General features: G+C 55.4%; 6 protein-coding genes and 2 long non-coding RNA genes across 20 annotated transcripts; 5 read left to right on the forward strand and 3 right to left on the reverse strand.

Moving 5' to 3' along the window:
• The first annotated feature begins 429 nt into the window (after positions 1 to 429).
• Positions 430 to 13989, forward strand: CAPN11 (calpain 11). The gene is made up of 22 exons (XM_066315990.1): positions 430 to 541; positions 3497 to 3779; positions 4359 to 4428; positions 6269 to 6387; positions 6529 to 6662; positions 6802 to 6970; positions 7539 to 7622; positions 7707 to 7792; positions 7991 to 8065; positions 8478 to 8638; positions 8718 to 8887; positions 9079 to 9090; positions 9359 to 9570; positions 9688 to 9727; positions 9987 to 10052; positions 10404 to 10461; positions 10560 to 10624; positions 11473 to 11541; positions 11672 to 11750; positions 12213 to 12329; positions 12403 to 12461; positions 12697 to 13989. The coding sequence occupies exons 2-22, from the start codon at positions 3534 to 3536 to the stop codon at positions 12721 to 12723; spliced, it is 2118 nt and encodes a 705-aa protein (XP_066172087.1). The 5' UTR covers positions 430 to 541; positions 3497 to 3533; the 3' UTR covers positions 12724 to 13989.
• Positions 13990 to 20338: 6349 nt separating this feature from the next.
• LOC136359390 (spectrin beta chain, non-erythrocytic 2-like) lies at positions 20339 to 39915 on the forward strand. Of its 4 annotated transcripts, none has more exons than XM_066315991.1 (33): positions 20339 to 21026; positions 24109 to 24216; positions 25600 to 25755; positions 26436 to 26567; positions 26657 to 26848; positions 26930 to 27013; positions 27120 to 27238; positions 27388 to 27502; positions 27767 to 27853; positions 28143 to 28258; positions 28435 to 28579; positions 28794 to 28900; positions 29022 to 29100; positions 29265 to 29390; positions 29466 to 29597; positions 29857 to 30113; positions 30231 to 30354; positions 30518 to 30712; positions 31017 to 31172; positions 31637 to 31857; positions 32171 to 32348; positions 32665 to 32811; positions 33038 to 33436; positions 33761 to 33880; positions 35013 to 36512; positions 36924 to 37004; positions 37236 to 37322; positions 37445 to 37536; positions 37738 to 37823; positions 38392 to 38458; positions 38582 to 38742; positions 39017 to 39151; positions 39363 to 39915. In XM_066315991.1, the coding sequence occupies exons 1-33, from the start codon at positions 20598 to 20600 to the stop codon at positions 39596 to 39598; spliced, it is 6369 nt and encodes a 2122-aa protein (XP_066172088.1). In that variant the 5' UTR covers positions 20339 to 20597; the 3' UTR covers positions 39599 to 39915. The 4 variants fall into 4 exon arrangements, with proteins under 4 accessions (XP_066172088.1, XP_066172090.1, XP_066172089.1 ...); XM_066315993.1 differs by having other exon boundaries at positions 29025 to 29100; XM_066315992.1 differs by having other exon boundaries at positions 27770 to 27853.
• Positions 39916 to 41510: 1595 nt separating this feature from the next.
• On the forward strand, positions 41511 to 74794 carry SLC29A1 (solute carrier family 29 member 1 (Augustine blood group)). Of its 7 annotated transcripts, XM_066316001.1 has the most exons (15): positions 63663 to 63860; positions 63950 to 64212; positions 64988 to 65555; positions 67228 to 67310; positions 67764 to 67845; positions 68082 to 68245; positions 68473 to 68612; positions 68821 to 68955; positions 69105 to 69202; positions 69551 to 69641; positions 69764 to 69852; positions 69994 to 70102; positions 71374 to 71459; positions 73103 to 73302; positions 73784 to 74794. In XM_066316001.1, the coding sequence occupies exons 4-15, from the start codon at positions 67282 to 67284 to the stop codon at positions 73893 to 73895; spliced, it is 1335 nt and encodes a 444-aa protein (XP_066172098.1). In that variant the 5' UTR covers positions 63663 to 63860; positions 63950 to 64212; positions 64988 to 65555; positions 67228 to 67281; the 3' UTR covers positions 73896 to 74794. The 7 variants fall into 7 exon arrangements, with proteins under 7 accessions (XP_066172101.1, XP_066172103.1, XP_066172099.1 ...); XM_066316004.1 differs by lacking the exons at positions 63663 to 63860; positions 63950 to 64212; positions 64988 to 65555 and adding exons at positions 41511 to 41647; positions 47423 to 47587; XM_066316006.1 differs by lacking the exons at positions 63663 to 63860; positions 63950 to 64212; positions 64988 to 65555 and adding an exon at positions 52091 to 52112.
• Positions 49229 to 62315, reverse strand: LOC136359397 (uncharacterized). The gene is made up of 4 exons (XR_010743268.1): positions 62178 to 62315; positions 61932 to 62022; positions 51422 to 51541; positions 49229 to 49677 (listed from the first exon to the last, which is right to left on the reverse strand). It is a non-coding gene; the product is annotated as an uncharacterized lncRNA (long non-coding RNA).
• A 1887-nt stretch (positions 74795 to 76681) lies between the features above and the next one.
• Positions 76682 to 83856, forward strand: HSP90AB1 (heat shock protein 90 alpha family class B member 1). Of its 2 annotated transcripts, none has more exons than XM_066315998.1 (12): positions 76682 to 77162; positions 77270 to 77416; positions 77583 to 77789; positions 78081 to 78240; positions 78423 to 78556; positions 79023 to 79334; positions 79714 to 79879; positions 80072 to 80262; positions 80543 to 80690; positions 80934 to 81202; positions 81632 to 81965; positions 83290 to 83856. In XM_066315998.1, the coding sequence occupies exons 2-12, from the start codon at positions 77270 to 77272 to the stop codon at positions 83397 to 83399; spliced, it is 2178 nt and encodes a 725-aa protein (XP_066172095.1). In that variant the 5' UTR covers positions 76682 to 77162; the 3' UTR covers positions 83400 to 83856. The 2 variants fall into 2 exon arrangements, 1 of the variants encoding a protein (XP_066172095.1); XR_010743267.1 differs by lacking the exon at positions 83290 to 83856 and adding an exon at positions 81308 to 81414 and having other exon boundaries at positions 76683 to 77162; positions 81632 to 81769.
• A 1905-nt stretch (positions 83857 to 85761) lies between these two features.
• Positions 85762 to 94506, reverse strand: SLC35B2 (solute carrier family 35 member B2). 3 transcript variants are annotated; one of them, XM_066316011.1, is made up of 4 exons: positions 94404 to 94506; positions 89587 to 89780; positions 89134 to 89294; positions 85762 to 87884 (listed from the first exon to the last, which is right to left on the reverse strand). In XM_066316011.1, exons 2-4 carry the CDS (start codon positions 89741 to 89743, stop codon positions 86946 to 86948), a joined length of 1257 nt encoding a protein of 418 aa, XP_066172108.1. In that variant the 5' UTR covers positions 89744 to 89780; positions 94404 to 94506; the 3' UTR covers positions 85762 to 86945. The 3 variants fall into 3 exon arrangements, with proteins under 3 accessions (XP_066172108.1, XP_066172105.1, XP_066172107.1); XM_066316008.1 differs by lacking the exon at positions 94404 to 94506 and adding an exon at positions 92491 to 92591; XM_066316010.1 differs by lacking the exon at positions 94404 to 94506 and adding an exon at positions 89857 to 89956.
• Positions 89176 to 90863, forward strand: LOC136359400 (uncharacterized). Its single transcript, XR_010743269.1, has 2 exons — positions 89176 to 89303; positions 90591 to 90863. It is a non-coding gene; the product is annotated as an uncharacterized lncRNA (long non-coding RNA).
• Positions 94507 to 94539: 33 nt separating the features above from the next.
• NFKBIE (NFKB inhibitor epsilon) lies at positions 94540 to 107762 on the reverse strand. Its single transcript, XM_066316012.1, has 6 exons — positions 107273 to 107762; positions 96890 to 96992; positions 96128 to 96359; positions 95867 to 95955; positions 95339 to 95587; positions 94540 to 95031 (listed from the first exon to the last, which is right to left on the reverse strand). The coding sequence occupies exons 1-6, from the start codon at positions 107623 to 107625 to the stop codon at positions 94966 to 94968; spliced, it is 1092 nt and encodes a 363-aa protein (XP_066172109.1). The 5' UTR covers positions 107626 to 107762; the 3' UTR covers positions 94540 to 94965.
• Between the last annotated feature and the right edge of the window lie 7378 nt (positions 107763 to 115140).

Below are 115140 nucleotides of genomic sequence, written 5' to 3' on the forward strand. Positions count from 1 at the left end.
GTGCAGGCACAGTCCCCCCAGGCATGAGGGAAGGAAGAAAGGACACAACAGTCTGGGATATCCGCTGGGACCACCGTACCCAGCCGTGGCACTAGAAAGTTAATAAGCGCGAGGGACTAGGTGCAGTGTGTCTGCACAGAGATTCACCCAGCTACGCTGGGCTGCCGGCGGTGTGCAGCAGTCACCCGCAAATCCTTTCCTAGGGGAAAGCTGCTCCCTCTTTTCCTTCCAGCCCCGGTTTCCGTGTGCACCCAGCCCTTTCCTCAGAACAATGGTGGAAGGAGTACGCCCATCCCAGGGAGCTGGGAGAGGGTGACAGCAGACAAAACCTCACCACCAGCCTCGACCAACAATCCCCTCCCAACGTCTCTAAGCTGTCACTGCTCCTTTAATTCCTCCTCCCACTGCCCTCCCGGCTTTGCTCGTACATCCTGCCCGCCGAAACTCCACCTTCCGCGGGGCTGTACTGAGCCGGGCTGGGCTGGGCTGGGCCGGGCCGGGCTGAGCCGAAGCGGGCAGGGCGGTGGCGGCAGCAGCTTCCGTAAGTCCATCCCCCCCACCCTCACCCTTATCCGACCCCCAGCGTGGGGTTAAGCCCCGGGGGGGAGTCAGCCGCCGAGCGGGCAGGGCTGCGGGTCCCTCCGTCTCCCCCTCCCCGGCTGCTTCCTCTGTTTTCTAAGCTTATCTAGGCATGCCTCCCCTCCCATCCCCATTCTGTCTGCGGGGATTTTTGCATTAGATTACGCATCTGCAGAGACACAGCGGCTTCCCCATCGGGGCGGCGAGTAAACTGAATACCGCAGCCTCCCGGGATGCGCTGCTGATCCCAAAGCCAAGCCTGCATCCCGTCAAAGGGATGAGGTGACATAAAGGGGAGCCTGTGGGAAACGAGGGTCTTTGTCATCCGGAGGGCTGGAAAGGGCCTGAGAGCTGCTTGAGCACTGTGGGATGCCATGGGCGGCTGTGATGCCTTGCCCCGAGCTGAGTATGCGGCAGGATACCGTGTGTCAGAGCTGGTTTTGAGGAAGGGAGCTCCCCACTTCCGTTGATTTGCAAGAGCAGCTGGCAAACCAGAGGTCCGCAAAGATTTTTGGCTAGACTTCAACAGTGATGCTGCCCAAGAGTTTCGCAGTATGCGCTAAAGTGCATAAGGTGTCAGGGACCCTGCAGGAGCCAGTGTGTCTTTTTGCTCCTACCTGGGGAGGATCAGAGGTGCCTCGAGTACTGGAAAGCATCATATTGTAGTTGGATGTCACCTGTGGTGGAAAACTGCCCTGGGGGCTGGGCTTGGCTTGTCTCCTCACACCCCTTCCTCCTCTGTGGAGGACCTGCGGTGTCCATCAGCATAAGCCTGGGGAGGTGTCAGCGGCTGACCTCGTTGCTTTAAAGACCCATGTGGCTCCTCTCCCATTCTGGGGTCTGAAATGCTTCTCTTTGCTCTGCTCTGCGCTTGCGTGACCTCCGTCTGCCACTGAGCACAGCCTTCCTGAGTATTTTGAGCCACAGAGCTAAGAATAACTCGTACGGTGCCCGTGTCTGCACAGAGCTCCCCATGTCCGCAGCCATGGCCCGTGCTGGTAGGTAGGGTGGGAAAGGGTGCAGGGAAACTGTCAGGGGCTATGGAGGTTGGGGAAGTTCCCTGGCCACCGGCAGGTTGTGGTATGAGTGCCGGGGAGGGGTTGAGGTGGGATCTGAAGGTAGTTTGGGTAGCTGTACTTGGGATCCCTCCTCCCCCCTGTGTTCTCAGCAGTGTCTGGGACTGGAGAAGCCATCCTGCCAGCTCTGCAGGCACCGAGTGCCTTGCCACTGGGAGAGACTGCCAGGATGCTGTCTGCAGGGCAGGAGTTGTAGGAGGAGCTCTGTAGGTTTGGGACCATCATAGAGGAAAGAAGGGCTGGCACTGCCCTGGAGAAGGGTAGCGGATTTAGAGCATCCCAGACCAGGCGGCGTGATGGGGAAGAATAGAATTTTTTCTTCTGAAAAGCTTCTGGCTAGGACAGCCACATGGGTTAGCAGCCAAGTTTATGCCCTATGTATGTGCCAGGAGCTTGCACCCTATTCACTGTTGCCTGCCTTCCCTTTAGCTATCACAGCACTTTGTGACAAGGAAAGCCGCCTCTTTGGAGCCAGCTGTACCCTGCTCCCCTGGGATAGGGTACTGGGGAAAGAGTGGGCCAGCACTGGCATTCCAGTTTGCTGCTGAGTGGGTTGCTGGCTCCCGGCTTATTTACCCAAGGACTACACCACTTTCTCACATAGAGAAACCTCTGAAGTATTCGGCACCAGCCCAGCCAAGCAGGAGCTGAGATGGCTGCGGAGTGGGGCAGGATGAGCCGCAGGTGCCAGTGGGCTGGTGGTGTAGGCACCTACCCTATGGCCCTGCTGCAGGTGACACTGCTTGCATGGAGGCTTGGAGCAGGCAGCCCCAGAGGCCCCATTCCGGCCTGGGCGGTGCGGTGGCTCTGAGCGCTGGCTGCTGCCATGGTGCCTGGACAGGGCTGAGGGCAGCTGGACGCCGGGAGCGGAGCTGGGACTTGCCCACGGCAGCGGGCGCGGTGGGGCAGGGCTGCAGGGCCAGACATGCCTGGCAGCTGTGTCAAGCTGCTTCGAAGCTCCTGGCCGTGAGCTGCTGGTCAAAGCCCCGGGAGGTTGGCCAGGGCAGGGAGAGGTGCGGCGTGGGGGCTCTGCGGTGTCTGTCCTGCCCCGCTCTCCCTGGTACCGGGGTGCCCCGCTGGACTCCGTAATCCCTTCCCGGTGTCCCCCAGCAGGCTGCTCCACTGGCGGTCGACAAGCCTTGAGTCATCCTCCCTGTGTGTGGGTGCCGTCCCGCCCCTTCCTTCCCTGTCCTTCTCTGGCCCCATAGCTAGAGGTATCTGCGCCCCGCTGGGCTCCTCCCTACCCGACCCTATTGACTCAGTGCTCAGGCAGCCGCGCCGGCTCTCGGAGAAAAGGAGAGGGAGAGGCCCCTGGGGGTGGGAGAAGCTGCGGGCGGCCGCTGACGCCTTCCCGGCCGAGGCGGAGCAGGGACGAGGGAAGAAGCCGGAAAGCTGCGCCGGGAGAGGCTGACGAAGTTGGAATGCGTCTCAAATTCCTCCGGGCACTGCCTTTTGGCGTAGCGGGGACAGGACAGGACCCGTGAGCTAGGTGCTAGGGGACTGCCTCCTCCCAGCCAGCCCTCAGCAGTGCTTTGCCCCCTTGGTGTTCCCTAAAGACAGCAGGGCTGCAGCAGCCAGGCTGGAGGGCAGGGCTCAGAACGGGGCTGCTGCTGGAGATGAGGTCTGGGAGGTTCTCCTGGTGTGTGTTCTCCCTTGGGTGCTCTGTGTGTCACTGGGCTCACTGTGCCAGGCCAGTGCTGCTGGAGAAGGTCCCTGCTGTGGGAGTGGTGGGGAACTGAGGATTCAGCCTCCAAGCCTGGCTCTGTGTGATGGCTGATATCCCCAGGGGAGACCAAGGTCGTGGGCCCTGCCTGAGCATGGCCATGCCTGTTCTGTTGCAGGGAGTGGAGCAGAGGGTAGCAGTGCTGGTGCCCAGCTATGATGCCCTTTGGCGGGATGGCTGCTCGACTGCAGAGAGACCGCCTGAGAGCCGAGGGGCTCGGCCAGCACAACAATGCCATCAAGTACCTCAACCAGGATTATGAGGCCCTCAAGCAGCAGTGCATTGAGAGTGGCACCCTCTTCAGGGATCCCCAATTCCCAGCTGGCCCAACTGCCCTTGGATTCAAGGAGCTGGGCCCACACTCCAGCAAGACGCGGGGAGTGGAGTGGAAGCGTCCGTCGGTAAGTGCTGGGGTTGCTTCTTCTCAGGCTGGGCTGGCATCCTTACCCTGCACATCTGCACTGATGTGGTGTGCTGAGCTGCAGGCTGGCCCTTGCCGCCATCCCTCAGTGCTCAAAGTCCCTGGAGTGCTGCAGAGCCACTTTCCCAAGGGCCCAGGGCTGTTCCCCAGGAGCGTACACTCTGAAAAGCATTGTGTCTAGTAGGCACTGCTTCATCTGGGCAGCAGACTGTGAGCTTCAGAACAGGTGGGTTGTATTGTTGCTTCTAGGTGTCATGGCACGGATGTGTCACCCTCAGTAGCTGGGGCTTTTGAGAGTGCATGTCCCCTGGCTCCATAAGGGCAAGGGGAATGTCATCCAGCCATGTCCTCCCATGGATACAGCAGATCTTGCCTTGCCTTACCATGATGGCCTTGGGGTTGCAGTCAAGCAGCCTTCCCTAGCAGAGGGCAGGGGGGGTGCATCTCACAGGGACCGTGCACCATTTCTCTCAAGTCAGAGCTGCAGTGGGTGCCAGCCCTGCTAAAGCCCAGGCCCTGCCAAGATCCAGCAGCAGCATCTGATTCTGTCCTTCTGCAGGAATTAGTGGATGACCCTCAATTCATCGTTGGCGGTGCCACTCGGACGGACATCTGCCAGGGGGCTCTGGGTGAGTGTTGAAGCTTTGTGCCTGAACCTTGGTCCAGACAGTTGTAACCAAGGAGAGTTGATTGGCCCTTTCCACTCAGTGAGTGGAAACTGCAAGTCAGGGGGCATCCTGTGCCTCCTGGTAGCTCCAGGTTAAAGCTCCACAAAAATGAGTTGATGCATGGACAGCTTGACCATGCTGAGATCAATGGAGATTCTGGGTGCATCCATGCCTGACACATGCTGAAAACAATGCTGGGAGCTGTTCCAAAGAGCTCCCTGCTTTGGTAAATGGTGAGGGATGGCTGCATGACAGTAGCAAACTGAGATGGTGGTGGTGGTGACAAACTGCTTACGAAGCAATGTGGTGTGGCAGAAGGAAATCGAGAGATGTACAAGTGATGATTTGTCTTTTCTCCAGGAGTGTCTCCCAAGGCAAAGGCACTGAGGCAAGGAGAGAAGTATTAATGGGCTGGGCAGGCCAGCAGAGTTAAACCAAAACTGGGATTTTGTGACCATCAGAAACAGATCTTGGTTCCACAGCCAATGTTGTCCTGATTGGGAGCAAGTAGGACACTTGATTGGGAGTACTGTATACTTTAGCACATTAAGCATGCTGTTTTCAGGGCTGAGTACATTTAATATATCCAGTAGTTAGGACAAACTTGAGGAGGCAACTGGAGTGCATAACAGCCCAAAGCACTGTGGTAGTGTTCACTTGGTCATTAAAAACTCGGAAATGGCGTTTTGTCAAACCACAACCCAGTTACAGGTTACCCAGGCTCAAGGCTAAGGTGTGAAAGGCTTCAAAGGAAAAAGAGAATCAAGGCAAATAATTTAAAGCACAGTTCTGGCCTGGAGCAGCACTTGTGGTTAAGATCACTCGGAAGGAAAAGTGCGGTGGCATTGCTTGTAATTTGAAAAGCTGGGGCAGCAGCATGAAACCACTTGCTTGCTAAAATGGCTTTTTACATGCCAAGTGTAATTCTGCTGAAAAACTTGCTGTTCGAGATATGGAGGGCAGTCATATTAACGAGTTCCAGGAATGATACAGGTTAACACGTGGCCAGAGTGTAATAAGCCAGGTGCTAATGTATCAGTCTCTGAGGGTCCAGCCTTAGCATAGAAGTGGCCACTCAATTAGCAGGAGGGCTCTTCAGAGGTGTTTTGTAAATCAAAAGGTTTAATAAATAAAAATAACAAAATAACAAACATTACAGAAAACAAATGATAAGCGGAGTACAGGTATCAGAGAAAACCTCAGACACCCTGCTACAAACACTCCAAAAAGCCCTTTTACTTCCTTAGTGCTCTTTCTTAAATACTGAATGTTCTAGGAGGGACAATTTGGCTTGCAGCCAATAAGATCACCAAGAGGCTTTGACTTACACTCTCAGAGCTCAATCCATGTCCTTGTGCTGGCACTCAGCCAATTACAATGAGAAAAATACAGGACTTTTTAGCTGAACTTTTTTAAATGTCTAAAGGTAAACTGAAACTCTTTCCCTTTTTGGAAGCACTTGCTGGGTGTGGGAAATGCATTCCTACACAGGAGGGTCCAGATGGCTGCAGGAGGGGGCTGTTGGTACTTACTGTGTGTGGTGCTCTGGACACAGGCTCCTGCTGAGGGAGGAACGTTCCCTGTAGCCTTGAGCTAATACTTTTCTCTGTGGGCAGGCTGAGCAAGCCTGCATCCCTGAGTTCTGCTTGCTGGACCTTCTCTGTTTTTTCCATGGACTTTTTGAACTGGGTTGCCCAAAATACTTGCAAGAGAGCACACCATGGGCTCCTAAACATCCATCACCTATCCTCCCAGCTAGAGAGGTGATGGGTACTCCTAGCAGCTTCTTCTCCTTCTCCAGGTGACTGCTGGCTGCTGGCTGCCATTGGCTCCCTCACGCTCAACGAGGAGCTCCTGCACCGTGTGGTGCCCCATGGACAGAGCTTCCAGGAGGACTATGCTGGAATCTTTCACTTCCAGGTGGGCTGGGAGCTTTTGGTCCTCCACAGCTGGTGGGCTGTGGTGGAAGCAAGGTTGGTTGGTTGAGGCCATCCCTCTGGGGTAGGGATGAGCAAGCCATGTGATGCTCTGAGCTCACCCCAGTGTCTCCTCACCCCCCAGATCTGGCAGTTCGGTGAGTGGGTGGACGTGGTGGTGGATGACCTGCTGCCCACCAAGGACGGGGAACTGCTGTTTGTCCACTCGGCGGAGTGCACCGAGTTCTGGAGTGCTCTGCTGGAAAAGGCCTATGCCAAGTGGGTATCCCCGTGGTGGGCAGGTGGGCATGTAGAGGGTGTGGAGGGAAGGGAGTCTCCTCTGTCCCTGGCCCTGCCTGTGCTGGGTGGCAGGGCAGCTGCCATGTGCTACCTCCTGGTCTCCTCACGCACCCCGCAGGCTGAACGGCTGCTACGAGTCGCTCTCGGGGGGCAGCACCACCGAGGGCTTCGAGGACTTCACAGGCGGCGTGGCAGAGATGTACGACCTGAAGCGGCCGCCGCGCAACATGGCCCACATCATCCGCAAGGCGCTGGAGAGGGGCTCCCTGCTGGGCTGCTCCATCGACGTGAGTGACGTGCCAGGATGAGCCGGGCTCGGCTGTGCCTCTGCCCTGGCCAAAGTGAGGCCTCACAGCCCAAGGCTGTATCAGCAGTCCCGTCGCTGCGACACCGGGTGGGAGGTCACTTCTTTGCCCTCTTACCACAGCACCCTTTCCAGAGCCAGTGTGGCAGCCCTGCGGCGCAACACGTGGCGCTGCAGCCCAGATGCTGTGAATGGGCTTCTTTGGATGGAGTGAGATTGTTCATCTCAAGTGCAGGACAAGTTGAGATTGTTCATCTCAACTGCCTACAACTCTGGCCATGTTTTGCATCAGCAAATTATCTGAAGCAGGGTTTTTAAATTCTGAAATTTGGGTGGTTCCTTGATGGATCTTCAGTGTCCTCTGCTAAGGAAACTGTCTTCAAATTGTCCACAACCAGCAACCTTTGAGCACAGGGAGCTGCTACCTTCTACTTCTCTTGGCTTGGAGCAGTGCAAAGCAAAGAGAATTCTACACACAGTGGAGGAATGGGGTAGGAATAAGACTACATTAATTCAGTCCTATTGACTTAAGCATTACACATTCTCCTCAGATCACAAGTGCCTTTGATATGGAAGCAGTGACCTTCAAGAAGCTGGTGAAGGGTCATGCCTATTCTGTCACAGCCTTCAGAGATGTGAGTCACCTAGATTAGAATTTAATAGCAATAGCAACCTGGCCAGTGGCATTGGCTCCACCTCCTGTGTCTGGTGTCTGGCAGGTGAATTACCGGGGTCAGCAGGAGCAACTCATCCGCATCAGGAACCCCTGGGGTCAGGTGGAGTGGACTGGAGCCTGGAGTGATGGGTAAGCAGGACAGAAGGGATGGCAGTCTCACTCTGTCAGGCCAGCAAGCGCTGCACACACAGCAGCCAAGCACGGGGCAATGCTGAGGGGAGGCTCACAGTGTGCAGAGCCCTTTGCATCAGAAAGAGGGGAGTTGAAGCCCAACTCTGAACTGCTCTCAGGAGTCCCTGTCTAATTGTCTGTCTCATGCCATTCCAGTTCCTCTGAGTGGAACAATATTGACCCTGATGAGAGGGAAGAGCTGCAGCTGAAAATGGAGGATGGAGAGTTCTGGTGAGTGCTGGAGCAAAGTGCTGCTCTATTTCAGCAGCTAGTCAAGGGAAGAGCAGAGAAGCTGGGGAGAGATCCTGTCGTCATGCTTCACCTGAAGCGCATGACCTACCTTTATGAGCTGGCTTTCCAGCACTGGAAAGCTTGCCAGCATTTTCTCATCTGATCTAGTTAATAATTTTCCTCCCTTGAAGGAATTTCAGACCAACTAAATCCAAAATAAACATCTAGGAAGAGTAAATATCCCTTCTTACCCAAACCCAGCATGAGGCTTTAAATAAGCTATAACTGTTAAGGGTAAAAGATTTTACTGTCACTTAATTCTCAAAAAATGTTATCTGGGTCCAGAGCTGCTTGTGCTCTCCTCCCTCCCCACAGCAGTGCCCTGGCCTCAGCCCCTACTTGCCTCCCACAGGATGTCTTTCCGGGACTTCATGAGGGAGTTCTCCAGGCTCGAGATCTGCAACCTGACCCCGGATGCCCTCACCAAGGATGAGCTCAGCCGATGGCACACACAGGTGTTCGAGGGCACGTGGCGCCGAGGCAGCACTGCCGGGGGCTGCAGGAATCACCCAGGTACCTCTGACCTCCATGTCTCTGCTCTTGGCAGCCTGATGAAACCAGGGGTCTCATCCACACATCCTCTTCCTCCTAGCCACATTCTGGATCAACCCCCAGTTTAAGATCAAGTTGCTGGAAGAAGATGACGACCCTGGGGACGATGAGGTGGCCTGCAGCTTCCTGGTGGCTCTGATGCAGAAGCACCGGCGGCGGGAGCGGCGGGTGGGAGGTGACATGCACACCATCGGCTTTGCTGTCTATGAGGTAACCCCTGCCTGCCTGTCTTCCTTGGGACAGGCTCAGCACTGCCAGTCCCACCTCAATCCCAGTCCTCAATAAAATCTTTTCCACCAGCTGTGGCCAACTGTGGGCTAATGTCCCTCATCCTGTGCTCCCTGCAGCTGTATGTATGGGAAAAAATTCTGATTTTTTCCCCTTTTCTCTCCTGTCTGCAGGTTCCTGAGGAGGTATGTCCTGAGCTGTCACAGCCTACCCCATCTTGGAGGGAAGCACAAGACTGAGCAAAAATAGGTTGATGTATCCAGTAGCATGGGAGCTCCCACAGCACTTGCCATGACTAGGGTGCTAGTGGGTGCTGGGCACCTCCATGTGGGAGGGAGGGATGGCTCCTACTGGATGGGCGGGGCAGGGCTGTTATACCTGATGCAGCTGCTGCTGGTCCCACTGCTCCCTGTGGTTGCTTCCCATTGTCCACAAGCACATTCCTTCCCCCAGGCCCAGGGCATGCAGAATGTGCACTTGAAGAAAGACTTCTTCCTGCGAAACCAGTCCCGGGCACGGTCTGAGACCTTCATCAACCTGCGGGAGGTGAGCAACCAGATCCGGCTGCCCCCCGGCGAGTACATCGTGGTGCCCTCCACCTTCGAACCACACAAGGAGGCCGACTTCGTCCTGCGGGTCTTCACCGAGAAGCAGTCGGACACAGCGTGAGTCCTGGCCTGGGAGGGACACCCCGTGTCAGTGAGCACTGGGCTGTTCCTCACTGCAGGCAGCCTGCTGGCTGGGGACCTGCACATCACTTAGCTTTCCCCTTTCTGCCCCAGGGAGCTGGATGAGGAGATCTCGGCAGATCTGGCAGATGAGGTAGGAGCCGCCACTTTGGATTCGCTAGTGCTGAAGGCTCCAGCACTTGGGAGAGGGAGCTACAGGCAGGGAGTGGCTGTCTTGAGTCTAGGATGTCACTGTGGCTGGAGAGAGACTAGCAAGGTTGGGATGATGGGGATGTGGGAATTAACAAAGATGAGAAGAACAAAGAGCTTAATTTCCAGTTGGTGTTTACTGAGCCTGTTGTTTAGCCTGGGTCTGACCACTAACCTCTCCTTTCTGCTTTGCATCACCCCAGGAGGAAATAACTGAGGATGACATAGAAGATAGCTTCAAGAACATGTTCCAGCAGCTGGCAGGGGAGGTGGGTATGGCTGCACCAAGCTCTGGGAGGCCCTTTTAGGGAGGGGAGGGGACAGGACCAAACCCCTCACCATGGGAGTTCCAGCCCACCCCACGCTCACTCAGTCCCATCCTGCAGACTAAGTCCATCTTTGCTGTGTCTCAGCCCAGCTGCCCACAGGAATGGTGTAACAGGGGCAAATTCGGGGAAGAGCATCTAGCTGTGACCAAAACTCTTCTGAGTGTACAAGAAATGTAATGGTATCCTCACGTTTTGTGACTAAGGCAGAGATGTTTAGACAGGATGGGGATAATGGCCACAAGTGGGGTGGAGAGCAGGCAAAGGGTGATGCTAACTCTGCTTCTGCTCCAGGACATGGAAATCAGCGTCTTTGAGCTTCGGACTATTCTGAACAGAGTCATCTCTAGACGTAAGCACTACTCTTTCTACCCCTTGCTCCCTGCAGCCCAGGCTCACTCAGCAGGTTGGGTTTTGATGCATGTGCTCAGCTTCCTCCTTTCTCCTCAGACAAAGATCTGAAAACAGATGGGTTCAGCCTGGACTCCTGCCGCAACATGGTCAACCTGATGGATGTATCCTTTTGGTGCTGTGGGCCAGGGCTAGTTTTCATGGTGCTCAGCCTGCAAGAAACAAGACTTGTCTCTTGGGGCTGGGGCTTGGCTCTCCAGCAGTGCCACAGCTATTTAACTGGGGGAGGAAAGGAAGGGGTCCTTATGGCTCCAGGGCCACCTGCCCTGCACTCTTCGACTTTAGCAGCAGGTTTTTTGGCAAGGGCCATCACTTCCGCTGCTTCCTTGGGCCCTGGCTCTGCCACCAAAAGCCCAAGTATGATCCTGCACCATGCCTTCTACTTTCACCTCCAGGAGGAAGTTCCTGGGTTTCACTTCCCATGGGCTCACTAGTCTGATGTGCTGTTGTGCCACACCCAGCCTTTGAGGCACTCCTCAAAGAGAACAAGGACGATTTGGCTTCTTTCCTCCAAACTGTCCTGTCCAGCTGTTGCGGATGAGTCAAGTGACAGGAACCATGGCCAGTGTTCTGCTTGTACAAGGATATGAAGCTGGGGGAGGCCAGGAGCACCTCTGAGCCCCTCTACAGCCTGGCCCTATAATATTCCTTTTTGCTGCAAGCCAGCCCAGCTTTGGTCCAAGGATAGCACAGCAATGTGCTTCCTACAGCAGCAGCACAGCTTCTCCCAGGAAGTGGCATGGCTGCTAGTTCAAGTGTTCCCCTTTCCTTGCTGGGTTGCAGACTCTTATTTTGCTGATGCTGCAGGATAGAGGGGAAGGTTGGGGGAAAAAATTAGGCAGGCCAAGTGTGCCCAGGCTTTTCTTGCCTCCTGTGGCTGGGATCTGGTAGCTTTGCCTTTGTACTCCCTCTTTCTTTGCTGCTTTGACCTCCTTGACCCTCTGCTCCCCAGAAAGACGGTAGTGCCCGCCTCGGGCTGGTGGAATTCCAGATCCTGTGGAACAAGATCCGGAGCTGGCTGGTGAGGAGGAAAGAGGGCATGGTGCACTGCACAGGGGGAGCACCCCTCCTGGGGCAGCGAGGAGTGGGGACGGCCAGCCTGGAGGCCACAGGAGGGCCTCCCCTTCATGTTCTCTGTGATGTTTTTGCAGACAATCTTTCGTCAGTATGACCTGGATAAGTCAGGCACCATGAGCTCCTATGAGATGCGCATGGCTCTAGAGTCAGCCGGTAGGTCTGGAGAAGGATGGGACTGGGCTGGAGGCTGGGGAGGAGGCTCCTACTGTCAGAGTCATGTCCCAAATAGCAGGAGGCGAGTGTAACCAGCCTATATTGCATGCTTGAAGCCAACCCATTGTAGTGAGATGTGGCCCGGGTATGCACCAGGCTTTCTGCATCACAGCTGTGCCAAGTGTTGGAGCCTCAGAGTTAGAGACGCATGCAAGATGGTCCCAGCCTCTGTCCCCTCTGACCTGCAGAATCCCATCCTGGCAAAGCAGAGGCCTGGGGGTGGTTCACTGAGCTAACTAGTCATATATGGCTGCAGGGAGACCATCCTGTCTTCCTGTTGAAGCTGGACACGGTGTCCTTCCTTAGGTGCATTGGTGGACCTTTTGTGTGGGTGCACGGACTTTCACAACTGCACCCTGCTCTCCTGCCTCCCTAGAGGGCTGACTGCTCTCTGCCTTGCAGGTTTCAAGCTGAACAACAAGCTGCATCAGGTGGTGGTGGCCCGCTATGCAGACAATGACATGGGCGTGGACTTTGACAACTTTGTCTGCTGCCTCCTGAAGCTGGAGACTATGTTCAGTGAGTGATGGCCCTGGGGAAGGGGAGGTAGGAACAGAGAGATGCATTGCTCACTTTGCTTGTGTCTCTGCAGGGTTCTTCCGTAGCATGGACCCTGAAGGCACTGGCACTGCTGTCATGAACCTTTCTGAGGTGAGAGTTCAGCCCAGTGAAAGTTGGGGTGGGAAACAAGGGGACACAGCATTAGGGGCACCTGGAGTGGGTGGTAGAAAGCCCAGCCACCTGGGTAGGGAAAGAATCCATAAAATATCAAGACAAATAAACAGGACTGCTGCAGGCTCTGTGTTTCTTGGAGGGCTGTTAAAGTTGACTCATGAGGACATGCCAAAAATGCACCCTGCTCATCCCTTCTCCCTCTCCTTCCCAGTGGCTGCTGCTGACGATGTGTGGCTAGGAGTTACAACAGATCCGCTGCAGCTGGGACACCCAATGGGCCAGGCCCACTCCAAGTGCCTCCCCTTGGATCCATGGATACAGGATACTCTTCCTCCCTTGCTCCATCCCACGCAGAGCCACCAGCCCTGCCTCCCAGCAAGCCTCACACCATCTTCTCCAGTGGACCAGGGGTCAAGGCAGGCAGAGGATTCCCTTCTCCTCTTCTGGGCTGGGCTTCTTTCCACTCCCCCTTCCTCGCTTTCACCCCAGAACAGGAGGAGGGCGAGCAGCATGGGGTACCTGTGAATCCCTGCACGGTGGCAGGCTGGGGGCCAGCTGCAGAGCAGGGAGAGGCAGCTGCTGGGGCATGAGGGGGAGGACACTCGTATTGCTTGCTCTAGTGCTGACCCATCCCCTCCAGCACACATTGCCTGTCTCTGCACCCACACCTGGGAGCATCAGCACATATTGCCTTGCTCTGGCAGCAGGTTCCTGAGGGAGTCAGAGTGGCCTTCTGGGAGGAGGAATGACCATACTCAATATCACGAAGCCCTTGCAGCATACTTACCACCACTAAGCACGACCAAAGCATGGAGCCTGCTGGCTCTTTTCTGCGTGGCCTTCAACACATCCCTTCCATCCCATGCCTATGCCCACCACTGGTGCAAGCCCTACAACTCAAGCACTGACTGTTTTGGGGCTCCTCTGTCATGTGAACACATGTGACCCTGTAGTGCAGCAGCTGAAGCTCCTCTTGTCCACGTAGGCACAGCTATGCCATCACTGTCACAGCAGCCTGGCCTCCCCTCCCATCCCTGGGAGCTCCTGGGACATCTGCTGCCCTTGGTCATGACCCACAGCAGGGCTAGGGGGTACAGCACCCAAGAGGCAATGCCTTCCTCCAGAGAGCAGGAGGTGGTGTTTTAGGGGGGGTCTTCAGCACGGAGTTGGGTTTTTTCTCCCAATCCCTCATCCTCCCACACTGTAACACTCCTCTTATCTTGGGCTCCTTTGCCCAGTGCGGATGAACTCCAGTGCCAACATATTTGCACTTCTCTGTGCTACTCCATTCCTCTCACCTTCTTCTGGGGTAATGGGGTGGCTCCAGCCTGGCAGTGGGTGAGGGCCCGTCCCCTGCCCTGTGGAGGCAGGCAGGCAATTTGCTTCCCCCAGACCCCTGTTGTCACTGGAGGATGCACCTGCAGCAATAACCACTGTTGCCTGCTCGGCAGCTCTGCTTCCTCACCCAGCTCACTGTGCTCTCCAGGAATAAACAGATCTGTTAAGATATGTGGTCTGGGAGGTGTTTTGGGGTCTACATCCTCCCTCTGCTCACCATGGTCTCATGCAGAGCCAAGCCCAGGTCACGCTGCTTGCCCAGCCTGTGGCACAGATGGAGCAGCACCATCAGGGCACGTCTTGTGGTGGGGCTGGAGATGTCCACATTCCCTAGGACTTTAAAAATCTTTCTTTACATGGGTGTCTTAACATGGGTGTCTTAACGCTGCCTTAACACATGGGGAAGCACTAAGTAAGAGAGGAAAGGGAGCACTGCTCTTAAAGAAAGGTGTCTTGTAGAGGCTGTGAAGGGGAAAGAGGATCCGCTTGGATAGGATGGAGTTAGCTATAGAGCTAGTGGAAATGAAGAACAGCCTGGAACTCTGGGCCCTGGAAGGGGACCAAAAGAGGTATATTTCTTCCCTGGGTAGAGCCTGTGGGAAGTGAATGTTCTCCTCTGCTTCCTTTGAGGTCATGCGAAGTATAGCTAGAAGCAGAAGAGTTCCACAAAAATGACAGTGGAGTGCTGGATGATGGGGCTTTTCATAGCATGGCTCAGAGCAAGGATGCTGTCAGTCCTTACTCACACTCCAAAAGGACATTGCAGCCTGGATGGCCCAGGGGTACTCAGCATTTGTAAGAGGAGTGACCTTGGATACCTTATCCATTCCAGCATCTCAATATCCCTTATACGGGTGCCCTTTGGACCAGCCCAGCTCTCTGGGACCACAAACCTCTGGGACACCTCTCTGTGTCCCCACAGTGGGGCAGTACCCAGTTTTGGGGCAAGCCAGCCTGGCTCAGCGCATGGACAGGAGCTGAGGTGTGCCAGCAGGAGGAAACAGCCCTCCAGCTGCCTCACAAGGCCGCCCTCTCCTACAGAGGCTTCCCAGGGCTGGATAGAGTTGGGCTACTTGTGCTTGTTTCTTGACAACCTGTGAGATGAGCTGCCTCCCTTTGGGGTGGGAGTACCTTAGGGCTTGCCAGCCCAGGCTTCCTGCTACTCCATGCAATCCCAAATCCCCTGCCAAACAAGGCTCAGGTGGGACAGAACAGCGGACAGGCAGGGGTGCAGGCAGGCAGAGCTGTCCCAGCTGCAGGGCCTCATCATGCACACACAGGCCCAATTATAGGGCATGGTGACACGCTGGCTTTGAGATGACAGGTGCCCCTGGCATAGCCTTACCAGAAGCCCCCTCCCTCCCTCCCTCCCTCTAGGTGCCAGCTGGTAGATCCCTTCCCTCGCCGGCCCTGGCAGCTGGCAGAGGGTCAGCAGGTGGAGACTTCCCCAGCTGCCAGCTAATGCCGCTAAAAGCAGCCTGGCTCATCCTCCTCATTGCAAGGGGGACAAGGAAGATGCCCATGAGATGCCTTAAATGCTGAGGTGAGGCGAGGTGAGTAGAAAGGGGGCAAGATGTGACCAAACCTGCTCTTAGCTTTGGGTTTATCTTAGGACAGGCACTAGTCAGCAAAAGCCTTTCCCACACCTATGCCAGAGGTCCCTGTTGGGTGGGCCAGCAGCACCCATGGATGTACAGCACCGCTGCTCCTGCTCCCCAACATCCCGGAATTTCCTGCACCTCATATGGCCCTGCCTCCAGCAGGCCAGAGCTGCCTGCCCTTCCTGGGGGTTCTCCCTCTCCCACCAGCTGCTCATGTCCATCCCTCAGGCACAGGAGGGGGGCCAGGGCCACAGTTCATCCCCACCTGGCCCCACCAGCTGCCCCAGCAGCTGGGCTCTGGCATCTCCCCCTTGGCTGCGCTTCACTCTGCCCCGGGCCCACGACTGCAGGAATGTCATTCCCGTGGGCACAAGGGGCCTTTGTGTGAGCAGAGCCGGGGGGTGGGGGCCCAGCCCAGCATCTCAAGCTGGGGCTGGGGAGAGCCACAGCTGAGGGCTCGTGGGTGGGCAGCAGCTGACTGGTGAGCATGGCCCCACAGCTCCCAGCCAGGCACAGCAGTCTCCCCACTACTGCAAGGGGCATCAGGGAGGAAAGCCCTCTCCTCATCCTCCTTGTCCCTCCGGCACCAGCAGCATCCTGCAGTCACTGCTGGCTCAGGAAGCAGCACCAACACCAGTACAGAGCTGGCATCACACTGGTAAGCCTCTGCACCTGTGCCAAAGGATGCTAAGGTCTCAGCCACCCTACAAGGGGAGCAGGAGAGCTGGGGCTTGGGGCAGGGGCCAGGAGCACCAGCCAGCAGCTGCTGGATTCAGCCTTTTTCAACAGCTGCCGTCTCAGTGCCAGCAGCAGGGAATGTGCATGGCCTGGGGCTTTCCAAGGCCTGGCCACAGTGCATTAAACAACCTATTTATAGCACTTGCGTCCCTCCTCAGTAGGAATGGCCTGTGCTCCTCCTGCATGGGACTGGGTGCTTGGGTGCCACCACTGTCCCCACCACCAGCACCCTCTGAGATCCCTGCCAAAAGGGTAAGGTTTCCTAAAACAAATACTCTTAGCCTTCCTGACTCTCACCTTCCTCCCCTGCCATTTCTGAGAGCTCCCAGTGCTGCCCAGAGCAAATTTGCAGCAAATCTCATACATCTTGTGAAGATGCCCTTCTCTCCAGAATCCCTGCAGAATATTATGGAGGTTTTATCATACAACAGCCTATTTAGGCATCGGCAGGTGCCGATGGCAGCTCTGTCCCCTGTGCCTGCCTCTGAGATGGCATGAGGCTCTCGGCCTCCTGCGGAGCAGAGGTGCTGTTCTGGGAGCAGCTGAGTGCTGGCAGGTCACTCATGGGGTGGCCTGTGCCATATCTGCCAGTTGTGTTGATGGGGCACGGGACTGCTTGGAAGACATTCTCTCCACAGAAGGGCAGCAGCAACCAGAGGAGCTGTACCAGGAGGTAGCACAGCCATCTCCTGCCCAGATGCTGGCATGACACACACCCATGGCCCTCCAGCTGTACCTCCTCTGAGGCAGCCTCCCGGCGGGTTCATCCTCTCCCAGAGGAGATGGAAGTGCCAGCTGGCTCCAGCCCCAGGATCTGCCCAGAGGATGTGTGGGTTGTGAGCTCACCCGTGCTCAGCAGCAAGAAGGAAGGGGCTGGGCTTTGGACAAGCTGAACTCTCAGGGCTTTGGGATGGCAGGGAGAAGAAGAGGAGGAGGAGAGGACAGCTCTGAACAGTCCTGCCACCACCCTGAGGATAGATCCCTGTGTGGGCTGCTTCCAGCCCTGCTATCTCACCAGCACTGCTCCACCCACAGGCTTACCAGAAGCCCACATCAATCCTCGTGCTGCCCAGGGGCATCTCCTGCTCCTTGTTTGCTGTTGTACAGCTGCTAACTGATCATCTGAGAGAAATAAGTACTATGAAGGGGTATACAGTCCCTGTTTATGCTCAGGAAGTGGATCTCAGCCCTTCCCATCAATTAATAGGTGATACGTGGTTATGAAATTGATACAATAAAGAAAACAGATGCCTGAAAGGAAGCGGTCTTGACACGTACCCAGCAAAACATAAGCCAACCATCTGGTGAGGAGTTTTGAGTCCCTTGGTGGAGAAGGATGAAACATAGACAAGTAAAAAGTGTTGAGAGACAGAGCAGTGATTGCAGGACCAGAAAGTCCTCCATGGATCAGAGAAGTTGCAGCAAGGCTCTGCTTGCCTTGGCCTAGGAAACACACAGGCAGGAGGACTCTGCTGCCCTAAATCTTGCGTTTCGAAGTAGATACTGGTGCAATTTTGTTTTCTTTCAAGGTTGCATTCTCTTCCCAGCTCTGGGCATTACTTGACAGAGGAGCAAGTTAACTAGGCTACACTATTGGCCAGTTGGAGGCTAAAGACCCTGACCTTCCAGATGGGGAAAGTGACTCTGGCAAGGTCTCTGAATTTTTGGCAAGAGACAAAAATCTGCCTTTTTTTGAGTCCCAAGAGCTTGGCAATTAAGCCCTGCCCCTCCTTCTTCCCAGTGTTCGGATGTTGCAAGCATCTGGCTCTCGAAGCAGGGTGAGAGCCTCCTGTGCTCCCTCCCCAGGAAGGAACAGGTTTCTGCAGAGGCCACACACTACAGCCCCTTTGTTCCCAAAGAATTTTCCATCCACTCCCTTGTGTATCTCGGCAACATAACACTCAGATACAATGCAACACCCAGAGGCAATGCTCCTAGGAATGTGCTGCAGCATCTCTGCACCTGGTCAGTACCTCCCTTTCCCCATGGGACTGGAGGACAGGATCCCCAGCAGGGACAGCAGGATGATCAGTTCCCCCAGCTCAGGTAGGGCTTTTCCTAGGAAAAGGCTGCCTAGGGAATAAGATATCCACTCTCCTCCATTACTGTCATTGCTAACGCTGACCTGGGATGCTGTGTTTTCATCCCAGTGGTCCCCAGCCTGCTCAGAGGATGCTGCAAGTGCCCTCTGTACAAGGAGAGGAGTGGAGCTGTACTGGACAAATCAAGGCACCAAGCAAGGCTTATCTGGGATTGGCTGCAGCACAGTGAACCCGAGAGTCTCAAGGGCAGGCCAAGCACTGCACCCACTGCCAGTGATGGAAGGGGAGATGCTCCTTCCTGGGGAAACATAAACCCTGACACAGCTGCAGCAAAGCTTTGGCCCTGCTTCCTTCATCTGGGCTCTTCCCGCTCCCCGCAGGGCGGCCAGCAGGGAGCTGGGGGCAGTGCACAGCAGAGCCCTGAGCCTGCACTGCGGCCTCTGACCACAGCACACCCGGAGCCCCGGAGCCTCCGGGGAGCCAGGCCCAAGGGGCTGACGTCAACCCCGGTCCTTGAAGCTCTTGGGGCCATCGAGGAGCTGTTTCTGCTTTCAGCACGTGGTGTCCCTGTGCTGAGGCATGGCCAGCCTGCTTTCCTCATCCATGGCTGGCTCCCTGAGAAGAATCCATGGGGCTGGAAAGGGTCACCCTGGCTGAACTAACCAGCCTTGGATTGGACTTACTGGGCAAGGGACAGCTTACAGCAGGCAGGCAGGGAAATGGAGCAGTAGCTTTTGGTCCCTCGTGTCTCTTCATTCTCCTAAATTCTTCCTGAGCAAGAACCAAAAGCAGGGCCTTGGCAGGGTTTTGGAAGTGAACACGGGGAAGGAAATGAAGACAAATATCCACCAGGAGCAAAACAAAAGTTGGGCACAGAAGGGAAGTGGAAGGACACAGACATGACCATGGACCTTCCTGCCTGCAACCTCACTCTGGCTAGCTTGTGCTCCCCTGGCTGCTTGCCCCAAGCTATCTCAGCTTGGGAACACTGGAAGACAGCTGGAAAGTGCAAGACACTCTTACCATCCTGCTCTTGAGCCACTCATGGAGCCAAATCAAAGCTCTTTCTCAGGGAAATACCCAATTGCTCCTCAGTGGGCTACACCTTGGGCCATCCCTTGCCCACTCTCCTCGTTGGCTCACTTGGTCTGCATTCCTGGCCCTTATGTGGCAGGGTGACAATTGCTGGCACTGGCAGGGAATGAGAGGCAAGCATATTTTGGACTCAGCTGCCTGCTCAAGGGCTATGGCAAAACCTTGTACTGAAACAGAACCCCACCCTGCCAGCCCACATTTCTGTGGTGGGCAGATGTTGATCCTTCCTTGCCCCCCTTCTCTCCCCTACACTGCCACCCCGACAAATGGGGCCTCGGCTGGGAAGCAGTATCACTTTCAGGGAGTGTGTGTCGGGCTGGGAGGAGGGGGCATTTAAATGAACAGCTGGGGGGGTTTTGTTGTCCCTTGCTCTGGAGCAGTTCCTGCCACTTGGGCTGGTGGCAGGCTCACGCTGGGGAAGCTGAACAATCCAGGCTGCTCCGGGAGAACGAGCTGAGTGGTGTCCCGGAGCAGGAAGGATCCCAAAGAGGGTAAGAGGGACCGGGGGAAGAGGCGGGAAGGAGCCCCCTCCAGTGCTTCTCTCTCGAGCCTGCCCCAAGCAGCCCCCCGCTCTCAGGGGGGTCCGGACCCCCCAACATCCCGCTCAGCTCAGACGTTCCAAAACGTGAGGAGCTGCCGAGCACCGCCGCTACTCAGCCGGGGTCAGCCGGGGTGTGACACTGTGCCCGCAGGCTCGGGGGCAGCATGCCCGCCCCGCCGCTGGCCGCCCCGCTGCTGCGCGCCCTGCTCGCCCGCCTGCTGCCGCTGGCCCGCCGGCGCCTGCTGCCGCCGCTCCGCCGCCTGGGGCGCCGGCTGCGCTCCCAGGAGAGCCGCCAGGCCCTGCTCACCTGCCTGCTCTGCCTCCTCAACCTGCGCAAGAAGGCGGACGACTGATCCCGGCCGGCCACGGGCAGGGACAGCGACGGGACGAGAGCGACCCTGCAGGGCGCGGCGGCTCCTCCCGCCTGCCCGGCCCGCCGCGGGAGGAGGGACCGGGCAGGGGAGGGGACGCGCCCCGGCGGGGGCGGAGGGCCCGCCCAGGCAGCCGAGGCCGGACGGCCGCCCGAGTCTCGCCGCTCCGGCCATGGTTGCTGGGCCGCCCCCCGGGCCGCTGCCCCCCGCCGCGGGGCCGCCCCGCCGCTGAGCGCCCCCGCCCGCCCCGGGGAAGGAGCCGGCGCTGCCCGGGCGATCTCCATCACCCGCTCTCCCGGGCGGCGAGGGCTCCGCACGGCCGCTTCTCCCCGCGGTGCCCGGGCCGGGGCCCCCGCTGCCCGCGACGGGCAGCGGGGAGGGCGAGGATGTCGGGCAGCACGGCGAGGAAGGTGCAGCCCTTCACCATCAGCACCAGGCTCTCGCTGCCCAAGTGTGCCGCGGACTTCCCCGGAGACGCCTGTCCCGGCATCGCCCTCGCGTCCGCGCTGGACAGCCACCGCGGCCTCCGTCGCAGCATCAACGAGCGCATCTCCCTCTACCTGGCCCACGCCCGGGCCGGCCCCGCCGCCCCCGCGGGGCAGCCCCGCAGCCCCAGCCCCGGTGAGGACGGGGGCACCGACGAGGACCGCCTGAACCGCAGCTCCCTAGCCCGCTCCATTAAGAAGATCACGCTGTCCAACTGGTACGGGGACGCTGGCTCGGGAGAGGCGGGGGGACCCGGGGACCCTGCCCGCGCCGGCGGCGAGAGGAACCACAACAACAACAACAGCAGGACAGGGAAAGCTCAGTTCAAGGTAAGCGATCCCGGAACCCTGCGCCCTGCTCTCGCCCCGTCTTCCCTGCAGTTCCCCATTCCTCGCTGCCGAGGGGTGCATAGGTCCCGGGGAGGCTGCGCCCATCCCTGTTGCCTTGTCCCCATGCCGTCCAGGTAGCAGTCGTTGCAGGGCTCCCGGGGTAGTTGTTCTTCCTCCCGTGTGCCCCCCCATGCACTTCTCTGTCCCATCAGGCTGGAGGGCGGGAAGTCTTCGCGGGTGAGCGGAGATGAGCTTTCCCTGCGGCTGAGATGAGCCAGAAAAGCCCTTCCCCGGAGCCTGGCTATGGGGGGCTCAGCGTTAGAGGTGCCTGTGGTGATGCAGTTGAGTGCGGGGAGCTGGGAACTCACTCTCTCATTTACCAGAGGGGAAACGGAGGCTGGGAGAAGGGAAGTGACTCATGAAGGGCCACACAGCCAGACAAAGCTGGGACAAGGCTAGGATCGGGACCCAGGGTTCTCGGCACCCCGCCCTCCAAGTCTGAGCGCTAGCAGGCGCAGAGGTACGAATTCAACAGTGCCGGAGCCCGGGAGACCCCCTCTCCGGGTGGGATGGGGCAGAAGGCATCTCAGAGAAGTCGCGGTTTCTGGCAAGAACAGGCAGGAACTCCTTGGGATTTAACCCTGACCTGCAACAGCTGGTTTCCCGGCAGGACAGTGCTAGGGAGAGCCGCGCAGCCCACTGCCAAAACCCTCATCTTCATTGCCAATAAAGGCCAGGCACAGCCTCGTAAGAGGTGCCGCTTCCTCCGGCACGCAAGCAGCTCCTCGCTGGGCGGCCGGAGTCTGCGCAGCCCAAAGGGCATCGGCATGAGGGCTCCCCTCTTTCATATAAGGTAGGGACACAGGCTGGGCACCGTGGTGTGGGACTCTCGGGAGGCTGCCAGGATCGGCCCCTCCTCCCTGTCCAGCATGAGCGTGTGGAGCTGAAAGAGGTGGGCAGGCTGCAAGATGGAGCTTTGGGAGGGAAAGAAGGAACTGGGGGCAGGGGAAGACATGTGGCAGCTGTAGGAGAGGAGAGACATTATCTCTCACACAGAGCACCGTAATGCTTTCCCAAGAGTGTCCCGTAGCCCTTGGATTTGTCCTCCACTCTTGCACCGTAGGAATGAGGGGCTCCTCCGGGATGAGCACAGCGCTGCCTAGGAGGGTCTGGCTCCGTTCCTCTTGGTCGTGGGAAGTCACTGGCGCCTGTTCTCTGGGAATGCGGCAAGCATACGTGCCGTGTTAATTCTGCTCTTCGGGGGAAAGAAGTGTTTGCAGAGGCGGCAGCTGAGGCTGCTGCACTCATTTCACGTGTGGCTTCGCTCATGTCATGAAGCCTGGGGTCCTGCTAGCACAGCACAGCACCTCATGCATGCTGAGGCAGGCACAGCCCCTTCTCCCAGACTTCGGCTGCTGAGAAAGTTTGTTGTTTTGCCGGATCGAGGACCCAGCTCGAGCCAGAGGGACTGAGGAGGGGGGGGTAGTCCCGGTGGAGCAGCTCTGCGGGAAAGATGAAGTCATCGCTGTGCTGGCAGCCCTGTTTTCCTGCGGCTGACGGATCGTGAGACAGGGACTTTAAATAAAGCTCCCGTGTCACCTGCAGGCTTGTCTCCCACAGCTGAGCCCTGGGAGCCAGCATGAGATGTTACTGCATAGCACCTTCTAGGGTCTTATGCCTCACAGGCACTTCACATTTAGCTCCCTATCATTCCCTAAATATGGATCCAGGCCTCTCAGCCCCGTGGTCAGGCAAGGAGGTGCCTTCCCCTTCTGATACCGTCCTGCTGAGTTTTCACTGTGCCTGCTGGGCTGTGATTCAGCCTTGTACCCTGACTGTTCTTCCTGCTTGGGATGGGATGCTGTGGCATGTGGCAGTGGTCTGTCCTCTGGAGCCATGGGCCAAGCTTTGCAGGCCCTTGGAAAGGTCCTTTCCTTGGAAAGGTGCTGTTCTCCTAGGGGTTTTACAGCTGTTGGGCTGTCTGTAGGGCTCTGAGCCTTTTCAGTGGCAGCAGCTCTATGCTGGGGGCTGCCATTCGTATCAGGACTCTTCTGCAGTCCTGGAAAGATGGTGGGAAGCCATGTTCTGTGCAGGGAGGGAGTTCTGATTTGCCTAGGTTCGTTTCCCTTGGACAGTGTCCTCAGTTTGGAGGGGCTGAGCAACAGTGTTGGCTCTGGCTGATCCGGCACCTCGTTTGCAGCGGTCGCAGAGGAGGGGTTGTCAGGGCACCACACGTTGTCCACCACCCTGTCTCTGTTGCCCTGTGCCTGCTTGGATGGCTCTTACAGAGAGAGCAAGGTGGCCCCAGAAAGGGAGTGGAAGGAGGTCCGTAAATTACCCTGTTATATCCAGCAGCCCAAGAAAAGATCCATCTGTAGAGGATGAGGCTTAATGCCCTTGGGCATGATCCAAACAATCCCACGCACCTCTCCTCCTGGGGCTGTGCTGCATCAAGGATAAGGTAATGTGGAGTTCATCCTGGACATCCTCTCTGTGCCTGGCTGCAGTTCCTGAACTTCCTTCCTCCTGCCTCTCCTGCTTCCACCCTCACCCCTGTCCTTTGGAAGCCCTTCCCTGCAAGCCAGCTTCCTCCTTAACTCATCTCCCAGCTAGGCTAAGATCAGGGGTTGGCAGCTGAGAGGATTCAAGTTCATGATGTTGGAGTTAACATCATCCTGTGCCCTCATGCCTCTGCCCTACTGTCCTGGAAGAGGGCAGAGGAGTCTCACCCTGAACATCCTTAGATGACCAGGAACCAGTGGCGATCACTAAGTGGGTCTCTGCTGGTTTTAGAGTTGATTGAAGGAGAGAAAAGGGTGTTTGGGTTACTGAGAGCTAAAATGGAGAAGGCACTGAGCAAAGCAGGCTTAGGAGCTCTTGCCACTTGCTGAACACGAGGTGGGAGCTGTGGATGCTGTTTGGAAGAGCCTGGCCTAGATGCTTAAGAAGGGATGGGCCGGAGCACAGCCAAGCAGCACCTCTGGCCCAGGGCAGGGGGAGGTGGGTGAATGCTCCTCTGTCCCCTTGGCTGCTGGGACAGTTAAGCCCTACCACGCTCAGAGCTGTGCCTTCCTGCCTCTAGGTCTTCCTCAGGAAGGATGTGGATGCGGAGGACAAGCAGCAGGAGCCTGGGAGTGTTCAGGCCAGTGTTTTCTTCTCTTCAGTGGACAGACGTTCTCCCTTCTATGCGGTATGTCTCCCTGCCCTCAACATTGGAGGGGCATGACATGCAGCTTGGAGCTGAGCAATGAGGCTGGTTGCTGGTAGTGTGCCCAGGTGTGGATGGAGCCTTGCCTCTTTCAGTGAGTGCAGAAACAAGCTAGGCATGATGGGGCAAGGAATCAGCCCCCCCCGGGCAGCACACAGAGGTTTTACTGCTTCTAAGAGAGCCAGATTATGGGCTCCTCCAGCCCTGGCTGAGACAAGCGACTAAAGGTCACAGAGTCACAGGAGGGCCTGAGAATCTGTGTTGCTATTAAAAAAAATTACAGAGGATTTCTGTAGTTCTTGTGGTTAAGTAGAACAGGATTGGAAAGTGAGTCCCATGCTGTCAGCAGAGCAGATGCCAGAGTGCTTAGAGAGCCTGAAACAGTTGCCCGAACTCCACTGCTCCACAGGCTCCTGGGAAATTGCTCCCTGGTGGGCTCAGAGGCAGCTAAGACCCAGGGGGGCAGCTCACACCCAGCCCTCTCAAGGAGAAAGGACTGTCCCAGGCTGGCCTCAGGAGCAATTTCTGCCTGCTGAATTGAGGCAGCAAGCCCTGCACCTTTGGGCTCCTCCTGAAAGTGCTTGGTTTCCTGTTTGCCACCAGTTAGTGTGCAGTCAGATCCCCATCTCTGGGCAGAAGGGTGGGAAGTAAGTGCCCGGGTGATGGTGCTGTCCCCTGGGCTGTGTGCAGCTGGTCCCAGGGCTGAGTTTGGAGAAGGGCCAGCACTTTCATTGGCTGACCTTTGCTTTCACCCCTGGCAGAGCTGGAACCCTGACAGAGGGTTTCGTCAGCGTCGACTGCCCACAAGGCCAAATCCTGAGGGAGATGCTGCGCGCTCTGCCCCCTCCAACCACTCACCAGGGATGGGGGTTTTGGGTGCCACCAAAGGAGTGGTGGGGCTTACCAGGAACCTGCCCCATGGCCCCTCAATCTCATCTTCTGGCAGCATCCTCCTGCGAGACACCAAACAGAATCTATAGGCATGAATGCTCCTCACAGAGATGCACTGCCTCAGGCTGGAGGGGCAGCAAGCACTGCATCCATCTCCAGTGTGGGTGCCAGGACCAGTCCAGGTGCTGGGTGCCATCCCAACAGCCTAGAATGACCGAGGGAGTGACCCACTTGAGGGACAGCCCAACAACCTCCTGCTGGAGTTGCAAAAGCCACCCGTGTGGCCTTTGTAGAGGGAAGTGGTACCTCAGTGCCCTGAAGGAGAACCCTAAATATGTCAGTGAAGGAGTGGAATCAAGAATAAGGCATGCTGACTTACTTCATCTGGGTTTCTGAAATGCTCCTGGGAGGTGATGGGGAGGGCTCCCTGGGGCAGCACACTGACACCCCCCACCCCTCCTCTGCTCCCCGCAGCTGGCAGGATCCCCAGTGTCATCACCCCAAAAAGAGAGCCCTAAGGGCAAGGAGTCTGCTGCAGCACCAAGATGCAGTGGGCGAAGCGAAGTGGGCACAGCCCCCCAGCTTGACCTGAGTCCTCTGAGAGCCCAGTTCAACCGGGAGATGCTGCAGGTAAGGCCAGCTGGGCCCTCGCCCAGGGGGCTGCACAGGAAGTGGGATGGAGGGCCACCGGCAGCCTTTCATGTGAGCTGTGGGGTGGGGTGCTCAGCAGGGAGGGCTGAACTCCCAGCCCGAGCGAAGCCATGGTTGTGGCATGAGATCATGTTTGGCTGCCTCTCCCTGGCTGTGAGCCCCAGGGAGAGGGGGTCAGCCCACACCAGGGCCCTGCTTCCTCTCCGTGTGCGCATGCTCCTCCCGTCCCCGTTCTCCTCCGCCCGGACCCTGTTCCTCCCCAGCAGCATGGGAACCGAGATGGTGGGAGGGCTGCTTCCATGCCATGGTGGGAAGAATGCATGGGTGTTTGCACTGGGGAGCAGGGTGCAGCAAGGAGAGATGCTTTGTGCAGGGATGTTCTGTGCAGACTGGCCTGCTTGGGCAAGCCCAGCTTCTCCGGCTGGGCTGAGGCAGAGGTTGGAAAGAAGTGAAGTGCTGCACACCTTCACACGCCATTGCCACAGATGCTGTCCTGAGTGCCTGTGCTGGCCTGTGGATTCCCAGAGCAAATGGGATGTCAGCTGAAAGGGTGCACTCCAGTCCCTGTCACAGTTTTGGGAAGGTTTGGGCTTGGGTGCCCAAAGCCATGTTCTTGAGGCTCTGGTGTGGGCTGCCACGTGGCTCTTGGTGTGCTGCAGGCAGAGAGCTGGGTGCGAGGCAAGCTGCGGGACCTGAAGGACGGCTGTGACCTCCAGGACTGGGAGGAAGTGGCTCAGACCTTGCAGCGGGACATGAAGGATTTTGAGAACACACTGATAAAGCTCAATCAGGTGAGGCCAGGCAGGGCATGGCGTGGCATTGCTCCCATTACCCGCAGGGTCCCTGGGAAACCCTGATGCTGAGTCCCTTGGCCCCACAGATGGGCGAGCAGCTGATGTGGAGGGCCAGCCCCAGTGCTGAGGCCGTGCGGAGGCAGCTGCTGGCCCTGCAGGACCAGTGGCAGCTCCTGAAGCAGACGGCTGCCAGCCAGAGCAAAGCCCTGGGCGGGCTGCGGAGTCTGCAGGACTTTAACAGGAAAGCTGAGCGGCTGGAGGCGTGGATCAAGCACAAGGTTTGGGGGATGGGAAACACAGTCTGGGGAAGGGAACAGCTTGGCTGTCCCCCCACCTTCTCACACCCTTGCCTGGCCCAGGAGGAGAAGCCCTCTCTGGCAGCCCTCCTGCAGGAAAGCCCAGACAAGATCCAGCTCACCCGCCGCATCCTTGACTTGAAGCAGGTGAGAGGCTTCCAGCCTGTCAGGGACCCCAAATTCCTTGAGACTAAGGGTATGGCACAGGTCCCTGAGGAGGGATGCTGATGTCTTTCCTCTCTGCTTGGGCCAGGAGGAGCAGCAGTTCCAGAGTCTGCACAAGGAGCTGAACAGCCTGGCCCAGAAGCTGGAGAAACAAAGCAAAAGTGAGGGCAGAAACATCTCAGCCCGGCGCAAGCACCTCAATAAAACGTGAGTGAAGGACACGTGGGCTGAGCAGGGCTGAGCGACGCACCAGGAGCTGACCGACTGGGAAGCAGGACCTCTCAGACTTCCTAGATCTGCACAGCTCCCCAGACAGGCACAGACTGCCATTCACCTTTCCCCTTCCACCTACTCAGGTGGCTGCGGCTGCAGGGGACCCTGAAGGAGCACCACGAGGCTCTGCAGCTGGCCCTGGAGGTGGCCTCTTTCCTCCAGCAAGCAGATCTCCTGCTCGGGGCCATCCACGCAAAGGTATCTGCACTGGGGCCAGGTTCACCCTGGTATGTGGGGCTGCTGCATGGCCTGAATGAAACTTGGTGGGCATCACCTTGCTCTTGTTCCCTGTGTGGAGGCTCCTGTGGTTCCAGCACTCTCAGCCTGGGGTCTGGGGAGAGAACCAGGGGATGGAGAAAGGGAGCCAGGTTGGCAAGTGCAGCTTTGCACTGTTTCTTTCTGCTGGAGCTGGGAGCAGGGCCCTGTCCTCCTCCCATTGCTGACCGTGGCCTCTTCTTACAGCAGAGCAGCATCTGCAATACAGGGAAGCCAGGGGAGGGCGAGCCATGCCAGGATCGGGATGTCCGGGACATAGCCAGCCAGGTGATGGTGAGTGCAAGACTCTGCCTTGTCCTCTGAGCCCTGGGGAGCAACCTGACAGAGGGGGAATGTGAGCCTTACCAGGTCACCTCTGCCACCACCAGTGCTGTGTGGGTGGCTGAGGCTGTGTGATGGATGGGGGAGTCTCCCCAAGGGCAGCCAAGGACTTGGGATAGGCACTCACTGCCTCTTCTGCCCCCAGAAGATGTGTTGTCATCACCCACCCTCCCCATGGCCATGGTGTTCATCCCTCATGAACCCTGTCTCCATCACTTCCCAGCTGCTCTCTTTTCTCCAGATGCTGGATGTGACAGTGTCCCAGCTCCTAAACTTGCAGCCCAGCCTGGCAGCCCGAGTCACCTCAAAGCACCGAGATGTGAAGGAGAGCTGGGCACAGCTCCAGCAGGCACTGAGGTAGAGCATAGCTGGGCAGGAGCACCAGGGCCCCAACCCTGACTCCCAGCACTGGAGCCAGAGGCTTGGGAAAGACCTGGGTTAGCCTCTAGCAGACTGTCTCTGGGGCACCAGCTCCACTCAAGGTCTCTCTTCACCCTCTGCTTCCCTGGGCTTCTCTTGCCTTCCTTTCCCAGAGCAGGGAAGGCTCCTGGGAAGGCAAGCAGTTCCCCAGGGGGCAAAGCTGCAGCTCCAAATGTTGAGCCTCGAGGAGAAGATGGCAGTCATGGGGCTGTGGGTAAGGAAGCAGCGGCCAAATGGACAAGAGGACTCGGCAGCATGGTAAGCACTGTCTTCCTCCAGGCATCTTCAGCTCCTCTGCTTTGAGAAGACAAGGGAGCCTATGGGAAAGGGGTTCAGGTGTCGGGCAGAATCCAAGCTGAACCCTCCTGGATCTGGTCCCACCAGTTATGGGAGGTGATAAGTGTCAGGCCCTGGGCGAAGCAGGTGAATGCTTTGTGCTGGCCAAGGAGGAATGGGAACCTTTGTGCCACAGGTACCAAAAGATGTGCTGGAGAAGATGGCAGAGCACAAGAAAGGAGAGGAGAGCAGCCCTGGCTCCCCAGCAGTGGGACAGCCCCCTCATGGAGGGGACAACAAAAGGTACCAGCTTTGTGGAGGTGGCTGTGGGAGCGGGACAGAGTCAGAGGGGACAGGGATGGGGCTCTCCTGTGCAAGGGGGAACCTTGCAGTCCTGACTATCCCTCTCCTCTCTCTGCTGGAGGAGGAGAGAGGCAGAGGCTGAGTGGGGGATGCAGCAGCTGGAGACCCAAGTGCAGGACGTCTGCCAGGTGGTGAATGCGGTAATGTCTCCCCAAGAGTCCCATTTGCTCCCTGCCCGTCCAAGAGGAGACAGTGTTGGGGAAGGACTCACTTCCCTGACCCCCTCCTGCTGCTTGTGGGCATGCATGCTTGTGCACACACACCTGGTCTGGGCTAACCCAGCATGTCTCCTGCTCCTCGGCAGACTCTATCGCCGTACAAGGAGACTGTGGGTGTGGGAGTCCCCCCATGTCCAGCGGTGAGCCTGGAGGCAGCACGGATGCAGCAAGAGCCCCTGGCCCCCAGCTCCAGTGCCAGGGCTGTGCTCCTGGTGAGCCTGCTTGGATGTGGGGTGGGGGGAAGACACCACGTGGGGACCATCGTAACTCTTCTCCCTGCCTCCCAGGAGGGACCAGCACGAGGGAGGCCTCCCGGGAGCCCTCAGGTGGAGGCCATGCTGCGGGAACTGGGGGAGTTGTGGGAGGACCTGCAGAGGAAGCACCAGGAGAATGGCGTAGTGCTGCAAGAAATCGATAAGGTATGTGGAGTCAGGGCTAGGGTGGGCACAGGGCACGCTCCAGTTGTAGCAGCTGGCTGGGGATCACCAAGTGAGGCTGGCACCTGTGGGGCCTGGAGCTGCAACACCAGCATCGACGTGTCTGGCTGGCCTTGCAGATGGCACACTTCTCCCACTGTGCTGCCTGTGCCCCAGGTACCCCCAGTGGGATGCCAGCATAGCTCCTGCCTCCTCTGGGTGGCTCAGAGGCAGGCTGATGGGCTCCCTCCTCTCCCTGAAGGCACTGAGGCTGGTGGGGGAGCTGGACCAGGCTGAGCAGTGGCTGCAAGCCGTGGCTGGGTCACTTTTGGAACCAGCTGCCATGAGAAGCCCAGCGGAGCTGCGCCAGGACCTGGAAGAATTGAGCCAGCTGGAGAAGCAGCTCCTGCTGTGTGGCCTCAAGCTGCAGGCACTGCGGGAAGAAGCAGCAGGCGAGTCGCCCACTGAGCACGAGGGGGCAAGGAAGATGCAGAGGAAAGTGGAGATGGTGGAGGAGAAGTGAGTCCTGGAGGAGGGTGCCTCTTCTCTAGTCCCCAGGTTGGGTGGGGAGGAGGATGCTGTCCCCGAGGAGGAGCAGAAGCTGCCGGCACCTCTGATGAGCACCTCTCCCCACAGGTTGGCACATGTGCAGGCAGCCCTGCGGCACCGGGCAGCAGATCTGCGGGACTCCCTGGTGCTGTCTGAGTTCCTGCAGGACCTGCAAGAGGAGGAGGCACGGAGCCAGCAGGGATCTGCAGTGGTGAGCAGCATGGCCAGGCATCCCTTGGGATCACACAGCACCTGGGACTGGATCAAGGGTTGATCTGTGGTTGGCAAGGGGCCCTATTGGGTGCTCTCCTCCAGCTCAGCTGCCTGGGGTGTCACGCCCCGTCTCTTACATCTGGTGTTTCTGCTGCCTTCAGCCAGGGAGCGGGCATTGCGGCTCGCAGGGGTGTTTTCCCCTGCTCTCAGCCCAGGCTGAGACATCTCCAAGCAGTGAGGACATGAGCCGCCCCTTGGGAGAGCTGCAGGAGGCCGTGGAGATGCTGAATGATGCGGCGAAGGAGCGGGAGCGGGTCATGGAGGTGGCAGCGGAGACGGAGAGCCTGGAGCGCCTGGTAGGGAATGGAGGCAGGGGGCCTGGGCATGGTGGTTCATCTGCAGCTGGACATGCAGCTAATTTGGACAGGGCATGGGCTTCAACTGTCCTCAGTGGAACACAAGGGCACTGGGATTCATGGGGACCACTCTGTGCGAGGCTGGTATTATCCTTGTCTCTTCCATGGCTGGCACCTGCCCTTTTGCAGCTGCATGGCAGGGTGTCCCCGGGCTGGGGTGGGCTGGGGCTGTGTGGCAGATGGTAGCACAGGGGCTTCCACCCCGGGGCTAATCTCCCTCTGTGTCCCCCTCCTGCCCATCCAGGTGGCAAAGATATCCCCACAGCTGGAAGCCCTTCAGCGCAGAGCCAAGGTGCTGTCTCAAGACATTGCCCTAGCAGAGAACAGCTTCACCACAGTGAAGAGTGAGAAGGACCTGCAAGGGCTGCAGGACTTGCTACGCTGCCAGCAGGAGATGGAGGTGAGTCAGGGCAGCACTGCCAGGGAGGTGTCCCGGCTGGCTGGGACTTTCCTAGTGAGGCACTGGCCCCACTCCGGGGGCCCAGGTGTTGTAAGCCTTGGCACACTGTGGCAGATGGGCTGGAATTTTCCAGTGGAGCTGGGATCTGCCTGCTGTGCTCTCCTCTGATAGCATGGGCCAGGCAAGGGGACAGAGCTTGCATCAGATCCCGTGTGCCAACACCCAGCTGCCAGCACCTCCCTCGTCTTCCCACTGGTGGGGAAGCGACTCATGCACACAGGGCAGGGAAGCCAGGCAGCTCTGTGCTCCTCCTGTGCTCCCCACAGAGGCTAGCTCTGCCCACTCTCTGCTGCCATGTACCAGCATCCTCCCCTCTGTCCCTGCATCCCGGAATGCAGGGTAGTCCAGCCTGGGTTCAGAGGGGTTGGATGCATCTCAAACCTTTCCTGCCTTGTGATCTTTAGCATGCAGTGTCACAGACCCTGCAAGGGCAGCTGGAGGAGCTGGAGAGGGCAGCTGCCCGCTTGCAAGAGCTGTGCCCCTCTCGGCAGTGCCCCGTCAGCCGGGAGCTGCAGGAGACTCTGTGGGCCTGGGCAGGGCTGCGAGAGCTGCTGCGGGAGACCCGGCTCCGCGTGCAGCAGGCCAGCCGGCTCTGGCACTTCTTCAAGGATTATTTAGCCATGATGTAAGTGGCACTGAGCTACTGTTGGTGTTCTGTGGTGGGTGAGGGGGAGCTGGTGAGAGCATGGCATTGGCAAGTATGTGGGCAGTGCTGAAGCTGCAGCCAGACGTGACCATGGGGAGCCTGGAATGCAGGGTTACACCACAGCTGTGTGTTGTGAGGCAGCCCTGCAGCATCTTGTCCTGTCCCAACAGCCTTGCCACAACCCCACTGAGCTGCTTCCAGCTAGCCCTGAGCATGGGAATGGCTTCCCTGGGGCCTGCAGGTCTGAAGAAGGGTTGGTTCAATCCTCAGCCTGTCTTTCATGTGCTCACAGCTCCTGGACAGAGGACACACGGGCTCAGATCTTCTCTGAAAGCCCAAGCAGCTCCAGTCTCCCGGAGACTCCATGTGAGGAACTGGAGAGGAGAATCGAAGAGAAACTCAAGGAGTTTGAGGCACTAGCAGCAGCAGGGCAGCAGCTGGTGTCTGAGGAGCACTACCTGAGTGCAACAGTAAGGACAGGGGAAGTAGGGTTGGGGGAAAATTCCCAGCACTTCCTGAAGTCTTCTAGGGACAGACCGTGAAAAAAAGAGCAAGGTGTGGGTGCGGAGCCCCAGTAAGTGGGATGGGGACAGCTATGCATCCCTGGAGCTGCTCAGGGCAGGAAGGAGTTTCATCCAGTGGATCCGGAGATCTGAGCTGATGTGACTGTGACTATATCTCACTCCCAAAAACCTCCTAACTGCTCTGTTGTGAGATACCCTGGTAGGGTCAGTGTTCCTGAGCCAGGAGTCCTTGCAGGCTGCCCAGCATCTCTCCTCCCCTCAGATAAAGGAGCGCTTGGAAGAGCTGCAGAGCATGCTGGGCTGGGTGCTGGTGCGCTGGCGAGCACAGAGGCATCAGCAGGAACTGGGGAGCAGACAGGAGGTCAGGAGGGACCCAGAGAGCCTCTCAAGCACATCCCCCACTGGTCAAGTGAGTACCTAGCCATGCTGAGACTGTCAGGGAGAAGGACCAGCCTTAAGGCTGAGGGTAGCAGAAGCATTGGATGGAGTGGGTGGTAGAGAAGTAGGGGAGGGATGTGTGCCAATACCTCTGGGAGTCTCTGGCGTTCAGGCAGGGCAAAGGGAAGGCTGTACTGAGAAAATGCCTAGCTCCAGCAGCCCTTGCTTCATGTTCTGTCTCTTGCCTTGCTCCCCAGAAGCAGCATGCCTCTCGTGATCCACCCCAGCTGGAAAGTATTCACAGCCCAGTGAAGTTCATGCCCTGCTCCCTCCTCGAGCCTGTGCAAAGATTAGAGCCAAAACTTCCAGAGAAAACAGCCATCTCCCCACCCGCATCACCGCTCTCAGATGCCCCATCAGGAGGGGAGCAGAGCTGGGGGGAGCAGAGCAGCAAAACACCCCATGATTCAGACCCCCTCAAGGAGGCTGCCACCTGGGATGCTGCTGAGACCTCCACACTGCTGCTGCCACCGCGGGGCCCCTGTGGTCTCGGGGGGACGGTCAACCTCATCCTCAGCATTGGCAAGAAGGGCGAGAAGAAGAAGGCACAGCAGCAGGCCAGCAGCGAGCGGCCGGGGGAGGAGGCACTGCCAACGGTACGGGGGGATGGTGGGTGGCTTTGGCAGAACCACGGGCAAGTGGCCACCCAGCCAGGGCAGCTCTCTGGAGCTGTGCCCCATGTAGACTGGGAAGCTGCGAGGGCTGTAGGGTAACCCTCAAGCTGAGACCCCTCTAGGCCATTTCTAAGTGAGCTGCTGGGGCTGTGTCAGTCTCAGGAGAGGGGCCTTTGGCTATGCTGATGCTGCGTGATGCCTTAGGGCTGAGGCCGGCTTGCACCGCCCACTTTGCCTGTGCTCTCCTGCTGCAGCTCCTTGCCCACTCTGTCCTCTCTGTGTGTCTCTTTCTCTCCCCTTGCTCAGCTCCCCGCCACTAAACACTCAGGCTGTAAAACCTTTTGGAAGCGTTGCCAGGGGCTTTTAGGAAACACTTGGGGTAGCTTAAAGCGAAAAAGAAAGCCACCTCGCCAGCTGGCAGAAGAGGTAACGTCCTGGGAAAGGCTGCATGCTGGGCAGAGCGACTGCATGGCGTGAACCTGCCTGCCACCAACCCTCCTGGCCATGCCACTGTGCCCTGTTGGCAGTGGTCCACTGGGAGAGGGAAAACCCTTCTGGTGCTGTAGAGTCCAGAGTGTGGGTGCTGGAACGTGTAAAGAGGGGGCTCAGGCAGGGCTTGCTGCAGTTTGGCCCCCCAATTCAAATGCTTTGGGTGGCCATGGGAGGTATGGCTAGCTGGTGGCCAGTGGGATAGGCTCCCCACCCCATTGCTGTGGGACAGCAGCAGTTCCTTCTGTAGCCAGCTGAAGAGGACAAGAGTGGTTGGGGCTGTGTGAGGTGCACGTTTCGCCGAGGTGGGGGTCTCACTCCAGGTTTCTTGGCTTGTAACCCTGGGGCTGGGAGTCTGGGAATTTGTTTGGGCTTGCATCTGTTTGTTGTTCCAGAGCCTGTGCAAAAAGGTTTGTGTGTGAAGAGCCCCAAGGGCAGCCAGGCTCAGTAGCTCGAGGGAGAGGGCAGGCGGACAGAGAGGCTGGAGGGCATTGAGGCAGGGTGAGGGGCTGCTGGGCTGCCAGGAGGGTTTTGGTAATGGGTGTCATCCAGCCTAATGGATACAGGGGAACCCTGTTCCAGCTCCTGCAGGCTCTTGCAGCTGTGGAAGCCCGGGAGAAGGTCTGCCAGGAACAGGAGGGGAAGGGTCTGCACTCAGTCCTTGCCTTTGCATTCCTTGCTTTACTGCCTGGAGCATACAGGGCTGGCAGGCAGCTACAGCAGTGACTGCTGTCTCAATAGCCACCCAAAAGTGATAGCTTGGAGGTTAGCAGTGCCAGGGAACAGCTGTATGGAAGAGTCAGCCCCAGCTGTACCACACCTGGGGGACTCCATCGTGGGCAGGTTCCCTTGTCTGTCTCTACCCTACCAGCGTGTGAGCAGCCCTCAGGGGACTGAGGTGAAGCTCTGTCATTCCCAGCACTGCATGTGCTGCTGGTGAGCATTTTTGTCTGCCTGCCCGTGCAGCTCCCTGATTTCCCAGATGCAGCTTGGAAAGGGGGCAGTTGGCACAGGGGGGCGGAAGCTCCAACGCTGGGTATCACCCCTCTCTCCTTCTCTGTTTCCTCAGGTGCAGGTGGAGGCCAGGAAAACCTGCACGGCAAAGCGGCCACCCGCTGTTGTCCGCCGCCCTCCGGCGTGCAGCGGTGGGATGCCGGCTGTCTCCCACACCCTGCCTAAGGCCGGGGCTGGCTGTCTCTTCAACAGCCTGCAGCGGCGGGAGCAGGCCAGGGCAGAGCAGGCCCGGCTGCTGACCCTCCAAGGCATCATGGGCGACAGCTCCCTGCGGCCCACACCTGAGGAATGCCATGGGCCCAGCAACACATGGCCTCAGAAGTGCGGCTGGAGGAAGGGCGGGGCAGGGGCAGCTACTGCTGGACCTCAGCTGGGAGAGCTGCTCCTCTATGTCAGGAACCCGCTGGTGCAGGACATCGACGCCGAGTGCGGGGCAGCCCCTCAGAGCCCCTGCCTCCCTAAGCCAAAAATCACGTGCCCCCGTGTTTCCTTGGGCTCTGTGCTCAGCCTGGAGCTGCCACGGGACGCGGTGGTCCTGGGGTGCCACCGAGGGGCTGCAGCGCGGCAGCAGGAGGCAGAGGGGCAGGAGCAGAGGCAGGATCGAGGGGTGAGGCCTTGGAAGTCCGCAGGCACACATGGAGTTGGATGGCAGGAAGATGGGCACCGTCCCCAGGAGCCCAGCAAGAGGCTGGGGATGTCCCCCAAGGGTGAGCAAGGAACGTGGTTCGAGGAGGTGAGCTTCAACCCCAGCTACAGCCAGCAAAGGGCACACTGTGCTGGGAAGGAGCACTGGAACCTGCAGCACCCCAGCAGCACCAGTAGAGACCTTCTGGACTTGAGGCCGAGCTGGCAATCCCGTGTCGGTGTTGGGGATGAGCTGACCACCCACTTTGGCCCGGATGACAGCCCCACTGCCAGTGGCAGGGCCAGGCATCACAGGGCTGCTTGGCTAGAGCTTGGATCATCACCTGCCAGCATCCCAGGCATGGCTGGAGCCCTCCCCAGCCCTGCCTGTGCACAGCAGCCAGCCAGCAGCAGCCAGCCCAGAGGGTCTCCAGCTTCCCCTGCCACTCCCACCCAGCTCTCTGTCTTTGAGTGGGCACTGGGGTCTCCACAGCCCCAGAGCCCTGCACTGGGCGCTAGAGAAGTTTGCCACCCTGCCCACAGGCAGTTTGAGGAAGAGGAGGAGGAGCTGCAGGCCATCTGGGATGGGGCACAGGAGCAACAGGCAGAGAGCCCACCAGGAGGCAGCTGTGCCAGCCACCGGACGGGCAGCAGGGTGGGCAGCTTGCCCAGCCCCACTGCCACTGCTGGCGGGCCCCTCATTCTCTCATCAGCCAACAACGTGCTAGTGGCCAAATTCACCCTTCCTACCACTGCCCAGCTGCTCCACAGCCCATCAGGAGAAAAGAGCCCTGGGGTGGTGCACAGTGGCAGCCCCAGTAGGCTCAAGGTTTCTCCCCACGTGGAGGAGCTGGTGTCTGCGGCCCCCCTGGATGCCTCCAGTGCCTGGGATCAGCAGAGGCACAGGCAAGAGGAGAGAGAGAGCAGCAAGGTGAGATCCACAGGCCAAGGACTCTCCCTCAGGGTCGGGGAGGGAGCTGGGAAACACCCAAGGCAGCAGCTGGGTTACCCACTCCAGCAAACACAACCTGTATTTTGGGGGACTTCCTTACTTCAGTGGCTCCTTTTCTTCAGCTGGTGGGGAAGGGCTAGGTGTGGTATTTGGGGTCCCTGCAGCACACTCCACACACCAACCCATAGCCTCAGCAAAGTGGCACTTCACCCCTAAAGCTGACACACAGCCCAGCCCCTGCCTAGGCGAGAAAGTTGTTCCTCATTGTCATCCCACTCCCACTTTTGCATAGCTCACCAGGGGCAGGTCATAGAGACCTCCTGTGCATGGAGGCTGGGGTGGCACCACCAGCCCCAGAGAAGTTTTTGCTCACCCTCCGTGCCCTTGCAGGTCCTTCCCGGTAAAATGGAGTTTCAGATGATGGAGGGGACGCTGGAAAGGAAGCACGTATTGCAGGCAGGAGGGAGAAAGGTATAGACATGGCTGTGGGGCTTCTTTGGGACAGGGGTGCTGGGACATGGCTGGGGATGGAGGGAATCCAGGGATGTTCCTGGAACCACCAGAGCAGTGCTACTGGCCATTCTGGAAGGGCAGAGAGGCAAGAGCCTCAGAGGGGCTGGGCTGCATTTTGAGTGGCATGAGACCATCTGTCTTCTTCCAAAGCTGTTAGCATCACAGCTGTCCCCTGCTTGTGTCCCACAGGCCAGCTGCCGGGCCTGGGGCCTCTTTCACACTGTGCTGATGAGGCAGACACTGTGCTTCTACCAGGACCGCAGGGACAGCCTCAAGGTGTGCTGGGGGAGATTGGGGAGACACGGGAGGGGGCTGGCAGCAGGGTGGTGGCTCTGGGCCCCATGGCTGGGGAAGGCAGAGCTGTCCAACTTTTGCTCCTGCTTTCCCTTGTGCTGCAGAGCTCCGTGGTGGCCCTTCCCCTGAACCTCTCCGGGGCAGTCTGCACCCCAGATGCCGAGTACACCAAGAAGACCAACTGCTTCAGGCTTCAGTGAGTCCCCAGTCCAAGGCAGTTACTCCCCAGTGTGTGCCCGCTGGGGCAGGCAAATACCAACACCCCCAGGCAGGACCAGCTCAGTGCTTAGATGAAGATTTCCTTCCTCATTTCTCACCTGCTTCTCTTTTCTGGTCGGTGGGGGCTGCCATATCTGCACCTGACATCATTGTTCTTCCCCTCTCCCTCTCCCTGCAGGCTTCAGGATGGCTCTGAATACCTCCTGAGGGCTCCCACCCAGCCGCTTATGAACGAGTGGGTCTCCAAGCTGCAGCAAAACTCAGGTGAGCAGCCCTTGCAGGAAGAGCAGGGGCCCAGCTCTATGTGGTTACCATGTTTGTCCAGCCCCTGCTGAGTCCTTTGATACATGGGGGGTCAGAAGAGAAGCAGCATAACATTTTACTCTGATTTATGCATCCTCCTAGCCTGCCTTGGGAACAGCAGTTCTTTGCCAGGCAGGATTTGGAGGCTTTGTTTTCACACCACATACACAGCTATAAATCAGGAATAGCACAACTGACGTCAGTGGTGCCTCAACAGCAAAAAGCCTGTGTCAGGAAAATTATAATTGTGCCTTGGTCTTCCTCCATATCCTCTGGGCTTGGAAATGCCTTGCTTGCCCTTGAGGCAAGGAGACTGTTAATACCGAAGTCTTCCTGTTGCTGTACCCATACCTGAGGAGTTCAAGCCCTGCTATGAAATCCTAGGCTGGTTGTAAGGCCCAAAAACAGGCACTACAGCAGGAGGTTGGAGGAGCCAGCCATGCAGCCTGGGCACTCGGATCAGGAACTGGATCTAGGCAACAGTCCTGGGCACTGCCAGCATCCAGCAGGATGTTTACTGTGCCCCCAGGTTTCCCCAAAGTGGATTACTTCCAGGCGGCAGCACAGCGTGTCGAGGGCACTGCTGGTACTGGTAGGTGAGTAGCCAGGAGCTGGCCAGCTGGGTCTTGCTATGACTCTCTCCCACATTTGCCAGTGAGTGCTGCTCCAGCAGGCCATTGGTGGGCCAGTGTGGTTTGCTAAATCTCTACTACTTTCAGTTTCAGCAAGGTCTCCAGCCCTGGGACTTCCCACCTCCAGGGACATCATCAGGTCACAACCACCAAGAGCCAGGAGGTTGTGTTACCCTGTGCAAGCACACTACTGCAGCGGCCTCTGGGCAGCCAAGATGGCCCAGTCGATGGGACTGTGGCAGCAGCAGGTGACTTTCCTGTCTGGCTGGGTTGCCACTGTCCCCCCGCTCCTCTGCCCAACTAGAGGTACATGGGAGACAGCTGGAGGAGGCTGAAGGCTGTCAGTCTTGAACTTGATGGTATCTGGGCCAGGAGTCCCAAGGCTTGGGACTTGGGGAAAGGAACATTTACTTCACTTCCTGGAATACTGAGATAGTCATACATTTTCCTCTTCTCTTTGGGGCTGACAGAGGGGTGTCCTGTGATGGCCTTGCCTTGTAACATGTCTCCATTCTGCTTCAGAGAATGCTCAGGGGACTGGGCACAAGGGGCAGCAGTGGTCACCCAGGGCGTCCCCCGGACTGTGGGACAACATCTGCCCAGAAGACGACTATGGGCTGGTGGCCAACAAGAGGAGGTCCTACTCCTTCACCTCAGGTACAGTCCTGATTTCGCTGTCACCGCCAGGAGGTGGCACCACTGCCTCTGTCCCCACAGACAGCCGAGGACAGATGCGATGCTGCTCCAGCACGCACCTGGTTCTACATACCTGTGCCCTTGGCCGCACCCCCCATTTGGGAAGGGCTCTAGAGGGCTTGCCAGGGCCTGCTGGCACCCTGCCCCTTCCACTGAGTGCTCCTTCTTGCAGCCACCTACCAGAAGATCACCCCACTGGCCGTGCCCCAGGAGCCGGCGGAGGCCGGGAGCAGTTACTCCGTCACACTGTACATAGGGGAGCAGGTGTCGGCCACACCCCGGGCACGCTGTCACTCCTTTGTGGCCCGAACAGGGAGCCCCCGGGACACACGAGGGGAGAAGACCACCAGCCCCCCTCGCAGCAAGAACAAATCTGTCTTCAAGAAGTTCTTTGGGAAGAAAGAGTGAGCCCCAGACAAAGGGAGAAAATGCCCTAACCTGCCTCTTGTCCTACTCTTGGGCTATTCTGGCATGGTCTCTGCTCCCAGCACCAGTTCATGGCTCGCTGCGTCCCCAGGGACAGGAGGCTGTGCCAAGTGCCTCTGCTCCAGCCAGCCCTGGGGCGGCCCTGTGCCCCAGCCACTGCAGCCCCCAGCCTCAGCCTGGTGCTGAGCACCTCTCCTGCCCAGTGCTCTCCCTGGGTGCTGCTGGCTCCCCAGGCATCCTAGTGACACAGCACAAGCAGAGGGGGGTGGATGATGGTTTTTATTAAAAGATAAATAGACGCTCAGTGTGGGAGCTTTTTTGTCCAGCAGCACCTGTCGGCAGAGGAGGAAAGGAGCTCTCTGCAATGTGGTCCTTGCTAAGGAGTCAGAGGAATGTCACATGAGGAGGGCCCTGCAGTGAGGTTCAGTCCTGCCTGTGGGGAAGCCTGAGCCGTTTGATGCCTCTCACATGGATGCTTTGTCTCGTGCTTCCTCTCTGCCTGCGCTCAGCCCAGCTAATCCCACAAGCTATCTGGGCCCCTTTTCCCTGCCCTGGGAGCTTAGCAGGGAAGTCACTACCTACGGAGTAAATACTCCTGCCTGCACAGCCCTGCCAAGCCTGCCCAGCCTTGCTCTCTCAGAGGATAGCTGCCAGCCTAGGTCACAGCAGGTGAATGCTGCATGACACAGACCAGGGGCGGTGAGGGGGTGGCTAGACCCCCTTTCCTGCAGCCCAGATATTTTTGCAGTAACTTCACCAGACCATGCCAGTTTCAACTACCCCAATTGGCGCCTGTACTGGGAGGGGGGAAAAGCAGCTGATCCAACCTGCCCTGAACCTGTACCAGCCCTAGAGGGAGAGGGGGAAGTTTCCAGGGACGTGGGTAGCAGGGCCTCTCCCCATCGGGCTGTGAGGCTCAGCTGTGCACACCACTCGCCTCCTCAAACACATTGTGGGGCTTAAAATAGCAGTGCTGGCTGTAGCCCAGCTCTGCAGTAAGGGCTGGGAGAGCAGAAATGCTCCTGCCACCCCATCTCCCTCCTTCAGTCTTCCTGGGGCTGTGAGACAGGCAGTGAAGTGGAGGTGGGCACAGCAGGTTCGCCAGCAGAGGGACTTTCTCCATGTTCCCAGCAAGGGGTGCAGGAAATGCCGGTGTGAGGTGCTGCTTTGTGGGCGCGGGTGTGCTTTCTGAGCTTCCCCTGTGTCTTACCACCCTCCACTTGGCTCTGACACCTGTTTTCCTCCAGCACCAAAGCTCAGCTGCCTGCACTTCCTTAATGGGAAATGACGGGCAGGATGGTAAGGCTGGGAGGAGAGATGCCCTGGGCAGGGGCCAGGCCAGTGAAGAGGCCAAGGCACAGCATTCCGGCTCTGGCTGCACATATCAGGAGAGCAGCTGGTGGGCTGGGGCCAGTTCATTCCTGAGCAGCTGCGGGGCCCAGCAGAGGGGCAGTGGGTGCAGGGTGTTTTACTAAGCCCCCCCCCCCCCGCTGGCCCCATGGGTCGATGCTGACCCATAGTGGGGTGGGAGCTCAACAAGGGTCCCACCATGGCCCCAGGCCAGCACAGGAGCGTGGGATGACATGTGCCACTAGAGAGCTAACACCATCCCAGGGACGATGCTGGCACCTGCAGCACCGCTTTCGGTACCCCCCCTTGTACAAGCTTCACTCTCCCCTCGAGGTGGCTGCCCCCCCACAGCCTCCCCTCTCTCCTCCCCTGTGCTGGCACTTGGCCCCGCTGACGAATCTTGCCTGTAGTTCCTATGGCAGAAGCCAATTCCTCCCCTCCCCACCACCACTAATCTGCCCGTGCATGCAGCCTCCACCTGCTGAGCCAGCGGAAGCCGTGCTCAGCCAGCCCCAGCCAGTGCCAGGGCTCTGAAACCCACTCCGGCTGCAGAGCCTGTAGGGTGGCGAAGCCTTTGCTCCCTGGTCCTGCTGCTGTGGGAAATCCCAACCCTGCTTGGCACCAGGCAGTGACGAGTCTGCAGGCAGCATCATCTGGCACCAGGAGAGCTGAGCTATCAAGGTAAGGGCAGGGTGCAGGCAGGGAGGTGACCCGAGCAAGCACTGTCCTGCTGTGCCTTGTTCTGCCGGGCACCAAGGGGGTCTGGTTCCAGCCTCTTCCACTCAGCCAATGTCTTGTCCCCCACTTCGGCGGCTCGGCGGTCCTGCTGCAAGGTCACCCTGCAGCCGGGAGCCTGTGCTGAGCTCCGGGACCATCACACACGGAGGGACCCCAAACAGGGTGCGGAGCTTTCTAGTCCCAGAGCTGCAAGGAGAGTTGGGAGCCTGACCCCGGCGCAGGAGGAAGTGAAAGTGGGGAGCACAGCAGCAGTAGAGGGGCTGGCTGCCGGCACTCTGCCCTCCTTGCCTAGGCAAAAGGACAGCACGGCTATGCCCCGCTCCCAGGGTAGTAGGGCCAGTCATCTGTTCCAGGGAAAAGCCGGAGCTCTGGACATTCCTCTGCCGGAGCTGCGGTAGCGGGCCGCCTCCAGCAGCCTTCCGCTCTCAGGTGCGGCGGATGTAGGTGAAGGAGGGGGCCCGGGTCAGGGCGGGGTGGGGGCACGGGGCTGCAGCCCGGCGGCCGTGGAGCCGAGGCGGTCCCGGCCCGGCCGCGCGGTGCCCTTGGCGCGGCGGGAAGCGCTAGGACCCGGCCTGCCGCGGCCGGCGGTGCTGGCACCGGGCGCGGCGGGACGGGACCGTGCCCTGCAGGCGGCGGCGCCGCGGGAAGGAGCCGGCAGCTCCCGGGAAAACGTGTAAGCGACGCGGCGGTGCCCCGGCTGCCTCGGGGGCGGGTGGGTGCTGGGGCGGAGCGGGGCAGCGCTCGGGGAAGCCCTGGCAGCCGTCCCGGGGCCGTGCCGAGCGGCCGGGGCTGGGAGGGCTGCCGCCTGTCCCACCGGGGCTCCCACCCCGGCACGCTCGGCCCCGTCCCTGCCGGTGCTGCTGCCTTTCCTTCCCCTCCCTCTGCAGGACCACCGCGGGGCAGGCCAGAGAGCCTGTCCCGGGGACACTGTACCACGGGGAAAGCAACGCTTCCCCTTTCGCCATCCCCCGAAACAGCCAGCTGGGGACGGCGTTTGGTTCCCCTGTCCCTGGGGATATCACGCGACCACTGGCATGGCCACCGCTTACTGGCTCCGTCACCTTCCTGTGTGAGTCCCAGCCTTCCCTGAGTGCTGGCTCCCTCCCTGCCCCGCCAGTCACATGTTCCTGTAGGGCGCCGGGGGTGCCTGCTCCACAGGGGACACCTCCAGGGAGCCCTCGGCGTTCTTGGGGTTCCCGGGGCCGTGCCACCGCTCACCTCCCTGCCAGAACTTTTTCTACAACCCCATTCGCCTCTTGCAGGCCCTTTGTCCTGTAGCTGGGCACTCTCCCATGACCCTTTCTATTTGTAGGCTGACCGCTGGGAGCTTGCCCTCCCCCCTTGCACCATTCCCCACTCAGGTCCTTTCTCCCCAGGCACCATTCCCTGGCTGCCCTCGGTGTGATTTGGCCCAGCACACAAGTCCTGGCTGCATTCTGAGTCCAGGGCATGGCCCAAGCCCTGTTTGCAGCAGCCTGACCTCTCGTGCAGGCAGAAGAGAGGTGAAGGTACAGGCAGAGCGGGGTTCGTAGCATGGCCCTTGACCCAAATCAGTCCAAATCATTGGTGTCTCTCAAGGTCAGGGCACTGCTCTGCTGCCCCAGTAAAGGTCTCAGTGCAAGAGGTGAGAAAACAGGGTCCCTACTGCTGCTTTTTGTCTTTATCCCTCCAGTACCCTGCTGCTGTCCTGGGAAGGGAGCAGGTGCTGTAGGGGCTGAAATGGATCAGAAAACTTAGGGAGTGAGGGAAGATGGCACAGCTAGATGGTAGGAGATAGTGAAATTTGTCTGTCATGGTCCTCAGGCTTGTGCAGGGAAGGTGATGGAGGATGTGGTGGAGGAGCACCAGCTGTGCTGCCCTGTTTTCTGCACACACATATAAGAAATCCTGCCAGTAATGCCCAGAGCATCCCTGAAGGCAAGCTGGATGTCACTGGGACCAGCAGGATGGGAGACAGCGGGCAGCAGTGGCAGAGAAGCCTGTCCTCCATCAGAGCAGGCAGCCCTGCCCTGAGCTGCTGCCAGCAACAAGACCTTCCAGGGCTCTCCAGAAAGCTAGGTTTTTTTGCGGAGCTTTTCCTTCTTGAGAAGCCTGCTTTTTTGCAGGGAACCCAGCACCCCCATGACTGCAGATGCATAGCAGGGCCAGCACCAGCACTGCTGGACACTTCATACAGCTCAGCTCTGCTGTGAAGCTTCCCAACTCTACCATTCCAGGACACAGCACTAGCAAAAGTCAGGTGAGACTTTCCCATCTGCTTGCATCCTCTGGAGATGGCAGGTCCTGTGTGGAGAGTGGAGAAAACAGGGGATTGGAGATGTCTGCAGCTCCTCCCCAGAAGAGGGATCTTTGTGGGAAGCCAGCCACCACTGTTGTCCAGGCTGACTTTTGTCATCTGACTTGCCAGAAAAGAGATTTTGTTGGGTCTGGGCAGCAGTGTTAAAGAGCGGGCTGTTTCCCTGGAGACTGAGTCCCTAGCAGCTGAGTATGGATGTACAGAATAAGCCTGAGGCCCTGGGAGGGTAGTGCCAGGAGCCCCTCTTTTCCCTGAGGCACTGGGTCTGTGGCACAAGGATGCTTCTGGATGCCTCAGCCCAAGAACAAGGAGAGAAGCAGGCAAGTTGCCTTTTGAGAAGTAACCTATGCTGAGGAGGTGCACTTCAAGCCTTTTCCCATCCCATCCCTGTGGAACTTGGGGTTCTCAGGGGACCAGCCAGGACTCCTTCCTGTGTGGCCTGCAGCTGAGCAGCAAGCACAGCCCTGCAGGACAGTTTCCATGTTCAGGGTGACTGTCACAGTCTTATGTTCCCATGTGATCCATCCTGACCCTGAAATCTGTGTCCTAACACTATCCTTGCCCTTCTGCACAGTGTGTTATCTATAGGCAAACTCAGTTTCTTTAAACCACCTTCGAACAAAAAGCTCCTGCTTCTGCCCTCAGACTTCCCTGCTTACTCCCAGATTTCCTGGCTCCCACTCATCCCCAGTCCCCCATGGGTTAGCACAGCACACACAAGCCCACACTTCGGGGTGCCCTGTCCCACTTTGTGCACTTGCCTCTCAGTGCCGTTTATTCCCCCATTTCCCTGCTGCCGCTCATTGCCGCCTCATCCTCCTGGTGACCCCAGCGCTCGGGGCCGTGCCCACCCTTTCCTACACCCCATGGCCGAGGGCTGGTTTGGGATGCCTCCCCATCCTGCAATGCCAGACCCTCTCCCACCAGCTCGCCACTGCTGCGCTCCCTGCACGCCGCTTCCCCGCGCCGGCTCCCGCATTCGGCGGAGCCTCTTAAGCCCGCTCCCGGCTAATTCCTTCCCCGTGCGCTCCCCGTGCTCCCTCCCGGTGAGGCCGGCCCCGCGCCCGCCGCCAGGGGGCAGCGCCGGCCCGCGCCCCGCCATGAGTTTGCGGGGACTCAGCGCCCGGCCGGGGCGGGCCCCGCAGCCCCCGGGGCCCGGCTGCTCCGCAGAGCGGCTGGGAAGGGGCCAGCGCCTCCCACCCGGGAACAGGCAACCTCTGCCGCGCTCTCCCGGCAGCATAGCGCTGTAGGCTCGTACTGCAGCCCCTCCTGTGAGGGGTGCAGGGCCCCACGAGGGTTCCCTCCTCCCTGGTGTTAGAGCATCCTCTGCCCGCAGGTGGACACTCAGCTTTGCAGAGTGAGGAAGAGGGGGAGGGCAGTCCCAGTGGTGCCCCGGCAGCTGGGCTGCTGGGTCATGGGTTTGGCCTGCCCTTCTTTTGAAGTCCCATGGTTGTGCTCCACTGGGTGGCCTGGGGGCCTCGTTTCTGCTCGGGAGCCTGCGGAAGCATGACTGGCAAGGAGAAGAAATTATGAACGGCTGGTACTGTTGGAAACTGTGGGAAAGGGCCCTCCTGGAGACCTCCCTGGGGGGTGTTTAGGAGCATTCAGCCACAGCTCTGCTGCTGATTTTCCCAAAAGGGAAAGCATGACTGGATGGACTTAGTCTCCAGACAGGATTTAGTCAGCCTTGTCAGACATTTGCGCAGAGCAGAATCCTCCACACCAGCCAGCAAATGTTGGGCCAGGCACAGACCACGGCTGGCACGGTTGTGAGAGCTCCTGGACCTGTGTTTGGAGCCCTTGTCTCTGCAGGTGGCCATGTACCAGGGTCCCCGTGGTGCCAGTGACCACAGAGACTTCCCAGGGAGCAGGCTGGCTGGGAGAACAGGTAGGCACCTTGGCCCTGCCCTGCCATGCAGGATGGGCAGACTCTGGCTGCAGCAGCACTCCTGGAGAGCTGGAGCATGGCTCTGTCTGCTGCCACCAAGGTGCCTCAGGAAGGCTGATGGGGACCTCCATTGCTTCAGGCTCTCCTCCAGAGCTGGCATTCACCCATCCCACAGAAAGCCACCTTCTGCCTTTTAGATGGTTCTCAGAGACCCTGGGAGTCGCTGGGCACCTTGCTGCACCGGGGTGTGGATGGACTTTGTCAAGGGGGGAATGGACCGCACAGCAGCTGCCACCCCTCTTCCTCTTGCCAGGTTCCCAGCAGCCCACAGCTCCCCTGCAGTGTTTTACGAGTGTGGCTGAGTGCCAGCCAGCTTCCTCCTTAATGGCTGTGCTCCATCGTGGGAGACCGGTGCTGCCAGCTAAGGAGGAGGATGTGCCCCCGGCACTGCTTCAATGGGCCAAATGACCTTGGCTATAGCGTGGCTCCTTTTGCCAGCACCAGCTCCATCCTCCGCCAAGGAGACCTGGGGTGACACCATGACAGGGTGCTTGGAGGGGTCTGTGTCCCAGGGCTACCTTTTCTGAATGCCCCAGGGTGTTCCTGCCTGCCGCTGAGCCAGGGGTTAACCCTGTCTCCTCTGGTACAAGTGAAAGCCCGGACTGTATGTTTTGAGTTTATCCAAGCCTCAGCTTGGGCCCTGGCAGGTGGAGACTGCCTGCAGTGAGGCAGCATTTCACCCTTGGCCAGTGGGGCACAGCTGTCACTCAGTAACTAACACCCAGCAGCTCAGCTGCTAATTGGTGCCATTAGTCAGTATTTACTCCCTTAGCGCTTGTAGGAGAAAGCAAATGGGCGGCTGGAGCTTAGGAGAGGGCAACAGCAGTGCAGGGAGGGAGGCAGAGGGACAGGGATAGAGGAGGGAGGGATTGCTCCTGGAATGATTGTGCCCAGGATGTGGTGAGGATGGGAGACCCTTAGCAGTGGCTTGGGCAGAGGGGCTTTTGTCCCCCATCTGACAGCAGGGAGATGCCCTGTGTCCCAAAGATGCTGCTGTTCCACTGGGGCTGCCCCCACCTCCAGCAGCCTGAGAGGGGGCTGGAGCTTGACTGGACCCCACGGTCCATGCCAGGTCCCAGGAGCCCTGTGGGCACCGCGGGCCCCTTGCTGAGCTGTGACCAAATCAGTGGACAATGGGATTTGTTTCTGCTTGCCCAGCTGGAAAACACCCATGGCCCTGCTGCTGCCACTGGGCTGGTGGCGTGTGGAGGCCCTCCCCTGTCATGCCTCCAGACCGTTTGCTCACCAGGGCTTTGGGGGTAGTGGTATCACCACATTGCATCTCTGTGCTACCAGCAAAGGGGGATACTTAGCATGCGGAGGTGGTGGGGCTGATAGGGCAAGGGCTTCCCTCTGCCCTGCCTTTCCTTGCAGGGTTTCACCCGGGGCTGCTCTGCTGCTGGCAGCGAGCTCCTGCTGCCCTCATCCCACTAGCCAAAAGGTCACGGGCTGCTGCCTGACTTTATCCCTGCAGGTCAAGTCGTGCAAGAAAGCAGAGGGACGACAGGATGCTGGAGGTCTGCATGGCTCCCTGCAAGCGGTGATGTGCCAGCTGGATCTCTGTGCCACAGGCAGAGCTCAGGGGGGTATCGCAGCCCTCTCCTTCCTCACCTCATCCCAGCAAGGCTCAGGCCATCAGGTGAGCATGACCTCTGCCCTAACACCTCATCCCAAAATACAAGGCAGGGCACCAAGAGCCCAGGAGTCCTGCAAGTCATGACTGGAGATCTCCCACCCCAAAAAGAGTCTGCCAGCAGCTCTTCAGCCAGGACCCTGCTCCAGGGTCAGCCAGGATCAGCAAGGGAATAGCCAAACTAAAATGATCAGTCCCCAAGCCATTTGCTGACCTCAGCAACAGGCTGAGATGCTTTGTTGACTATCAAAGCGTCCATGATCACTGTAGTCTTGTAATAACTGGATTCCCAGGAGCCTGTAGTACATTTTTTTTCCCCATTGGCTAATAGATTAATAACCTGCTGGCACTTGAAAGAGGTTCAGCATCTTCTGTTTCCCTCCATGTGATGGATTAAAATGCCCTCTTCCCCCTTTCCCCATACAGCTGCCTTGTCACACATGCAGGCAATTGGGTACAGCTGCTGATCTGCTTGCCATTCCACTCCTGTCTGCCTGCTCTTCCTTTCAGACATACTGGCTCTCTGTTTCTCTGCTCCATGGCACTGAGGGCCAGCGCAGAGGCTCTATGAGCTGACCTGCCCATGCCTTCCTCTGGAATGGGGCAAGCAGCATCCATTGCAGTGAAATGCAGTCAGTGCGGGTCATGCTTCAAAGGGAAGGGTGGTTTTGCAATGGAAAGGAGAGCTGGATGGCATGCAGCCCCCTGGCCTCAGCTCTGCTGCAGGCTGATGGCCTTGCCATGCCTCAGTTTACCCTGTCCCTAGCACAGGCACATTATGAGGAAAGGAAAATCTCATTGCAGAGGAGGGCTGGTGGGTTAATTAATGTATGGTTGCAAAGTGCTTGCAAATCTCCAAGGAAAACGGTCAACGTGGGTGCCAAGTGTAAAGGATTCTGGAAACATTAAGTGCCTGCAAATGCTGCCTAGCTCCTCAGGCCCTAAAATTCATATTGCCCAAGAGGCACCAAAAATACTCCTTTAGCTCTTATGATGCATTTTCCACTGCCTGGAATAAATCTTCCTTTTTGCTCTTGCTTTCCAAACCAGCTGTTTGTTTGTTTTCCCCTTTTGGATTTCATAGCTTTAGTTAAAGCAGAGAATTGATACAAGGGAGGAGGGAAAAAAACCAGCTTTTGTGAAAGCCTTGGCAGCAAGCATCACTGAAGGGAGAGCACTTTACTTGTTTGTTCTGCCTGTTACAAACTAGCTGTGAGCAGAGTGTACGAATTGGGCTCCAGGTGACGGCATAGCAATGCCTGCAGTGCATGCTCAAGTTTTCAGAAAGAAAACTCAAAGGGGCTGGGTAGCTTCAGCCCCACCAGCACGTTCTGGGAAGCATGTCCATGGGACTCCCAGCCTTATGTAAGGGAGAGGCTTTGCTGGCTGCCTTACTCCCGTGCCTTCTCCCTTTGCTCTGGGGAGCGCAGCAATCTGCCAACAGCAGCAGCGTGTTTTGGCACTGTGCTGTTGCTTTGGGGATGGAGAGGGTGGGAACACAGCAGGCCCCCGGGCCCCACTCAAGGCTGCCTATTCTCCTTGCCCAAATTACACAGGGGAGAAACATCTAGCTCTGTGGGTCATACAGTGGTGGGCCCAGGACCAGTGCTGGGCAAAGCACAGCTGTTTCTAGTTTGGAGCAGAGACTATTTTTGTCGCTGTTTATTTTTCTAGGAGGTTTGTTACTGTACACGCAGAGGTGAAGATGATAACATGAGAGTCACTTGGGAGCAGAGGGTTCTTGAAACACCTTTGCCAAGATGAAGCAAGGCCACTTGGCCCTGCAGCAAGGGTCCATGTTTGTGGGGCAATAAATGAGTTGTTATTGGCTGTGCAATTTGTTACCCTCCCATGCACCGTAGAGGAGGTGTCACCCCTCTGAAACTGCATGCTGCCATTGATGTTACACAACCCAAAGACTTGCATCACTCTTGGGAGCAGCCGTGCTTCCCGAGGGGCTCAAGTGCCTCTACGGAGAAGAGAATTTTGAGCGAAATGTCTCCTGTCCTGCAGCAGCCGGGACTGGATTTTAAAGGACACTCACTCTCTCCCAGACTTAGCCTTCTTCACCCCACGGTGTCTTGCTCACCCCCGGCCTGCACAAGAGAAGACATCATTAGAGCCTGTCCTGCAAGTTGGTGCTGGGTGGGTGCAGAGGTGTGTGCAGGGAAGCAGCCAGCAGCCCGTGCTGTGCTTAGGAGCCTTTCTCCATGCCTCCCCTCGGGTCTATCTGCTGGCCTCCTGTCAGCGGTCACCAGTGGCTGGGATGCTTTTCAGCACTAATGGATTTCAAACCCCCATCTCCAGTGAGAGGCGTCTCCACTGAGATATGCTTGATTCCAGTGATTGCGGGAGTGGCTGTGCAGACAGAGCTGCAAATTAGAGAACATTTAATCCTGTACTTTGGTGATGGTAAGTGCTACGCACCCTGCCGCTGAAAGCCTGGGGTGAGGCAGCGCCTACACCCGCCCTGTCCTGAAGGAGAAACTTCCTGGAATATCCACTCAAAGGTAAATTTTGTGGTGTTTCTCCTCCCGATGGGGTCTGAGGTTATAATGGTTGAGGCTGAGAGCCTTGTCCTGGCTTCTGGAAGGACAAGTGTCAGTTGGGCTGGGCATCACCAGTCTGGACCCTGTGCTCAGGTTCCTGGGGTAATTGGTTCTCACAGCTTTTAGTCTGTGCTAAAGTTGGAGCGTATATAGAAAAATAAAATTGTAGAGATGCTCAAATTTTAGCTCATGCTTCTAAAAAGCAAGTGTGGATATCACAAGGAGAAACATGACACCCAAGCTGCTGTGGCATCCGTGTTCCAGGGACTACCAAGGAGGCTTGTGGGGCTCTGTGGGTGACAAAATGGCACATCTCAAAGCTAGAGAGGAGGTGACATAAGACATCCTAAGCAGGCGACCTTGCTTTTCTCTCTTGTTTGGATTTTGCAAAGAAAAGAGGAGATAGGAGAGAAAAGATAAGGCAAGAGGGGTAGAGGAGAGGTCTTGTCTGTGTCACAGCTTACCCAGAAGACCTTCCAGATCAGAGTGGCTTACAGATAGGGGGCTGAGAAAAGGCAGGCCCAAGGCTTGGACCTGTCATTTCCTGGGAGATGCAGCCTGGGAGCTTTAATTGGAGATGAGAGCTTTTAAATTTAATTTGATCTGATATGAATCTTAAATTTAAGAAAAGAGGCTCCTGTCTTACTATCTGGCAGCATTGTCTGCTGCTCTGCTCATGTTGTTAGTGTACCCTACTATCTGACCCCAGAAGCCCATAATCATGACAAGTATCTATAGCCAGTGCAGAGGGACAGACCCAGCTGCAGAGGCTGCTACTGGGCAGATCAGTGAAGAGGTCTTTTCCTCAGGGTGACACTCCGCAGTGTCATTTTTGCTATCAGCAAGCACCAGTAGCTGTCTCAGCCCTGTTACCACTGCCTTTTTCTTGGGCTTTGAGGACTTTTTGCTCATGTGGCAATGTTTTGTACATCTGTCTTAAAATACAAGCTTGGTTCTTGGATTCTGCAGGAAGATGTGTGTTAGAGATCATCTTGCTGGGAGAGTGTGAGAATGAGAATCTGCCAGAGCTTTTGGGGGTGTTTTAACTTCTGGTTTTAATTTCTAACCTAAACTGATCACCATCTGCAGAAAATTTTCTGAGGCTGTTTATTAATGGAACAAATGTTTTAATGTTCAAAGCTGCTGCAGGGACTTCGTGGTGCCACTGCCTGTTCCTGCACAGCACAGTGTATGGAGGGCCCTGTTTTCCTTTAAACACCCAGCTACATACAAAAATATGTCTGTGACTCTTTAACCGCACGAATATAAGGTTAAATTCAGGTGCACTCACCTTTGCTAAGGGACAAAGTACCTGAGAAATCCTCCACGTTTGCACTTCAGCTGAGCAACAGGCTTTTATCACAGCGGAGCAGATGCCAATTATGGAGAGATAGGAACCTGGAGGCGGCAGCTGGAAAAAAATAATCTTAGAGGTTTTATCTGCCCTTTGGGTATGGACTGCACCCAGTACTTCTATCCTCCAAATATAAGGAGACTGCTAAGGTTCACAGGGCTCTGCACATTGCCTGCCATCCTGGGTAGCGCCACCACGAATACACAGTACAAAAAGCTGTCTTTAATCCTGTCTGTGACTTCTAGAATCGTAAATGATTTGGGTTGAAAGAGACCGTAAGGATCATTAAGGATGACATGGGCAAGGATGACACCCACTAGATCACTAACTCACGAAAGTTATTTTTTTATATAGCTATATAAATATATATTATATATATATATATTTATGTATTATATATTTCTAATATATCTTTTTCTATTATATTTATTATAATGTATATAATACACTACATTATATATGTAATATATATTTATCTATGTGTGTATGTGTTACTTCCCGCGGAGAATTTCCCGCCAGATGCGGAGCGTTGAGATGCGATAGGCGCGGAAATGGGGGGAGCCAGGGGCAGGCAGGCCCGGGAAGGGACACCAGCAGAACACAGGGCGGTGCGGAGAGCGCGGTGCAGGTGAGTTCAGCCCGAAGCGCACACGGGTGCCCGCAGAGAGGGCGCAGCTCCTCTTACCCCTTTTCTCCCGGGGGCGAGGGGGGACGGGGAATGGGCGGGAAGCGGGAATACCCCCCGCCTCTCCCACGCGGGAACCGCGTGGCACTGAAGGCGGCAAGAGGCGGGGTTTCGGAGAGCGGCTCGGAGGCGGCGGGCTCTCATGCGCAGGGGGAGACGAGAAGCCGGAGCCGGCGGGAAGCGCTGGGCGCTCGCGTTCCAGGTACCGCCGAGCTTTAGGCCACCCCTCTTCCCTCCCAGGCTCCGCGCGGCGTTTCAAAGCTGCCGGGTTCGCGGGGAGCGCTCAGAGGGAGCCGGGGGATGCCCCGAGCTCGGGACTGGGCGCCACAGCGCGGGGAGAGGCGGCGGGCGAGCCGCGGCTTGGGGGACGGGGCGGGGGGTGTGTGATGCTTAGATACAGCAGCTCGAGGGAGGGTCTTCCTTGCTACCTTGCACGGCAGCTACAAATCCCCTTTCATAGTTACTGCCGGGGGGAGAGCATGTGGTTTTGGGGATGCGCAGCGGCCAGCACGTGGCTGTGGGGATGCAAAGCGCAGCGGTGCTCCGATAGCTGGGATACAGGACCTCACCGATGGGATGCAGGACTTGTGCCGCGCTCCTCCGGCCGCAGAGGTTCGCATCCCAGCCGAGCAGTGCACGTGTGCGCGGCAGTGTCTGCCGGCATGCCCGAGCCGGCGGCTGTGCTGCGGGCCCGCTGGCAGGTGCGTGGGCACGGTGCCATGTGCTGCTGTGCGAGAAGTGGGGCAGAGCCCCCTTGGCTGGCAGGAAAAACTGCTGGGTCGGGCTTGCTCCAGGTCCTGCCCAAGAAAATGCACCCAGTTGGCTGTGGGATAGCGTGGATGATTTCAAGGAGTGCTTCTTTCCATTCCTGAGTAAATCGTCAGCGTTAATGGAGAGGTTGGTCCGGGTAGAAGTGCCAAGAGCTCCCTGTAGAGCCCTTTTGTGCTGTTGTCCTCACCCCTGTAGTTAAACCTGAGCCTCACACCCCTGCTAGATGCTAATACTGCAAGACCAACACAGTCTCTGTCTACTCACCAACGCTCCCTTCTGCCTCTCGGGAATGGGCTGTGGAATTGCAGACTGTGTGGGAAGGCAACAGCGGCTAAGCCCTTGAGCTGTGGGATCGGAGACAAGTAAAGCCTGTGTCCTTGATCCCAGGGCTAGGGGCTGCAGGGGCAATTTGTGCAGCTGTTGGCCACAGCTGGATGCACTTCCCGACTGCTCTGAAACAGAAAGCAGCCCAATGGCCCCTCAGTTGCCTTTTGTGAGCAGACACAGTTGAGGGACTTCTGTGAGTGCCGACATGGGAAATCCCACTCTCCTTCTGTGCTGCACCCCAGCTTGGTAGCATTGTTTCCACTCACCAGCACCTGCAAGCTGCTGGACAGCCTCAGGCTCCCTTGAGCCGGCCTTCTCTACACAGCTATCTCTGGGTGTGACTGTGCAGGGATGCTTTTCCCTTGGGTTCACTGGTTGTCTTCGTGCAGCTCATGGGCCATTGATAATGTCAGTCCAGTGCTGATACCACACATATGCCCTCCAAAGCACTCCTGCTCCTGCCATTGTTTTTTGCTCCTGGAAAAGAGCTTTTGGCTCACTAAAAAGATTTACATAGAGCAAAGGCACTTCCTTTCTGGCAATAAAGGCTATAACATCAGCCCCGGAAGATGCTTTGCAGGATGACTTGTCCCTCCACAGTCAGTGCAGACAAGAGGTGGAGGCTGTACCTGGAGTGAGGAGGCAGAAGGAATTCAGTTCAGCTTAAATCAGCAGATGTGGCACCATCACACAAGACAGAAAGGCACCTCCATCCTGCAGTTGTCCCTCTTCTCCACTCCTCACAAAGCTGCATAATTAACTACTGGCATCAATTCCTCACCATGGCATCCCTGCTCTCATTATCTTGGGCTGGGAGGTGTTAATGAGCCTCTTCCTCTTTAAAGATGAGCCATGGGCTTTGTTCTTGCCCTGGCCTGACCTGTCTTATTCCTTGCTGTGGTATGGGGGTAAGCCAGGGTGCGGAGGACAAGGCACCCGTTCACCCACTCCTGTGCTGCACCTTCCTCACTGCCCAGCTTCATTCCCAGCTCTCCTGCAGAGGCAGGGCTTAGGGACCAGCCCACTGTGATAGAGGGAGCCCAGGACCACCTGTGTGCCCTGTCCAAATGGGAAGGTGGCACCGGCCACTGGCTTTAGGAAGCAAACAAACAACTTGTGGTGGTTTCCATGGGACACGTGTAGATCTTGGTTGTTTTTGTTCAGTGTAATGTCCAGGCCCTTGGCAAGTGTTACGGAAGCTGCACCGCCCGCTCTCATCCACGGAATTCTGTTTGTTTACGGTCCTTGCCAACTCCTTACCCCACGGTGTAAACCTCACCTCCCTGTGCTTTCCTGAACCTTCCCAAGCTTTCCCAACACCAAGCTCTGTCCTGAGACCCCTGCCAGCCCAGCATCGCACTGCTTGGGGCTGCAGGACTGCCAGCCTCATCTGCATGCTAACTCATACTCAGCTGCCAACAAGCTGAGGCCCAAAGCACTAAGCAAAATAAGCTACAGGTATTTGCAGCTGGGCAGGAGTCAGGGGTTACCATCCACACAGCTATTTTGATTTGATTAAGGAGTGCTATAAAGACTAATTGCTTCTTAGGTTAAGAGTGTGCAAGATGAGGGATGGGGAAAGAGGTGTGCAGAGTAGGGACAGAGTCTGGGTAGGTTTGGTTACATCAGGATGTGTGGTCTGGAGGGTCTCAGTGCCCCAGCCGAGGCTGCAGCACAGTGCTGCACCCCATTTCCCACTGCAGATTCCCTGGACCTAGCTGGGGGAGGGGGTTCTGTACATGGGCTCTGGGGTCCCCATGTGGGAGAGGAGTTGTGATATTGCATGAAGAATGCATCTGAGGATTGCTGTTCCCATGAGACAAGGGAAGCTGTTGTGTAGGAATAACGCTAATAAGTCCTTTGTAATTTCATTGCTGATGGCAATAGTGTGAAAAAGTCACTGTTGTGACCTTTGTTTTGGTCCTGCTCTGGCTTGGAGCAGGCTTTTTCCTGGTCTCGCCAGTCCCCAAGAAAGGGGAGGCTCAAAGCTCTCTGTTATGGATTAACTGTGACAAATTGGTGAGCCTGGCATTCTGGGTGCAGTGCTCAAGGCTCTCTTTCAGCCTCTTGGTTAAGCCGTGGGTGAGCACAGTCAGGCTTCATCTCCAAGAGACCGATTTTCCTTGGGGCCAAAAGTGAGTAGAGACCTATTGCCTGCCTGGTGGCTCATGCAGAAGCTGTCAGCAGGAAATCAGGCAAATTTCCACAGAGCCTCCTTGCTTCTTCCCGCCACACAACTGCCAGTGGGACGTGCTTTAGTTCATTTCCTTTAGGACTAGTCTGATAGGAAGGCACCTCACTGTGAAATTTCCAGCTGGAAATTCATGGAGTGACCAGACCAGGAAGCTGCAGAGGGAGGAGGCAGGCAGGGACTGGAGATGAAGAGCAGGGCTGGGAGGGATGTGACTGGGTGGGCAGCAGCAGTGGGACTGGAGGGTTGTGCCATCAACCTCCCCCCTGCTGAGAAGCCTGCTCTGGCCACATACTGAGGCTTAGTCACTGCAGCAAGACTGTGTCATCAGTCTTGCTGGGCCGAGGGCAAGCTATCAACCTGAATGTGTATTTGTGTCCCCAGACTGACACTGAACTGGCTCCAGCCTCCTGCAAAGCTGCTGGGGAGAAGGGTGTCCTGCCTTGGTTGCCCCACTCTGTGTCTCCTCTGCTGCCCAAGGTGTGGCTCCAAATACAGTCCTCATCCCTGCCTGGTTCATTTTTCCCAGCACATCCAACCACAGACACAGTTTACAGCTGCAGCTTGAGGGCCTGTTCACCTGGCTCGAGCCCATGAGGGCTTTGGAATTTTGCCATAGCTTTTGTTCATGGTCATGGTAAACCCTCATGGGAGAAACTCCCATTTTAAGCTTGGGGTAACCCCTAGAGAACAGCCAGGGAAGCAGGAGGGACCAGTGACAGATCTGGCTTCTTGGTCCTGCCCAAGGCTCAGGGTTGAAGGAGATGCCAGCCTCATCTCTCTTGCCTGCTCTGTCCGTGACAGGCATTGTCATTTCCCAGCCTCAGGACCAAGTTGGAGACAATTCCATGTTTTTATCCTCCCTCAGCTCCCTGATGGTATTTGCTCTGGACTGGACTTCAGCCCCCACAGGGAGCCCACTGCTGCAGGGTGCACACAGTGCATGGTGCTTTCATCCCATCAGCGTTTGTGGGCGTTGGGCTGTGGCTGAGGATGGCAGGGTTGGGTGGGTCTTCATGGCATCCTGGCAAAAGCAGGAGTGTTATCCATTAACCACAGGAGGAGAAAGACCAACGGCAACAGAGCCAAGCTATTACGAAGTGATCCACCCTACCCTGCAGCTTCTCCTTCTCGACTTCACACCCATTCCTCGTGGCAAGGCTGGCGTGTGGTGAACCACATCAGGACATTGATCTCCCAGCATGTTCCTGAGTAGGGCTGGAGGCAGCAGCTACGGGGTGCCCATGTGATGTGGGTCAGAATCCATGCCTTGCAGGAGGATGAGAAAGGTGCTGAAGAGCACGGCACTCTCCCTGCCTGGGTTCTGCAGCTGAGCTTGCTCCAATACTGAAGCCTTTGACCAGAAACAAAACCCAGCATCAGTAAATAGCCTGGCATTCGATACTCAACACACAAGTCTGCTGTCCCTACCTTCCTTCTCTGTGAAGAGTATGCAGTGTATCAGAAGGGACTGTTTCAGCAAGGCTCAGGCCCTGGGCTCCCTGTCACCTGGCATCACTGTGGAAGTACATCAGCATCCACCCAGAGAAGCCCTGACAGGACACCTGGCCAGATGGCCAGCTCACCTCAATGGAGCCTGCTTAGGTCTCCCAGCAGAGTGTCTAGAGGTGTCTTCATCTCCTCTGTCCCCACATTAATCTGGGGAGGCTGAGAGGCTGGAGGCTGGCAGCCAATGCCAGTGGCTGCAAAGTGACATTTCCACAAGAGCAGAACACTTGGTGTCTCTCATCCAGAGTTTTCCGTGCTTCCCTGAGACATCCTGAGGATGTTCAGGGTGGCAGCCAGGCTGCGATATGGCTGTGGCACAATGGGCGGTGGCTGTTTGCACGGATGTAGCAGCACAGGCTGGGATTTGGAGGGGATGTGACTTGCTCTTTCCCAACTTGTGGCCGGGCGTGTTATTGCTGGTTGTGTGTGAGACTCTGTTTTGATGGCATTTGGGCAGGCACAGCGGTCCCACCTCCTATTTGGTCTGCCTGCCTGATCCTAGTTGCATAAAGATTTTCCTGTTTGCCGCTGTTTAGCCAAGGCCATTGCCAAGGGTGGGAGGTTTGGGTTCTGACTTATTTGCTCCGAAGGAGGCGTCTGCCTCAAGTCTTGCTTTGGCTCCTCCTCATGTGAGACCTCAGTCCTGCCAGGCTCTTTGGGGAAGCTGAGTTATTCAGGGAGGAGGGTGTTTCTGCCTTGGGTGTTTGCTCCAGCTCCTTGCTTGCCCCACGTCACTTGACAACACTCTACCTCCTTTCCATTCCTCAGTCCACAGATGGTATGCTGCCCACAAAGCTCTTCTGTGTCTGCCACAGAGCAGGGATATGGCAAACATAGGTCTCGGCAAGCAGCATCTACCCTGCTGGGAAATATGCAGGCTCTTCAAGTCCCTTCAACTCCTGGGACTTGTGGGGATGGCTTTATTCCATTCTTTGGAAATGGCTGCAGCTTTGACACAAGCAGACCCAGACAGGGCATCCATCTCTTCTCCTTCCTTTTGTTTCTGGGGATTGTGGGGTGCCCCTTGGCTGGGGCAAAGTGGGTATTTGAGGTGAGGGGGTGATAGACACTCCCTGTCTCTGGAATAGAGCCACTGTGAAATAGCTGCATGTAGCATCTGAAGCCAGTTCAGGATTTGCAAGACGCTGTGGCTGTCCAGGGAGTGAGCAGGATCTTGGCATGACAAGTGGCTGACAAACAGACAGCACAGGACCCTGACAGGTCCCAAAACCTGCTTTTGTGCTCACCATCCCCTTTTTCCCAGGAGGGCTGAGATATTTAATGCCAAGAGCAGCGGTCAGCCAGGGCCCCTATTCTGAGCTGGCCTACAAGTGAAAAGCTCCTTTGGTCTGTGGGGACCCAAAATAGCCCATGTATTTCTGTCCTGGCCATTGGGACATTCACAGGACAGAATAAACCTCGACTCAGCCACAGTGGCGGTTGGCTCCTGCATGTCTGTCCCATCCTCTGCCAAGGGGCCTGCTGGTCAGTGGGGAGGAATTTCCTCTCTGAATTTTGGAAGCTGGGGAGATGGTGACACCAAGGGAAGATTGTGTTGTTCTGGCTCTGGTTTAGTTTCTCTGTCCTCCACTAAATTGGAAACAGCTGTGCAGCCCAGACCAGCCTCCAAAAAACTGCTGAGGGGGGAGCAAAATGATCTCTGCTCCTGGGCCAGTATCCCAAACAGGACTTGCAGCCTTCTGCTGGGCTGTCCAGGCACAATGGCATGGCTCACTTTGTCCAGCCCTGGGGATGCTCCCCCAGCTTCTCAGGGGACAGCAGTTCAGCAGCTCCCACTGGGTTTGAGCAGCTCTTGCCTGCTGAGGATCCTGCTGAAGATCCTGTCAACTCTGCACCTTTCAATCTGGCTCCATAGAGGAAGGAGCCAAAGCTGGAAGGAACAGCCTCTCTCCTGGGAGGTGGAGGTGCTGTGGGGTACAGAAGGTGGCCAGGTGGGAGTGGGTAGGGGGTTGCTGAAGGCAGGTGCTCTCACTGCTGGTTGGCTGCCAGCTTTTCCTGCTCTTCTAGCATTCCTGGTTTTGGGACAAGTGAGTGAGGGCTCAGACTCTCCATGCGGAAGGGAGTTCCTGTAAAGGGCAGTGTGGCGTTTGGGGTGGGAGAGTGGTTAAGCTGAGTCCTCCAAGCCCCTTCTGCCTTGCTCCTCACAGCAGGACAGTTTTGAGGACCTCTCAAATGGAATGTAAACTGTCCCCATCCTTCTCCTCTGGATTCTCACTGCAGGTTTCTCCATGCTCAGCTCCCTTATGTTGTTCCTGGCCTGACTCCTTCCTGGCTCTGCTAGCTCTGAGCTCAGTCCTGGAGCCAGGAACATGAAGCAATGAAGGGGGAATCATCTCCACTCTACATCCCAGCACCCTGGGGGGCCAGTAGGAGGTGGTGCCGTGTGTTGTTGGTAGACATGGCCGTACCAAGCCCAGGAGATGGTAGGCTATGGAAAAATTCATCTTACCCCTCTTCATTCCTCAGCTGTGGGATCCTGTCCCCTGGGTTTCCTCCCACGCATTCAGTGAGTCTTTATCTTTAGACTTGTCTGGCTAAGAGCTGTTTTGGTCTCATCCTGTTTTGCTGTGGATTCCTTTTTCCGTGTCTTACCTTTGCTCCCCTCAGCTGCAGACAGGAGGGGGAAGTGGGTCATGGTCCTGTAGGCTCAGCCCGTCCCTCTGACCTGCTTTAGCTGCTGCCCAAGGTGTGGCCAGCCAAGATACCATGGTGCAGACAGAGACAGGGATTCCTCTTGAGCAAGCATGAATGCAGGGAGGGGGAAAGCTGCTAATGCAAAAGAGATGCATCTGACAGCCATATCCCAAGGGGATTTACCAAAGTGCTGTCCCAGCCCACCAGGGAGCATTCCTCTTTCCACTAGACTGGGTAGAAATAAGGACCTGCCTGTAGGACAGCCAAGCTGTGGACAGGCAAGAGCCATAACTGTGCCTTGTGTTGTGCATAGTTGGGATTGCCTTTGTCCTCTGTGCATGGTTGTCCTGGCATGTGGTGGCCTGTGCCACTACAGCATTAAGACCCAGGCTCTTCCATGCAAGGAGGACCCGCTTCCAGCTTGGGGCTGGCTCTGGTTGCTCCTTGTGCTCCCAGCTGAATTTTACATTAATAATGTCTGGTTGTTCTCCCTAGGTGTCCTGTAAGGTTTTCTCCATTTGGAAGCGGAAATGTGGTTTCCTGCCATTGTGCTTCTTCCTGCTGCAGCCCCCAGATCGATTCCAGGGAAGTACCCCTTCCCGCAGCACTTCCCCTCCCCATGGCCCCTGAGCAGCTCCTCCACTGGCCATCCTGGCACCCCTGGGGCCTTGGAGCAGACCTGCAGACATGGGCTGTGAGGGTCTGCCGGCTGCAGAGGATTGCTGGACAAGCATGAATGTCTGGGGCGAGGCATTCCCAGGCTCTCCCTAAACCCATGGCTGTCACTCAAGAAGCCACAGTCAGGTGTCATGAGCTTGGTGTGAGCTGTGAATGCCCATAGGGTCACCCTCTGCCCCTCCCCACCTCCTTGCAGCTCCTGGATGGGCTGAAAACTGCCTGGGATGCACCATCCAGGTCCTGGAGGTGGTTTCTGCCTGGGCTTGGAGGCTTTTGCAGCTGCGCTGAGTGAAGCCCTAAGCAAATCCCTCCCTCTACCCTTGGGAGAAAGAGTCTTTATTTTTCTAAATTTCCAACAAATGGAGACTGAAGCTAGCCCTAGAAGAACGTGTCTCCTTCCATAGCCTCCCAAGAAGCAAGCTGGGGTTGTGGCTCAGAGGGGACAATCCGTTCCCTGGAGAGACCAGCCTAAGCGGGTGCCATCAGAGAAACCAGCTTCTTGGAAGAATCCTTTCTATGCAAACAGTCTCCTGAGATCAGCTTATCTCTCCTCCTCTGACGCCTGCTCATAAATGACGTTCCCCCTCTGCTCCTGCCCTCCCCCAGGCGTTTGTATCTCCTCCTGCATCCCCAAACTGCCAGCCCTGGAGCAGGCAACAGCTCCAATATTTGTGGGGCTTTTCCTACCTCTCCCAAGGCTGCATTGTCCCTGCATCGTCCTGCGGCCTGAAGTGACAAGGAGCAAGGGGCTGGGACCACCCTGCCCTTCTGGTAAGCTTGTTGCTGTGACATTACAATGTTCCTCTGCAGCGTTTGATGGGATGCTGGGCAGGAGCATCCATCTCTGCTTCTGGGGGGTTTTCTCTGGCCAGGGACCAGATTGCACCTGGCCTTGGGCACTTGCCATGTGCTGAGGAGAGAGGTTTGTGGGTTCATCATGGGGCTGCCATCGATGGTATTTGACCCATAACAGTCAGGGCTGGGAACCCAGTCAGCTGTCCCTGTGGATGTCCAGGGCTGCCTGGGACTCAGTAATGGGTGGGATAGTCCCAGCTGTGCCACCTGGGATAGTTTTAAGGCTGTCACTGTCCTCTGCCTTCTAGCTGGTTGGAAGCCCTTCAGAGACAGTGCTGGAGTCCCTCTAGGCCTTGGGAATTTGCTGAGCAGCCAGATTGCTTTACCTGCCTAGGGAAAGGGCCCCCAGGGAGCCTCTCAGGGCTCCTTGAACTCTGCAGATAAGCTACAGATAAGGGACTTTGCAGCCCTGGTCTACGCAGTTCAAAACACACCAGGACTGAATGCTCCCCCTGCACCACCCGGCAACTGAGATAAGGGCAAGTGCTGGGAGCAGGGTCAGTATCCACAGCTGCTGCTTTGTGAGGAGTTTGTGGTGGCTGTTCATGCAGCAAGCCCAAAGGCAGAGGGGGTTTAGAGGTGCCTCTCCTCCTGTCCATGGAGGAGTGAAGGGAGTGAGGTGAAATGGGTCAGAAACATTGCCCAGGGACCCTCATTCTTTGGGGTGAGGGTGCTGCACAGAGCACCTGGTAGGAGGTTCTTTTCTGCTGGCAAAGCCCTGGCAAAGCAGAGCACTTTGTCTGCAGACAGCAAGTCAAGGGCGAAGGCAGCAATACCTGCTCCCTCCTGCTCCCCTGCTAAGCTCTCTCCTCAGGATGCAGGCATGGAGTAGGGCTGGAAGAGCAGATGGTGTCACAAGGCTGTTTACTGAGAGGCAGAGAGGAGAAGAAGAGGAAGTGCTATCGGCTTGCTGATGGAAACCACTCACAAAGCACTCCAGAACTAGGAAACCTGCTGCAGGATGTTGGAGGGATGAGGATCAGGAAGAGAGCCATAGCAGAAAAGATAGATGAAACTTTTACCTCACTGTTAGCTCTACAAGAGCCTGAGCAGTTTCTTCCACCTTCCTTTGGGGGGCTCCTCAGAGCATCTGCAGAGGAAAGGTTAGAAAGCAAAGGTAAACAGCAACAAGTGTCATGGGCCGGGCAATGTTCCCCAGAAGGAAAGGGAGGGTGAAGCAGCTGCTTGTGAGGTGTGGCCTCTAGTCATTCATTCGCGACTGCTCCAGCCCCCAGGGACTGGGAGGAGGGAAAGATCTGACGTTGTTTTCTAAGAAGGGCTGAAGGAACTTCAGGGAAAAGCCGACTGCTGGGTCTGCTGCACGTCCTGGGTGTCTGTGCAGGGACAGGGCCTGTGGGGAGGTGGGGAGGCTCCTGTGGAGGGACTCCAGGACTGGAGCAGCACTTCCTAGGGAGTCTGGGCTCAGAGTGCCCGCACTGCTTCCCCAAAAAAATTCCAGTCAGCTTTCAGCCCAGTTTTTAAGGAAACTTGCTGGTCAAGAGGGAAAGTCCTTACTTGGCTCCATAATTAGTATGAAAACAGGAAGGAGGGTGTAGGAGTCAGTTTTTGCAGTGGAAAGAGATCTTTGCATTGGTCACATTTTTTTCAAGGTATTCTTGAGTGACCTGGAAAAGAGAATGAGCAATGAGATGACAAGGCTTTGCTGAGGTGATTGGATTACTCAGGTTCATGGGGACAAGTGCCAGCTAGGAGGAGTACTGACAACTATTACAACACCAGGCAACTGAAATTCAGTTGAGATAAATATCAAGTGATAGACAAGGGGGGAAGGGAAGAAGCCCCAGATCCACAAACAAGATTATGTACTGAGCCAGCCATGAGCTGGCCACTCACAGCAAGGCCTGGGGCTATTTCAGATAGTTCAGTGTGCATGAAAACACACACTGAATCATCTTTCCCACTTAACCAAGCAGAAACAAAGCAGGAAAGCCTTGTGCCACTCTTCAAATTGGTGTCTCACCCCTACACAGTGCCTGTGTGCCCCCAGCACCAGCATCTCTGGAAGACTTGAGAGGAGCAAGGGAAGGTTTGGAGAAAAGCAGCAAGGAGGACTGAAGGCATGGAGCCCTGCCTGAATGACTAATTGAGCTATAATTTCTGTTTGGAAAATGTGCTGTTGGGTGGATACAATCCAGGTCTGTAAAGGAACCACTCCAATGTTCATCAACTCTTTTGATGTTTGAAGGCAAGGGAGCCCCTTTGCATGTGGGGAGAGCTGCTGCTCCCTCTTAGGAGCTCCTGAGTTGAAGGAGGAAGCAAGATTTCACAGAAGTGAAACCCACCATGGCTACAAAACACAGGAACATCCTGTCCCTTCCAGCTCGGAGGCTGGGGGAACAGTCGGGCAGTTAGTCCATACCCGTGCCACATTTACTCTTCCTTAGCATCTGCTTTTGCCCTCTGATGGAGACCAGCCTTTGAGCTGGACCAGCCTCTGCTTTGACTCTGACTTTGACAAGGCACCTGTTTACCCTTGTTTTGGGGAGGCTTGTTTTTGTCTCAGCACCACGGCAGTGGTGCACAACTGTGCACACTCATCTGTCTTGTGAAATACAAGCGGGCGTCCTCAAGCTGGTGACTGGAGGAGGTGGAATTCCCTGCACTCGGCTCAAGGCAGAAAGATCCGCAAGCAGCATGGTCAGAGTTCAGGCACGCATATGAAATCTCACGAAACGGGCGGTCTCGTAAGTGTTTCCTATCTTCCAGCTGAGTCATGGCCACCAAGGTTTCATGTGACTTGCATACCTGTGCTGGGCTTGTTCTGTGCCTGCAGGTAAACCTTGAGAGGCTCCTGGGTCAGCCTTCCTGACAGGAGAACTCTGGTGTCTCCCAGTGGGCAAGCAGACATAGGGGATGGGGCGAAAGGCTGGTGAGGCAATTGGTCCTGTCCCATCTTGGCCATGCTTGGAGGAAGTACTGACATTATCTCTGCAAAGTGATCCCGTGACAAGTGGTGTCAGGAGGGCACGAGGTGCTTGCCAGTGAATCTGCTGCCTTGGCTATGGACTCCCAGGACACTTCTACACTTGGTGTGGTGTAAGCAGCTTTTCTTTAAAAAGCCGGTGTTTCTGGGTATAATTCCATGGTGCCATAGCATGCCTACATGGCACCAGGGAATGGCTCGAGTGAGGAACTAAGCATGCACTGTGCTCACCCTTGGCAAAGGCAGCAGGAGCAGAGGAAAAGGCGATGTGTGGAAAGGGAGAGGTAAGGAAGCGTTCAAAGCCAGGTGACAAACGGCTGCCTGCAGGTGTGGCTGTCCTGCAGTGCGGGTTTTTCTGCAGAGGTTAGGCAGTTTTGGTGACAGCTGGCCCTGCCAACAGCTCCCAGGGCTTGGTTGGCCACGGGGCAGCACATGGCCACCGAGGGTGTCACTTAGCAGCTGTCACAGCCTTTGTGTGTCATGAATGAGCAATTAAAATTTTGCCATCTCTTGTTTGTACCTGCTCAAATGTTCTAGCTTATGGTTTGTAAAGCTCACTCTTTGTGATCTTGCTTCTTCTGCTTACACATCACTTCCATGGGGTTAAGACAGACTGCTCTATGCCCAGGAACAAAAGGGATGTCCTTAGGCCAAGGCCCCACATCGCTCCTCCTTTTCTGTGTCCCTCAGGATGTGCAGCCACCAAGCTGGTGGCTGGGCTAAACACCAGCAGACTCCTGTGGGGCGAGGTTGGAGCTGTGCTGTGCCAGCTGGAAAAGCATCATCTGTTCCTATCTGTTCCCATCGGGTAGGGCACCTCCCCAGGTGGGAGCAGGGTGGCCACCTTTTGCTGCTGTTGCTTCTTGTAACCTTTTCTGTTTGTTGTAGGGTTCTTTTTAACAGCCAGCAGCTGGAAGTGTCTCCTGCTCTAATGACTGCTGCCCTTGGCAGGCACTGTCTCTTTGTGGAAGAAATTAGGAGGCATTTAGCGAAGTGAGACACAAAACAAACAGAGCAGGCAGGAGACTGCGGCCGGGCAGTGCCTGCCAAGGAGGCTGGGCTGCTGACACGGATGCGGGGATGCGGGCACTCCACACGGAAGGAGGAGGCGATGGGAAAGCAGCATGGTGGAGCGCCCTGCCCCACCGCCCCCGGAGTCCTACTCCGACCCCCCCTGCCTCCTCCCCAACACCCCTGGCTCCTGCCATCTATTCCTCAGCACTCTTCTGTTCCTCCCTTCTCTGGATGGTTGGGCAGCAGGACCTGGGCTGTGTGCCAGCTGGTACCTGATACCCCTTGTCCTGCGCGGGCGCCGCTAGACCCACAGAGCTCCAGCCCCCGTGACTTGAGCCAGGGCCCGCCACTCACCCCCAAGGGCAGGGGGTGTGGAAGCCGGGGGACACTGCCTTCAAATACTCTGAACACAGGCTCACCCTGGCTCTGTCCTCTCTCCCAGGTATGTCTCTGGCGTCAGTCCCTGTCTCTATTTCTAGGGACAGCAATATGACCTGGTGGGGGCTGGAAGGGGGATCAGTGGCTTGGCTGGCAAGGGGAAGCCTGTTGAGGGCTTGCTGGGGACCCACGGGGGAAGGTGAGGTTCTCTTGCTTATTTTGGGTTGAGATTATTTGCTTGGAGACAAGCAGTCATTCGCCCCGTTGGGGTTTCCTATGTGCCAGGGGATAGCAGTTGTGTTTGCAGATCCCTCTGCTAATCTCGGGTCAGGATATCTCCTCCCCTCAGAGCCACTGGCAGGCTGCCAAGAGGGGATTTTGGGATGTTTTCTCTGGAAGCCCGGATGGCTCACAAGGGAAGGCAGGGGAGCGGTGCTGCAGATGGCTCCGACATCAACAGGGTGGCACCTGCCGGGTTGGCAGAGCCCTCGATTCTTTGCAGGCATACTGTTGTCCTGCTCTGTCTTTCCCAAGCGGTCCAAGGGGCTTCCAAAATCCCTCTCCACATCCTAGTGGCTATGTTTCGGCTCCATTGTAGCTCCGGCTCCCCAGCCTGCAGGATCCTACCGGAGGAGGAGGAGGTGAGCTGTGCCCAGGCACCTGCGCCAGGAACGGGCTGCGCTGCCTTCAGTGCGTGCCGGGGCTGGCAGGGACTACAGATCCCAGCATGCTGCTGCCTGCTCTTCCTCCTCCTCCTCCGCCCTACCTGGCAGGGCGCCGGCAGGGATGCTGCAGGCGGCACTGGAGCAGGCATCCGCGGGGCATGTCCCAGGGGGGCCGGGGACACGGCGCCGGCAGCCCCGCTGCAGGTGAAGCCCTGGGAGAAGTGCCGGAGCACCCCATGCTGTGCCGCCCGGACTGGAAAAGGACAAGGCAGGCCTGCGGTCTCTCCTGGCGGCTAATCCCACTCTGCCCCGGGAAGAGGGGGTGACCGGGGAGGGAAAGTCTCTACTCGGGGCTCTGGGGGCCACCTCTCTGGGCCTCTCAGAGCGATGCCGGAGCGGTGCAGCCCCTGGGCAGGTGATGACGGGAGAAAAAGGAGCGGTGGGTGACCGGGAGGGGACAGCAGTGCCAGGGACGCCCTTGACTTTTCAAGGTGACCCAAGAAAGGGCTGTGAGAGCCCCAGGGAAGTGGAACTGAAAACGGGATATTTGCTGGTTCTGGCCGGACAGGCTGCTGAATTAAATGCGTCTTTTGTGCCACTGAGCCCCAAGCGAGCCCCGGGCGTTGGAGGGAGCTGGGGAGGGCAGGCGGGGCAGGCACAGCCCACTGCGCACATGGTTCACTCACAGCCCCAGGATTGGGGACAGAGAGCTGCAGGCTCACAAATCCCTTAAGAGCCTGCTGCAAGCAGCTGGGCAGCCAGCATGAGCAGCCTGGGTATCTCGGGAAAGCAGTTTCCTTTCAGAGGGAAGGTTTGCTGTGCCCAGCCAGCAGAATTAAGCTGTGTGTCACAACACCTTGGCTTAAGGACTCTGAGCTGCAGGTTTCCAAAAATCCTGCACTGTCCTCTCATCATTTTGTGGGTTGGTTTGACTCTCAGTACTGTGGAACACTTACTGGCAGCATGGGTTGGGGTTAAAACCAGTGTTGCCCCTGCCTGGCTCATGTCTCTCACTTTCCCATAAACTCTTCTGTTTCTCTTCTGTTTCCCATAAACTCTTCTCCTTTCCAGACGGAGAGCAGCCATAAGACTTGCTGGGACCTGTGCTGACTCTTGCCACACAAGATGACAGCAAGAGACGGGCCCCAAGATAGGTAATGACAGGTTCTGATGTAGCTGTGGGGGCACATCCAGGATACCAGGAGGGGAGGGAGGACAGGGGGACCCAGCATCCAGGGGACCCCCTCTCCTGCATGTTAACTGGACTACCAGGCTGTCCCTTCTTTCTCAGCTTTTCCATAGCAAATGGGCTGTAAACTGTAAACAGTCCCCTGTAAATGCACTTGGGGAGCCTAACACCCTCCCAGATCTGGTGATGGATGCTGTGTGTCTGGGTGCCACATGCTGAAGAGCAGCCAGCCTCTCTCTGCCTTCGTAGCCTCCTGGGGAGGGCCTCCCACAGCCCCTCTGCAGTGTCACATCTCTGGCAGCACAGGGTAGCATGGTCTGTGGGGCAGGGCAATAAATATTGTCTGGTGTCTCTCACCACAGGGACGGTCAGATGCAATACCCAGCTTCCCCTCCAAACCACTCTGTCCCCTTCACAGGTACAAGGCTGTCTGGCTGATCTTTTTCATCCTCGGCCTGGGAACGCTGCTGCCATGGAATTTCTTCATGACCGCCAGGCAGGTGAGGGCTTCCCTCCCACTACTGTCCGTGACAGTAATTGTCCTGTCAAGTCTAGGGACCATGGTGTAGGTGTGGCAACATGGCACAGCATGCAGAGGACCACAAGCATGTGTAACCTGGGTATGACAAGTGGCACTGAGGCAGCAGGAGGGATGGGCATGGGTCTGGACAAAGAATAAGGATGGCCTTGGAAGGCCTCACAGAATCTCAGCCCCACCAGGCTCCTTCCTCTGCAGTATTTCATCGATCGCCTTAAGGACCCAGAGGAGACAAGCCATGTTGGGAATCAGACCAGTGAGGCCACCTCCTACCTGCAGTCCGTGTTTGACAACTTCATGACTCTCTGCGCCATGGTGCCCCTCCTTATCTTCACCTGCCTCAACTCTTTCATCCACCAGCGGTGAGCCTTGCTCTGTCCTTGCCCCTGCCAGCCCCTATAGGGTCGCCCAGCCCTGGCCTGTTCTCCTGTCCCAGCACTGAGCCAGGCTACAGCCTGTTTGGTCAAGTCAAAGGCAAACCATCAGTCTCCTGTCGCAGGGTTTGGCTGGGATTCCTACAGTTAGAGCTTGGTCCCAGCCCCAGGTTTTTAAGGGATTGGGTTTTCCTCACTAAGACCCTCTTTTGTAGGATTCCCCAGCAGATCCGCATCTCAGGCAGCCTGGTGGCCATTGGCCTGGTGTTTTTAGTCACTGCAATCATGGTGAAAATCCCCATGGAGCCTCTTCCCTTCTTCGTCTTTACTATGATCAGCATTGTCTTCATCAACTGTGAGTGAAGCAGCGGGGGAAGGAGAGGGACACAGCCCCATGGCTAGGGCTGATCCCTCTGGGAGAAAAACATGAACCTCGCTGTGGGAGAGCCAAGGGGGAGGAGGACTTGCCTTGCTTCACCGGGCAGGGGCCTTGGCTCCCTTCAGAGGTGCAATCCATCCTTGCCTTTGGTTTTTTCACTTCTGCTCATCTTTCCCCGTTGCAGCCTTCGGCGCCATTCTCCAGAGCAGCCTGTTTGGGCTGGCAGGACTCCTGCCTGCCAGCTACACAGCCCCCATCATGAGTGGGCAGGGTTTGGCAGGCACCTTCGCCGCTTTGGCAATGATCTTCAGTATTGCCAGTGAGTAATCCCTGCCTTGCAGGTGATAGGGCCTTCCCAGACCACTGCTGTCACAGCATCTGCCGAGGTCATGTTGTGTGGGAGATGGCAGCAGTGCCTTGCTCCTCTCAGCTGTCATCTTCCTTTCCTCTCCCTTCCTGTGCTCTCAGTTGGTGCCCAGCAACCCGAGAGCTTCATCGGTTACTTCACCACGGCCTGTGTGACAATCGTGCTGGCAATCGTCTCCTACGTAGTCCTGCCTCACATGGTGAGACTGTTGTCCTCGTAGGGAAGGGCTTGGGGACATGGGACCTTTGCACATCCCAGCACAAGAACTGTGGCCCACTAGCAGCCCAGCCTTGGCTCCTGCCAGCCTTCACATCTTGTGTCAGGGCAGGCTCTCCTGTGTCCCAAAGGAGCACTCTGGGATACTTCCCACCACAGATACCCCAGTATAGTTGGGGTATCTGAGTCCTTGAATTAACAGGAAAGCATCAATATCAGACATATCGAAGGAATACTTGGCCCATATTGCCCCTGTCTGATGCTGTCACACAGCCCCTGGCAGCCTTCTTTCTGCACACATGAACGAGTCCTCCCTGCTGTCTCTCTGCAGGATTTCTTCCGATACTACTCCATGAAGGACAAGACAGAGTACCGTGTGTACAATGCAGAGCTGGAGACCAAGAGAGACCTCATTAAGAAAGGTGAGGAGCTGAGAGGAGGAAGAGAAAAGGGAAAGAGCTTAAAGAAAGAACGAGATAGAAGAACTGAATTAGATCTCAGCTTTCTGGGGTCTGCAATGCCCTACTTGTGTCTCTCCCTGCAGATGAGAATGGGATGGAGCAGAATAACTCAAAGATCATCCCTATCCACAACCCTGATGAGCAGCCCTCTGTCATTGCTATTTTTAAGAAGGTCTGTGAGTTGCCAGCAATCCTTGTCCTGCCCTTACTTTCAGGAGGGCACAGGTGTAGGAGAGCATGGGCAGAGGAGACCAGCCCTGCACTGGTCTCTTGCCCTGTGTTTGGTACCAGCATTTTTCTTTCATATGCCTAGCTCTGGGTCTTGGCTCTCTCTGTCTGCTTCGTCTTCACTGTCACCATCGGCGTCTTTCCTGCCATCACAGCTAAAGTGTCCACTGTCCTCGGAGAGGGAAACAAATGGGGTAAGTGTGCCACGAATAGGGTTGAGGTAGGAAAAAGCGGAGAACAAGGTAAATGGGAGAAAGGGGCTTAAAGGCATGTGTGGTGGGGTAGCCCTGTGTGGATGCCAGGTGCTCACCAGTGCCACTCCAGCTGGACAGAGGAGAGAAAACATGACAAAAGGCTTTTGGTTCAAGATAAGAACAGCGAGAGATCACTCAGCAATTACTGTCACAGGCAAAACATACTCAACTTGGGGAAAATTAATTTAATTTATTTACCAATCAAATCAGAGTAGTATAATGAGAAATAAAAATGGAATCTTGAAACACCTTCCACTCTCCCTTCCCTTCCTCCCAGGCTTAAGTTTATTTATGATTTCTTCATCTCCTCCCTCTGCAGCAGTGCAGGGGGACAGGGAATGAGGGTTGCAGTCAGTTCATCACACATTTCCTCTGCCACCTGCTTCCTTCTCAGAGGGAGGACACCTCCCACTCTTCCCCTCCTCCAACATGGGGACCAGCCTATGGGAGACCGTCCTCATTGAAGTCCAGTATGAGTGCTTCTCATGGGCTGCAGTTCTTCATGAACTGTTTCAGCCTGGGTCCCTTCCATGGGACACAGTCCTTTCAGGAACACTGTTCCAGCATGGGTCCCCTGCAGGGTCACAAGTCCTGCCAGCAAACCTGCTTCAGAGTAGAGTGGTGGATACTGACTCACTGTGGACCTCTTTGGGCTGCAAGGGGACAGCCTGCTTCACCTTGGTCTTCACCACAGGCTGCAGGGGAATTTTTGCTCTGACATCTGGAACATCTTCTTCCCCTTCTTTTCCCCTGGCCTTGGTATCTGCAAAGCTGTTTCTGTCACATATTCTCACTTCCCTCTCTCGGTGCAATTGCACATGTTGAGATTTTTCCCCCCTTTTTAATATGTCATCCCACAGGCCCTACCATTGTCACTGATGGCCTTGGCCAGTGGTGGGTCTGTCTTGGAGTCATCTGACATTGGCTCTGTCAGACTTAGGGGTGCTTCTAGCAGCTTCTCTCAGAAGCCAGGCCTGGCTCCCACCCTGCTACCAAAACCTTGCCACACAAACTTAATACAGAATGCTGGAAGGCAAGAGGGAACCACTGTGCCTGATGGTTTGGATGTAGACACCAGCTTGGCTGGGAGACCATTCTAGGCTTTAGTGGGAAACTGGTAGGACCTAGACCTGGAAGACAGTCAGTCTCCATGCAGTGGGTATGAGGGGCTGGGGCACATTGGGCTTGCCACTGACCATCCCCTTCTTCAGGTCTCTACTTCATTCCTGTCTCCTGCTTCCTGCTCTTTAACGTCTTTGACTGGACAGGTCGGAGTCTCACTGCCCTCTTCACATGGGTAAGTATGGAGGAGGGAACAAATGCCAGGCAGTGTCCATCCCTAGGTCCCTCAGCCACGGCTCTCACTGAGGCTGCCTTCCATGGCTTGGAGCAGGAAGGAGGTGCAGAGCTACCTCCTGCTTTAAATTCTAAGTGGAGATTTATGGGTCAGAGCCGACAACCACAGTGTTGTTCTGTCCTCCCACCTCTTTTTCAACATGGCTTGGATAAAGCTGCCTCCTGCATTTCAGCCTCTGTAAACAAACCTTCACTCCAGCTATGCAAACGATGAGACAGGATGGTGACAGGGAAAGAGGGTGAAAGACAGGGCAGCCCAAAATAAAGGGCAGCTGTGTCCTCTGCCAGGCCCCATCTGGCCTTGGCACAGGACGCAGCTGCTTCAGACCGTTGTCCTGAGAGTAGGGCAGGGCCATGCCATGTGAGTCACAAATTGTCCCCTGCCACATCCCCTTGCTCTCATCTCCCCAGGATGGGCATGGAAAGGGGCTGTCCTGTCTGGGTCTCTTCCTGCCCCTTCACCCACCCCCCAAGTGCTGTTTCCCCCTGCATTGTTCAGGCTGTTTGTTTAGAGAAGCTTCTCAGGACCACGTGCTGCATGGGGTCTGCCTGGGCCTGCCTTCCCCACGGCCTGGAGCTGCTTCTCCCCTGGCCATCACTGCTTGTTGCCTTTGGTCTTGGCCATGAGCCGCCTTGCCTGGTGTCCAGGCTACAGCCTCCATGGTGGGATGACCCAGCAGGAGAAATTTCCAAAACAAGGCTGTGTGGAAAGTCTGACTGCATGTGGTTTGGGCCACATTTCCCTGGTTGGGGCCCCGCTTGCTTTTTCTCCTCAAGCAGGAGAAGCAGATGCTGTCTCCAGTTTGCCCCACAGACATGGCAGCTGGCCTAACCTCAGTTTCCTCCTGTGTTCCCGGAGTTTCCTGTGGCAACGCCAGCCCAGCACCTCCCAAGGCAGCTGTGGATCTCTCCTCACCTCAGACCAGTGAACCTGGCACCTCCCAGAGGGGACAAGGCCCATCTTGTTCCAGGGGCTGCCTCAGTCACAGCTGCAGGAACAACACAGGGGGATGTTACCGCCTTCTTTGTCCCAGCCTTAGTTGCTTAGGAACTCTGTTAAGATCCAAGGAGATTGTAACTCAGTCCATGCTTTTCCCAGCACATTCCAAAACAGCCCCAGCATAATCCCTTTCCCAGATTGCTGGATCTTGCCCTGCTTGGCTGAGGGATGGCGTAGGACACTGAAGTGCTGGCTAAAGCCCAGTTTGCAGGCGCTGAGGTACCAGAGGGGATTTACCTCAACTGCCCTTGTTCTGCACACTGGCTCACTGCATGAGCGTGCACAAAGATCTCCTGCCTGCCTGTAGCCAGCAAGGGCTTAACAGTTGCCCGCAGGCCCAGCTCAGTATTTTGGCTCTAGTGCTGCTTCAAGTCACCTGCAACAGGGCTTTTAGACTTAGAACCTACTTATGACTGCAGGTGGTGATGCTGAGATTTGTTGTGGCTGAGAAAGTCTCACAGCAGCTTTTCCACCTCTGTGGCTCCTCCACAGCCCTGGTGCAGCAGGGATAGCCTCTATAGAGCCCCTGCCAGGATGCCAATGTCCAGTTCTCAGCTACTCAGTGATCTGTGTTTTTCTCCCAGCCCGGGAAGGACAGCTGCCTCCTGCCAGTGATGGTGGTCCTCCGTGTCATCTTTGTCCCTCTTTTCATGCTGTGTAATGTGAAACCCCGTTACTACCTGCCTGTTGTGTTCTCTCATGACGCCTGGTACATCGTCTTCATGATCTTCTTCTCCATCTCCAATGGCTACCTGGCCAGCCTTTGCATGTGCTTCGGGCCAAAGTGAGTGCCAGCTGGGGACAAGGGAAGGTTTGGTTATGCCCTCAGATGCCAGCCCTGGAATTGTCACTACCCACAGTGTCCCATCTCCCAGGCTTGTGCCTCGATATCCAAGGGATGAGGAAGCTATTTGGGCTCTTCATTTTCCCCACCTGCCACACAGGGGAAGGGGTTGGATGGAGCAGGGATCTGGAGGGGAGCAAAGCATGGCACAGCACCCACAGCAGGGTGAGCAGCCTGCCCAGCACAGGCAGCACAAGGAGCCCTGCAGGGGACAGAGAGGGTGCTGGGAGCCTCAGGGTGGCCTGCCTGATGCATTTTATGAGCCCACAGTGTGGAGCCTTGGGAGTTCTGCCAGCTCTAGCAGCCAAGGGGGATTTCTTCTTGCCGTTCCTGGACTGCAGACAAGCCACCCAGCTCCACTGAACAGCAGGGCACTGGATGTGCATCCTAAGCATGGATCTGACACCTGTTTCTCCCCTAGGAAAGTGCTGGCGCACGAAGCAGAGACAGCTGGAGCTGTCATGGCGTTTTTCCTGTCACTGGGTTTGGCCCTAGGAGCTGCTGTCTCCTTTCTGGTCCGAATTCTCATCTAGCAGAAGCACACAGAGGGTGCAGGGACACCAAGAGATGGCTCTGCATCCTCCACTGAGGCCCTGGACACCTCAGCACTGTGGGGAAATAACACCTCACACCTGTCCCTGCCAAATCACACTGCCACAGCAGACATTACACCCAGGGGCGGTTCCACCCCTGCAGGGTTGACCTGGTTCCTGCCACACTCGGCTGTGTGATGCCTTCAGGCCTATGTGCCTTCTCCTTCCCCATGCTGTGTGTGTTGTAAGACCCCCGAGAACTCCAAGAGGTCCAGCTGCCTCCCATGTGGCATAACTTCCCTGGCTCAAGGCCAAAAGCCATTTTCAGCCTCTTTCTCTCTGACAGAGTGAAAAGCTGGTAACCAGTGTTACTCCTTCTCTTCCCCTTGTCTCCAAAGCACCTAGGAGATTCTCTCTTCTCCTTCTAGGGGGCCTGGAAATATCCCACACCCCTCTTCCTGCTGGTAAGACTTGTGAACGGGGAGGAGAGCCCCAGCCAGCCTCGCCATCCCTGCTCTCTGCTAGACGCACATCCTCCTACCCAGCGGTATCCCATGAGTGTAGACATCTGTGGCCCAGCCACAGAAAGAGCCACACTGTGGCTAGGCTGAGGAAGGTCTCCACACCCCACCTTCTCCTCTCCTTGCCTCTGTTCCCTTTTTTTTTTTTTTTTTTTTTTGGTGATTCTGACATTGTTTTTTTTCAGCCTCCTGATTGTGTGACAGGAGGTTCCACTGTGGGCTACAAGAGGAGAGGCAGCAACTCCTTTCCCACAGAGCTGCCTTCTCTACCCACCTGTGCTACAAGGGAAGGCCTCATGTTTCCCTTGGCTGTCCCTTCCCTTGTCGTGTAAATGTGTCTATACAGTTGCCATTTTCTATAAAAAGAACAAAATGCTCCTTTGGGTATGTGTTTTTGTCTCTGTCACCACAGGGGAGAGGGGCTGTGGAGGGTCAAGGGTTGAAGTGAGAAGGCATTGGCGTTTCCTTGGCACCCTGTAACCAGTGTCAGATGTGGAAATGGTGTGTGCATCCCCTGCACAGTCAGGCCCAGCTCTGAGGACACAGCCAGTGTGAGAAGAGGATGGCAGAACTATAAAATCAGAATGGTTCAGCTTGCAAGGGGCCTAGAAGATGATTCAGTTCCAGACGTCCTGGCATGGGCCACAACAACTTCCACTACACCAGGTTACTTGTGGCTCCATCCAGCCTGGCCTTGAAGACTTTGATGGATGGGGCATTCACAGCTTCTCTGGGCAACCCATTCCAGTGCCTCACCACCCTCAGAGAAATAAATTTCTTGCCCAATTTCTAAACCTTCCCTCTGTTTGAAACCATTCCCCCTTGTCCTGTAAGTACATACTCTTTGTCCCTTGTCCATCTTCATTGTAGGTCCCCTTCAGGTACTGAAAGGCCACAATTAGGTCACACCAAAGCCTTCTCCAGGCTGAACAATCCAAATTCTCTCAGACTTCCCTTGTGGGAGAGGAGCTCTATCCCTCTGATCAAGTTGGTGTTCCTCCTGTGGAAAATCTCCAGCAGGTTCATGTCCTTCCTGTGCTGGGGACCCCAGAACTGGATGCAGCACTGCAGGTGGGCTCTCACCAGAGCACAGTAGAGGTGCAGAAAACTGTCCCTTGCCCTGCTGGCTGTGCTGCTTTGGATGCAACCCAGGACATCACTGTCTTTCTGAGCTGTGAGTGCATGTGGCAAATTCATGGCCAGCCTCTCAACCACCAGCATCCCAGGGATGCTGCACTCGAGGTACACCAAAGGACCACCAACACCTCTGATGAAGAGCATCTAGATGCATCTTCACATTTTGAGGTGGCCTGGGAACAGCACCTGAGAGCTTTCGTTGTGCCTGGGAACAGCCAGAGTGCCACCTCCTGCTCTTGGGGTGAACTACACCAGCCTGCCAGCGGGAATCCCCCACCCTCTGTCCCACATCATTCACAGCCGTCACCTCTTTGCACCACCAGGCACCAAATCCCATGTGGGAGCTCGGGTCCCCTCATCCCACTTCCAGCCTCCTTTGCTGGTCAGGGCTTTTGTACCCACAGCTTCGACACAGAATTACAGAACGAATCAGGCTGGGAGGGATCACAGTGGGTCACCCGGCCCAACCTCGCTGCTCACGCAAGGTCACCCCAGATCACATGGCACAGGCTTGAGTCCAGACAGTTCTTGAGCATCTCCAGTGATGGAACCTCCACAATCTCCGTGCGCAACACGTTCCAGTGCTAGGTCACCCACACAGTAAAGAAGTTCTTCCTAATATTCAGGTGGAATTTCCTGTACATCAGTTTCTGGCCTCTGCCTCTTGTCCTACTGCTTGGCAGCACCGAGCAGAGCCTGGCTCTATCCTCAACATCCTTCTCTGAGATACTTACAGACATTGATGAGCTCCCCTTTCAGTCACCTCGAGGCTGAATAGGCCCAGATCCCTCATCCTTTTCTCTGAAGAGAGATACATGTTCCTGTCCCTTAATCATCTTTTTTACCCTCCACTAGACTGGCTCCAGGGCCTCCATGTCTCTCTTGAGCAGAGGAGCTCAGAAGTGGACAGAGTACTGCAGATACTGTAATGGTAAGGCTTAAGATTGATTTATATTATTATGTCTCTTGGACACTGAAAAGACAACGTCTCCACACACTGTTTTGCAACGGCGACACGGGCCTGCTACACACTCCGGCCCCGACATCTTCTGTCCCCGCCTCCTCCTCGCTGTGCTGCGTTACCCGCAGCCTCAGGCCGGGACAGCTACGCGGCTGTCGGCCTCGGGGGGAGCTGCAGGATGAAGCTGGGGCACTGCAGATTCCCCGCTCACTGGCCCTGCCATAGAGCCGAAGAGGCGCGGCCGTAACCTCTGTGGAATACTCTGGAAGTGACTCTCTACCCGTAGTTGTATTCCTCCGCGACCGGAGAGAGTTCCTCGCTGGGGCTCCCCGCCGCCCCTCGCCGTGGCGCTCGGAGGCCCCGGCTGTGCGGCACTCCCTGCATCGCGGCGGGGAGCCGCGACTGCCGACCGCACAGAAGCAGCATGCACCCGAGCATTCATTACACTCCCGCCCCCGCCATGGCCATGGCCGCCGCTAAGCGGCAATGCCGATGCCTCCCCTACACCATCCATCTGTGGTTCGCTGGCTGAGACTCCTTTAAGGCGGAAGGATACAATGTGCCGTGAGGCTCTCTCCCGAATCTGTGCCTATAAAAGGCGGCCGCTGCGCTGTGTAGTTCTTTCGCCGGTCCCTCACGTCTGAGACGGTAGGGGCAAGACGGGGGATGGCGCTGGGCCTGATGCCCCCACCGCCCCCTCCCTGGTTCTCATGCCCTGAAAATGCGCTGAAAATTGGCGTCTGTTTGCCTTGTAGATGCCCGAGAAAGTGCAGCATGAGGAGGAGGATGCGGAGACCTTCGCCTTCCAGGCGGAGATCGCCCAGCTCATGTCGCTCATTATCAACACCTTCTATTCCAATAAGGAGATTTTCCTGCGGGAGCTCATCTCCAACGCCTCCGACGTGAGCCCGGGCGGGAGTGGGCTCCTTCCTCTGCCGCGCGGCTTGGGGTCGGGCTGGTGTCCTTCCGGGGATGCCGATTCTGGCTCTCTGGGAAGGCTTGTGCAGGGGAGGGACGGAGGAGGCTGTCGAGTAAGGAGGCCGTGTCGAGCATCCCTCTCTTCCCCAGGCCCTGGATAAGATCCGTTATGAGAGCCTGACCGACCCCTCAAAGCTGGACAGTGGGAAAGACCTGAAAATTGACATCATGCCCAATCCCCGGGACCGCACATTGACCCTGGTGGACACAGGCATTGGGATGACAAAAGCAGACCTCATCAACAACCTGGGCACCATTGCCAAATCTGGGACGAAAGCATTCATGGAAGCCCTGCAGGTGGGTTGCCTTTGGCTGCATGTGTTCCCTGGGGTCACTGAACGTACAAATAATAATAAATAAGTGATAAAAGGGCCCAGCTGCCTTGTTTGCCATAGGAAGCATTGGCCTACACAAGTGTGCTTCCCTCACCTTTCCAACACCAGGGAGGAGTTGAGAATAGAGCGGGGTGCCTGTTGGCACTTGCATGTTTTTCTCTGTGTACTTGACCCAGTTCTTTGCTGCTGTGAATCAGTCACAGACATTTTCTATCTCCTCACTGGTGTTAGCAGTCACTCTCTGCTTTCACAGGCTGGCGCAGACATCTCCATGATTGGGCAGTTCGGTGTGGGTTTCTATTCCGCCTACCTGGTGGCTGAGAAGGTGGTTGTCATTACCAAGCACAATGATGATGAGCAGTATGCTTGGGAGTCATCAGCTGGGGGCTCGTTCACTGTCCGAACTGACCATGGTGCGTATTGTACAGAAAACCAAACACGTTTTCCTGCCACCAGCACCCCTTTTGCTGGTGCTCCCTAGAGCTGTGTGGCACTGTCAGTCACACTGGTTAGTGCTGCGTATCATGTAATTTGAGGAGCTGGTCACTCTTGCTCTCTGCCCTGAAATGCTAAGGTTTCTGTCTCCACGCTGCAGGTGAGCCCATTGGCCGTGGCACCAAAGTGATTCTGTACTTGAAGGAGGACCAGAGTGAGTACTTGGAGGAGCGTCGTGTGAAAGAGGTGGTGAAGAAGCACTCCCAGTTTATTGGCTACCCCATCACACTCTACGTAAGGAAGGGACTGTGGGGACCAACTGGAAAGCTGGAGGCAGGGATGGGTGGTGTTAGAAAGAGGAGCACAGAAAAGGCCCAGTGTACCATCCCTTCTGTAGTTCCTGGCTGCTGGGTACTGAGCAGTGGTGCTCTCAGCTTCTGTGGCCAAAGGTGATTTGAGGCTGGGGGCTTACTGGAAGTGAAGGAGGTGGGAATCTATGCACACTAAAGGCCTTTGATCTCTGCAGCTAAAGATCATCTTAAATCAGCCATGGAAAAAGGATGGTTTCCTGCCTTTGTCTCTTTCCAGACACAACTTTTGGTTGCATGATGAGGGGCTTTCGAGAACTGGTTCTAAGGGCTTTAATTCCAGATGATGCATTTCTGTGGCCTTGGAGGACATCATTTTTCTCATCTGGAGCAAAAGGATTTTTCGGTAACTTGGGGCTAAACCTGACTATTGTGTGTTTCTTTCTCCACAGCTGGAGAAAGAACGTGAGAAAGAAATCAGTGATGATGAAGCAGAGGAGGAAAAAGATGAGAAGGACGACGAGTCAGTGTCCAAAGATGAAGAGAAACCCAAAATTGAGGATGTGGGTTCTGATGAGGAGGAGGAGGGAGACAAAGGCAAGAAGAAAAAGACCAAGAAAATCAAGGAGAAATATATTGACCAGGAGGAGCTGAACAAGACCAAACCAATTTGGACCCGCAACCCTGATGACATCACCCAGGAGGAGTATGGCGAGTTCTACAAGAGCCTCACCAATGACTGGGAGGACCACTTGGCTGTCAAGGTGGGTGCTGGGCTACCCTGCCTTCCAGGGGGAGGCAGAGGGCCCCTTTCCAGCCCTTACCCAGAGTCACCACAAGGTTGTGCCTCTGTGGGACTTAGCACTCAGGCCACTTGGTGATGGAGCAATCTGCACCGTGACTCCCATGCAGGTGAAGGATTGGTACTACCAGTCTATAAGCAAGACAGGAGGGTGTGGGGACTGACTTCTCTGTCCAAGCCTGCTGTATGCCAGAGAACCTTGGCACATAGGAGATAGTGGGTTTGAGCAGGAGGAAACACAAGGCTGCTTGGATGCTAGTTGAGCCTCCCTACTCTGGGAGCTGGAGAAAGGAGAAGTGAAGCACCCCAGCAACATTTTTTTTTTTTCCCTGCTTCCACAGCACTTCTCTGTGGAAGGGCAGCTGGAGTTCAGGGCCCTGCTTTTCATCCCGCGCCGTGCCCCTTTTGACCTCTTTGAGAACAAGAAGAAGAAGAACAACATTAAGCTCTATGTGAGACGGGTCTTCATCATGGACAGCTGTGACGAGCTCATTCCTGAATACCTAAGTAAGAGGCCCCTGCTTCAGCCTCCCAGTGCAGAGCTGGGATCCCTGCAGTCTGTGGTACCACTTCCAGTCCAAAGGGACTGGATGAGGTGCTACCTGGTGTGGGTGCACAGCAGTCAGTGTTTTAGCATTTTTCTTTCTGTGTTGAAGCTCAGAATCCTTAACCTGACATGTTTTCATTCTTCTTATGCAGACTTCATCCGGGGTGTTGTGGATTCAGAGGACCTTCCTCTGAACATTTCTCGTGAGATGCTCCAGCAGAGCAAGATCCTCAAAGTGATCCGCAAGAACATTGTGAAGAAATGCTTGGAGCTCTTTTCCGAGCTGGCAGAAGACAAAGAGAATTACAAGAAATTTTATGAGGCTTTTTCCAAGAATCTGAAGGTGAGTTGGACACCCTCTACCTGAAGGAGGGAAGGGCCCATGACCCATCTGCCTGAGGAGCAGTCTTGTTCCTATGCTGTGTCTTCTCTGCATGGATGTTAGGATAAAGGGAGTGGGTCTTGTGAATACCTCGGAGCGCCTTTGTGGGCGTCTGTCCCCTCTGGCTGCTCTAGGCCAAACACTCAAATGATCAGGAGCTGGGCAGATGGCTGTGCCTCAGGGGTGGCCAAGTGCATGCAAGTCGTATCCTAGAGACTTCATGCATCCCTTCTGCCCCCAGTTGGGCATCCATGAGGACTCCACCAACCGAAAGCGCCTTTCGGAGCTGCTGCGGTACCACACATCCCAGTCAGGCGATGAGGTGACTTCACTTTCTGAGTACGTGTCTCGTATGAAGGAGAACCAGAAGAGCATCTACTACATCACAGGTGAGACAGAGCTCCTCTGAGCCTAGCAAGGTAGAGGCAGGTAACCTGTATATGAACTGTAATTTAAAACACTTCCTGCTGAATTACAGCTCATTCCCGGGGGCTGGGGAAAGACCACCAGGCTTAGGACCCTGGCTGCTGCCAGTTTTATATTAGAGGTCCCAAGTGACTGGTGGTGTTTGTCCTGCTGTAACCAGCTCTTACGTCTTGGTGATGTTTCATTTCTACCCTCCACAAACACAGGGGAGAGTAAGGAGCAGGTTGCTAACTCAGCCTTTGTGGAGCGTGTGCGGAAGCGTGGCTTTGAGGTGGTGTACATGACAGAGCCCATCGATGAATATTGCGTGCAGCAGCTCAAGGAGTTTGATGGCAAGACCCTGGTATCAGTCACCAAAGAGGGGCTGGAGCTGCCCGAGGATGAGGAAGAGAAAAAAAAGATGGAGGAGAGCAAAGCCAAGTTTGAGAACCTCTGCAAACTTATGAAGGAAATCCTGGACAAGAAGGTGGAGAAGGTGAGATGGGCAGGGAGCTTAGCCCTGGGCCAGAGGGAGGAGGGCTGGGTCCTCCATGCTGCAGGTGAGGGCCCCCGCTCAATGCATGCCTCTCATCTCCTGCAGAGGAGCGGCTAAAGGAGACTGGAGGTCCCAGCATGCACCATCTTGCTCTAAGCAGCCAGGCTGCAGGCGAGGGGCACTGACCCAATTACGTGCATTGATGGGAGAGGGTAAGTGTGGGAAACATGCAGTGGGTGCTCTAAGTGCTGGCTGAGCTGTCCAAATTAGTCTGTGCAGCAGTCCTGGAGCTGCTTGGAGCATCTCTGCTTGCTTTGGGGTGTCCTCAGGTGAACCAGGGGCAAAGACTTGGGCTGTAGTGTGCTGTGGCTGGGCCCAGTCCAGGGCTTATGGGGGCCTTGCTCAGCTAACCCTTGGCTGTGTTGGCAGGTCACTGTCTCAAACCGGTTGGTCTCGTCTCCCTGCTGCATCGTCACCAGCACCTATGGCTGGACAGCCAACATGGAGCGCATCATGAAGGCTCAGGCACTGCGGGACAACTCTACCATGGGCTACATGATGGCCAAGAAGCACCTGGAGATCAACCCTGACCACCCAATTGTGGAAACCCTTCGCCGGAAGGCTGATGCTGACAAGAACGACAAAGCTGTTAAAGATCTGGTGGTGCTGCTCTTTGAGACTGCTCTGCTGTCCTCTGGTTTCTCCCTGGAGGATCCCCAGACCCACTCCAACCGCATATACAGGATGATCAAACTCGGGCTTGGTGAGTATCCATGCAACTTCACAAGTCTGAAGCAGGTTATAACTGGTCAGGCTAGTGTCTTTGGGCAGGGGGGGGCCAGCAAGGGAGCCATGCTGCTATGATGTGCTGAAGTGGCTATGTACATAAGGTGGCCAGGATAAAGTTTAAACCTGGAACCCAAGGTACTTCAGGAGGGCTCAGGACTCTGGGTGGACTGCCCTGTACTCCACACCACCAGGATGTTCAGATGACAAGCTGAGGCTTTTTATTTCTTCAGAGTAAACGGGAGAAGTCTGTCATGGGTTATGTGACCCATCTGGTGAAACAGCTTGTGCTTGCACATAGCCTTTTCCTCCAAATTCATTACTTAGCTAAAAATGTAAATCAGAAGGTGCTGTGGCTTGGCACAGCTAAGTTAACAACTCTGTGCTGTCTAGTCCCAGTAGGAGTAGGGTCTTCTCTAAGTCAAGTTGCAGGTAAGGGGGGACTGTATGGTAGTACAATTTTCTGTTCAGAGTATACTGAAACAGTAGCATGCAGCATTGGAAACTGATGAACTCTGGAGTCTTGAAACTGCTTTAGTTGTGACTTGACTTGATTTACTGTGTTCTTCTCTAAGAGAAATGTTCATGGCTTAAACCACATTTTCCTGGCTCAAACTCCAGGTTTTGTGATGCTGGGTGACAAGTCTTTTGTAGTTAATCTCTACTGGCTAAAGGAGTGCACTCTAATGGCATATCCATATACTAGTGTTGATGTTACTGAGAAGATGCTACTGATTCAGGACTAGTGGTGGAGTTGAGAATAACTTGTAACAATGGTGACTTGCGTTTATTATTTTCCAATCTGGAGGAAAGGAGACTGAGGGGTGACCTCATTGCAGTGTACAGCTTCCTCACCAGGGGAAGCAGAGGGGCCTGCATTGATATCTTTTCGCTGGTGACCAGTGACAGGATCTGAAGGAAACTCATGAAGCTTTCTCAAGAGGGGTTCAGCCTGGATATTATGGAAAAGTTTCTTACCCAGAGTGGTTGGCCAAGGAACAGACTCCCCAGGAAAGTGGTCACAGCACCAAGCCTGCCAGCAGTCAAGAAGTGTTTGGGTAACACTCTGAGGCACACGATGTGATTCTTGGGGCTGTCCTGTGTACAGCCAGGAGCTGGACTATAGTAATCCTTGTGGGTCCCTTCCAGTCAGAATACTCCATGATTCTGTGAACTACTGGATGCTAATAGCCCCATTCCTCAAGCTGGGAGCAGGAGCCAGGTTTACTCTGGGAGAGGCTGTACATCTGAGATCAGGTGTCATTTGGAGGCCTTATCTATTCTTTCCTCCTCTCTTCCAGGCATTGATGAAGATGAGGTGACTGCAGAGGAGCCCAGTGCAGCTGTCCCTGAGGAAATCCCCCCTCTGGAGGGAGAGGAAGATACATCCCGCATGGAAGAGGTAGACTAAAGGAGGGAGGTTTTTCCTTCACCTGCCAGACCTCTGCTCCTTCCTGTCTGCTTACAAGACAGTCTGCTCCCACCAGCTGCTACTGACTTCTTGGTGGTGTCTATTCTTTTGCTCTGTTTGGTTGGGGTTGTTTTTGGCAGGGTGCAGGAGGGCATGATTCCCTGTTTGTTAGTAGTGATTCAGGTAGCCTGAGGCCTGTCTGTTCTGTGTCTTTCTGCTTGCGTAGGAACAGCTGATGGGGAGTGGAGGTGTGAGGAGGCATCAGGCTTCCCCTCTCTCCCCCTCATGGAATGTCCCATGTTACCAGTAGGCATCAAACATTGTCCTTATTCCATTGGGGTGGGAGAGCCCTTCCTCCAAACTGCTGCCTCCCTGAAGCCCCAGGACGGGATAATGTATTTTGTTTGATTATTTTTCTGTTTTTTTGTTCTACTGGAATTAAAGAATTGATGATTTACATGGTGGGGTCCCTTGTGTTTCATGCCTACCCTACTGAGGAAAATGTCTCAGCCTGTGCCTGAGGGCACTGGTCTCTCCTGTGTGCCCTGACTGCTTTCCTGAGCCCTGCTTTAGGTGATACTTATTTCTTCCATGCCCTGGCAAGATGAAGTGGATGGAAGGAACACATGACCTGCTGTGCAGGTGGGGTCATCTCCCATGAGCAGTAGTTTTCCACCTGGAGTGCTGCATGGCCTCCAGCCTGGAAGCAGACTTCCAATCTGTCTGGGTCAGCTGGGTGAGCTGTGCCAGGGCCTGAGCCTGGGCTGCTGCTGGCTGGTTTGATCTGAGCACCTCTGGGGCAGGATAGTGGCAGGAACCATCTGCCTGTTCCATTACAGTGTGGAGCAGGGTGTAGAGTGACAGCTCAGGACTGTAGTCAAGCTGCCTCTCTTCAGCTTTTGATCCAAAGACTCAGCTCCTTTCCTCCCACCTCCAGCCTGCCCTTTCTGTTTTTTGACAGCCGTTGCGTGTTGGTCTGGCTTCTTTGCATCTGTGTCCTAGATGAGAAGCCTGGGACATCACCTCTAAATGAGCTGCCCCTTGCCCTGAGCTCCCACTGTGAGGTTTGTCACCCTGGGCCACAATGGCCTTTGGGGTTTGTCAGAGAAAACTGACACCAGCATTAAGTTCTCTTGCTGGCCACATGCCAGCTGCCACAGGCACAAAATAGAATGGGCTTTAGCCAGTATCCATCTCCAGCAGGAAGGCAGACCCTGCTGGAATCCCTTGCTGCACACCAAGACACTGACTCTGCTGCTAGTGTGGCAGCTGTGTGGGTGCAGCCTGCTAGGGCAGTGGTGGAGCTGAGCTAGAAAATTGTTTAGAAGCAGGATCTCTCTCTGGATACACAGGTGTTGCCAACTACTGAATCAATAAAAATTAACTTTTTAAGTTAATGTCCTGGGTTTTCTTTTTCCAGTAATGTTTTTTTTTTAAAATCTACATTTAAATTAGAAAGGCTATCCCATTCCTAACTTGGAAATGTGTGGTTTTGTTGTTTTGTTTGTTTTTAATCAAAGGAAATCATATTCCATTTTCAGTCTGTCAGCAGATGGTGGGTGCAGACATTTGGGTGAATTTGTAGTGGAGGATGAAAAGCTGTGCGGTTGCACAGGCAGCTCCAAAACTCAGCGCTAGAAAAGGAGCACAGGTAAAACTGCTGGAGAGCAAAGTGCTCTGAAGCCTGGGCTGTGCTCAGGACCAGCTCTGGTATCCCTGCAGGCTCAGCTAAGTCACCACTGTCCCTAGTCTTCTGTGTTTCTCTTGTAACCCTCCCCTGCGTGTCCCCTTTCCTTCCCTAGCTGTGTTAGGCCTGTCTCTGATGCCAGACTTGCCCTCACCTACACGCTTTTTCACCAGGCCTCCCACACACATACCAGGAGGATGGACCAGCCACACCTCGATCCTCTCCTGACTCTGGCTGCTGCAGTACACCTCATAAAGTGCTACAGCACTGGTGGCCCTGGCTGACAGGTGCTCAGCAGGCTTCTTTGTCACCTCTTGGTAGCTACACCCACTGGGAATTCCTTAAGCTGCACACCATGCAGGGAACCCAGGAGTCAAACTAGACTCAGGCTAATGGCTCCTTCACCTGCCCACCAGCATAAGCAGCATTTCAAACCTGGTTGTGGCTCCCCAGTTGTGTGTACAGGAGATCGTGTGTACAACGATCTCCTGTCAGGCCTTGCAGCTTTTAGTGCAACTCTGGTTGATACCAGCCTTGGCAAAGGCAAAGAGAGAGGCACCTGTATTTGGAAAGATAACTCTGGTGTCCCAGAGAGACTAGGGACACAGGAAGAGTTGGAAATCCCAAAAAAAAAAAAAAAAAAAAAAACCAAAAAAAACAACCCAAAAACCCACATTTACACCCATGGCACTATATGCAGCATATTTTTAATTTAATAAAATGAAAAGAGAAAAAAGTTGCCCTTCAAAAGTACCAAAACCTGCTGGTTTGTCAGTCAGGTTGTGTGGATGAGAAGAGGACTGACCAATAAAACCCAGGCTTCTGGGGAAGGACAGCTTTCACTGCTCCATCCCCTGCTGACTGTGGAGCAGGAACAAGGCACCGCAAGCGGGCTCTGCCCCATGTCCCAACCCTCCAGGCACAGACTCTGGCCAGCCCCTGGGAAAACCAGGGCCAGTGCCTCCAGGTGGCAGCAAAAAGTGGGGTTGTTTGTGCTTGTCTGAATGGCAACTACGAAGCCCAGAAACCACTGCACTGAGGGATGCCGAGGTGGTGCTGGGGCTTCTGGGCAGCGCAGCCTTTGGCCTGTAACAGCAGCAGGTGTAGCCAAAAAGCAACCTCAAAGGACTCGGCAAGCCTTGGAACTGTCCAGCTCAGGTGCTGCATAAAAATCAGCCTGGGCTGAGAGGAGCAAAGAAAAGTGTCTTGGAGCAGGGGCAAAGAATTGATAAAACCAAACTGGGAGGTACTGGCTTCCACTGCAGTGCCCTCCCAGAGCAGATCCCAGGCCTGGAGTAGGACAGGCTGGGAGTCCTTCCCTTGGCTGTGCCTGGACTACCCAAAGCCCCTCCTGGAATGGAGGAAGAGCACTCCTCACCCTTTGCTGGGCTCAGCTTGGGATGCCTCACTCAGAGGTGTTTCAAAAAGAAACCTAGTGTTTTGCTTGCCCTTTCCTCCTGCCAAACTCTGTAGTACTAACAGAAATGGAGGAGCATTAGCCAGAGGCAAGACTGCCAGGGAAGAGTTCCCTTGTTCATCAGTGACTTTGAGGGAGAAGCCACAAGACAGAGGTGGGACAGAAATACCAGCAGCCCCATGCTGGTGTGCCCTCAGGCCTGTGCCTTGGCTGTAAGTCTTTGACCTATTAAGGCAAATGGAAAGGTTTAGAGCTGCATCAGCCCAGTGCAATTCCTGGGCTTGTTCCAGCCCCTTTCCCAGGAAAAGCAGGTGGAAAAGTGAGTCACTGGTCCTGCCTATCCATACCCCACTCTTCTCAGTGGGTTCTGAGAAATCAAGCAAATACCCTCGCGGGGAGGCAGGATAGCAGGCATGGCTTAAATGCCATGGCCTCAGCTTCCTTAGACCTTTTGTACAGGGGTCTCGCCTGGTGGGAGCTTCTTACTGCGCTTCTTCATGCGGCTGCGGGCGTAGACACGGAGAAAGAGGGCCATGAAGACAACAGCTATGCCCAGCCCACCCACAACAGTGACAGTGTGCCCGTAGATGAGGCAGGAGAGGAGGATCGCAAAGGCCTGACGGAGTGTCATGATGATGGTGAAGACAGCTGCCCCAAACTGGTTGATGGTGTAGAAGATGAAGAGCTGGCCGCAGGCAGAGCACACGGAGAGCAGCACGGCGTGGGCGGTGAACTCCGAGTAGCGGGCCATGAAGCGCAGCGACTCCAGCAAGGCACCCTGCTCCAAGAGTGAGCCCACGGTGAAAAGGCAGGAGAAGACATTGACGCCAAACATCATCTGCACGGGAGACATCTTATAGGTGAAGAGAGCGTCCTGCCAGTTGGAGGTGAAGCTGTCAAAGATTATGTAGCCAGCCAGGAGCACTATGCCAGAGAAGGTGGTGACAGTGGACACCGTCCTGTTAGGAGCGCTGGAGAGCAGGAACATGCTGACCCCCACAGAGATGAGGGCAGCAGTCAGGTACTCCCAGTACTCATAACTCTTGCGCGACACCAGTTTGCCCATCATCATCACGGGGATCACTTTGGAGGCCTTGGCCAGCACTTGGGTGGGGAAGCTGATGTATTTGAGTGCCTCATACTGACACCAGCTGCTGAGGATGTTGGAGAGGGAGGCAAAGGAGTATTTGTACATAGGAGCCCCATGGCGTGGCTGCTTGGTCAGGGCGCAGTACAGACCAGCCACTGTGAAGGCCAGGATGCGGTTCATGAACACGAGGAATTGGGAGTCCTTAAACTTCTCACCAGGGTCTGTTTCAGTGGCACCATAAGTTCTCGTCATCACACGCTCCTGGAGGACACCCCATGTGAGGTAGGAAGCCTGCAAATCAGCAGGTACACAGGGAGAGTCAGGACTCACAACAGCAGTTGTCAACTCACAACAGGAAGAACAGACCCCAGGAGATCCTTGCTTTCCCCAGTGTTTTCTCATCCTCTGCATGCCAATGCTTACCTGAGACAGGACCAAACCCCACTCCACCTGTCAGGGAACCCACTGTCCCATGTCCTGGTTACAACCAGGAACATCCTGCTCCAAACCACGTCTGCTCAGTGTACAGGGGGGAAAATCCCACAGTGCAAACATCCTGCTGAGAGCGAACAGTTACGCTTTGAACTACTTTGAGCCTGTGGAACCAGACTGACCGAATCAGGGAACATTACTGACACACAGCTGCGGTTTTGGTGCCAGCTCCCTGCAGCAGGTCCTGGCAGTTTTCCCAGTGGCCTTTGCATTGGTTTTCATTTCCAGCTCCCTAGGCCTGGTTTTTACATCCAAATCAATTCTAGTTTCAAAACTAGCAGATAAAATTGTCCATGAGGGATGATCACTGTCCTGGTTGTCATCTCCACAACTTTTGGTGCAATAACACCAAGCCTCTCACAGAAGTAACACACACACTTCCTCTCATCACACACCTCCCAAGAAATTAAGACACAGAGAGATGGAAGAATTTGGTGGCCCACGGCAAGTCTGAATGGGCTTGGGGAGTAGACCAGAGAGTGTGTTGTTTCCTGGCTGCAGGACGCCTGGGTTTTTCTACCTCAGTGCCCACACTGCTAATTTTTGGTCCTCATAGACCAGAAAAGTTGCCCTTCATAATTATGCTCAGGCTGTACCTGAGACTTGGGGAATCTAAGATTTTAAATTCCTGTTTATCTGTAGCTGAATTAAGTATTTTCTCTCCAGTACTCCAATTCAATCTATCAAGGCAGAATGCATCAGCCCCAGGCAGTGACCCATGGGAGAGCCTGGGAGAAAAGAGGGCCCAAACTATCTGCTGATCTGACATCAGGGCCAGAACAAAAGCAGCCTTAACAATCTGCTGATCACAGAATTTTCAGAAGCTCTAAAGGACTTCGATCAGACTGACAGGATGCTTCAACCCAAATGACAAAAGCTAAATGGACCTCTACAGCCTTTAGAGATGGACTATCCTGCCCCAGCCTCCAACCCTGCCTTGATCAAGGACAGCACTGCATGCTAGGTCTTCAAGGAACTGACAGTCACTAACCCCCTGGCCGCTTCCTCCTTCCAGAATGGGACAGCCGCACAGGCACAGGACCCCTACCTGTAGACCAACAGCACAGAAGAGCAGCTTGAAGACCTGTCGGGCTGTGGAGGACTCTGTGGGCTCTGCTCGGAGTGGCAGGGAGCCATCATCCTGATGTGCAGACTTCACCTCAGAGCCAAACACACATGACTTGATGACAGGGAAACAAATGCCTCGGCCTAAACAGGGTAAGAAAAGATGGAGACACATTGAACCAAAGCCTGAGCACCGCATGCTGCACCAGCTCAAGAGGTGAAGCCTCTCTCCTCACCAGCCTCAGATCTGCTGCCACGAGGGCCTCAGAGAAATTTGTTTCAGAATAGCAAGTGGACAGCTCTGTGAGTGGCTCAAACCTGACAATGCAGGTTGGGGAAACAAGCTGAGTGGGGTAGACAGAGGCAGGGCAGAGAGCTCCAATGCAGGATGGATGAAGGAGGGATGCAGGAGGTGAAGGGAAGCTCCCACTCCTACCTGTCTCCAAGTAGTTCCTTCTCTTGAAGTACTGGATGAGGAGGAAGCCCGGTACCACAATACTCGCATAGCCAGCAGCATTAACGAAGAAACGGAAGAGCCAGAAGTCCCCCCATGAGTCCTGCAGGGCAGGGGCGATCTCTTCACCTGTAGCCATCGTAGGGAGGGAAGCCAGCACGAGGGGAAGACAAAATCTGCAGAGAGAGAAAGAGGCAAGTGGTGGGCTACTGGTACATGGGCAGCTCCACTCCATGTGCCTGTAATACCCACCATCCAGCCTGATCCTCTTCACCTGTAATGTGGCCACCCAGACTCCACTGCAGTGACAATAGTGATGCTGGCAGCACACAGAGTAGGAAAAGTCCCCTGGAGCTGGAAAGCACGGGTCAGACGTGTGTTTGCTTCTGTTAAAGGTGGTAGGTCTGGAACATGTGGGCTTAGAACCTTGGATTCCCAAGATTAGAGAGAACATTGCTGTAGACATCTGGTTTTGACTACACTCTTACTCCAAATGCAAGGAGCACTTCACACCTAATCTTTATAATTTAAACTTTAGCACAGCTTTTGGGTGGAAAAGAGAAAGGTCACTGAATGGAAAAACTGACTCCTACCTAAGAAGCTCATGTTTCAAGCCTGTGGCAATGAGCAACCTTCCTCTGGAAGCAAACAGTTCAGAGCTTTCCCCTCCAGCTATACCAGGAGGAGAGGCAGGGTTTGGGGCTGCCAGCCTCCCCCACCTCCACATGCAGCCCTGGAAGTGTGCCAAGGCACTCACAGCTCAGAGGAAATTACCAGGGTTCACCCGCTTGGCAAAAAAACAGCCAGCAAGCAAGGCTGGAAAGGAACTTTAATATCAGCTGTCTGGCTGGGATTTTACCGGGACTATGCAATGAGGTATAGCTGATATTCTTCAGCTATAGCTGTAGGAAGTGATCCAGCCAGCTTTAAGACAGCTTTAATAGTCCTTGAAGGAGTTCTTCCCTTCATTGTCCTCTCTCCCACAGAGGCAAACCTGCAATATTCAGGGACACCAGGTACTCAACAGATTGAGCCACTAGGCAAGAACTTCCTATACCCAAGGCTGCCTCACCTGCATCCTCCGCCCACAAAGCAAGCTGCAGCTTCCTGCATCAGGGTAGAAGGTTTCCCTGGTCCATGCTACATCCCTGCCCCAGTTTCATCAGTGGAAAAAGCCTCCCAGTTGCCTTGGGGGCCAGGTGAGAGTGCTGTGGGCTGGCTACATAAACACATACCTGAAAAACTCCTGTGGACCAAAAGGGAGAGAGATGTTAATTCCTCCTCCCCCAGAAACAAGAGAGTCAGAGGAATTTGGGCCCTATTTAGGGGTGTACCTGGCCCAAATATTGTATAGCTGTGACCTCTAGTAGCCTCCAGAGGAAACTCAGAGATTTACAAACTTACGGGCTTTAAAGGCAAGAAAGTCCCCTGCCATTTCATGAGCAAGCACTCCCGCCAATTTCTTGTCCCCTTGGGAAAGACCTCGGGGACTTTTCTCATCCTCAGCTACAGTGGTCAGGCCCTTGGAGTTCAATAATCTAACCAAAGCCAAGGCTGTGTTTCACCCAGAAATCTCCCTTCTGTGACTTAGAGGACATAGAAATTCCCAGCCCAGCGAGAGGAGTAAATGGCTAGGGGTGGATTTCTTTGCCTGCTTCTTACTCCTCTGTCTCCCCACTCCCCTAGAAAAGAGAGTCTGACACCTCCACTCCATCTCTCCTGCTGCAGGGACTGTACAGGTGCTGTGGGATGCAAAAACAGGGCTCGGTGCTCGCACCTGGGGCTGAAGCTATTCATGTGCTCCTGGGTTTGTTCAAATTAAGCAACCCTGGCTGATGGTGGGTTGCAGAAACACCATTCACTTTTGCAGAAGTCAGATATAAATGATAGGGTCTGTTGCCACATTTGCAACTTGACAGGGATTGCAAGCTCCGTTCAGCACGATTGCGCCTGCTGTTACCCAGCCAGCTCCTGCAGCGCTGCCATGGGAGGAGAATCAGCTCCGCTCTCCCACAGCGACCGTGAAGAGGAGGCTATGGAGGGACAATGGCTCTCTATGCCTGAGCTAGCAATTCCCAGGCCCCGAGAGCTGACTCAGTGCAGCAGGCCCTGCCCTCCCTGCCGAGGCTGGGAAGGAACAGGGACGCCAGTGTTACAGGTAGAAAGCGGGGGGGGCTTGAGCAGCAACATACTGAGGCATGAAAGGAGCCTTAGTCTGCGGAGCAGCCCAGGAGGCGCGACAAGACAGCCGGCCGCTGCTCCCCTGGGCAGTGCAAGGGCAGCTCTCAAACGCACCGCTTCAGAGCCGGCCTGGCAGCCAGCCCTCTGCCCGGGATGCACCATTTGGGTCCCGGGTCTGAAAAAGATCCCTGCCTACAAGCCCTGAGACTCTTCAGCGCGCCTCCGCGCCTGGAAGGGCTACGGTCAAATGGAAGCTTGGAGCTGGAAAGTCCATACTATCACCTGGGGCTCTCGCGGCTGCTCCCTGTCCCTATCCCTGCACGGAGCCGGGTCGCAGGGGGTGCTGCCACCGTCCCCCCAAGGCCGACCGCCGCCTCTGCCCAGGGGCCACGAGCAGAGGCACCGGGCTGCCGCTCCCCGCCGGCCGTGGGGCACCCTCCGCCGCGGGCACGGCGCGGGGCTCCCGGGAGGGGACAGCCCTACGCTCGTCGCTCCGGGGCTTCTCTGCCCGAGGCTCCGGCGGCCCCGCGGGAGAGGCAGCGCCCGGCCGGGTGCCGGGCGAGCGTGGCCCCGGCGCCGCCTCCCTGCCCGGCGGCCACGTTCGCAGCGAGCAGGCCGGCAGCCTTGGCCCGGCCCCGCCGAGCAAGGCAGCTGCCGCCCGCGGCCCGGCCCGCCCTCCGCGCCCACCCTGGCCCCGTTACCCACCTGCGGCCCGGCCCCGGCCCCGGCTCGGTCCCGGCCGGCTCCCCTCGGCTCCGCTCCCGGCGGCGGCCGCGGCGGAATCCCCGCCCGGCGGGCGCGCTCCGCGCCCCACAGCGCCCCTGCCGCTCCGGAGGGACCGCGGCGGGCGGGGCCGCGATCGTGGGATCACAGATTCAATCAGGCTGGAAGACACCTGAGTTCATCGAGCCCAGCCTGTGACCGAACTCCACCACCATCTCAACTACACTATGGCACTGAGTGCCACAACCAATCTCTCCTTAAACGCCTCTAGGGATGGTGACTCCACCGCCTTTCTTAGCGTGTCTATTCCAATGTCTAATCACTCCTTCTGTAGAGAAATTCCTTCTACTGTCCAACCTAAATCTCCCCTGGCACAGATTGAGGTTATGTCCTCTTACCATGTTGCTGGTTGCCTGCGAAAAGAGGCCGATTCCCACCTGGTTACACCCACCTTTCGGGCTGGCGTAGAGAATGACAAGCCCACCCCTGAGCCTCCTTTTGTCCAGGCTGAACACCCGCAGCTCCAGCAGCAGCTCATCACAGGGCTTTTGCTCTAAAGCCTTCACCAGCTGTTGCCCTTCTCTAGACATGCTCCAGCACTCTCTTGAAGTGAAGGGCCCAGAACTGCACACGGGACACGAAGGGAGGCTTCACAAGTGCAGAGGGACAATGACTTCCCTAATGCTGATGGCGACGCTATTCTTGATTCAAGCTAAAAGCCCTCAAAGCTGACCGCCGGTATTCCCCCATCCCTGCCTCCTCTCAGGTAGCCCCTTCCGAGCTGCCGGCCCTGCACTGGGCACAGCCACAGCTGGTGCCTGGGGCAGGTGCCCCAGTAAGTATGGCATTACTCCACCGCAAATTCCCGATCCCAGCCCCAGGCACGGCTGCAGGGCCAGCTGGAGCTAGCATGTGGCCACCCAGTAATGTGTTATAAGACATCTTTTTAAAACAAATAGTTTTATTTAAAAATAACAAAACAAAAAAGTGCAGATCGCTTGTTTCTGCCTCTTGCCTTTGCTCCCAGCTACAGCCCTGGCCACACCATCCCACACTGCCCTGCAGCATCTGTCATTGCTTCTTTGGGCAGCCTGGAAGTGCCTTATGCCCCTTGTGAAAGGCATCCTTGAAACAGCCCCATGAGTTTGCAGCAGGGCTGAGGCCCTGCCAGAAGGTGAGAAGCAAAGATTCAAAAGAAACAGAGCAATCCAACCCAGGACTGCTGAGGAAACCAGGCAAAGTCCAGAGGCCCGGGGGGTCCTTATGCTGCTTTCTTGGCAGCATTCCCTTACAAGAAGGGAGGAAGAAAAGAGCCCACTCCAGAGCATCCTGGTCAATTGCACCATCCAGTATTTGTCCCAAACAATAGCAGCTGCTCCCAGGCAACACGTGGGGAACTTTCCTGGCTGAGATGGAGTAAGTCAGTTCTGTGCCTCCATTCCCACAGCACCTTTGGCTGATTTCCTAATGCATTGCATGTGGCTCCTCGGGCTGGAGAATTAAGTGGCAGGGAAGGAAGGTGAGCTGAACAACAGAAGGGATGGGAAGATAATGCTGCCACCTCTTCCACTTTCAGCCTGGGAGAATCTAAAACCCAGGGAAGACCCATACCCTAAGTTTTTTAATCCACTTCCAAGCCAGGAGAGGGGCAGGATCTTCCTGTCCTCTATGGAAGAGGAAACTACAGCACAGTAAAGCAGCAAGGTGTCAAGCACAATGGCAAAAGCAGGGATCCACAACCTGGTCTTCACACCTCCTGTACTCTTTCTCCAGCCCCACAGCCAGATGCTCAGGAAGACAGCATGGGAATAGAGCACCTTGCTGGGATCCCCCAGCCTTGGCCCTGAGCAGTAGAAAGGCTCTGCAAGTGGGGAAGGCCCTGTGCTCCCACTCACCTTCTGCGGTGTGGAGGACCTGAGGGAGCAGGCAGACTGGGGAAACCCCTGCAGCCTTCACGTCCCCAAACCCCCGCAGTGATGCACAGCCTCCTGACGCTGTGGAGTGGGTTAGATCACATGAGACCTCTGGTGCCCATAACAACAACAAACATTTATTAGTGAGTGTTGACTCTCCTCACCCCACACTTACTCTAAGGGGGTGCCAGACAATGCTCTGTCTGGCCTACGGTGTGAAAATGAGTCCTCTCCTGCTCCTTCCCTGCGAATGCTGGAGATCCCCACAAGTCAGACCCATGGCAGGGAGAGAAAATTCAGTCCTGCTGCAGTGCACAGATTCCAAAAGAAAAGCCTCCCCTGTGTAGTGCTCATAATGCCACCTTCTTCATCTGGGAAGGCAGCCTGAGGCAAACAAAACTCCAAAAGAGGGGAGAGGCAGTGGGATAAGTCTCCCAAAGTGTCTCTGCTCCCACTGAACTGCAGGCAGGCAAGATCCTAGTGGGCAGCAGGGCAGCAGCACAGAGGAAGGAAGCAGCCCGGTGGGCCAAAGGAGTCCATCCGCTCATTCAGAGCACACAACAGGCTTCCCTGAGATCTTCAGGTCATCGAAAGGCAGCAAGGCAAGGAGCTGCAAAGACCAAGGGTATGGACATATAAGCATCCAGGGTTATGTCTTCACCAAGCTGGGGTAGGGGCGCAAGTCTTCCCCCCACCCAGGTCCTCCACCTTCTCACATCCCCAGGGAAGTGCCAAGAAACTCCATCTCGGCTTTTCCTAAGGCTCAAGGCAAAGGCTGTTATCCCACACCCCACAGAGCCAATGCCTACAACATTGGAAGGATAGGAATAGCTAGAAACTCCTCCTAGAGGGGTCCCTCTAATCATCCAACTCCTGCACACTTGCAGAGCCACAGGCCTCCCCCCACAGCGACTCACATCGTCGTTGCCATCAGCCAGGTCCTGAGCTGTCTCGTTCTCCATGTTCCTCAGCAGGGTGTCAGCCCCAGAGTGGGAGAGGATGGCAGCAATGGCAGCATCCTTGCGGCCCACGGCCAGGTGGAGCGGAGTGCACCCGTTGTACATCTGGGCATCCACGTACGCCCCATTCCGCAGCAGGAACTGCACAGCCCTACGGTTGTGGCACTCTACAGCCAGGTGCAGTGGGGTCTTCCCGCTCGTGCCCTCCTGCAACCCACAGATCACAAGTGGGTGTGGGTGGGGGGTCCCCTCAGCTGGGCCCTGCAGCACCCACCCACACCCCTTTCACTGGGTGCAGACAGCAGTCCTCACCCTGATTGCTGTCACAGCACCCAACAAACTCTCAAGGACCTTTACTCTCTGCTCCTTCAAAATTCAGTGCTCCCAAGCCTCACAGCAGTGCCTGCCCCAGGGCTGAAGGAAATGCCCAAAGGAGTGACCCACCATATCAGCCTTTACAAAACATCACACCGTGCCCAGTCTTACCCGAACGTCAATGTTGGCACCGCTCTCCAGCAGCAGAGACATCATTTGGATGTTCCCTTTCAAGGTACTGATGTGCAGACAGGCCAAGCCTGTGACGGGGAGGCAGAAGAGAGAGCCACAGTTAGCCCAGACCACCCTGGGGCACACCAGTCCCAGCCACATTCCCATTCTGCTCTGCTCCTGGATCCCTGCATACACATCTCATGGTCTCTGCCCTAATGTGGCCACCAGCTCTGCCCCTGCGTTGCCCCCAGGTCTCACCTTGCCAGTTCTGGAGCTGCAGGTCCTGGTGGTGCCCAGGGGGCTGAGCGGTGCCATCCGGTGTGGCTGGGCCCTCCAGCAGCTGCTGGGCACACTGCAGGTGCTGCTGCTCACAGGCCAAGTGCAGCGGGGTGTTGCCATTGCGGTCCTGCAGCCCACGGTTCACGCCCTTGTGGATCAGTGCCTGGATCACGCTGGGCTGCTCCAGGTACACAGCAAGGTGGAGCGGGGTCTGGAGAGAAATGAGGAAAGGGGAGGATGCCCCCCAGGACACCAGGTGTGATGAGCCCCACCAGTCTCCAGGAGCTAAGCTGGCAGCACAGGCTGACTGCCATGCAGAACACCACCATCCCTGTTGTGATGTTACATGTGGCTGACACCAGTGGCGTCACACGGCTTGCTGTTCCCCTGCACCTCAGCTCACAGATCACCCATGGAGATAGATCTCATACTCCCAAGTTATCTACCCTGCCACATTCAAGCCATGCCTCTTCCAAGGCTGTCTGCAGTGTCCTGGGGCCTAGCAAAGAAACCCTTCACCCCACAGTGCTGGGAGCTGTCACACTTCTCCCTCAGGCTATCTCCACCTCCCTTCTTCCCCTCCCTCCACTGAAAAGGGGCTGCACACACAGGACCTTCACCACACTCTGGGGGAAGCAGGTGTAGGGTCCTGGGGAAAGAGCAGAGGAACTCAGCAGCTACCCAGGGAACAGCCTGTGGCATTTCTCTTCCTCCCATCTTCTGCCTATCACAACAGCATACCTGGAAAAGATCATTTTGGATCTCCAGCACCTCCCTGGGTAGCTGAGCGATGCAGCAGAGTGCTACAGCTGGGACACAGTGGATAATGGCCAGATGAACCAACCTACAGGGGGTTAATGATGACAGGAGAGAAAAAAAAAAAGAAAAGTAAGTCCCAAGTGCCATGCTCAGGAGCAGAGATCCTTCCCTACTGCATGAAGGAACAATCGCTCCTGCCTCTTCAGTCTCCTTCCCTCCAGCTTTGAGGTCCTCCATCTTGCTCTCTCCCTGGGGAAGCTCAGCAGAAGGCCAAGGTAGAAACAGGGTCTGAGGCTCCACAGGGCAGTCCTTTACTCTGATCCCCATGGGGAACAGATCTCCCTGTCCCTGCTAAGCAACACAGGATCCTCCCTCAGACCTCACAGCATGCATAGTAAGGGTTTCAGTCTGGCACTGCCCAAAACCAGGCCTCCAACTGGTGTAAGTCCAAAAAGCCTGGGATGTCTTTCCCAGAGTCCAAGAGCTGGGTTTGATGGCTGTGGAGAGAGGTCTGGGCTTTGGCAGCTGCCTGGGGAATTCCAGTTCCCTACAGCCAGCTGCACACTGTACTTCTGCTTTCCCTTCCACGAAGGCAAACAGTCAAAGCTGGGCAGGAGCCCAGGGCTGTTCCAAGATCACCTGCATGGCAGAGTCCCTATGCCAACCAATCTGCCAGCCCACACCGATTTCCTCTTCTCTTCCCCACTTCCTTCCCTTTTAGCATTGTCATGGCAGGGCTGGCACACAGCCCATCAGCACAGAGGGATACCAGAGTTGCAGCTGTCAGAGCTTGGTGGCAAGCAGGGAGCTCTGGTCCTCAGGACTGCAGTCCCCACAGCTATGGGGCCAGAGTCCCCCAGCATAAGGACAGGTTTAATTTCCAGACAGCCTCTGCACAGTCAGAAGAGAAGTGAGAGCACAACAGAGGCAGAGCTGAGAGGGAATTTCCAGTCCCCCCCACCAACCTCCAGTCTCCCAGGCCCCTGCTCTGAAGGGCCCATCCTCCCACCACAGGGCAGCCCCCGCAGGCCAAACCTGGCCACGTGGTCAGCAGCAAGGAACCGGCAGCAGCACCCACTGCACAGCAAGGCAGGCATGAGCTCAGCCTCCTGACCCCTCACCACCACACTAGAGGCCCTGGGTGGCTCTGTCTCTGGAAAGAAACAGCTCCAAACTGAAGGCTGGGCTCTGCCACCCATGCTGCTTTCTTTGATGACAGGGCCACGAGATGGAGGGTGAGAGCCGTGCCAGCCCTGGCGAGACACCCCACTCTCCAGACAGCCCAGCTTTGGGATGCCATCTGCCATGTGGGGGATAGAGAGCATCCCTCTACAGGCAGGAGAACAACACTTGGCCTTAACGCACTGCAGACAAGAAGTGGGGCTGGGGCTGCCTTTTTGCCAGTTGCACTGGGATATGAATGTGCTGAGAAGCTCAGAGGCCAGTCCCCAAGATGTCCTTTATTGACTCCCTCCCAAGTGCTGCCTGCAGATCAAGCCAGAATCTGGGACTCCAGACATCTTCAGTTGAAACCTGATTTTGAAGGCAAAAAAGGCCAGTTCCTCTCCACTCTACTGCCAGTGGAGAGGCTGTGCCCGACAGGAGAGGCTTTGTCCCTGGGGAAACCCCAGGTTATGTTACAGCAGGGAATTCCCCACTGGAATGGGAGTCCACCCACACTTGCTTGCCTCTGCAGAGCCATGGGGTACCCCCTCACTGCCAGCACTCCCAGGGCAGGGCAGGGGATGGCGGCTGCAAGCAGAGGCCATGCAGCCCCACGGCCAGGGTCTGGCCACCCTCAGTGGACCATGGGGCAGAGGCACAGCCAAGGGGCCCAGCCCAGGAACAAGGCAAGCAGCTGTAAGAAAAGCCCTCCCCTCATCAGGCTTTTGCTAAGCCTAGCCTAGGTATGATCTGAGCAGGGAGAGTCCCTGCTGAGTTTTGCATCAGGCCCCCAGTCCCCGCGGTAGCACCTCTGCTGAGATGTCCTTTGCACACTCACAGGGACAGCCCCTGTTTCTCCAAACCTGCCTCCAGGCACCACGTGCAGGAGGAGGCTTCAGGATCTGCCTTTTTCAGGTACAGCAGAGTTAAGGCTGCTCAAATGAGGGACTTTCCACGGCAATTCAGCTTGAACATTAACCCGCTGGTGCTTTCACTTTCCGGAGCCACGCTGGGCTCCCAGGGGAGAGAGCAGCGCTCCGGGTTGTGTCCCATGGCAGACAGCCCTCGTGCCCCAGGAATCCCCCGGGCCCCTCTGCCACTGCCCACACCACACTGCACTATCATGTGGGGACAGTGGGGCAGTCACCCGGGGGAGACGGAAACCCCCGAGCAGCCCTCTGCCACTGCCAGCACCTCCCTTTTCCTGGCTTGGCTGCCTCTGCAGCTCAGCGAGGCAGGTGGAGCCGCTCGGGGCTGGGCTGACACTGAGCTAGTTTGGGCATCCATGCTGCAAAGGCAACGGGGGTGACCATCCCCCTGGCCAGAGCTCAGGCTTTCACCTTGCAGCTGGGATGTGCCTGCTTTGAAGGATTGCTTTTCCCCCCTCCCCCTTCCTTCTCCACCCGGGTGCAGCCTCCTCCTGGGCTTTCATTTCTGCATTCGTTCTCGCCTTTCCTCATTGCCAGCCCTCAACTTCCTGAAATGGCTGTAAGAACCTGAGCTACTTGAGGGAATCATCACAAGGCCAGCAGGCTGGGAGGAGCCCACCATGAGGACACTGAGGCCTTCTGTGCCACTGGCAGTGCTGCCAGTCAGGAACTGGGACTGTCTCCTAACTCAGGAAACCTCTTACACCCAGGAGACCTGAGGCACCACTCTTTCCCACCGAGGCTACAAGCACACCTCTCTGTGTCACAGCAGCCGCGTGGTCCAGATGCTGATGGGCTGCTGCATACTGGCACATCGTGTGCCAGAGCCAGGGCATGGCAATGGAGAGACCCCTGTTCCCTGCCAGAACCTCTCCTTGCCCAGCCACAGCAGTGTTCCCTTGCCAGAACAAGTCCCCCTGCCTTGCCATGGGATCCTTGCCCATCCCGGCTCCCCTACGCATCTCTCCTCTGCTTTCCTCTACTTGCCTGCTCCCTCCCTCCCCATGCTCTTGCCTGCAACCACAGGGGTGGGTGTCCAGCAGGAACTGTCAGAAAGGGCAACAGGGAGTTTTAGAAAGGGCAAGGGATGGAGGAGCTGTGAGCAAGGGAAACACAGCAGGAATACAGACTACTGGCTTAATTCTCAGCTTTTCCACTTGCTCACCAGCTCTGTCCTGGCATAAGGGGATTCAACACTCTGAATCACAAAGGCACAGGACATCCCTGGCACAAAGTGATCTACTCATCATCAGAGAGATAACAACCCAGGAGCAGAGAGGCTGGGGCTATCCCTGGGGATATCCCTGGGAATGAACATGCCATGCCAAAAATGGTCCTAGCTTAGGCACTGGAGAGCAATCCATTTCCACAGTGCTGTCCATCTCCAACTTCTGATTGACCTCAAGTGCCCTGTAGGAAAAGTTTCCACACACGAGGAATGGAGGCAGGAGAACAGGGTAAGGAGTGACATCCAGCTCTGACACACAAGCAGAACTGAAGTTCCACCAGTTCTCTGGCTATACTTTTCCATCTCTCTAGAAAAGGAGCTGACCATGCAGACCTCTTCATCTATAGAGCAAGACACCTTGTCCACAAAGCAGCCTCTCCCTTTACCATCTCACCCCAAAAGCACCTTAAACAGGGGATTTAGCATTCAATTGAATTTGCTTTGACACGTTTTTCTCCTTCTCTAGAGAAGGTCCCTGTCTGCAGCAGGAACAGTTCATTCTCAGCTCCTTGTTTTGGCTGAGTGGAGCAGTAGGAAATCACACAAACAATTCACACAAGAGAAACTTGTTCAGGGGAGGAAATGGCCCCAGCAGCAATAGAAAAGAGAGCAGTCAAGGAGGAAAACAGCAGGGGAATTCCACACTTACTCTGTTCTCCTGTTCCAGCCCTGTAACCTGCACTGCTAACCGCTTCCTCAGCCACTAGCATGAACCTCTGCCAGAGGGCCGAGCAAGCACAACTCGATCCTGCCCTGCAGCCTGAACAGCCCAACCTGGCTCTCCCTTCCTTCCCCCCCACACAGCAGTGCAATGCTGTCCTGCTCCATAAGGCTATTTCAGCTGCCCTCTGGCAGCTCCAAGGGAGCAGTGGATCTCAGCTGCCTTATCTTATGTTCTGTGTTCCTGCCCTGCAGGTTTTGTTGCCCCTTCCTTGGGAAGGGCACAGCTTGAATTTGAGTGGAGGTGGGGTTAGGATGGGAGTGGAGGGAGCCACATGGGGTTCAGCATTCCTGATTTCCAGTCTGGGCAGCAGCTGCTTCCCAGCCTGCTGCTGCTGGGGCCAGAGTGAGGGGTGGGAACTGACAGGTGAGCAGAGGAGACTGTCTCACCTTTCCTGGAGTGCTCTGCAGAGGGTCTGGTCTGTGTGCTTGAGCACGAGGGGAGCTGGAAGCTGACTGGCAGGAAGGCATTGCAGGACAGCTGTGGATGCCTGGTTTTTCAGTGAGGTAGGGACCCTGACCTTACAGCCTCTAGATTCTGCACCCACACATGTGAGAATTTTGCTCCATTTCTGGGCAGATGGTGGGTCTGCGATTACAGAAGCAGTACACATCAGAAGCATGTGGGCTGTTCCCTGCAAAACAACGGGCTTGTCCCATACTACTATCTACGCGCAGATGGGCCAAGCCAGAAAACAGGTCAGCCCACTCAAACAGGGGCCAGTCACCAGCAGAGAAGCATGATGAACAATTTCAACAAAAACAGAAAACATCCCAAAAAGTCCATTGACTGTGGACATTCCATTTTAAACAGAACAAACTCACACCTGACTCCTTTGGAGGCAAATACATTCTACAGTTTCTGTACACGAAGAGATATCTTGAGGTCGGAAGAGACGAGAGTAAAGTGCCTGGACTTTGCCAGAGCCTGTACAACACACCCTAGCAATCATTTACAACCCCAGAGGTATCCTCACTGTCTCAGGATTTTCTTTTAATGAGGCACGAGCTGTGGGTCTAAGGTATCCCAGGGTCCCCTTCAGCTCTGGATCTGCCCCTGTCAGAGGGGCTTCCCAGCTCTGTGACGCAGAGAGCATCCCACGCAGCTCATTGAGAGGCACGCAGTAAGCACTCTCACAGCTCAGATCCCACAACTTCTTCCTACACAGGCACGTCTGACTCCTCATTTTTCACATGATACTAAAAAAACCCAAACCCAAGCCAATAAAAAAATAAATTTTTTTGTGTTAAATTAGCTGAGCTCAACCCTTTCCTAGCAGCAGTTGAGTCTGCCTGCAGAGTGCAAGAACGTGAAGCCCTCCACACCTTGGCTGATCTGTTACAGCCAGGCTTTTGCATCCCAGCACACGGAAATTTCCAGCCATTCTTTCCCTTCATCTGTGCTGAAGTTCCCTGTGTTCGTCTCCAACTCCAAGGCAAACCTAGGCAGGCGGAAAGTTTGAAGAAACTTCCTCCAAGCCAGGCTGAAGTCATCCAAACAAGAAAAAAACCCTCTTGCATGCACAATCTCAGAAGGCTGCCAGGACTTACCCACTTTACACCAAGACTGTATGTCTGTGACCCCTGCAGCAGCCGGCAGCTTCTGGGGCATTCCAAAGCAATTTGTGCAGAGCTGACTGGCCTTGCTTAGAGGGACACCAAGCTCTCCTGTTTACCCAACTCCTGAGCACACACAGAGGAAGAGCTGAGAGTTCAGGGACATGGAGCTAGACACAGGAAAATCTCCCTCCTGGCAGACCCATGTTAGGACTCACTTTCTCTAGCACCCCACAATTGGCAGCACCTTAGGGAATAAATTGGGATGGACTTGAATCCTGGCAATCAAGCAAGATTTCTGAAGACCCACCGGTAAAACCAAGAGCATCCCCACTTCCCCTTTTACTATGGCCATCCTACTGCTGGGCAGCTGGCAACAGCCCAGCAAAGCAGGGGGCTCCAAACCTGACCAGCAACAAGGCGTGCTCTCTGCATCAGACTTCTTTAATCTCTCTCCTAAAACTGAGATTCTCCAGTCCTCTGCTTCTTTTTCCTTCTTTCCCTTTCTTTTATCTTTGCTGTCACACTCTGAGCACTTCCCCAGGTACACAGGGCACAGGGGTTCAGCAACACCCTTGTACAGTAGGCAAGCAGTGAGAAAGCAGCTACACTGGAGCAGACAGCCTGAATGGGGACAACCTCTATACCCCTGCTCAAGGAAGATCCCTAGCCCAGAACTACCTGACTAGAGAGGGCTATGATTAGCACATGCCAGTGAATGGCTAGAAGTGGCTCTTGGCCCCTTCAAGACAGGCCTTCATGCTCAGTGACACCCCATGCAGGCAAGGGAGGCCCCTTCACTACCATCATGTGAAGAGTTCACAATGTCAGCTCCCATGGGCCCTGATTTTACTCGATGAACTGTCCCCAAGCCCTTGTTAAGGCATTTCAGCCCACGAGTCACTGGCACGTGATTTCTTATCAGCAGATAGGGCACCACTTGTCTCTGGTGGAAGGAGGAAGTCAGGCTTCCTCTGCCCTCCTCCCTCCCTGAAACACGCACCCAACCAAAAGCACACAGTCCCATTTTCCATCTAAAGGAGGCTAAGGTCCTCCTTCTGTGATTGTGCTGGGGTCCCTTGACCTTCACCCCTGCAGAGGTGCTGCACTGCTTTGCATACAGTTTCTGTACACAAAGAGATATCTTGAAGACAGACATGCACAAGACAGTCACTCTCCTGCAGAGGTGCAGCCTGCAGCCTTTCCATCACCACAGCATCAGGTGCAATGGCAGAAAGTGGTGTGTGGCCCAAGGACCAGCATGGGCAGAAAAGAAAACATGTTTTTAAGTTTAAGATAGACTATATAGTCCTAGACAGATGAAACTCTGCTTAACTTCACACACTGATGAATCAACTGTGCATCTCCAGAGTTGGCAGAGGCTGACATCAGCCCAAGGAAACAGAGAGGTTTTCTCTTGTGCTGGAACAAAAACAGGTGATCCCTTCACACCCTACTTCACCTGGAAGGAGCTGGTCCCACACCCATCCTTTTCCCAGAATGCTGGAATTGTGTATCTGCCAGGTGAGGCCGGGAAGGACGGGGTTTCCTCAGTCAATCCTCACAAAGGCTGAGGTGATCTGGTAGCTGGGGGCACAATAATAAACCTGCATGCAGTCCACTCAGAGGGACACAGTCCTACAGCTGGAAAGCCCCTCTCTTCACTTCCACACAGGGCAGTCCCATCAGGACCCAAGTCAACAGAAAAGGAGCTTTATATGGAAGAGACAGGTATTTGGAGTTTTGGGTCACAAGGAAAAGATGGATTATTGGAGGAGACCATTTGAGCTTGAGTGCACAGGGTTGGTTCTCTACCTGCCCACATGATAAGCAGGATACAGATCACTGCCCAAAGTGCAGCCACCCCTTTCCACTTGCCACCCCACTCCTCATGCTTGACTTCTCCTGCCCTCACAGTTGAGCCACACTCTCTTGGGGACTAATGTCCCTGATTACTGTGGCTCTAACTTCCCTGAGGCAGAGGCGCTGCCAGTGGCGCTAGGGTCCCGTGGAGAGGATGACATTCAGACAAATAATTCTTGGAAGACAGCACCCACGCATTTCACTGGCCATCATACCCCCATCCTTCCTGTTAGCAAACTTCCCTCCTGCCAAAGTGAGACTCCTTCTAACTTTGGGCATAGGGAGAGACAGTTTTAGCCCCATTGCTTCATCCTGTCTCTCTGACGCTCCTGTCCTGCGGAGGCAGGCAGGGAGGTATCCAAGGAGGATCCGGCTGACGCTCCAACCACCCAAGCATGTGCTCTTCACATCTGCCTCCACCTCCTGCTCTTACCCCACAAGTGCCACGCTGACAAACAGGCACACCTTGAGATGGCACAAGTGGGTGAGCCTGAGGGAGCTATGGACAGTGAAGATTTTTGTCAGATGTAGAGCCAAGACTTTTGCCAGCTCCACTGCTCCTCTCAGCTCAGTACCAGCCAGGGCATCTGGGAAAACAGGAACTACTTATCCAAAAGTCGTGAACTTTTTGTATTTTCAAAATTACAATTACAGGTAAGTGTAGTTGCCCAAGTCTTCTGAAATATAATGATAGTATGATTTTAATCTTCTGCCTGGAGCTGTTTTGTGGCAGACATTTAAAAAAGGCACACAAGGAAATGTGCTGCTGACAGAGATGAAAAGAAAAGAAGATGGGTTTGTCTGGCTGGATGAAAGGGATGTAGCCTGTGGCCATCTGATCCCTTCTCTCTGGGGACCTTCTGTCATTGGATGAGCAATTGCACCATAGACTCTAGCATTACTATCAGCCCTGACTTGTTTTCACATACAAAACCGGTGGCAGTCCAGTGAGTCGCTGGGTACTCACAGTCCCCATTTGCATCAACCTGAGTGGTGGATGTTCAGCACTTCTAAATATAAATGCCACCTACCTCTGCCGCAGGGTCAGGAGGAGAGACAAGAATAGTGGAGGCACAAATCCACAGCCTCACCACTCTAACCACAAGAATAGTTGTTTTGTTTTTGTTTTTTTTTTTTTTTTGCCCAGCAGTGGGAGTAGATCCCAGGAAAGCCTGTCTCCTGTGTGGACATGGTGAGCCCAAAGCTGTACAACCAGCAGACCTATCGCTCCCTCCCTCACTCTTTACGGATTTCCTGTTCTGAAATGCACTGTGAGTGAGAGAAAACAGAAGAGCAAAGGCAACCGTCTGGGGAGCTCTCTGAGAGCCTCTCCTGCCTACAGTAACCAAGGCACCACTGATTAATGTTTTCCTAGTTAATAAGATGTTTGCATTAGGTCTCTCCAAGCAAGTCTGACAAGCAAAGGGCTTCAACCACCAAACAAGACAGCCTCAAGCACTAAAAGCATCTCCAAGCAGCTGCATCTATGGGGCTCACTAATAAAACAGTAAGCAAGGAGCCCTGGGCACCCCATGACAGACAAACTTGGGGGGAAGCATTACTTCCACAGCTCTGATTAAAAGATGATTGGCTCTCTCCATGTCCATTACTTTGGCTCTAGTGTTACATCTGGGAAAACTAGCAAAGCTCCTCCATTCTAAGGAGCCACAGAATCAGCCTGTAGATATGACAGGGGAGTGTGGGAGACTGGGTTTAGTCTAACCTTGCTTGCCGTGAGACTTCCAGGCAATCCTCAGAACAGATCCCACAGTCAGCACTAATGAACTAATTAGCAGATGCACAGACTCCTTCCTAACAGGGAAGTAAACACTCAGGCTGTCTCCCAGCTCATTTTCACCTTCAATCCAGATGTGATCTACCAGGCAAGGACAGAGCTTTCTTGCTCCTCTTGCTACTGAATGCATTTGCTTGATCATGTCAGTGCCTCTAAGTTTCTCTTCCTCTTGCACCATTACTCAGTATTAAACTCTAGCCTGGTTTTGGGGCAAAGCTTTGCCCTCAGCTGTAAGAATGCTTCGCTCATGGTCTGTGTGTACACTCATAATGAAAACCTTCCATCGAGGCTATGTACAACAGGAAAGAAATGCTGTAACTAGCTAAAGGTAATTACCAGAAGCCAAACCAAATAACTCCGGCGGTGATGTCTCTACCCCTGAGAGGGCATTAGGGTTGTGGGAAGCCCTCCTCATTAAGACAAACACTTGTGTCCATCACAGAATCTCAGGAGGGCAGCCCTACATTGGGATGTGCGTCGGAACTCTGCCAAAAACCGTGGCTCTGTGGGCAAGTTGGCAAAGCAAGGCTATTCCCACCTGAGAACAAACAGTTCTTGGGTTGCTTGGTTGAGCAGTGTCTAACACAACCATCTCAAGGTTTTGCCCTGCATGGCCAGTCTTGTTTCAGGACTTGCTTATGTGCCATCTCACGCAGCCAAGCCTTTCCCACTGTGGAGGGAACGTTGCATTCTCTGGAGTAGAGACAACAGAGGGGGCTTGATTTGCTCCCCCCTTTCTTCTAGTTGCTAGCAGCCCCATGGCAAGCAGAAGCTGGCTTCCTATGGTGGCTCCGTTCTGTGCCATGTAGCCTGGGCTGCCTCTCTTCCTGCTCACTCCGCTGGACCTGGCTCAGGTACCTCTCAGACGGGTGAGGGGGGGTCATCCAGCCAAACCTGGATGCCAAGCATCCACGCGCACCAAGGCAAGGCAGAAGGCTCTCAGGACAGGGGCCCGGGGAGTCCGAAACAACACGGCCGCTTCTCAGGAGAGGGCTGGGGACCACGGCAAACAGCCTGGCTTATCTCTAGGCACCGGCGCCGGCCGTCCGCAAGGGGAGCAGCCCGGGGCTGGGGGGACAATCGCTCGCAGCTCCCCGGGGGTCACTCACGTGTCTCCGTCCTCCGACAGGTAGGTGAGGGCCTCCAGCTGCTGCCGGCTGAGCCCCTCGGGCCGGGGCGGCGGCTCCTCGGGGCGGGCCCCCGCAGCCCCCGGCAGCCCGGGCAGAGCCTCGGGCAGGGCGCCGGAGCCGTAGCTGGAATCCAGCCGCTCCTCGGCGGCGGCGGCCTCGGCGAGGGTCTCCTCGAGGGCCTCGGGGGCGGCAGGGGGGCCCTCGGGCGCGGCGGGGGTCTCCCTGCCGCCCGGCAGCGAGCGCAGCGACTCGATGCCCGAGTCGCACTGCCCGTCCTCGCCCTCCCAGCCCGCCGCTTCCTTGCGGCACTCGCCGCCCGCCTCCCGCGACATGGCTCAGCGCCCGCCGTGCGCCCGCCCCGGCCCGGGTCCCGCTCCCGGCGCCGCTGCCGGGGGGCTCATGGCCGCAAACCCGCCGAGCGGCGGCCGGCGCAGAGGATAAAGCGCCACGGCTCCGGCTCCGCCTCCTGCCCCTGCCCGCACTGACTCAGCCGCGCCCGGCCCGCCTGCCCGGGATTCCCCCGCCGCCGCCCCGCCCTGGCTCCACCGGGGCTGCCTCTGCCCGCCCTCTCCGTCCGGGGCAGCGCCGAGGGGCGGGGAAGTTACGGTGCCCACGGCAGCGTGGGCGAGGGCCGGCGCCCGGGGGACTCGGGGGCGGCGACGCTGCAATTCCCTGGGCCGGGCGGGGCATGCCAGTGTGTCCTGGAGCCGCCCCCTGCCCTGCCAGGTTGGTCTGGCTTCTTTAAATAGCAGGCAGGTCTGCCAGGGGAGGGAGACGGATGTTGCCCAACCGGGCGGTGTGTGGGTGAGGATGCTGTTGCCTGTGCAGGTGCTGACTGAAGACACAGGCTCTGTGGGAAACAATATGGTGGATGTCACTTGTAGCAGAGGTGCAAACAAGGCGTTTGCTTTTTAATGTGTGCGTACATTAAACTGTTGCGCTCACTAAGACACCCTCTCATCGGTTCTGCCTTTATAGGAAAAGCCAGGAGGTCACTGTAGCTGGCTGCGCAGGCCCCTCGGTCCAGCCGCTTCCCAGTACCTTTTCCCGTTGCAAATAGAAATCCTTTCAAAGCCCAGACAAGGCTCACACGAGAGCAGCCCAGACACAGAGATCAAAGCTGAAAATAGAAGGTTGAATGAAGACCCAGCTCACTGCCTGTGAATGATTGACTAGACTGCATTTCAGTGCTCTCCTCCCAGTGCCGAAACTCCTATGGATCTGCACAGACGTCGTGTAATTAATTACTTTCCAGTGTCCCGAGCAGCAGGCTTTCCTCAAAAGACAAACTAGATAGCTCTGAACACAGCTGACACTAAAATCAGTTTCATGATTCGCTTTTTTTGCTTGAGATGACTTTCTGTCTCTGCAGGATGCCCATTCTTCCCAGTTCATCTGAGCAGGAGGGGAACGATCTCCTGCAAGGAAGCTTACCTGGAAAGAGCTTGGTGATGGATACTAGACGGACTCACAGGAACCACATGCAGAGCGACAAATATTTCCCTGTCTCACACTGCAGCTTTTGCTTTGAGTTTGTAGGAAGAAAGGTTTTGAGGTGTGACAGCAGCAGCAGGGAGACAGATAAGTTTCTTTCAGCATCAATGGCTTCCAGTCACAAATTTTCCTCCTTGAAACAGACCCATGCTCAGGATCTGTCTCAGTGGTTCCAGTTGTGTCTCTGGCACTGTGTCACTACAAGAGTACACTTACTAAGGGAAAGGAGCTTCTCCCATATCTGTCAGCTCTGTCCAGTGCAGTATGCGGATCTGCCATACATCCATGTCACTCCCTCTCACACTCTGGTGGTGGCTGCATCCTATCTCCACCTGTAGCTGTTATTCCTGACCCCCACACAGAATTTTATTCTTTCAGCTTTCCATACCCTACTACTACTAGGTTATCCATCAACTGCCTTCCTAAATGCCTTTGCTGTTTTTTCTAGTAACATACTAGATGCAGCTCCATTGTGGAATGGTTCTTCTACACTTTCCTATGGATAACATGGTCAAATAAACACAAACTTGTGTGGTGATACATAAAGGATTAATTTTTCTGTGAACTGGTTGCAGTTTATCTTTGCATCAAGCCTCAGTCACACCTTGATTATATTGCAATGTGCTGTTCCAGTTGGGAAATAGGTGTGGATCCTTATTCCAGGACTAGCACATGTCCAGGAACAGTTCAGCCAAAGCACAGAGCCCGGAGTAGCAGGCCCTGGACCAGCTCTAGCAAAGACCCAATTCAAGACCCACCGCCAGCGAGTCTGTAGTCCAGTCCTTTGCAAGCTGTCTACACCTCTGGCTATCAAGTGGCCCCTGGAAGTGGCCTTCCTGCTGCTTATAAGAATTTAGCTGGAGTTTGTGATCTTGCAGCCTCCTTAAGGTGAGCCTTGAACTCTTTTGAGCTGGCTAGTGCTGTGCCAGGGCTGTGTTGCTGTGGTCTGGTGCAGCTGAGTGGGAACACCACACTCATCCCATTAACATCAGCTATGCCCCCCAGGCATCCATGACCAGCCACTCTCTGCTCTGACCTTTCAACTACACTCACTAACACGCAGCTCAGGCACCATCTCCTGACACGCTCTTCTGACTGGGCGTGCTTCTATTAACCTTTCAGACAATTTTACTGGAAAGTCTGAAAGAGGAACTTGGCCACTTGGCCCCGTTATTTGCCTTTTGTTACTCATTCTGCAAGGTTTGGACTCCCTTTTATGCTGTCTTCCTAACAGAGCATTTCTTTGCCAGGCTGTGCAAGTTTTGGACTTCCATTATTTTCAGAGGCTTTAAATACAGATATATATATATATGCATAAACATCTATATATAATGTATTGAAGACAATGGTAGAGAGATTAAAAATAATTAAATACAATATGAGGCAAATCTTGATGTTCTGATTTAGTTTGGAAGGTTTTAAAAACGAACCTCTGATTCTTGGCTCTCTCCAGTCCCCTTTAATATGTGTCACTTAAAATGGTTAAAACTGCAGGAAAATCTGAAGAGGAAGGGATCTATTCCCACTAGAGGTCAGTGTCAGCACACACTGTTGAAGGCACCAGCGCTCTCCCATCACACTGCGCTGCGAGGAGCATCAGGTCAGAGCATGGACGTGGGAAGGAATCCCCAGGCTACACAGACCCTCGGGTATTGTCCCTGATAATGTCCTGTCCCCAAGCACAGCCCTCTGACTAAATGAAACGAAGGCCTGGCCTGGCACCAGAATCTTCTCTGGTCCTTCTCTGGTCCTTGAGCTGTTTACTGGTTAAATAAGTGAAATGCAGCTGAGATGGAGAAAGGGAAATTATACCCAGTCTATGTCTGGTCTGAGAAAACATAATGATCCTCTAATTACCAGCTGTGGTTCTGTTATTTATAATCAACATGGGTTACCTGAAATTGTGATAAGCAGTTATTGCCACAATAATTCACACCAGGCAACGCGACTGGTGCTGCCTTCCCACCATGCAGACTGTCCACTGCACAGCTTCCATCCCACATGAGCACTGAGCTGCCTCATTCCCTGGAGATGCAGCCCTTTTCCCTCATCCCCAGAATCAGAAATGCTGAGTCCTTAAGAAAGGTGCTAGATACCCATTTGAGGAAGCTCCTTGCGTATTCTCCCCACCAGAGGTGTTGCTGGGCACCCCAAGCAACAACCTGGACCTCTGTCTGGAGCTCCAGCTCCTAAGTTAAAAGAGCTCAGCCTGTGAGCTGGGCATTCAAGGGAAACAGAAGCCCTGGAAGAGTGATGAAAGTTGCAGGAAAGACAACAAACTCTCTGCTCTGTCTGTGTTTCTATATATCTGACAACAAATCAGCTCTGTAGTGCACCAAACTGGGTCACTTCACTATGTGCCCCAATGAAGGAAAGGAGGAACATGACTTTTCAAGATTCTATGCCCAGAAGCAAGGCCAAGCTTTCCAACAGAGCAATGCAAAGCAGGTCCTTCTCAAGTACCCGTTTTCTGGGGTACTCAGCCCAGAAAGCACTGGCTGCCCTCTCCTGGAAAATCTGGCTTGAAGTCACAGGATCACTTTGAATCTCTCCAGGGATGCTGCTCTGGGCATCTGCTTGCTTTTTCTATAAGAGATAATTTCCAGCCAGAATTCTTCTCCTTGCAGTCTGTGTTGGATGCCTCTCATAGTTCCATTGCACACTCCTGTAATGCATGGGAGCCATCATGCCATTGTGGTGACACAACCCAGAGCAGATCAGGTTTGTCTGCATGTGGTAGGTGGTCGGCAAGTTGCCCAGCTAACGCCCTTCCTGAGAAGATTCCCACTGTTGCTCAGAGTCCCACAGTGAACAGGGAAGTTTCTACCTCCTTCTGCCGTTCACTGTGTGTATGTATGTGTGTGTATGATGTGTAGGAAGTTGGAGAAGACGGTTAGTTAATTCCTTGAATGGGGATCACACCTAACTCACTCTGCTCTTGGCCATGGCATTCACTTCCACAAACACAAAGTGATTGTATAAAGATCCACTAAAAATCCTCAGCCTTAGAAAGTGAATGAACAAAACCCTTAGACATTTTAACAAAGCTTCATTCTAAGTTATATCCTTCTTGTGTAATTCCAGTCAGGCTGGTGGCTGCAGCGGCAATGCTCTCTGCTTGCATTTGGGCAAATGCATGGCTGATAGGCCTTGCTATGTATTTATGTGTGTGTGTGCTCAGAGCTCTTCCCAAAGGAGATGGCAGATGTGGTTATGAATGGGGAGGGAGTGGCAGATGGTCTTGAAAACTGATAATAAAACCATACTTGAATAGATGGTGAAACTGTGCCCTAGGTGAGAAATCTTGTCACCTGGGGCTCTCTTTATAGCTAGTGATGAGACAGACTCACTTCAGAGGGTGGCTCTGATAACCTCTGTCTGGCCACATCACTCTAATGAAGAATGCTCCTCCCTCCCCATGGAATAGCTGTGGAAGACAGTGCTCCATCTCTGGGCTATCATTTATTCATGACTCTCTAAGTACAGTTCATCTGGCAGAGACTACCCAAAACAAAACAAAAACCTCAACCCACCCAAGCATCCCTCAGCTCACCTTGCCGGAGAGCTCAGGACAGATGCTGCCAGGGCTGCTCATGGGCTTCAGCATTGCCATACAGGACCTGATGGCTGATAGAAGGGAGGATGGTTAACTTTCATTTTTGAGTTGATTCTGCTTGAGTTGCTTTCTGCGTCACCTCAGCCCCTTACTGCAGCCTTGCACTCCCACTAGCCCAGTTCTTGTCTCCTAGCAGTGCTCCAAAGTGGCTAGGTATTACTCATGCAAGCTCAGCTCTGCTCTCAGGAGAGTTAAACCTCCCGGCTGCCAGACTGAATTAGGGCTTGTGTCTCTCCACACTTGCATCAGAGTGAGCTGGGAACAGGCCTGGTGGAGCCATACTACTGAAAACAAGTGAGGAGCCCAGGCAGGGGCTGGGAGAGAGGGGTGAGCAGGGTGGCAGGGAGGAGAGGTGGGGGGTGAGTGAGCTGTTTGAAATATTCAGTTGCTGAGCAGGAGCAGGTGGCCATCCCATTGGACAGAGCACTTCTGACACCATGAGAAAGTGATGACCAAGTCTGTGTTGCCGAGGCAATGGGGCACACAGAAGGTAGGATTGCAGCCATTCCCCAGGACCTTGGCCACACTGATAGGCCTGGCCTATACAATGACCCCTAAGCATGCAGTGGGTTTTAGCCCCTTCCCTAGAACAGCGACTTCCCTGACTGCCAGGTCCATGGGGAGAGCTTAGTGGGGCAGGGATGCTTCCCCAGGTCAGAGTATGTCAACTCCAACCTGTCAGTGTGGGGAAGGCAAACTGCAACACAAACCTATATTCTGCTTTTAGGGCAGTCACTCCCAGGACCACAACTAGAGATAGACTAAATTCTCTGAGCCATTGGTTTCCGTGGTTTATTCCTTTCTGGGCCAAAAATTTAAGTGAGAACAAAGGATTTAGCAAGGGAGGATTTGGCTCAGTTTCCAGGCACTTGGGGCGGTTGCCGCTGCTCTGGAGTTATATCGGACAAAATGTCCTGAGGACTGTCAAACGGCATCTGGGCAATGCTGAATCCGCTTTTCATTTCTAGGGGGGATGTGAGGGAGGGCCCTGGGTATCCTGCTGGGCTACTGTGGAGAGGAAAGTGATTTAACCTGACCCAGAAACCTCTGTGGAGCCTCACAAAAGCTGTGATGATGACAAAATAGGCTCTCATGAGGCTGGATGGAAAACAAACAAACTGTATACAGGCAGCCTGTTGGAAAAGAAAGGACCAGAGTGGGGATCAAAGACTCTTCAATGACAGCAATTCTATTCAGTGAAATGTGCCCCAGAGCAGCAGCTATAAACCCACCTACTTTGTGAGGTTTAAGATTTTGAGTGTTTGGGGACTGTACCCCTGTGATTTAGTGATACTAAACAGAAATGAGCTCCTCAGTCACCAATTAATGACTCCTGGGGGTTTCTTTCTCACAACAAAAAATGGCACACCTGGATCTCCTCCCAGCAGACATGAAGTATGAAGGTAGCAGACTAATGGCACATATTTCCTTGAGGATAAAGCTTACAGAGGTAGATGGCACCCAGTCAACACCACTGACCAGCAGTGGCAAAGGGATGTTGTTTAAGTGAAGCAAGAGGCGCATTCTTTCACCCACACTCCCCTTGTTGCATTAATAAGGAGCAATTTAATTGGAGTGACACATTCTGGAAAGCTCAGGCAGCCAGCACAAAGTATCCTTGAAATTTCTAAATTGAATAGGCATTAATTTCTGAGCACAGAAAATCCTAACATGAGGGGATTCTCTGCCACACATCTTCTTAAGAGACAAAAAACAGCACACCACTAGGAATCATTGATTGCTTTGGAACAATAGACTGAGTTTTGATCACACTTGGTCTATCGGAAAAAAAATAAGGCTGAACACAATGATACATATATACATATGTACGATGCTGTAAAATCCACTTTTATATTCAGGCTACAAATACCAGCACAAGGATAGGTTATCTATGGCCATCTGGTTTAAAATGCAGCCTCCATCAAAATTTTTTCTAGAAATTGAACGCAAATTTGCTGCATGGGTAAGAACTAATAACACATTTAAGCAGGAAGTAAAAAGCTATTTTCTGTAACTACCAGAGACAGAAGAGTGAGACCTTTTGCGGTTTGATGCATTATGGAAAGTGAACAAATCCTGCTAATATGATGTCATGCTTTATGCTTGCTTGGAACAGATATGAATGTCTCTGCAGGGTGGCAGATACAGGGTTTCTGGAGAACAAACCTATTGGTAAGGGCACCACCTCTACTTCAGTTGCTGTGTCTTCTTAAAAGCCTCCCTGCTTCTTTCAACCATTTCGTCACATCAGAAAGGCCTCCATCCCAGAAATGTCCCCCTCTCCAGCATGATTTTCCAGTAGGGCATCCTGACACCTACAGGAATAACTGGAGGGAAATCTCACATATTTTTGTCTCTTGCCCCCAAGAGAAGGAGGGTTGAGCGGATCAGGCAGCATGTTGTAATTAAAACTTCTGGGTTCTCCTTCTGATGATAACACAGAACACAGTCTTGGATGCTGTCCATCTTGCTTTAATTTCCAAAAGGCCTAAGCATTTTGTTTATTATTTTTTCCCATTCCTAGGAGTTCTGTGCCCCTTGTTTCGCATTATCAGCCATGCCTTTGGGTTCCTGCCTGAGGGTCGAAATTTGCCACGTGCCTGTTTTCCTCAGAAAAGTGTCTGAGAACTTATACAACTTCATTTCAGACAAAGCAGGGCACACAACCTCTTTTGTGCCACCTCATCTCAAAAATAGCACAGCTGGTGATGTGCTTGACAATGTTGTCTCCAAGATA

This window comes from Sylvia atricapilla, chromosome 3 (assembly GCF_009819655.1).
Source record: "Sylvia atricapilla isolate bSylAtr1 chromosome 3, bSylAtr1.pri, whole genome shotgun sequence".
In the NCBI taxonomy this organism is placed as follows: Eukaryota; Metazoa; Chordata; class Aves; order Passeriformes; family Sylviidae; genus Sylvia; species Sylvia atricapilla.

What these genes read in the sequence shown, in the direction of transcription:
- CAPN11 (XM_066315990.1), top strand. Translation starts at nt 3,534, where the DNA reads ATGATGCCCTTTGGCGGGATGGCTGCTCGACTGCAGAGAGACCGCCTG. An exon ending in ACTGGAGCCTGGAGTGATGG is followed by an intron (nt 7,793 to 7,990) that starts GTAAGCAGGACA and finishes ATGCCATTCCAG; the next exon opens with TTCCTCTGAGTGGAACAATA. An exon ending in ATGGAGGATGGAGAGTTCTG is followed by an intron (nt 8,066 to 8,477) that starts GTGAGTGCTGGA and finishes TGCCTCCCACAG; the next exon opens with GATGTCTTTCCGGGACTTCA.
- LOC136359390 (XM_066315991.1), top strand. Translation starts at nt 20,598, where the DNA reads ATGTCGGGCAGCACGGCGAGGAAGGTGCAGCCCTTCACCATCAGCACC. An exon ending in TCGGGGCCATCCACGCAAAG is followed by an intron (nt 27,503 to 27,766) that starts GTATCTGCACTG and finishes CTCTTCTTACAG; the next exon opens with CAGAGCAGCATCTGCAATAC. An exon ending in ACCGCAGGGACAGCCTCAAG is followed by an intron (nt 37,323 to 37,444) that starts GTGTGCTGGGGG and finishes CTTGTGCTGCAG; the next exon opens with AGCTCCGTGGTGGCCCTTCC.
- SLC29A1 (XM_066315999.1), top strand. Translation starts at nt 67,536, where the DNA reads ATGCTGTGTGTCTGGGTGCCACATGCTGAAGAGCAGCCAGCCTCTCTC. An exon ending in AATGATCTTCAGTATTGCCA is followed by an intron (nt 68,956 to 69,104) that starts GTGAGTAATCCC and finishes CTGTGCTCTCAG; the next exon opens with TTGGTGCCCAGCAACCCGAG. An exon ending in ACGTAGTCCTGCCTCACATG is followed by an intron (nt 69,203 to 69,550) that starts GTGAGACTGTTG and finishes GTCTCTCTGCAG; the next exon opens with GATTTCTTCCGATACTACTC.
- HSP90AB1 (XM_066315998.1), top strand. Translation starts at nt 77,270, where the DNA reads ATGCCCGAGAAAGTGCAGCATGAGGAGGAGGATGCGGAGACCTTCGCC. An exon ending in CACTGTCCGAACTGACCATG is followed by an intron (nt 78,241 to 78,422) that starts GTGCGTATTGTA and finishes TCCACGCTGCAG; the next exon opens with GTGAGCCCATTGGCCGTGGC. An exon ending in TGGACAAGAAGGTGGAGAAG is followed by an intron (nt 81,203 to 81,631) that starts GTGAGATGGGCA and finishes CTGTGTTGGCAG; the next exon opens with GTCACTGTCTCAAACCGGTT.
- SLC35B2 (XM_066316011.1), bottom strand. Translation starts at nt 89,743, where the DNA reads ATGGCTACAGGTGAAGAGATCGCCCCTGCCCTGCAGGACTCATGGGGG. An exon ending in AAGGAACTACTTGGAGACAG is followed by an intron (nt 89,295 to 89,586) that starts GTAGGAGTGGGA and finishes TACCCTGTTTAG; the next exon opens with GCCGAGGCATTTGTTTCCCT. An exon ending in TCTGTGCTGTTGGTCTACAG is followed by an intron (nt 87,885 to 89,133) that starts GTAGGGGTCCTG and finishes GCTGATTTGCAG; the next exon opens with GCTTCCTACCTCACATGGGG.
- NFKBIE (XM_066316012.1), bottom strand. Translation starts at nt 107,625, where the DNA reads ATGTCGCGGGAGGCGGGCGGCGAGTGCCGCAAGGAAGCGGCGGGCTGG. An exon ending in CTGTCGGAGGACGGAGACAC is followed by an intron (nt 96,993 to 107,272) that starts GTGAGTGACCCC and finishes AACCCCCTGTAG; the next exon opens with GTTGGTTCATCTGGCCATTA. An exon ending in TCCAAAATGATCTTTTCCAG is followed by an intron (nt 96,360 to 96,889) that starts GTATGCTGTTGT and finishes ATTTCTCTCCAG; the next exon opens with ACCCCGCTCCACCTTGCTGT.